Genomic DNA, 141,136 nt, shown 5'->3' with positions numbered 1-141,136 from the left:
TCACAGAGTTTCGGTGAACTCTCAGATTAAAGGCATGTGCCACCACAAGTGGCTCCAGGTTTTTGTCTTTTTTTTTTTTTTTTTTTTTTTTTGTGAGAGCTTTCTAAATAATCATGACTGAAGAGGGCTGTTTTCTCACAGATATGTGTGTTTCTAGTTTGCATATAGTTTCTAGTCCAAATTCATTGGCTATAAACAGCTCTTTAGATTCCTGCTTAATTCACACGTATATATGTGAATATGTATATTTAGTGGTGCATCGCAGATACATTTATTAATGCCACATCATAAAGTGTACAGCAGTGTTCCATGTTCCCATCTAATATAATTTGCTTACATTTACAGGCCAACAGGTTCATCTTGATTGAAATCTGGAGTTGGTTAAAGAGGTTCATGAGCAGGACTGGAGTCTTTCCAAGCTTTACTTGTTTTATTAACACTACTGATTTTATAAACAATGAAGGTCATCATCCCTATTCCTACCCAGACTTCCTGATAAATCTGGGCATAGTAGGGTTTCATGAGGACCTAGACATTTAATGAGTATATAACATGAAGAGAAAGTGTGATTGTTTCACAAAGCACAGTACTAGCTTTTCTTCAGTTTCGATGATTATTTGCCTTTTATGTTTGCAACAGAAATATTTTGTGGATATTTATAAAGTTAAGGGCTAAAGAGAGTCTTTCTGTTTGGTGTGATGAGGGATTGAACCCAGGGCTCTGCACATACGCTATGTCCCTGGCCCCAAAGAGGTGACTCTGGTAGAGTGACTCCTATGGTAGGAGATGAGTTTGCCTATTAGGGAGACATCTGGAGAAAATTTTGGTTGTCATAAATTTGGGGGGAAAGCTGTATTCCTAACATCTAGTGGGATGCTGCTAAACACCGTCAGTGTAGAGAAGACAGATCTCAGCATGGCTGTATGCTAGCTGTGACACAGACGGTCGGCTCTCTATTCAGATGAACTAAATTCCTGTTTGGCTTTGCCATCTAAAAAATGTCCCTGATAGGTGGCTGAAAGTCAATTCCCATTTCTTAAAAAAAAAAACAAACGAAAAAAGGTGTGTGATTGTGTCTATTTGTGTTGATGCAGAGGCCAGGGGGATTGAGTGTCCTCTGTCACTGTCTATTTTTTTGAGGCAGGGTGTCAATGGACCTGGGACTTGTGTTTCCGTAGCTAGTCTGGAAGCCAGCAAGCTCCACTGGTCTTCTGTTTCCACTCCAGTCAGCAGGCTGGGGTTGCAGGCGAGACTGGTCTGTAAGGAGGTGCTAATGTCCAAACTCCAGTCCTTCAGTTGTGCAGAAGTGCTGTTAACTGCTGAGCCCTTCTCCAGCCCCATTCCCATTTCATTAACAGCGTGCACTGAGGATTATGTGCAAAGGCCTGGCACATAGAAAATGCTCAAAAACTAACTTGAGGCTAACGTTACATTAAAACTTAACTTGAAGGTCTCTATTTCTTATCTGAAATTAGAATTGTAGCTAGTGAAGTAAGTATTAATAGCTCATATCTTTGGGAAGTAAGTAAAAATTATTCCTTTTAATACTCTGTTTTGTTTTGACTTATAATTCAACTCTGTGTTGGTTGCTCTGACCATAAACAAGTGGCTTCTCGATGTATATTTTTACTCCACCGTGCAGGCTTTAAACTACCTGGGCAACAACTCTACTTACTGATTCTTGGCAAGTCCTTAGTTCATAGCATATGCCTCTCGGGCATGAGTCCTATTTTCTTGTGCTTTTAGGAACTGAGTTCCTTATTTGTCATTTCTGGGAGGGGTTGCAGTTTTATGGATGTGAAGGACGACACTTGAGGAGGGACCTTAGTCTGAACTGGAGCACATAGCTTTGTCTTTCTTGTGGTACAGTGCTGCAGCCTGAAAACTAGATGCTTGGGTGAGATACAGCCTTGTCTAGAAGGGGAGAAATCATAGCAAGGTCCTCAGACAGAACAGTGACTTTGGACTTTTCAGGGCTCCTGTAAACAAGAAGGTGGCATTCCCTGTATGTGATCTGTTTGACATTCAGCTTTTGCCTTTGGAGTCGATGGTATTTGATTGTTGCCCATATTTTTGTAGTTCCAGTCTTCACTGTGTGTATTTATGCTCATCTGTTTTAGCTAATAGAAACCTTTGTTTATCCTCTGTTTGGATACAGGCCGTTGGAAGGGATTCTGTGTGCTGGGCCAAGACATTGTGTTCCTTGCTTGACACTATCTGGCTCTTGAAAAGTAGTGTAACACACACTCAGCGTTCTGCATAAATAATAAATTACCATAATGACTGAGTATCCATCTTGTGGAAACTGATCAGGTTAAGAGTATATGTGTGAGAATGAGCTGTAAGAACCAGCGAAGGCATTCTAAGGTTGGGCATGGGAATTCATTTTAATAAGAGTTCTGGGTTATTTTTCTTTATTTTTTTTTTTAACATTTGTGTGGGTGTGTGTGTTCACGTGCGCGCACATGCGTGCATGCACATGCATGCATATGTGGGTGTCAAGACAATGTAGAAGTTTGACTCCTACCTCTTGGGTCATTGGAATTGAACTTAGGATATCAAGCTTGGTGGCAGGTGTCTTTACCTGCTGAGCATCTCTTTTTTTATTAAATTGAGATTTTTAAGAAATTTTATGTATCCCAGTGCTCGGGAGGCAGAGCCAGGCAGATCTCTGAGTTCAAGACCAGCCTGGTCTACAGAGTGAGATCCAGGACAGGCACCAAAACTACACAGAGAAACCTTGTCTCGAAAAAAACAAAAGGGGGGGGGGGGGGAGAAAGAACGAAATTTTATGTGGTGATGGTGCATGCCTTTAATCCCAGCACTGGGGAGGCAGAGGCAGGTGGATCTTTTGAGTTTAAGGCCAGCCTGGTCTACAGACTGAGTTCCGGGACAGACAGGGCTGTTACACAGAGAAACCCTATCTCCGGGGGAAAAAATTATGTATATGACTGTTTTGCCTACATGTATGTATGTTTCCCATATGCATGCCTGGTGTCCAAGGAGGTCAGAAGAGGGTGTCAGTCCCCTGGAACTGGAATTGTGGATGGTGTGAGCCACCATATGGGTGCTGGGACCCGAACCTGGGCCCACTGCTAGATGAGCAAATCCTGTCTTAACTGCTGAGCCATAGTTCCAGCCTCTAATTGAGTGATCTCATATGACATCTGTTCCATCTATAATTGAGGAAACCATGACTCTTGTGCTGTTTGTTTTGTGACTTTTTTGGGGTGGAGGCATGGACACCATTCTCTATTTACCCTGGATAGGGCACCAACAAAGAATTCCAAGCAAGGCTAGCATAGTGAGCTTATTAGGTTATGGACAGATGTATAGGTAACTCAAAGGCAGCTGTATGGCTGAACAGACTCCCTAGCATGGTCAGAGCTTGTAAAAGCCACATCCCTAGAACTCCCTGTCCATTGGAGAGGCTTTCTCTCCCTAGCAGCTCCATCCTGCTTTTATAAACTTGCAGGGCAAGGGGGAGTAAATCTCCTAACTTTGTGGAGCTTTCTGAGCATTGTGCATTTCATTTACTTATTGAATTTTCTGGACCTTCATCCTCTGGAAAGGAATGTTTCAGTTGGGTAGGGGTGGGGAGACTGTCACGGAATACCGCTCAGGTGGGTTGGTTTATGAGTGTTCTGGAGTCTACCCTATTGCCCTAATTTTAGGTAGTCTGCATAGTTGTTGAAAGAGGATTTTCCCATTGGATGCTGTCATACAGATAGGTATTTATGCATATTTGTTTTTGTTTTTGGTAGAAAATGATGCATCCTGTTGCCGGCAGTAATCCAGCGTTCTGTGGGCCTGGCAAGCCTTCCTGCCTCAGTGAAGATGCCATGAGAGCTGCTGACCAGTTCGATATATATTCCTCCCAACAAAGCAAATATGGCCACACAGTCGGCCACAAACCTATGGTTTGTCAAAGGCAAGACCTGTTAAATGAAACACACTTGCAGCCTACCAGTGGCAGAAACATAGAGATAAAAGATGAACTAAAGAAAAAGAAAAACCTCAATCGATCTGGTAAGCGTGGCCGGCCTTCGGGAACCACCAAGTCAGCAGGATACCGGACCAGCACAGGCAGACCCCTGGGAACTACCAAAGCAGCTGGATTTAAGACAAGTCCAGGCAGACCTTTGGGTACAACCAAAGCTGCAGGGTACAAGGTCAGCCCAGGGAGACCTCCAGGTAGCATTAAAGCTCTGTCCCGGCTTGCAGATCTTGGCTATGGCTGTGGTACTGCTGCCTTTCCTTACCCTATGATGCATAGCAGGGCGGTTCACGGGGTTCAGGAACCCGGCGGCGAAGTCAAGCCACCCAGTGAATGAGCCAGGCAGGACAGCACCTGTTAGGAGCAGACTGAGGCATCCCAAACAAAGCTGCTTGGTTTAATTTGACTTTACCACCTGGACTTCCCAGTTTTGTTCTTCTGTTTGATCTCCCTCATTCCCACTTCCTTTTCTTTCTTTTTTGCTCAGAAGTCACCACATGTTGACAGATGCACTTTGAGCAGGAGTAGTGCATGGTTTCTATATTGTACAAGGCGCAGACAACACTCAGCTAAGTCATTTTTGCTTTCCCTTTGGGCCATTCTTAGTGGACGCTTCACAGGCTAACCACTTGCCTCAGTTGACTTTCAGTTGTGAGCAAACCAGTGTGTAAGGTTTACCTGAGGCATTGTAACTGATGGGGCAGAACAGCAACTAGTCAACAAACCAAAGGGCGTGGCTGTGTGAGTTAGAACTTCCATGAAACAAGACAGCTGTTTGGAGACTTTGGAATTTAAAACACAGCTTCTTATTTATTGATTCACATGACATTAGTTGACCATTATTCCTAATGCATTGTTTAGTACTTGCTTTGCAGAGATTATAGTTACAGGTTATATGTTTTTCAGTTGCTTAAGAGCATATACACCAAACACTACAAACAATTCAGACTTACAGCAAAACCCTTAAATACTTCCTAAACCTGCACATTATATTAATATTCAAGAAAAAGAAACCTTAAGGTCTGCATGTAACTATAGTCATCCTATTTTGTCTTTTATATATTTAGTGAATTTCAAAGTATTATATTTAAAACATCTATTTCTATTGCTCATTTATTTAGAATGGCTTTTTAGTTGTTTTGAGTAATTATTATTATATTGCATTAGTACTTAACTGCATTTTCGGGTTTATATCTACCAAAGGACACAAATTAAAGTGGTAGACTGCAAAACTGGTCTAAGAAAGCAGTTTCCTGGCTGTCAAGACCCAAATACCAAGAAATGTAGGAATCTAGTATGTGTGAACCCTGTAAAAGGAGTGCTGGTTAGTTTATAATGGCATTGTGGCTCCAGGAAGACCACTTTTCTAAAAGAAATCTGTTCTCCCTAGTAAGGCTTGCTTTAAAAGCAATACAGAAAAGAGAAAAGTATTGGGCTCATAGGTATAGTTACAGAGGGAAATCTTCATTTCTGAAATATTTCTTGTTGATGTACATTTTATTTATTCTGAGTTTATTCTAAGTAAAATTTTATGAACTTTAGAATTGAAAAGCTTCACTGGGCAGTGGTGGTGCACACCTTTAATCCCAGTACTCAGGAGGCAGAGGCAGGTGGATCTCTGAGTTTGAGAGGTGTACATAGTGATTTCCAAGACAGCCAGTGCTAAATGGAAACCCTCTCTTCACAAAACAGAACAAAAAAGAAAGAAAAGCTTTCAAAAATTATGTTTTTAAAACTTGCATTTTAAAATGCCTTTGATATTAAAATGTAGATTTACAGGACTCAAAAAACTTTAAAAATAATCAGAAATTTAAAAGGACACATACCTGTTGGTTAGGCTTGCTCTCAGTCCATGCAAATTGACTGCACGTAAATGCCATGTTTTAGACCTTTATCAGGAGACAAGCAGCAAACCTCCAGTGCCCCGGGATAGCTGACACAGTAGCTGGCGTCTGCTCCGACAGTGAGGTGTCGCATTGCATGTGAGGACAGTGACCTCAACAGTGCTAGCTTTGCACAAAGCATGGGGAACAGCGGACAGTGCTGGGTGATTACACAGCCAGCTGTGTCGTTCAGGCAGCTAAAGTGCTTCAAGAGCTTCTTCTTGCAGAAGCTTAGAATATAAAACCTTTAATAATTTACTCAGAACAGTATAACTTCTGACACACACAAATGCTTGCATCTTCATGTGTTCGTCTGGTCACTTGAGTATCCGTCACTTAGCTATTTCTGAAGATATTCAGCAGTTGGCTGCTTAGAAATCCTTGCACGGCTAGTTCCTGAAGACAGTTAAAATATTCTACTATAGAGTAATGCGCACCACTGTCTAGGATTTGGGTGCATGTTGTGTTTCATAGTAAGTCCACTTAACAGCCTTCCAGTTTGATTTCATTCCTGGTTTTGTACCCTTCCGTTTCTTCCTTGCCCTTCCCATACCCATCTCCTTCCTCCAGCTCTCCAGCACATCTACTCAGTGGTGCTGTGCTGTGTGTCAGAAGACAGAGTGGGTGGATTATTGTATAATGAGTTTTATATACATGTTCATGAAATGGGGCATCAGTTTAAGGAGAGATGTTCATACCAGTGTTATTATCAGGAGCTCTGTCTATCCCAGGAAAGGGGGATGAGTGGCTACACTTGTGAATGGCGTCACTTAGGAAACTGAATGTACTGTTCCTGTGAGCAGTTACCTGGAATAGTAAATGTGTGCTCTGGTGAACATCTGGGTCTGCTTGCTTCTCTCCTTGTGGACAGTTCACTAGGCCACACTGGAGAGACACAGAAGTGATGACATGAAGTCTTCACATAGAAACTATTTTTATTTCTACCTGATCTAAAGACTGCATTCTGCATCTTTTGTAACATGGTCTTTTGTCACGGCAGACACTGAAATAGCATGTTAATCAGTTGCCTAGATGTCAGTATATTCAGTTGGGGAAAACTGCCCCCCCCCCCCACTGTATAATTGTTCCTTGAAAGGTAAATTGCTAATTTTATACTGCGTGATTCTATTCTTCATAAAATAGGTTTCACTATTCTATATTAAAACTGTTTGTCAGAAAATGATCTATTCCAGTAAGTTGGTTTTACTTTTTTCTGAAAGGATATTATAACATGCCTTATTTATTATTGTTATAACAAATAAGGAGTCAATACAGATGAAATTTTCATTTTCCACAGGTATCACCTTGCTTAACTAATCTTTAGTAGGGGTGATTTTGATACTATCTTAGGAGTTTTGCACTGGATATAAAAAAAATTGGCACAATATATTGAAAAATTAAATAGTAGTTGGTTTAATTTAATATTTGGGAACTTTTTTAAAAATCAGTGTTTAAATCAAACTAATGGTTCTTTGTATTTTTTACTTTTTAAAAAGAAACATCAATGTGTATTTATTGATTCCAAACTGCTGTTTGTGTGAATTTACATACATATTTTCATGAAACAAGAATACTGAATTTCTTTGAGGTAAAATCTGGATCCATTTAATAAGAGGTTAAGGGCGCTTCAGCCAGTGTAAGAATGATCACAGTGAGTTTAGACAGTGAAATTCTTTATACTTTAAGAAGCTTTGAAAGAACAGTTCAGGGGTGTTGATAATAATTCTCTCCGTTCCTTAGCTATATGCTGTAAGCTTTTATGATCCGTTACAGTAAAATAATAATTCAGAACAGTCTTTGGGCATAAAAAGTTTTGATGCTCTTTTTTTCTGTCTATTATAATGTCATTGGCTTCACTAAAACTCTAAGATGTATCTGAATCTTTGCTCTTCTCCCTTTTCCTTCCAAGTAGACAAATCTATGCTCTCACATACAGTGTATTTAAGTTTTTGAGAATTAATGCTGTAGCAAGTCAGTTGTGTGATTTAATCAGGCTACTCTGATTCTTTGATTCACAATTTCCTTTTCCCACAGACAATTGTGAAGCAAATAATAACCATTTAACTGAAATAAGCACGTTGTCCTCTGCTGTAAAAAGTCTGAATAGATACTGTGTATGTTTTAATGTCCATGAACTTGAGCTACTCATGTGCAATTATGTGTATGGGAATGGAGTAGTGTTCATGATTTGTATCTACATCATCATATGGATGTATATTTATTAATAAAGTCATCACTTTAAGGCTATTTACTGCTTTACTTTTTCCATTTATTTTGTATATGGTGGTGGGGGATCATGTGCATGCCATAGCATGCATGGGAGTTGGTTCTCTCCACCCTGGTCCAGAGAGCAAGCTTAGGTGGTAAGGCTCTGTGGTACCTCACCCACTGAGCCTTCTCTCACTCATTGCTGTCTCTTAGCACAGTAGAGAAGCATACATGCTAAACCTTACCAAGATTTGTTGGTAGTATATATATTTTTTGAATTTTGCATTCTAATCTGCCTCTCTTGACTTACTGTTTTTATATATAGTATACATTTGTATTTCATTGGGTTTCCATTATTTGGGCTGGAGAGAGATGACTTGGTGATTAAAAGCAATTACTGTCCATTAAAAATAAGTTTAAAAATATATGTATAAATGTAGTTGATATACTGTGCACCCCAATCAACTTACTGGGGGTCAGAGAACAGAACAGCCACTATATTAAACAGAAGTCAGACAGTGGTAACATATGCCTTTAATCCTAACATGTAGCTAGAGTTTTCCTGCCTGGCCCACACTCAGGAAAAATCTCTCTCACCTGCCAGTCCCACAGCCACTCAGACCCAACCAAGTAAACATAGAGACTTATATTGCTTACAAACTGTATGGCTGTACCAGGCTTCTTGCTAACTGTTCTTACAGCTTAAATTAATCCATTTCCATAAATCTATACCTTGCCATGTGGCTCGTGGCTTATCGGCATCTTCACATGCTGTTTGTCATCGTGGCGGCTGGCAGTGTCTCTGACTCAGCCTTCTACTTCCCAGCTTTATTCTCCTCCCTGTCCCGCCTATACTTCCTCCTGCCTGACTACTGGCCAATCAGTGATTTATTTACCAACCAATCAGACAACACATTTGCCATACAGAACATCCCACAGCACTAATATTCAGGAGGCAGAGATCCATTTGGATCTCTGTGTTCAAGGTCACACTGGAAACAGCCAGGCATGGTGACACACACTTTTAATCCCAGGAAGTGATGGCAGGAAGCAGAAAGGTATATAAGAACTAAGGACCAGGAGCTAGATAGAGGCTTTTAAGCTTTGAGGCTTTTAACAGCAGTTCAGCTGAGATCCATTTGGCTGAGGACTCAGAAGCATCTAATCTAACACCTAATCTAACAAGTGTCCCAGAAACACAGCATGCCATGATACATTGGTTCTTTACCTCGATAATCAAATAGATGACTGAGGGTCAGTGAGATTACTAAAGAGGTGAAGCATGGGCTCCACAACCCTGACAACTTGTTCTGTTCCCAGAAACCACATAATGGCTCAAGGAGAAAACTGCCCCCACAGAGTTGTTCTTGAACCTTCACATATACACCATGTCTTTATGTTTCTACACACACACACACACACACACACACACACACACACACAATGATACATTTTTAGATTTTAGTTTATGAATGTTTCCTGAGTATATGTATGTGCACCATGACTGTGCCTGTTGCCCTTGGAGACCAGAAGAGGGCGCCAGGTCCCCTGGAACTGGAATTAGGAATGATTGCTAGACACCATGTGGGTGCTGAGAACCAAACCTGAATCTTTTGCAAAAGCAGCAAGTGCTTTTTCCTGCCTAGCCATTTCTCTAGCTCCTAATAATAAAGTTTTAAAAACTCGAATAAAACAGTGTGACTGGGAACTTTGCCTTGTGGTCACTGCCCTGAACCACTAATGTGGAGGGTCACATCACATAACACTAGCCCGGGAAGATCAAAACTCAAAAATACAGCTAATTATATTGAATGTAAGTTGGGGGTTGTCATATAAGATTATGTTATCTGTACATGCATGTCCTTCTCCCCGCCTGCCCCCCCACAGGGTTTCTCTGTGCAGCCCTGGCTGTCCTGGAACTTGATCTGTAGACCAGGCTGGTCTCACAACTCACAGAGATCTGCCTGCCTCTGTCTCCTGAGTGTGGGATTAAAGACATGGGCCACCACTGCCCGCTGTACATATGGTTTTACCCCACAACTCTAATGTCTTTTGTGTGACTTTTTTTTCTTGCCTATTGCACCTGTTAAAATGTCAAGTGTTGGATAAATAGCGAGGATAGACATTCACTGTCATCTCCTGACAGAAGGAAACATTCAGTCTCACCATTCAGGGTTATGTTAGCTTTATGTTTTTGTGGTAGATGTCTTAAAAGATTGAGGATCTGAATCGTGTATCTTCCAAGTATTAGGATTACAGGCTTGTGCCATCATGCCACTTCTAGCCAAATACAAAGAAACATTCCCTCAATCAAGTCTGGTTACCCTAAATAAATTGTATGCAAGAGAGGTGGGGGAGAGGAGAGAGGAGATATTGGATTCCTTTTACCTCATGGTTTTATTTATTTATTTTTTTAATTTTTATTTTGCAATACAATTCAGTTCTACATATCAGCCACGGATTCCCCTGTTCTCCTGCCTCCCGCCCCCCTCACCTTCCCCCCAGCCCACCCCCCATTCCCACCTCCTCTAGGGCAAAGCCTTCCCCGCAGACTGAGATCAATCTGGTAGACTCAGTCCAGGTAGGTCTAGTCCCCTCCTCCCAGGCCGAGCCAAGTGATCCTGCATAGGCCCCAGGTTTCAAACAGCCGACTCATGCAATGAGCACAGGACCCGGTCCCACTGCCTGGATACTTATTTTTATAGAGCAAGTTCTAGGACAGCCAGAGCTACACAGAAACACTATCTTGAAAAACAAAAACAAAAAAAAACAAAAAAAAAAAAAAAAGAAAAGAAAAAAAAAAAAAAAGAAAAGAAAAAGAAAGAAATTGGGTAAGAAAAGAAAGCAGTGCCCCTACGGGCTCCAGTTTGAAGTGATGGATTTGTTCTAAGAAGTAGTTCTAGTTCACATCTGATTCCAGGCTGTCCCTTTATAGATAGAGATTAGAGTTGTGAAATACCACCAAGCCTCAAGCAAGTAAATGCAGGGAATAGTTCAGTAGCCTGGGACTCCACTTGGTTTGGACTGTGCCTACCCCTCTTCCAGTACAGCACTTGGCAACCTGGGACCCTTACCTGCATATACTACGCACACATACATCCCTCTCTTAGCAATGGATCTAGCAACCTGTTAGCAAACTAGGACCCCTGCCTGCATTGAGCTGCATGCACATGCGACTCTGAACAGTGGAATAAACTTCCCATCCCCATAACGACTGTCATGTGGTGGTATTGTGTTCCCCAAAATATTGTGCACCCTAATAAACTTATCTGGGGTCAGAGAACAGAAAAGCCATTAGATACTTAGGATAGGCAGTGGTAGCACACACCTTTAATCCTAGCATTCCAGAGGCAGAAATCTATGTGTTCAAGGATACAGCCAAGCATGGTGACTCACGCCTTTAATCCCAGAAAGCAAGCCTTTAATCCCAGGGAGTGATGGTAGAAAGCAGAAAGGTATATAAGGCATGAGGACCAGAAACTAGAAGCATTTGGCTGATTAAGCTTTTAGGTTTTGAGCAGCACAGTTCAGCTGAGAGCCATTCGGATATGAGGACACAGAGGCTTCCAGTCTGAGGAAACAAGATCAGCTGAGAAGTTGGCCAGGTGAGGTTAGCTGTGGCTTGTTCTGTCTCTCTGATCTTCCAGCGTTCACCGCAATGACTGGCCTCAGGTTTCATCTTATTAATAAGAACTGTTAAGATTCCTGCTACACTGTCACAAATGGACAGAGTCTATTGAGTTTTACTTAGCTTAATGTCCCAATAAGCAGGCAGAAAAGCCAATCTTCCTACCTGAACTGGCTTGTTTGTATTTACAATAAAGCAAACAGTCTTGAAGTTGATTTTCAGGGAGAATCCCCTATTGCCATCTTATGCCTGTGCATAATTGGGCATGCATATGATTAAAGTCAGATGCGTGTGGGAATATGTGAGAAGTAGAGAAATGGCTATAGAATAATCTGCCAATCAACATAGAAAACCACCCATACATAACGCTTAGGAACCAGCCGTTCCCTCCTTTAAGCTCCATAAAAAGAATCCCCGGGGAATAATCTTTCTAATCTGTACTGTTGCTTTGAATAAAGTAATTTTGCTACTACACATTCTGTACCTTTCATTCTTGAGTAAGATACCCTGGAAACCCTGTCCAGACCACCCCAGACCCCACCACTAGTAACAACCTGTTCCTTTTCAGATTACAGCCCTGGACCTCTTATTGGAAGGAGTACGTCAGTGGGCGCTGGGCTTTGAGAGTGTATGCTATGTCTCATTTCCCAGTTTGATCACCCTGCTTCATGTTTGTGCTTGAAGATGTGACCTCTCAGCCTCCTACACTGGCTGCCTGTTGCCATTATGGACTTTCCCTCTGAACCTATAAACCAAAATGAACTCTTTCTTCCAAGCTTTTGACCATGGTGTTTTGTTACAAAAAGTAACCAGTACACACTTTTAAGAAGTGTTGTTTTGTTTTTCATTTGTTGATACAAACTTGCTGTGTACACTACCTTGAATTTGAGTTTATCCTGCTTCTGGGCCTGGGATTTGCAGGCATGAGGGCGGATCCTGCCATGGCCACTTTCTCTGCAGAGAAAACAGCTTGTCTGCTCTCACTCATTCTGGTAACGGGAGGGGTGCTCACCTTACCTTCTCACATTTATCCTTCCCTAGATTTAATCTTCTTAGAGATTATCTTCTCCGGTAATCTTAAACCCCTCCCTATAGGCTCCTCATTAGTGTATAAATTAAGCCAATTTATTTTGTGACAAGTTCTTACTTCACTGGTGTCAAATTCCCAGGCTTAAGTGATCTTTTAAAAATTTTTTTGGTTTTTGGTTTTTTGAGACAGGGTTTCCTGTGTAACCGCCCTGACTATCCTGGGACTCACTCTGTATACCAGGCTGGCCTTGAACTCAGAGATCCACCTGCCTCTGCCTCCCAAGTGCTGGGATTAAAGTTATGCGCCACCACCACTCAGTTTAAGTGGTCCTGTTAAAGCTGGGACTATAGATATGTACCAGTGTTCAAGTCTGAAATTAGCTTATTTGAATGTGATGTTTATAAAAGCTATTATTTACAATTATTAACATATATTAACTTTCTGCCACTGTGCCAGCTACCCCAGATGACAAGCTTCTAATGTAGAAAGGTTTCCTTTGGCTCATGGATTTGGAGGCTTCAGTCCACGATCAATTGGCTCCATTGCTTTCGGGCCTATGCTGAGGCAGCATCTCTTGCAGGGATTATTTGATAGAGCTAAATTGCTCACGTGGCCAGGAAGAGAAGGAAGGGGAAAAAGACAGGGCCTTGGAGTACCCACTGAGGGCGTACCTCCACTAAACTAAAGACCTCCCAGGAGACCTCTTTCATCATTCTGTCTCAACAATGCCAGCTGGGGACCAAGCTCTTACTACAAAGGACTTTGGAGGACAATCCAGATGTGTGGCATAGCATTGAAGTGAGGTGGTGATTCACACGGCATGGTACAAAAGGTTTTGAGTTCAGGTTAGTATTCTAGCCTTAGCTTTGTTGAAATCCTCTTTGTGACCTAAACAGGAAGTTTTGTTTCCTAGTGTGTCACATTGGAGTAACATGTTCGTGTGAGACAAAGTCTCATTAAGTAGCCATAGTGCTGGCCAACCTGGAGCTCACTGTGTAGTCTCATAGTAACTAACTTGGGCAAATAACAAATTATTAAAGGAGTTCATTTTAATCTATGTTGTAACTGTGAGGGCAACATCAAGGGACTCACAACTGCCTGTAACTCCAGTTCTAGGGGGTCTTAAGCCCTCCACAGTCAGCTACATTATATCTAGCACACATAAATTCACAAAGGCACACATCAGTACACATAAACTAAAATCCAAAATGAGAACACTGAGTCAATCTTATCAAAACAAAAAGTGATAAAGTTGGAAAAAATTGCTGAACATATTCCCCAACATTTATGAAATGAATTCAGATCATCTTTAAGGATCTTCCATTGCAAAGTGAAATGATCTGATTATCTATAAAACAGAAGGTGGTGACTTCACATTTCTGTGCTTGGTTCTGCTCTGCACATGCTAGGTAAGTGCTCCACCACTGGAGCCGGAAACCCAACCCAGGACTAACTATTTATTGTCAGTTTCTGTTTCTGGTGGCTATGTTTCTCACATCGTCAGTCACAACACATGAGAAGCCAAGGCAAGGAGGAGCAACAGTTTGAAGCCCACTAGTTTACACAGAGAGCTTGTCTGAAGAAAGCAAATGGGGCTGGAGAGGCGGTCCCATATTTAAGAGCACATACTTTTGTTGTTGCATCCATCATAGGTTCAGTTCCTGACACCCACATCAAGTAGCTCAACTGGGGCAGGAACCTGGAGTCAGGTGCTGATGCAGAGGCCATGGAGGAACACTGCTTACTGGCTTGCTCCCCATGGCTTGCTCAGCCTGCTTTCTTATAGAACCCAGAATCAACCCCAGGGATGGCCCCACCCACAATTGGTTGACCCCCTCCCCATTGCTACTGTTATGAGTCACAATGTAAATATTTTGTATTTTCCGATGGTCTTAGGTGTCCTCTGTGAAAGGGTTGTTTGGCCCCCAAGGGAGTCATGTCCCATATGTTGAGAACCACTGTTTTAGAGGCTTGCCTATAGCCCAATCTTATGGAAGCATTTTCTCAACCGAGGTTCCCTCCCCTGAGATGACTATAACTCGTGTCAAGTTGACACACACCAGCACAACATCGCACCTGTTGAACACTTAACGCACCTTTAACACAGAAAACACAGTAAAACTGGAGGGGGAAAGGACACAGTAAACGGGAGGTCACAGTGATACTGGTGTGCACAGGCTGGAATGCACATGTGAGTGGAACCATCCCCATCTCCTGAATTCATATTTCCTCCAGTGCTCTGTCCTATTTGCTTCCCACACTCTTCAGATAAAATGGGGGAAGTGTGGGAGACAGTAAGGCTGTATGAACTGATTGTAGATAAGTGTGGGAGACAGTAAGCCTGTACTAAATGATTGTAGATAAGTGTGGGAGACAGTAAGGCTGTATGAACTGATTGTAGATAAGTGTGGGAGACAGTAAGGCTGTACTAAATGATTATAGATGAGTGTGGGAGACAGTAAGGCTGTACTAAATGATTGTAGATGAGTGTGGGAGACAGTAAGGCTGTGCTAAATGATTGTAGATAAGTGTGGGAGACAGTAAGGCTGTACTAAATGATTGTAGATGAGTGTGGGAGACAGTAAGGCTGTGCTAAATGATTATAGATAAGTGTGGGAGACAGTAAGGCTGTATGAACTGATTGTAGATAAGTGTGGGAGACAGTAAGGCTGTACTAAATGATTATAGATGAGTGTGGGAGACAGTAAGGCTGTACTAAATGATTGTAGATGAGTGTGGGAGACAGTAAGGCTGTACTAAATGATTGTAGATGAGTGTGGGAGACAGTAAGGCTGTACTAAATGATTGTAGATGAGTGTGGGAGACAGTAAGGCTGTGCTAAATGATTATAGATGAGTGTGGGAGACAGTAAAGCTGTACTAAATGATTGTAGATAAGTGTGGGAGACAGTAAGGCTGTATGAAATGATTGTAAATAAGTGTGGGAGACAGTAAGGCTGTATGAAATGATTGTAGATAAACTCTAGAACTCAAGCCTTTTGGTTCATCTGTTCTTTGTTGCAGATTCCCCTGAACACACTTGAGGACTTACCATGGTAAAAGCATGACTATAAGACTTATCCCTGGGGTCAGATTAGTGATGCATTTGTCTGATCTAACATTCTGTCTGATGGGCAAAAGGAGAGTTTAGTTGTACTATATTGCATGATCCAATTAGCAACAGCTACTACTTTGACGTGCTTCCTGTGCACCAGGCCCTGTGCTCATCGATTTTACAGAGCCACATGATACTATGTATTTCACCCCCATTTTATAGATGAAATAATTTTTTTACAATGTTTTTAGTTATTTTTTAAAGATTTATTTATTCATATATTTTATATATATACCAGAATAAGGAAACTGATCCCATTACAGATGGCTGTGAGCCACCATGTGGTTGCTGGGAATTGAGCTTAGGACCTCTGAAAGAGCAATTAATGCTCTTAACCACTAAACCATCTCTCCAGCCCCCTAGATGAAATATTTTTTAAGAAAATGTTACTACAGATAGGGCTCGGTAGAAAAGAGCATGAGGACCCAAGCTTGTGTCCCCAGCGCCCACAGCAAAAGTTATGCATGTCATGAATGGTTGTAACACTGGTATTGTGGCTGGAGACAGATGAATTCTGGAAAGCTCACTGGCCTGCCAGCCTAACCAAATATTATTTAAGGTGTGTTACTTTTGTTTGTGTTGCGTTTGTTTAACTCTGTGAAGCTGTGTTACTGTGCCTGTCTAAAACACCTGATGGTCTAATAAAGAACTGAACGGCCAATAGCAAGGCAGGAGAAAGGACAGGTGGGGCTGGGAGGCAGAGAGAATAAATAGGAGAAATCTGGAAGGAAAAAAAGAAAGGGAGAAAGTAGCCAGAGAAGGAGGATGACTCTAGGGCCTAGCCACCCAGCTATATAGCAAGCCATGGAGTAAGAGTAAGATTTACAGAAGTAAGAGAATGAGAAAAGCCCAGAGGTAAAAGGTAGATGAGATAATTTAAAGTTAAGAAAAGCTGGCTAGAAACTAAGCCAAGCTAAGGCCAGGAATTCATAAGTAATAATAAGCCTCTGTGTGTGAATTTATTTGGGAGCTGGGTGGTGGGCCCCCCAAAGAGCAAAAACAAACAATAGTTCAGACGTTAAGCACACTTCTCACTCTTGCAGAGGATTGAGGTTCAATTCCCAGCACCCACATCAGGTAGCTCATGACTGCTTGTAACTCCAGTTCCAGGGGATCTGATAACCTCTTATGGCCTCCTCAGACATCAAGCACACTTGTGGTATGCATATGTACATGCAGGCAAAACATTTATATAAAATAAAAATCTTTTAAAAAAGAGGCTGGCCATGGTGGTGTATGCCTCTAATCCCATTGGAGGCAGAGGCAGGCAGATGTTGTGAGTTCATAAGCCAAACTGGCCTACGTAGTGAATTCCAGGGTTACATAGTGTTGTTGGTTGTTTTCACTCTTTACTCTTTGCTATTTGGCTCTTTTGAGGGGTCTGCCACCCAGCTCCCAAATAAATACACACAGATGCTTTTTATTACTTATAAATGCCAACCTTAGCTTGGCTTGTTTCTTGCCAGCTTTTACCTTAAATTATCCTGTCTACCTTTTTTTTTTTTTTTGTTTTTCGAGACAGGGTTTCTCTGTGTAGCTTTGCGCCTTTCCTGGAACTCACTTGGTAGCCCAAGCTGGCCTCGAACTCACAGAGATCCGCCTGGCTCTGCCTCCCGAGTGCTGGGATTAAAGGCATGCGCCACCACTGCCCCGCTTTTCTTTCCTTCTTATTCTGTGTCTGGCTATGTGGCTGGCCTCTTCTTTTCTTGCTCCTTGATCTCCCAGATTTCTCCTTCTATTTGTTTTCTCTTACAGCCCCGCCTATCCTTGTTATTGGCTGTTCAGCTCTTTATTTGACCAGTCAGGTGTTTTAGACAGGCACAGTAACACAGCTTCACAGAGTCAAACCAATGCAACATAAAAAGAATACAACACATCTTTGCATCATTAAAACAAATGTTCCACAGCATAAACAAATGTAACATATCTTTTTTTCTTATTTTTTTTCGAGACAGGGTTTCTCTGTGTAGTTTTGGTGCCTGTCCTGGATCTCACTCTGTAGACCAGGCTGGCCTCGAACTCACAGAGTTTTGCTTGGATCTGCCTCCTGAGTGCTGAGATTAAAGGTGTGTGCCACCACCGCCCAGCTGTAACATATCTTAATATTCCACAACAACATAGTGAGACCTTGTCTCAAAAAAAAAAGTTATAAGTTGGGTGATGGTGACACACATCTTTAATCCCAGCACTTGGAAGGCAGAGGCAAGCAAATCTCTGTGAGTTTGAGGTCAACCTGGTCTACAGAGTGAGTTCCAGGACAGTGAGGGCTACACAGAGAAACCCTGTCTCGAAAAACCAAAATAAATTATTTACATTTCATGTTTATAGGTGTTTTGCCTGCATATGTGGTGGTATTGTGTTCCCCAAAATATTGTGTACCCTAATAAACTTATCTGGGGTCAGGGAACAGAAAAGCCACTAGATACTTAGGATAGGCAGTGGTAGCACACACCTTTAATCCTAGCATTCCAGAGGCAGAAATCCATGTGTTCAAGGATACAGCCAAGCATGGTGACTCACGCCTTTAATCCCAGAAAGCAAGCCTTTAATCCCAGGGAGTGATGGTAGAAAGCAGAAAGGTATATAAGGCATGAGGACCAGAAACTAGAAGCATTTGGCTGATTAAGCTTTTAGGTTTTGAGCAGCACAGTTCAGCTGAGAGCCATTCGGATATGAGGACACAGAGGCTTCCAGTCTGAGGAAACAAGATCAGCTGAGAAGTTGGCCAGGTGAGGTTAGCTGTGGCTTGTTCTGTCTCTCTGATCTTCCAGCATTCACCCCAATAACTGGCCCCAGTTTGTTTTTATTAATAAGAACTTTTAAGATTCATGCTACATCTGTGTGTGTGTGTGTACACCATGTTAGTGCCTGGTACTGATAGCGGCCAGAGGCAGCGTTGCATCTCTGGAGTTGGAGTTATAGATGGTTGTGAGCTGCCATGTGGGTGCTGGGAATCAAACCTTGGTACTTTGTTCTTAACAGGTGAGCCATTGATCCAGGTCTGGCTCCATGACTTGACGCCTGAGACGTGTAGCTCTTAAGTCCTCAGGCCAGAGGCTTATTGCCTTGGGCTTTGAGTGACAGTAGCTGGCACCAAGCTAAGTATTACTGCTCCTTGACTCAGAGTTCCAAGACCTTGGCTTGTAACCCCTGGCCTTCTACAAGAGCAACATGTGCTCTTCACTGCAAAGCCATCTTTCCCTCGAGGCCTCCTGTCCCTCCCCTTCTCTCCCCTCCTCTTACTCTCTCATTTTTTTGAGACAGGGTCTCACTCTGTAGACTAGGATGGTCTGGAATTCATGTAGCCGTGATGGGCTTGGAACCCACAGTAATTCTCCTGCCTCACAGGTTTCCTAGTGCTGAGATTTTAGTCATGAACCACCACGCCTCTTGGTTCTGAAGGTGCTTCTAAAGAGGCCTTCCACTGCCCTTTAGTTCAAAGTACTCAGCATGCGTAAGTGTCATACTCTTAGTATTATCCTCAGAGCCCCAGTGTTAAAACCAACTAACCAATTAAACCTTACTTGCCAGATGTAGTAAATGATAGGCTGTTCAGTTACAAGAAGAATATATTGTAGAAACTTAGCAGTTATATGAAATTCACACTTAACTGGATTTATCCTCTGTCTGATAACATAAGCTAGTGTAGCATGGTGAAGTAATAGATCGGACAAACTGCGGCCTCCCAAGGTTCTGCTCCTCCTCCATTGTGCACCTACAAGCTTCTGGGCTGGCAGGTGCAGTATGTGCTGCAAGCAGCCAGGAGATGACATGGGAGGGGACGATTGACATCTGCTGGAGCCCTGCTCTGACCTCGAAAACATCCAAGCCTTTGGTAGGTGTTTCCCACAGCGGCTTCCAGTACAGGTCGTCCACAACTGGCCAGAAGCCAACCGCCCGACTCCAAGATGGCGTCTGCAGCGGCCGCCAGGAGTCAAGATGGCGACCCGCAGCCACGCCTGCGCTCTCAGGTCTCCTCCCTCAGCCTCGCTGGGGTGGGGGGCGCGACTCCCGTTGCCGTGCGCCGGTTGTCTTCCACCGCGGTGGCTGTGGCCGCGGCTCCATGTCACGCGCCATGCACCTCCTCTGCTGGTGGCAAGTACTGCTGTGGGTGCTGGGCCTTCCGGCCCGCGGCCTGGACGGTGAGTGCGGACCCGGCCGGGCGAAGGCGGCTGCGTGGGGCGACGCGCGGCTCCCCGGCGGGCCGCCGGCGGTGCGGGGCTGCGCGGTGCGGTGCGGTGCGGGACGGCGCGGGGCGGCGCGGGTGGAGGCGAGCCTGCTCAGCCCCCCAGCCCGCTGACCCGAGGGAGTGTTAGGCGCTTGCCGAGGCCCACCGTTTGGTGATGAGCACTGTATTATTAACCTCTTCGTAACAAATACCTGACTTTTGTTATGGCCTTAGAATCCCAGAGCTCTGCGTGATGCTCTACATCATCACGTCCTTCTTCCACCAGCGCCGGGAGACAGCTTCTGTTAATACTGTCGTCTCACGTGCTGGATATACCGTGGCTCGGAGGCGATAAACAATTTGTCAGTTCATACTTAACTGGTAAATATCCGAGCCTGAAGTCTCTCTGACTTCAGCGTTCTTGCTGGAGTCTATCTTGCTGGACCACTTTTTGAAGATGGCCACTTTTGCTCAGTAGGTATCTGCGTGAAGGAAAGACCGGAAAACTAACAGCAGATTCCTGGGGCCCGAGCATATAGGGACCCCTTTAGTGAGGAAGGGAATCCACTCTGTGGGCCTAGAGTGGGAAGCAGAGAGAGACCTAAGTTGATGGCTCTTTTATCCACCCGTATTAAAGTCTATTTCTTAACAGAAAAAGGTTTTTCCTTCCCTGGGGATGTCCTGTAAGGAGGCAATGCTGAGCACAGAGAAAGACGATTCATAGTAACACCAATTGTTATTGTTTGATGTTTTTGAGACAGGATTTCATGTAACCCTAGCTGGCTTTTTTTTTTTTTTTTTAAATGTGCATGTGTTTTGCCTACATAAGGGTGTCGGGTACCCTGGAACTGGAGTTACAGACAGTTGTGAGCTGACATGTGGGTCCTCTGGAAGAACAGCCAGTGCTCCTAACCGCTGAGCCATCTCTCCAGCACCCCCTCTCCCCCGCCCCCCCAAGTGTTGTGGTCACCAAGCATTTTTTGTTGTTGTTGCTGTTGTTTACTTTGAGACAGCCCAGACTGGCCCCAGACTGGTGAGCCTTCTGCTTGCCCAGTGCTGGGACTACAGACCTCATCCTTCCCACTTGTGTATGTCTAACCTGAAACTGAGATTCAGAACCAGAAAACCCCATGTCAGTGTTACAGGGCCAAGGTGTAAGCCATGTCTACCAGATCTCACAGCCAGAATTTTGTATTTTCATTCCATTTAATCACTGACCTTAAAAGTGAGGAAGGTGTATAGGATAATAGGCTCTCGACTTTGGAAGGCACTGGGACGAGGGATAAATGGTGAGAGTGTTGCTTCCCCTGGCCCACTTTCCTAGGGCTTATTACAGGCCTGTTCCGCCCCTCACCGGAAAGCAGCAATACTGGCAAACTGCTCTCTTTGGCCTGTGTATTTGTCCTAAGGCTCTAGACTGTTTCTGCTGCAGCAGCCGTGAGATGTGGGAGTGGTACCTGGCTTTCCCTCTGCCATCCTGATCCTGGAGTTCTTTAATATCGCTTTAAAAGCCAGATGTGGCAGCACAGGCCTGTGATCCCAACACTGCTTAGGTGGAGGCAGGACCAGGAGTTCAGAGCTGGCCTCTGCTACACAAGACCCTAGGACAAACAAGGAAAAGAAACAAAACAATGTTACTTTTAGTTTCTCTACATTCGGTGCACACATTGATAGTCCCTCATTGCATTCTCAGATTTTCCAGGGTTCGTAGTCATTTGAGCTCATTGCAAAATATATATTCATACATCCATGCAGACCCTGAGGATAGTCCCAACTGAGTAGGGCATTGCTCGCGTGGCTAGGATATAGGCAGAGGATAAAGGAACCATCCCAGCTGGTTCCTTCTCAGAGTGGCTGAAAATATGAAGCCTTTTCCCCACAGCAGACACTACTGATGGATTAGCACCTGGGGTTTGGGGTACCTGGGGCTTGGGGTGCTGCCCAGGAGCCTAGGAATGGGAGTGAACACCTGCTCTTGAGATCCAGGATCCTATGCTAGTCTTTACTAGGCGGTCAGATAGCAGATTGTTATTTTTTTTTCTTGTTTGTTTGTTTGAGAGCCATCTTACAATGCAGCCCATCCTAGTTTGAAGTCAGAGAAATCCCCCTGCCTCAGATTCCCTATTACTGATTGCAGGTATGATTCACCACATCCAGCCCATTGTCAGAGTCTTCCCATGCATCATATGCATTGTACTACTGGGCTTCCCTGTGAGCAGGGAAGGCTTAGACGAAGTAGAGAGCCTGCCTTTCTATCTGGAGGGCAAGGCAGACATCAAATGAATACAAATTATTAAGTGAATTATAAGGGTGGAAAATACATCAAGGTAAGCCCCAGGACATTGGGTGCCATCTGGGGACTGCTTACCCTGGTCTAAAGGTTAGGATAGATGCCCTTGTAGAAGAGAAGTTTAGTGCCGCCATCTGAAGGATACTGGATTCACCTGCAGGTGAAGAGGTACAGTAGGGGACTTTCTTAGCTGAGAAACCATCCTCAGGAATGGTCCAAGGCTGGTCGAGGACAGTGGGAGTGACCAGAGACCAGACAGTATAGAGTATAAATCACACAGGGCAGGGGAAGTCACTGAAAATGTTTCCTATTGGGGAGAAGCAAGAAGAGTTTTGTCCAACTTCTAGTTCCACTTGGGCTGCAGTGAGGAGCAGCTTTATGAGCTGAGGAGATCTGGGAGATGGGTCAGTACAGCAGTTGTACATGGGAGGTGGCTGTAGCCGGGTCTGAGCGGTGTTAGTGGAGCGGGGAAAGTGGATGGATTCTGTTGTGTTTCCCGGGGACTCGAACTTGGTTGCAGTACTTCTACATCTCTTTGAACTGTAAGCACCCCCAGCTACCATCACTGGCTTTCATGTGCTAGGACCCAGTACATCTTTTCTCATTGCTCCTCACAGCATCCTGTATATTTCCCGCACATTGGTGGCATCTTCTCATTTGTTACGAAAGCATGCTAAGGATTGCCTTTAAGAAGTTCGGGTTTGCTGCCCCCTCAGCCCCAGCCTGTTCTGGCCCCTCCTCATTAGGCTTTCTTTCTTCCATCAGAGAGCCTCTTGAGAAAGGCTGAATGGTGGCAAGTTACAGACTCTGGGTGGTGCTTCCTGGAAGGATGGGCCCAGTGCCCTCCATCTTAATTTTATTTCCCAAGCAATTTACTTGAAACTAGTGATACAGTAATTATCATTTTATGCATGGCTCAAGCTGCAATCAGTCTGTCAGGTTAAAGAAGAAATTCCTCCTCCCCTCTTTTGACAGGGTCTCACTGTGTGGCCCTGGCTGGCCTGGAACTCACAGAGATCTGCTTGCCTCTGCCTACCAAATACTGGGTTTAGAGATGTGGGCCACCATCCATTATTTTCTTAGTGTCTCTGTTATCTTTTCCTAACTGGTGGTCTTCACTGAAGGTTTTTTATTTGTTTGTTTATTTTTTTAATTGTACGTTATGTGGCAAATTGCAGGTTTCTATTATGTTCTGTGTTTATCTTCTTACTTGGCATCTATCAATACAGCATCCCTGACTATGGTCTCGATAAATGGAGAAGGTGGGTGGCCCTCTGATAGGAAAATGGAAACTTTTTTTTCTCCACTGGGGTATTTTGGAAGATAATTGTAAGTCTTTAGGGTTCATTTGCTTTCGAATCAGATATGACAGTATGCTGCCCTGCTTCAGTTGCAGAGGAGAGTGGCCGCGCATGGCGGGAACAGCAGCCTGGCCCAGCTCTCCAAGTCGGGGCCCTATACCTGCATAAAGAGGAGGCTGCGCAGGGCCCTCGGGACCAGGCGAGGGTGGCAGAGCCTGCTGAGGCCTCGCCGGGGCCGGGTCCTCGAGGAGATCCCGTGGTGGTGCTGTCGGTGATTCCCGGTGCAGCTGAGGACCAACGGAGCGCTGAGGGCCGAGATGGCACCTGCAGTGCCCTGGGAGAGGAGGACCCAAGATGTGGCCAGGAGAGCCTCTTCGCACTACACGGTGCGGGCGGCTTCTCGGAGCGGGAAGAGGAGTACTACCCTGAGCCTGGAGCGGCGGAGGCTGAGCCAGTAGCCCCCGAGGATGCCAACAGCACCGACAGCCTCAAGTCCCCCAAGGTGAACTGTGAGGAGAGGAATGTGACCGGGCTAGAGAATTTCACCTTGAAGATTTTAAACATGTCCCAGGTAGGAAGCCTGCGTTAATAATGTCTGTCTGTCTGTCTCTGTGTCACTCCTTCGTCTCTCCAAACTCACTTTATGATTTAACACTCTAGTACTCATTAACTTTCAGATGGACATTGCCCAGGCTGCTTTTCGCCTGGGCTTAGTTGAGTGCCACCAGAGGGTGCCGCCACCCTCAGCCTCATCTCTGTCCACTGCACATGAGGACGATGTTGAACGTCGCTGCAGTGCAAGTGACTTGCTCTCAGCGGTGTGTAGAGGAAAAAGAAGACTATTACCGCAGTCTGTTATTCGACACTGGGTTGGTAGTGCAGACCTGGAATCCCAGTTCTCGGAAGGCTGAGTTCAGTGTGCAGTTAGCTGCTGCTCCTTTTGACAGGTCTCAGTAAAGACAGGTATTTTGACAAGTATCCCAGGATGGCCTTGAATTTGCTATAGCAAAGGATGACCTATGTATGACCTTAGACTTTGATTCTCCTGCCTCCACCTCTTGAGTGCTGGGGTCACAGGCCTGATCTATGACACTTAATTTTATGAGGTACTGGGGATTGAACCCAGGGCTTTGTCCATGTAAACACTTTCTCAGCTGAGCTGTGTTCCAGCCTGCTATCTTAAAAAAGACAGATTTTTAAAAATTAATCAATTAATTAATTAATTAATTAATTAAATATACACTGGTATTTTGCCTGTATATACTCTGTGTGAGGGTGTTGGATCCCCTAGAACTGGATTTACAGATAGTTGTGAGCTGCAATGTGGGTGCTGGGAACCAAATCTGGGTCCCTTGGAAGAACAGTCCTCTTAATTGCTGAGCCATCTCTCCAGCTCTGAAAAAATGTTTTTTAGGTGACCAGAAGCTAGTCATTCTTGTGATAATTTACCACTAAGTCTCAAAAGCATCCTACTGAACAGATAGGTGCTTGGGATCATAATCACAACATTTTTCTTTTTCTAGAGCTGAACTAGCTCAGTGACAGACACTTGCCTAGCGTGTATAAGGCCCTGGGTTCAATCCCAGTACCACCAAAAAATAAATGTTCTTAAAAATCTGAATGAGGGGCTGGAGAGATGACTCAGAGGTGAAGAGAGAGCATTCTGCTCTTCCAGAGCATTCAGGTTCACCTGCCAGCGCTCACACTGGATGGCTCACAGTCACGTGTAACTCTAGCTCCAGGGGATCCAGTGCCCTCTTCTGGCCTCCTTGGGCACCTGTGTTCAGCTGCACATGCCCACACTCAGATACACACACGATTAAAAAATAATAAAAATAAATCTTTTTATAAGAAAAGAAAATCTGAATAACCAAAACTACAGTTGAGTATCTATGCTGGAACATGTATTACAGTGACGAAGTTCTCTTCCTCTAAAGAATGAGAGTCTAGTGTTTGTTCTACAGTGAGTGAGACCATTGTCCCAAACCAGCCACATTTCCAGATACTTAGATAAATGATGATTCCCCAAGGGTATTCTGGAATAATGGCTGACAGTTTCTGTAGATGGTTAAGAAGCCAGAAGAGCAGGCTGCAATCAGCCTGCTTACATGAGAGAAACAAACCTTAGCTCTGGGAGCCATGACGGCTCAGTGTCATAGAGGGCATGGTATATTTAATTCATGAAGCTTCTCCATGGGTTGGGGTCAGCCTGGCTCACATTCCCTCCAGAGTGTCTCCTAAACACTGTCCTCACGCCATGCAGGACTGTTTTGCTATGTCCCACATATGACCAAGCAGGCTGGGTTATAGCTTCAACAGCTGGTGGCAGACACAGTGCTCCCTTGAATGGCACTGACCTTGGGCCGTACACAGTGAGCTTAGCTCTGCCAAGATGACAGTTGGGAACTGTCTGATGTGTTATCTTTTTCCTACTGAAACAACTACCTGAGATAATCAACTTAAAAAGAGAAGAAGCTTCTCTTGGCTCACAGTTTTTTTTTTTTTGTTTTTTTTGTTTTTTCGAGACAGGGTTTCTCTGTGTAGCTTTGCGCCTCTCCTGGAACTCACTTGGTAGCCCAGGCTGGCCTTGAACTCACAGAGATCCACCTGGCTCTGCCTCCCGAGTGCTGGGATTAAAGGCATGCGCCACCACCACCCGGCTTGGCTCACAGTTTTGGAGTCATCACTTGGCTCCATTGTTTTTGTGCCTGTGGTGAGGCAGCATACCGTGGTTGGAGCACATGTTGGAAAAATACCTCACCTCCTGGGGATGGGGAAGTAAAAAGAGAATGACGAGATCAAGGTGCGTGGTGGCGCACACCTTTAATCCCAGCACTGGGGAGGAAGAGGCAGGTGGATCGCTCAGAGTTTGAAGTCAGCCTGGTGTTGTAGCGTGAGTTCCAAGTTATCCAGAGCTACACAATGAAACCCTGTGACTGAAAGAACAAAAGAGATCAAGGTCCAACAATCCCCTTCAAAGGCATGCTCCAGGGGCAAGAAAGATGGCTCAGAGGACCTGGGTTCAATTCCCCGCACCCACATGGCAGCTCACAACCATCTGTAACTCTTGTTCCAGAGGGTCTAATGCCCACTTCTGTCTACCACAAGCACCAGGCACACATGTGGTGCACAGACAAGCAGCAGAGACTCAACAGTATCAAAGGCATGCTCCAGTGACCTATGACCTCCCACTAGAGCTTACCTTCTGATGTTGGAGCTATTTTCCAAACTCCACAGGCTGAGGAGTAAGCCTCCAACAAGAATGCTTGCGGCTTTTCCAGAGGACCCAAGTTCAGTTCCCAACACCCATGATGGACATCTCACACTGCCTGTAATTCCAGCTCCAGGAGATCTGATACCTTCTTCTGGCTTCCATGGGCATCTGTGTGCAATATATATATTGCATACACTCACAAACACATGAATAAAAAGAAATCATTTTTTGTTTTGTTTTTTGAGAGAGGATTTCTCTTTGTAGCCCTGGCTGTCCTGGAACTCATTATGTAGACCAGGCTGGCCTCAGACTCACAGAGATCCATCTGTCTCTGCCTTCCAAGTGCTGGGATTAAAGGTGTGCACCACTGTAGCATGAATCTTAAAAGTTCTTATTAATAAAAATCAAACCTGAGGGCAGTTATTGGGGAGAACTGGAAGATCAGAGAACTAGAACAAGCCACAGCTACCTCACCTCGCCGGATCCTCAGCTGGTCTTGTTTCCTCAGACTGGAGGCTTCTGAGTCTTCATCCAGAATGGGTCTCAGCTGAATTGCTGATCAAAAGCCTGAATGCTTAACCAGGCCAAATGCTTAACCAGCCAAATGCTTCTAGTTCCTGGTCTTCACGCCTTATGTATCTTGCTTTTCTGCCATCACTCCCTGGGATTAAAGGTGTGTGTCACCATGCCTGGCTGTTTCCAATGTGGCCTTGAACTCACAGAGATCCAGAGGGATTTCTGTCTCTGGAATGCTAGGATTAAAGGCATGAGTGCCACCATTTTCTAGCCTCTGTATCTAGTGGCTGTCTGTTCTCTGACCCCAGATAAATTTATTAGGGTGCACAATATTTTGGGGAACACAATACCACCACACACCACCACCACCTAGCAAAATAAATCTTAACAGATCCACACCATAGCGTTTGTGATGTACAGTTCTGTGGCCTGGGCCTGGGCCGTGTTCTGTATATGCTGTGAGTACTTAGTACTGAGTTGACTAGTTAAGAAAACACTGGAGATGACTGTACCCTGGCATTCATAGTGCTCTTCTGCCAATTCCTGTGTTCGCTGGTTCCAAGTCCTGACAGTGGTCCAGGGCATCAGTGTTTCTCCTCTCCGCCCAGCGAGGCGTCCTTCTTGGGTACCCTTTCATAAGCATAGAGATGTACTTTGCTTGTTTTGCTTTGTGTTTGAGACAGGGTCTCCATGTATCCCTGACTGCCCTGGAACTTGCTACGGAGACCATGCTGTCCTTTAACCTAAAGAGTTCCTTCCTCCTTCCTTGCCTAGGCCGCACATGTACATTTAATGCTCACTTCTAACTGTTCTCTTTCTCTACAGGACCTTATGGATTTTCTAAACCCAAATGGTAGTGACTGTACACTGGTCCTCTTCTACACTCCGTGGTGCCGGTTTTCTGCCAGCCTGGCCCCCCATTTTAACTCTCTGCCTCGGGCATTTCCAACTCTTGGCTTTTTGGCACTGGATGCGTCTCAGCACAGCAGGTATCTTTGGTGGGCCTGTGGCTCACCCTTTCAGCCGATGGCTGTGGTCACGTGAGGCCCTTGTTGGTTAAGTTACAAGTAGGCAGCCAGGCAGTGGTGTGCACGCCTTTAATCTCAGCACTCGGGAGGTAGAAGCAGGTGAGTTCTCTCTGTGAGTTCGAGGCCACCAGCCTGGTCTACAAAGCGAGTTCCAGAACAGTCAAGGATACACAGAGAAACCCTGTCTCGAAAAAAAAAACCCAAACAGCAACAACAAAAAGCTACAAGTAGGGAAGGTCAGCAGGGCTTTGAGAAGGGTGTGAACGCTGCTGCTTCTCAGGTTCCTCTGAGCGCTGGCAGTCAGTTTCCAGAAGTCCCTAATGAAATAGTCCTGTGTGTGTGTGTGTGTGTGTGTGTGTGTGTGTGTGTGTGTGTATAAGAGTGGCAGATATGGCATTTGATGGCAGGGACATTGCTGGAGGACCTTGTCTGGTCTTGACCAGACTAAATATTAGCACAGGTGGTGTCACGGTAGGGTGTCTCTGTGCAGTCGCCTTCGGTGTCGTTTCCAGCACTCTGCTTGCTGTGTCTAGTCAGGGTTGTTTTGTTTTTAAACTGTCATCTTTTTAAAGTGCTTTTATTTATTTATTTTTAATTACGTATATGGCTGTGTACGTGCCCATGGAGGCCGGAAGAGGCTACTGGGTGCTGAGAATCAAGCTCGGGTCTTCTGAAAGAGCAACCTGTGCTCTTGACCACAGAGCCATCTCTGTGCCCCCTTTTTAATATTAAAAAAATTATCTGTCTTTGTGCATGTGCCCATGTATGTGGGTACCTAAAGAAGCTAGGAAAGGGTGTCAGATCCCCAGAGAGAGAGAGAGAGAGTTACAGGAAGTGGTGAGCACTGGATGTGGGTGCTGGGAACCAAACTCTGGTTCTCTTCAACAACAGTATGCACACTTAATCACTGAGCCATCTCTCCAGCCCCTTTGTTTTCTTCTCTTTTTCTTTTCCTGTCTTTTCTTTCTTTATACCTATTTACATTTACTTTTTTTCTTTTCTTTTTTGAGACAGAGGCTCACTCTGTACCCCAGACTGGCCCTGAATTCTCAGTAGTCCTCCTGCCTCAGCCTCCCAAGTGCTGAGGTTACAGGTGTGAGCCACCACACTTATATTTACTCTTGCATGCATATTACAAATTATGCATCAATATATTATAATAATTATACACTTAATATATTAATAAATGAATGTATCCCTTTATAGCGATATTGTCTTTGTTTATATTTCTTTCATGCTGTTCACAGGGCTTTTAATCGCTTTTCTCTTGGGCACAGCGGTGGGTTTGCACTCTTACCCGAGCAGCAGTGGGAGGTACAACTGTCGCTTGTTCGTCACTGTGCCTGGCTTCTCTTTTATTTTCTTACATTGAGTGATTGATTGATTGATTGATTTAGAATATATGTGTTTTTTCTTTTTATGAAGAAATAAATTGTTCCTCAAATTAGTAATTATCACTTTTTTAAAGATCTATTTTGCTTTTTAATTTATAGTGTGTTAGGGTTCTCTAGAGGAACAGAACTGATAGGATGAATCTATATATATATTAAACAGGGATTTATTAGAGTTGCTTACAGGCTGTGGTCCAGCTAGTCCAACAATGGCTGTCTCCTAAGACTCTAATAGTTGTTCAATACACAAGGCTGGATATCTTAGCTGGCCTTCAGTCTGTGTTGGAATTCCAAAGAAGTAGGTTGTATATCAGTGAAGGAATGTACGCCTCCACAGCAGGATGGATGAACTTGCCAGCTAGAGTGAGGGCAAGCAGGCAAAAGCAAAGCGTCCTTCTTCCATGTCCTTTTATGTAGGCTGCCAACAGAAGGTGCTGCCCAGATTTAGGGTGGGTCTTCTTAACTCAAATTATACATATTTAGGGTGGATCTTCTTACTTCAAATAATCCAATCAGGAAAATCCCTCACAGGTGTGTCCAGCTACTTGCGTTTTAGTTGATTCCAGATGTGGTCAAGTTGATAACCAAGATTAGCCATCACATATGGTATGTGAGTATCTGCATGTGTGTGGAGGCAGAAGAGAGTGTCAGATCCCTGGAGCTGAAGTTGCAGGCAGTTGTGAGCTGCCCCATATGGGTCCCCTAGGAGAGCAGTATGTGCTCTTAACCACTGGGCCATCTCGTCAGCCCTAGCTTAGTGACTCTTCCGTCTGTTCTAGGAAACTGTCTACAGGGCCTGGCCTAAGGCTAGCAATGGTGATCCGGCTCCAAAGCATACACTAGACTCCGGGACTTAAGTCTGGCATGCTTCCCTGCGCTCCCTTCCCAGAGGCTGTTGCCATCTTCCTTGCTGCCTTCCTTAGCCTGTTTATGGAAGACACGTCTTCATTATAGGGCCTGGAATGTGTTTGATTCATATACCAATGTCTGAATGACAAAACTGACCTTGCTCATCCAACAGTGATCCTTCAGTGACAGGAGAAGCTGAGGCTTAGTGAGGTTCAATAATTTTCCCAAAGGTTATACACTGCCAGAGCCTGGACTGGTCTGTGCGAGGGCGAAACAATCCTACAGACTGGTGTGCAGGCTGAGTCATGGATTCCTTTACACCAGTTGGCCAAAGAATTGCTTACTTTATGCTGATCTTTTTTGAGGGAGGGATGGCCATTCTGAAGTTTGAATTTTTTTTTTTTCTGTCAAGAAAATTGACACACTATGTTTTATCCATGAATTAGAATTTTCTGGTCTGAGTTGTTTTGACATCTGGATTTAAATAGTGGAATCATTGGGTCATGGCTAGAACCATGTGCTAATAGCAGTTGCGTTGGATGGCAGTGTAGGAGCGCCCTAACCCTGACCCATAACGATGTGGCAAGGAACAGACCAAAAGTCAAAAGTTCGATACAGAGTTATCATGTGAGAAAGCGTGTTTTTGGGCTTTCTAACTTAACTGCCTTCTTCTCTTCCAGCCTTTCTACCAGATTTGGCACTGTAGCTGTCCCCAACATTTTATTATTCCAAGGAGCTAAACCAATGGCAAGGTTTAATCATACAGATCGAACTCTGGAAACACTGAAGATCTTCATTTTCAATCAGACAGGTATGTAGAAATAACACCCTGAGGAGGAGGAAGGTGTCGTGTCCCCCCCCCCCCCCCCCCCCCCCCCCCCCCCCCCGAGACAGGGTTTCTCTGTGTAGCTTTGCGCCTTTCCTGGAACTCACTTGGTAGCCCAGGCTGGCCTCGAACTCACAGAGATCCGCCTGCCTCTGCCTCTCGAGTGCTGGGATTAAAGGCGTGCGCCACCACTGCCCGGCGAGGTTTTTTTTTTTTTAAGACAGGGTTTCACTGTGTAGTTCTTGCTGGCCTGGAACTTGCTCTGCAGACCAGACCAGGCTGGCCTTGAACTCACAGAGCACGTTTTGTTAGTAGTAGCACAGAGTGTACCTTCTTCATCTGGGTTGTTGCTGGGAGATTCAGCTGCACTGTTGAGTGTGGTTAGCTTTTGTTTGTTTCTATTGTGGCGTGTTCCATTTATTTATTTAGTTTTTTTGGAGGGGAAGGACGACTGGAGACAGGGTTTTTCTGTGTTGCCCTGGCTGTCCTGGAACTCATTCTGTAGACCAGACTGGCCTCGAACTCACAGAGATCTGCCTGCCTCTGCCTCCCGAGTGCTGGGATTAAAGGCGTGCGCCACTACCGCCCGGCTTCAGTTTCCTTCTAACACGAGAGAGCGGAGATCCTCATTAGCTCAGAGGTGAGAGCACTGCAAGGTTGCTGGGAATGGGACCTGAGCCGGATCCCTGACGGGTGTGGGCAGAGAAAGGCATTGTGTTTGGTGCCTGTAGATGAAGTTCAGGTGCCCAGCATCTGTAGTGATCACTGACCCAGTGGGGGTAACTGTTGGAACAATTCTTTCAATAACTCATTTAAAGGCATCTTGAATTGAACATAAACCAACCTGTGGAAACATTTGCGAGTGGTCTGACTTGTTGAGCTTTAGTCTCAAGAGAACAAAAGGCACTGTAACAGAGAAAAGCTCTGAGGAGTTGTAGAAATTCTGGAGCTTTAGCTTTGAACTGCTGGAGGGATTCCTGGTCCTTTGATGTCCTGGGAAGAAAGGCAAGGGACACATGACTCTGACCGCAGGTGAAACCCTTCCAAGATACGCTTGCGCGGTGTTTATTTCAGGGTCGCTTGTCAGTTTGCATGTCACGCTTATACTTCAGACAAGCCTTGGATGTGTTTTCTCTCTAATTTGAAACAATTGATTTGTCTTTCAGGTATAGAAGCCAAGAAAAACGTGGTGGTGACTCAGGCTGACCGAATGGGCCCTCTCCCCAGCACATTGGTAAAGACGGTGGATTGGCTGCTTGTATTTTCCTTATTCTTTTTAATTAGTTTTATTATGTATGCTACCATCCGGACCGAGAGCATTCGGTGGCTGATTCCAGGACAAGAGCAGGAGCATGTGGAGTAGAGACACAACTCAAGGGAGAGGAGACATCCGGCCGGACTTACAGTCATGGGTATTTCCTCCCCTGAAGCGCTGACTTGCAGCGGAAGTCAGAGTCAAGAATCATGTTCTTTTTGAACTACTGAAAGGCTAAAAAGATGACATACAAATGTGTTTTTACTGTGACAATTTGCAGATGAAAAAGTATTCACTAGAATCGACTGTTCCTGTTTTCAATACTTGAACATAATGAATTTCTCTTCTGGTGTCCCTAAGCAGGAAAGTGTTTTGGGAGAGGAGTAACTAGGGTGGCTGTGGGCCTATAAGTAGCACCTGATGAAAAATAAAAACATGTGCCCCTTGTTTTGTGAACTGTGAATTCTCTGAAAGAATTCAAGGAGGTTCCACTTGTTTCTAAGTGGCAGATTTTAGGAAAAAAACAAACATTCTAATTTAAACATGTTAACTTTGTGCTAGAGCATAAGCCTTAGTCAGTTATATACCCAGTGTGCATTATTTGAACCTTAAAATTCTGAATACTGAGCCAGGTGGTAGTTGTGCACGCCTTTGATCCCAGCACTTAGGAGTCAGAGGCAGGGGGATCTCTGAGTTCAAGGCCAGCTTTGTCTACACAGTGAGTTCCATGGTGGCCAGGGCTACAGAGAAACTCGATTGAAAAACCTAAACAAACAAACAAATCTCTGAACACTGAGCTGGGTTGAGATCCAAAGGAAGTATAACACTTCTTGCCTGAAGGTTGAGTCTAGTCTAGTTTAGGATGCATTTAGAACAGAGACAGCACAGCTGCTGAGATGAGGCTTAGCACATAAAGGTGCTTGCCACCAAATGTGAGGAAGACCTGAGCTGAATCCCTGTTCCACATGGTAGGAGGAGAGACCTGAGCTCCTCGTGTACACCATAGCATGCGCCCCTTATACACTTATAAAAGATAAATTTTTATAGAGACAACATATTGTTATGATATTGCTCGTGGGGGACCCCCAGCTGGCCAGACAAGGGAGTCCCACGCGTGAGGGAAAACATGCTGGGCAGATGTAGTGGGGGCCGGCCAGCGGTGGGCAGCGGCACTTCATTCACAATCCAGGTGCTGCATCCGTGTGGAAATGAGTTTATTGTAATAGAGAGATGAAGAGAAAAATAAAGAGGGAACGACAGAAAGAAGGGGGGGGTCGAGGGTGCATACCTCATGGGAATGGAGAGAGAGAGTGGAAGAGAGAGAAGGGTGGGGTTTTTCCTTAAATCAGGCATTTACATCAGGACACAGGGCTGTCCCAAGGGGCGGGTCAGAATATTAACACATGTAATTTATACAAACCTTTTTATTATCATTATTATTGTTACTATTATTGGTTCTTAGAGACAAGGTTTCTCTGTGTAGCCCTGGCTGTCCTGAAACTTGCTCTGTAGATCAGGCTGGCCTCTGTACTTTCTGTTTTCCGAGACAGGGTGTCATGCAGCCTTGGCTGGCCTGGAGCTTGCTATGTAGGCAAAGCTGGGCTCGAACTTATGGAGATCCTCCTGCCTCTGCCTCCCAAGTGCTAGAATTAAAGGCATGTACACCATGCCTTAATAAATTACTTTTATACTAATTGCTTCCAGTGTTTGACATTAGTTCAGTCTGTATAAAATACTCCTCACTCTGTAGAAATAGAGTGTCATATTGACAGCTTACAACTTCATGGTGTATATAATGTCATGAACAGCCCTGCTGGGTGTCCACTGGAGAAGGACCGTGACTCAGATACCATTATGTCTGTTTACAGATGAGCAAACTGAGGCTGAGAATGGTTATCTAACTTGCCCAGCTTATAAAGACAGTCAGTTGAGAGCCTTGGCCTATAATTACACACCTGCAAGAGAAACAAACCAACAGAAAACCTTAGTGATTCCAGTAAGTCTGCTTACTCTCTGACAGTAACATCTGAGTCAGTACTGTGTGAATACCAGCTACTGTTGAAAGTTCTCCATACTGATTCAGTTATCTGGACAACTCTGAGATTACTGCTATCAAATGTCTTCATTTCAAATGTAAACTGAAGCTTGGAATAACTCGCTGTTGGCTGCGCAGCTTTCGGACCTTTGTTGTAGGATTTGTGGTGTTTTGTTCTTTGGAATCTTGAGATGTAGCTCAGGCTGGCCTTGGACTCTGGCTCCCCTGCCTCTGGCTCTGACTATGAGATTCCAGGTGTGTGCCACCACACTTGGCTCCAAGCCTAGAAGAATGGTTCTGCCGTATTCTGTGGCACAGCCTGGGTGACCTTTGAATGTGTTTACCTCTGGCCTTCCTCCAGCATGCTGTAGTGATAATAGAATTCAGCATTGATAATAGAACTCAGCATTGATAATAGAACTCAGCATTGATAATAGAACTCAGCATTGTTTCAGGTACTTTTTGTCGTGATAAAACAACCAAAAGTGAGATATGGAAGAAAGAGTTTATTTTAGCTTATGGTTCCAGATAGAGTGGGGAATGTTGGGAAAGGCACGGAATAGGGAGGTGAGAGGTCGCTGTTTGAGCTGCAAACAGGAAGCAGAGAGAGTGAACTGGACGTGGGCAAGGCTGCAAACTCTCAAAACCTGTCCCCAGTGGCACTTCCTCCAGCAAGGCTCCACCCTCTGAAGGCTCACAGCCTCTCCAAACGGCTCTACCAACGGGGAGCAGGTGTTCAAATACCCTAGCCAGAGGGGGACGCACTCCTTCAAACCACAAGCACCTTTAATCTTTGTTATTTTTTGAGACCTTCTGTGTAAGCTAAGCTGGCCTCAAACTCACCAGCTGCCTCAGCCCCGGGTGCTTCTCAGTGCTACAGGCGTGTGCTACCACACACATCTGGCCTAACACCTTTATTTATTTTGCTTATCAAATGATTAGTATTTTACTGTTGTTAACAGTTTAAGACATGTTCCTTTTGATTTAGTGTGTATGTGTTCAAGCACATGTGTCCCGGCTGATATGAGGAGGTCGGAGGACAACTTGTAGAAGTCAGTTCTCAGCGTCCACAGCGTGGTTCCCAGGGATTGGATTCAGGTGGTCGAGCTTTGGTGGCAGCACTTCTTCCTGCTGAGCCAATCCTCCCGCGCCTAGTAGTTTTCTTTACCTTAGGCACAGAATAGGCCTGTAAGTAAATTTAACGTACTTGCCTATTTATCTGAATATTATCATAGCATTCTCATTTCCTTTGGAGTAGCTTCTAGAGTGAGAATTATTCTTTCAAAAGTGAGATTTTAGGCCAGGCAGTGGTAGCATATGCCTTTAATCCCAGTATTTGGGAAGCAGAGGCAGGCCGATCTCTGTGAGTTCAAGGCCAGCAGGGTCTACAGTGCTAGTTCCAAGATGGCCAGGGCTACACAGAGAAACCCTGTCTCAAAAACAAAAATACCCAACCAAACAAACAAAAAGAAATATATGTATATATATATATTCCTTTTTTATATAAAGTCCTTTTTCTGTTTTGTTTTGGTTTTGAACCCAGTGCCTCTAGAAGAGCAGCCAGTGAATGTACTACTACTACTACTTCTTCTTCTTCTTCTTTTTTTTTTTTTTTTTTTTTTTTTTTGGTTTTTTGAGACAGGGTTTCTCTGTGTTTTCTGTGTAGTTTTGGTGCCTGTCCTGGAACTCTCTGTAGACCAGGCTAGCCTCGAACTCTCAGAGATCCTTCTGGCTCTGCCTCCCGAGTGCTGGGATTAAAGGCACGTGTTACCACCGGCTCGGCTCCATGAATGTTCTTAACTGCTATCTCTCCAGCCCCAAAGAGAGGTGTTGTAGTCAGTGTTCTACTGCCATGACCACGGCAATTCTTATAAAGGAAAGCGTTTAGTTGGGGCTGGCTGAAGTTCAAAGGTTTAGCCCATTATCATCATGGCGGGAAGCATGTCAGCACGAAGGTGGACTGGAGAAGAGGCGGCTCCATTTGAAGTCCAAAGCACACCCCAGTGACATACTTCTGTAGACTCCTTTGGGCTGCCAACACGCAGACTTCTTATTAACTGTGCAAGCTTGGCCTGTAGCTTAGGCTTGTCTCAACTAGCTCTTATAACTAGATTAACCCATGGTTTTCATCGGTGTCTGCCATGTGGCGTTACCTCTCTTCATCTAGCACCTCTGTCTCCTCTCCGTGTCTGACTGGTGACTCTGCCTTTCCTCTTGAGTCCTCTCTGTCCCTGGAGCTCACCTAACCTCTTCCTGCCTAGTTATTGGCTGTTCAGCTTTTATCTCACCAATTACAGCAATACATTTTCATACAGTGTACAAATATCCCACAACACACCTCCACCAAGGCCCCACCCACTCCACTAAGGCCACACCCACTCCACCAAGGCCACACCCACTCCACCAAGGCCACACCCACTCCACCCCCATGTCCTCATAGTGCACTCCCTGGTGACCAAGCATTCAAATCTATGAGCCCATGGAGGCCACTGTTATTCAAGGCCCACAATAGGATTTTTTAAGAATGCTTTTTACTACCCAGTGAGGCTCTATTCTAAAGTCCAGGGAGTGAGAGAGGGTGTCGAGGATTCCTAGCAGACCAATGGCTTTGCTTCTTACACTTAACTAAAACTACCTACATGGGTTCCCCTGGAGGGAATTCAGAACAAGGGTGCTGCCTGGAGAGGAGGACTAGACATTAGTCAGAAAACTGAGGGTGAGGGGTGGAATGAGGGAGCAGCTCAGCTTGATCCCATCAGCACAAGCCAAGCATGGTGTCCATCACAGAGAAGCACCTGGTAAATCTTTGCAAAGGGGCTTAAATCTTATTAATCTAGGTGCTCTTTAAAATAATGAAGTTTTGGAACTTTATGGGTGTCTTACTTGCGTGTATATGCATCATGTGTGTGCCTGGTCTTCCGGAGGCTAGAGGAGGGTATCAGATCTCCTGGAACTGGAGTTAGACAGTTGTGAGCTGCCATATGGGTGCTGGGAATCGAACCCAGGTTCTCTGTAAGAGCAGCAAAGTGCTCCTAACCTCTGGCCATCTCTTCAGACCTGAGAATCTTTTTTAAAAACAATTGAAAGTGTGTGTGTGCCCGTGCGTGCGTGTGTGTGCGTGCGTGCGTGCGTGCGTGCGTGCGTGTGTGTGTGTGTGTGTGTGTGTGTGCAGCTCAGAGGACAACTTGTGATGACAGCTCTCTTTTCCACCAGTGGGACCTGGGGACCAAACTTAGGTCAGCTTCATGGAGCTTCTGGAAACTTCTTGGGTGAACTCAACACTCACAGAGCCTTTGTTGGATGATGATGTCACTTCCCTAGGCCCTAACATCCTTCTCTTGCGGCTTTAGAATGAGGTTTGCGTTGCTATGGTGTCACATGGCCTTTAAGAGGGAAAAGGATGCAGCACTACTTGGCTAACACACCTTCCACATCATTTTCAGTTCTCAGCTCTTCTCTCCCTCCTCTTCCAGCGTGTAGACAGGCTGGTGTCAAACGTCAAATCCTCCTGCCTGTGCTCCAGAATGCTGATTCCAGGTGAGTACCACATGCCCTGGAGGGACCCTCACTTAATATGCAAACTTCAAGAATATTTTCCATTATCATAAACACTCGGTGAAAATACTAGAAACATGTTTCTCCTCCTCCTCTTCTTGTTGTTGTTGTTCTTTTTTTTCCCCCCAAGACAGGGTTTCTCTGTGTAGTTCTGGCTGTCCTGGAACTCACTCTGTAGACTAGGCTGGCCGTGAACTCACTGAGATCTGACTGCCTCTGCCTCCTGAGTGCTGGGATTAAAGGCTTGTGCCACCACTGCCCAGAAATAAGACTTTTAATTCTATCCCTGGCACCTCATCCTTAGACATGAGCCTAAAGAAACCCACACTGTCACCCAAGTTACTTCAAGTCAGTTCTGCCGGACCAGCATCCTCAGAGTACTTCAAGTCAGTTCTGCCGGACCAGTGCCCTCAGAGTACTTCAAGTGAGTTCTGCCGGACCAGCGCCCTCAGAGTACTTCAAGTGAGTTCTGCCGGACCAGCGCCCTCAGAGTACTTCAAGTCAGTTCTGCTGGACCAGGGCCCTCAGACTAAAGAGTTTTTCTTTTCCAGATTGTTACATCTTGTCAATCAGGCAAAAACAGGGTCAAGACTGAAGTCTAAATTTTAGGCTATTTTGAGGCTTTATTTTTTTCTAAGTCCATTTGGGATATAAGACTGCTAACAATTGTGAAATCAGTCTTAAATGAACTCTTTAGTAATGTATCTTTTTGCCAAATTCTCGGTAAAACTGATAAAAATAAGAAAATATGCGTTTTTGAGAAGGGGACTTACTATGTAGTAGCTCTGGCTGGCCTACAGCTCTCTGGGTAGCCCAGTCTGGCCTCTAATTCCCAGCCATCCGTCTGTCTCCACCTCCAGAGTTCTGGGATTGAAGGTGTGTGCCACCAAGCCTGGCAAACGGATAATGTGCTAATTTAGAAAACATAACGGAGCCAGGTTTGGTGGCGCACGTCCATAATCCCCAGCTCCTGGAAGGTGGAGGCGGGTGTTCAAGGCCAGCCTCTGCAATGTTGTACTTGGGCTATGTGGAACTGTTACAAGAAAGGAATACAATAAAGTTACTTAGTAAAAAAATCAAAACGATCGCCAGGCGGTGGTGGCGCACGTCTTTAATCTCAGCACTCAGGAGACAGAGGCAAGCAGATCTCTGAGTTCGAGGCTAACCGGGTCTACAGCGTGAATTCCGGGACAGGCAGGTCTATACAGAAACCCTGTCTCAACCAAAACCCAAACCAAACCAAACCAAAAAGATACAAGCTGAACTAAAAGCCGCAGCAACATTTTAATCAAAACTCATCACAGCCGGGCGGTGGTGGTGCACACCTTTAATCCCAGCACTCGGGAGGCAGAGGCAGGCGGCTCTCTGTGAGTTCGAGGCCAGCCTGGGCTACAAAGCGATTTCCAGGGCAGGTCTCCAAAGCTACACAGAGAAACCCTGTCTCAAAAAACCAAAAAACCAAAAACAAACAAAAAAACAACCCCAAAACAAAAACCCTCACCACAATGTTAAAACCCTGGCCCCACACCATTTTAAAGGGTTAATTTTATTGTCAATTACATCTGAAGAAAAACAAATGGCAAAAGAATAATAAAGATTAATACACACACAGCATATAAAAGAACACGTCTCAACACGTGGGAGGCAATTCGTCTCCACCGGTGCTGGCCGGTCTCAGGGAGGGTCCACCTGTGCATGCAGGACAGTCCATGCAGGAGCAAGCTCAGCTTCCAAGACGGCCGAGCACGGAGGGGTGGCCCCACGCAGCGAGCACCGGCGGGCGCGGCGGCCATCCCGCTCCGGGGGCCTTCGGAGCCTGGGCCGCGTCAGGCAGCGCGCCGGGCAGCCCGGGGCCATGGCGGCGGCGGCGGCGGCGGGAGCGCGCGGCGCCCTCCGGGGGTTGGCGGCGCTGCGCGGCCGGGGTGCGAGCCGGGCGGCCATGGTGAGTGCGGCCGGTGCGGGAGAGCGGGCTCGGCTGGGTGGGGGCGGCTGCGCGCGCAGACCCGCGGCTCCACGCTCCCACTTGGCGGAGCGCCGTGCACACGCCTTCGCCCCTGCGCCGGTTCGAGGCCAGCCACGGCTACGTGGGGGCACCTGCTACAAAACATAACACCCCAAGCCACTTCCGTCGTAGTTTATGAGCTTGCGCACCGGAAACAATCTCGTGTAAAAAAAAAAAAAATCTAAATGGGAGATTAGTGATGGGCCGTGGTCATCCTGTGTGCTGCGGGCAGTCCCGGGGAGGCTCCTAAGTGGCCACTCCGCTGGGCAGTCTTGGTCGTGAGCTTTAGGAAGAAATTAGTAAATTGTCTTTCTCCCCACGTTTTTGAACGGTACATCGGTTTTTCTCACCACTTCTATAGAGGACATTTTAGTTTTCTTACTTCAGACATTAGTATTTTGGCCGTGCGTTGTGGCCTGTCATTTCTGTGCCTAGCGAGGCTGAGGCAGGAGGATTACTGCGAAGCCAGCGAGGAGCACGGCGAGACCATCTGGGAGGGGGTTTGGAGGGATGGGTTAGAGGGAGAGCAAATTGAGGGAAAGTTTTAACAGGCAGCTCCACCTAGTGGAGAACGTAGCATGAAGCTCACCGTTTCATTTACAAGCGCTTATTAGACCCCTTTGAAAATGACAAATAAGTCAGAGACATGTTTATATTCCTGTAAAATTTCTGTGGTGAATTTCCTAAAACATTTTTTCTTATATTACACAGTAGAATTGTTGAAGTCAGAAGATTATTGCTGATAACATCCATTGTTTTGACTAATTAGAGAAAAAAATTTTTTTCTGGTGTAATCCAGGACCAGTTATTGCATTTGGTTAACATGTTTTTTTATTATTAATTTAGTTAAAATAATTTTCATACAGGTGTCTATGTGTGTGTTCAGGTACACGAAACATAGTCTCCTGCGCCCTGCCCCTTGTTTTCTTTCTTCCAATAAAAGAAGGAAGGAAATTTTATTTTGTTTGTTTTTCATGAGCTAGGTCTCATGTAGCTGAGGCTAACCTTGAACTCTGGATACAGTTCTGTTGTGGAATATTACTTTAACTATGTAAAGGTGTGTTGCATTTGTTTATGCTGCATTTTTTGTTTGTTTGCTTGTTTTTTGAGACAGGGTTTCTCTGTGTAGTTTTGATGTCTGTCCTGGACCTCGTTTTGTAGACCAGGCTGGCCTTGAACTCATAGAGATCCACCTGGTTCTGCCTCCCGAGTGCTGGGATTAAAGGCGTGCACCACCACTGCCTGGCTGCATTTGTTTAATTATGTAAAGATGTGTTGCTGTTTCACCTTGCCTGCCTAAGGCACCTGACTGGTCTAATAAAAAGCTGAACAGCCAGTAGCTAGACAATAGAAGGATGTGCAGGGCTGTTGGGCAGGGAGAATAAGTAGAAGAGAAGAGAGAGGGGAGAAAGGGAGAAAAAGAGGGGGACGCTGGGAGCCAGCCAGCAGCCAGCCACAGAGGAAGCAGGAAAGTAGGACATACCCTCAGCAGAACCCTCTGTTTGGAGGTTTTTTATTGTTTTATTTTCTAAAGATTTATTTACCTTTTTTGTTTTGTTTTTGTTTCTCTGTGTAACAGCCCTAGCTGTCCTAGAACTCACTTTGTAGACCAGGCTGGCCTTGAATGCACAAAGATCTGCCTGCCTCTGCCTCCCCAGTGCTGGCATTAAAGGCATTATTTATTTACTTTTATTTTATGTAAGTGTTTTGCTTTCATGTATGTATGTTTTGGGTCCCCTGAAGTGAGCTACAGTTGTGAACTGCCATGTGTGTTGTGGGATGGTCTGTATGTCAAGTGTGTTGCTGATTGGTCAATAAATAAATCACTGATTGGCCAGTGGCCAGGCAGGAAGTATAGGCGGGACAAGGAGGAGAATAAAGCTGGGAAGTGGAAGGCTGAGTCAGAGAGACACTGCCAGCCGCCACGATGGCAAACAGCATGTGAAGATGCTGGTAAGCCATGAGCCACGTGGCAAGGTATAGATTTATAGAAATGGATTAATTTAATCTGTAAGAACAGTTAGCAAGAAGCCTGCCACGGCCATACAGTTTGTAAGCAACGTAAGTCTCTGTGTTTACTTGGTCGGGTCTGAGGCTGTGGGACTGGCAGGTGAGAGAGATTTGTCCTGACTGTGGGCCAGGCAGGAAAACTCTAGCTACACATGTGGGTGCTGGGAGTTGAACACAGGTCCTCTGGAAGAGCAATCAGTGCTCTTAACCACTGAGCCATCTCTCCAGCCCCCCCCCCCAAGCCTGCTATCAAGTCTTAACATTAAATGCTTGTTTTGAATTACTTGTTTTTTTTTTTCCCCCTTCTTTTTGAGATATGGTTTCTCTGAGTAATCCTGGCTATCTTGGAACTCACTCTGTAGACTAGGCTGGCCTCAAACTCAGAGATCCACCTATCTCTGCTTCCTGCATTGCTGGGATTGCTTATTTTGAATGACAAGACTTAAAATGTTTTTGCTTAAGATATATTATCATTCCCCCTTTTGTAGTGGGAGAAAGTAGCTGCTTTTTCAGGGAGGAAAAAGCTAGAAAATGGTCTCATAAACATCCTTCCCTTCCCCTTCATAGGACAAGTTGCCAAAAGGTAAAAATATGTGTACCTTTTTTTTTTTTTTTTTTGACACAGGGTTTCTCTGTGTAGCCCTGGCTGTCCTGGATCTCGCTCTGTAGACCAGGCTGGCCTTGAACTCACAGAGATCTGCCTGTCTCAGCCTCCGAGTGCTGGGATTAAAGGAGTGCGCCACCACTGCCTGGCTGAGTTTGCCTGTCTTTTGAGAGTAAAGGATGAGAGATGGCTAGAATTTGTTACCCTTGAGACTTTCTTTCTATATTGCTAAAGAGGTCTAAGTTTATGGAAAGAGTTTAGATAAATGCTGGCCCTTTCAGACAAGAGATGTGTTTTCTTCCCAGTCTTCAGGTGCACAGTGGCTGACAGCAGAGGAGAGGAACCAACTTATTCCTGGCTTGAAAGCAGCAGGATGGTCGGAATTAAGTGAGAGAGATGCCATCTACAAAGAATTCATCTTCAAAAATTTTAATCAGGTAATTCCTGTGAATTACTGATGGTGCCAGGTTCTGTTTTTGTCAACAGCCCTGTTAGGTTTCTGTGACTACTGCTTGTCTGGTCCTATGTGGACTAGGAGCCACACCCTCTCTTCCTTATGAATTCAGTGACAGAGACCATCCCTGCTGACTCAGGCAGGCCTCGCTCTGGGGGAAGGGTTGATTCTGTGGTACTTAGAAATCAGCACTGTGTGGCAGTACACACCTGTAATCCTAGTGTTTGGGAAACTGAGACAGGATTGTGAATTCAGGGTTAGCTTGGACTGCATGTGAGTTCCAGCCTGACCTAAATCGTAAGACCTTGTCCAATATACGCATATGCACACGCACATGCACACACACACACACACACACACACACACACACACACACAGAGAGAGAGAGAGAGAGAGAGAGAGAGAGAGAGAGAGAGAGAGAGAGAAAGAAAATGAAAAAGAGTATCAGATTCTGAAGCCACTATAGCTTTAATTTGGGCTTGGGTAAACTATTTAGTCTTTTTCTGTATTTTAAATAACACTAAATGAGGATGTGAGCGTTTTTCTGTATATTAGAAGGGTGTGTGGAGAGGCCAGTTGAGAAACACAACCTGCTTGCTTTCTCTACTTTTTCAGGGCACTTAAAAAAACCTCATAGTTGTATTTTTGCCTCTACACCCTCTCCTAAGCTGTATCTCTTCCCAGTTCCTGCCCCCCTCCTAGCCTGGTATCCAGCCCTTGAACATTTTCTCCAAATCTGACCTCCCCCCTGGAGACTCAGCCTTCCCAGGTAACTGTTCCATTCGGGCCCACCCTGTTCAGAGAGTCATCTCCCATGACTTAGCCTTCATGATTACTCCACTGCATTGTGTAAGGTAAATGCTTCTGACTAGCTCATGTTTGCTCAGTTACTTTAGTAATCCTTTGGACAGATTTATTGTTTTTATTTATGTTAGGTGTTGGCATCTAGGAGTCAGGGAGCATGTTTGCTTAACTCTCCATTGTACCCAGCATGGTTCTGAGTACAAACAGGCATTGATTACAGTGTAGACATTGATTACAGTGTTTGCTGGTTTCCACGAGGGTGTGCAAGTACCGGATTCCCACCAAAGGAACCCTTGGCACGTTTTCCTGGTAAATGCCATTGGCTCTGCTTCGTTGCCTGCCCTGGTCTGTTTGTCTGTCATCTGGCTGCCAGCCATTTGCTGTAAGTCCTCAACTCCTGAGAAACCCTGGACCAAACCGACTCCCTGTTCCTGCTGCCTCGTCCACTCCGCAGCCCTTGTCAGGGACTCAGCACTCTGTGGCTGGCGGCAGGGCATCTCGCGGGTACAGTGAGCTGTACGTAGCTCCAGGTAGCCTTTTCCAAGCTTATTAAAATTCTTACTGTGTACAGCTTGACTTCTTTAAGCCTGGGCTAATTTATTGGGCTTGAACATGTGGCTTAAAGTGCTAGAGTGGTGTTGCCTCAGGCTCTGTCCTGAGTTGGTCCTCCAGCACTGCTGTGGCCTGGGTGGGAGGGCAGTTGCGCAAAAGGCATCTTGGAGTAACCGTGCCGTTACTCACCATGATGTTTCACTGCCTGGACTTTTCCCTCCAGTTTTTAGGAAGGGGAACCAGCATCAGCGTTACATCCTGGCCTCACTTCTCAGCAGGCCCTGTGACTTCTGCCTGGATAGTGGTCTGTGCTGGCACTGGTGCCGTGACCAGCTGTCACTGCCCACACACAACCAGAACACACCCGTAACTAACAAGTTGGGCGCCATTGCTCATTGCAGAGAGGGAGGACACACTGTGCCGATCTCAGGAAGACACGTTGAAGACCTGGTGGTGAAATTCTGCTTGCACTAGCAGCTTTGGAATGTTCTGAGGAGCCAGCTTTGCCCTTGATGGGGTATTGTCAGAAAAAAGGGCAGGTCTGTGATTCAACACTTTATGAATCTCGCCTTTAGGGAGATTAGACAAAGAAGGAGCCAGGGTAAACAGACTAAAAAGAGAAGGAAGCGTTAGCCAGTAAGCAGTGGCACTCAGTGTGCGGCTCTGAGGCCTCCTGCCTGTCTGTGTGCAGAAGTCGTCATAGAGTTCACCGCTTTTCCTAATTCATGGTGGTTGCAGAAGGGCTCTGTTGTTAATGCTGTGTTCAAGAGGGGAGTACCTGCTGGTGAGGTGCTGCATCTGTAGTCCTAGCACTTAGGATACTGAGGCAGGAGGACCACAGTGTGAGGTCAGCTTGGGCTATGACGAGGGTCTCTGTCCCAAAGAATAAACCAGAGATGGCGCAGCAGGTAAAGGCACTTGCTGCTAACCCTGATGACCTGAGTTCAGTCCCCAGGAATCACATGGTGGAAGAAGAGAACTACTCCCTAAAGTTGTTCCCTTGCACTATAGTACACGCACACACACACACACACACACACACACACACACACACACTAAAAAATAAATACAATAACAACAACAACAAAACCTTAAAAAAAGAATACACCAAGGCAAGAAAGAGGAGAACCCAGGCAGCTTCCAGACACAGCAGCTGCCTTCCTTCTGCTGAAGCCCGAGAGCAAGCCAGCAACACTGACAGAGCCTCACTCACCTTCATTTTTTTTGACAGAGTTTCTCTGTGTAGTTTTGTGCCTGTCCTGGATCTTGCTCTGTAGACCAGGCTGGCCTCCAACTTGCAGAGATCCTCCTGGCTCTGCCTCCTGAGTGCTGGGATTAAAGGCGTGTGCACCACTGCCCGGCCAATCTTTGAGTTTTATAAGTAGCACGCCTTAATTCTCTGCATACTTAAGCACTGTCTCTGTGGTTGGCATTACTCTAAGCTTGGGAACCTCCCAGTCCAGTGGAGAAAACAGATGCTAAGCAGAGGCGTAGGAGATGTGGTCTGAGCTCATGGAGGGCTCCGTGAAAAACTAGACCGGATGTTGAATAAAGGGCAAAAACCAAGGCATTGTTTTTTTTCTGCTGGGGTTTGAACCTAGGACCCTGAACGTGGAGGACTTATGCTCTGCCACTGAACTACCTACCCCACCAGCCCAGGGGGGAGGCCATCTTTAAGATCATACAGTCTCCCTGGGGAGAGAACACAGGGAGACTGATTGACATGAAAGGGCTTAGTATATGAGGATCTATGGAAAGAACATTCCAGGTGGAGAAGACAGATTTCCTCATAGAAAATAATCTCCAACGATGGGATGAGAACCAGAAGGGTAGTGTTCTAGAGTGGACCGAGAGAAGGCAGGGCTCTGGGACCTTGCTGGCTTTGTTCTACAAAGGACAGATGCCAGAGGATTGCAAGTACAGAGACTTGGCTTTTGTTCTAAGACAAACAAACAAACAAACAACAACAACAACAACAAAACTTGCTCCAGTGCCTCTGCCAAGGATCAGTGGAAAGAGGGAAGCAGGCTAACTGCCTGGACTCGGTTGGAATGGTCCAAGCCAGAGCCAGAGAGTGGACGCAGCAGTGGAGCTGGAGAGAAATGGGCAGGGCGATTTCCCGTAGGTTTGAAGACGGATATCAAGACTGTAAAGAGCTGGGGCTGTAGCCAGTGGTACAGTTGCCTGCCTGGCATGCACAAGGCCCTGGGGTCCATCCCAGCACCACACACATATAGGAAAGAGAGAGAGACTTGCAGATGGATTTGATGTGGGGTGAGGGTGAGAAGGTCTTAAGGATGACCCCAAGGTTTTGGTTCAAGCTGTAAGATGGAGGAGGATGTGACTGGTGCCTCATGCTGAGCTGCAAAGTCAGGGGATGGCGGAGCGGGGGAAGGGACTCAGAGCCTGTTGTGTACACATCAGGGGTGAGACACTGTCATTCAGCTGGAGAAACCAGTTATGAGGTCAGAACTCAGCCGAGATGACAGTTTGAGAATTACCAGACGGTAGTGGTGAAAGCAGGTCCAGGTTAGCAAGAGGGATAGGACTGGAGTGGCCGTGCAGGCACAGGGCCAGTTTGTCATTGGATTAGGAAGGACATTCATCCTAAGAAGATACAACTCTCTTCTGATTGTGTCTCTTCTTTTGGTGAGGTCTTTGACTGCTAGCAAGAGGCATTGGAGGTCTAGGGAGATAACAAAAGGAAGAGTCACCTTGGAGTTTAAGGTAATGAACTAACTAGGGAGAGGTGGCTGATGCTGGGACATTTGTAGTGCCATTAAAGATGATGGTGTGTAGCCGGACACTTTTCTCTGTCCTACCCCAGTCCCACGGTCCTGTGGTCCCGCAGCTGCTTTTAAAATAATCACTTAGAGGCTTAATATTAATTACACACTGTTTGGTCTATGGCTCAGGCTTATTGGTAGCTAGCTCTTTCATCTGAAATCAGCCTATTTCTGTTAGTCTGTATTTTGTCACGTGGCCGTGGCGTTATTGGTCTGCTGGCATCTTGGTCCTTGGGCAGCAGGATGGCATCTCCTTGACTCCGCCCTCTTCTCCCTGTATGCCTGCTTGGATTTCCCACTGGCTCTATTCTGCCTTGCCATAGGCCAAAGCAGCTTTATTTATTAACCAATGGGAGCAACACATATTCAGAGTACAGAAAGACACCCCACAGCAATGGTGCAGCTTTCAAAGTGAAGATTTTGTTTTATCCAGCTGTGTTCAGCTGCATGGACACAGGCTTGGAGTAGATACTGGGTTGGGCTGAAAAAAAAAAAAAAAGACAGCTGAATTTTGTGCAAACAAGTGCCATGGAGTAATAGAAGGGCAAGGGAAGTAAAGGTGGGTATAAACTGTTGGCCCTTGGAGTCCAGGCTGCTGAGACATGCAGTAGTGAAGAGGAGATGGATACAAAGAGCTGGGAGCTGAAAGAATCTTTCTGGAGCATATAGTAGTTAGCCTTGTCAGTTTTTAAAAATTACATTCTATTTAATGTGTGTGTGAGGGGGTGGGCATGCATATACTATGGGACGTGAGTGTGTGTGTGTGTGTGTGTGTGTGTGTGTGTGGTGTGGTGGGCATGCATATACTATGAGACGGGGTGGGTGGGTAGGGGTGGGCATGCATATACTATGAGACGTGTGTGTCCTTCAAAGCTATGTGGGCCTGTACTGTTTTTGCTGTTCTCAGGCATGTGTGTGTATGTGTGTGTGTTGCATGTATGAGGTGTGAGTGTATCCATGTACCGCACAGGCAAAGGCGGTATTAGGAAGTGATGTCTTTCTCTTTTTCTGTCTTGTTGTCTGAGACAGGGTCTCTCACTGAACTGGAAGCCTGGCATTTGGACTAGCCTGGCTGGGGAGCCGCCTGTCTTTCTGTCTGTCCCAGTGCTGGAGTTCCAGGCATCAGCAGCCACGCCCTGCTTCTCAGGTTCTGTGAGAGACTCTGTCTCAGGAAGTGAGGTAGAGAGAGAGATGGGAATCCTTGCTTTAACTTTGCATGTGTATTCGTGGACGCACCCATATCACACACCACACACATCCACCATGCACGCATGCTCACACACTCCCCTCAGGTTTTGATGCTTGCCTAGCAAGTGCTCTTATCCACTGAGACATCTCCCTAGCCTCCATTTTTCAACGTTTATATTTAACAAACATTTTATTCATTATTATTATTTTTTTAGACAGGATCTCACTAGGTAGCTTAGGCTATCCCCAGACTTTTAATCTTTCTGCCTTAGATGCCTGATGCCCAGGTTCTAGGATTTTGCAGGTATGGAACACTGATGTCCAGCCATTTATTTTGTTCTTTAAATAGTCTTTTCATTTTTATTATGTAAAGTCTTTTTTTTAAAAGATTTATTTTTATTTTCCATGTATGAGTGTTTTGGCTACATGTATGTCTGTGCATCACATGTGTGTGCAGTCTGGCCTGCAGAGGCCAACGGAGGGTGATGGATCCCCTGGAACTGGAGTTACAGATGATTGTTAGCCACCAGGTAGGTGCTGAGAATCGAACCCGGGTTCTCTGGAGGAACAGCCAGTGCTCTTAACTGCTGAATGCCTAGCGCCCCACGAGGTCTTTCACCAGGCACAGTGGTGCAGCCTGTAATCCCAGTAAGCTGGGAGCTGGAATCAGAAGGATCAAGAGCAGCCTGGGCCACATGGGGCTGTCTCAAAACAATAAATAAAACAAAGCCTTTCAGGATTACACTTGCTTGAGTGTTACAGTTTTTAAGTGGCTTGCTTATTAGTGTGTGTCAAGTGGTGTCATAAGCTTTATTCTTTGCTTCATTTGCTGCTGTAGAAAATGAGCTATACGCGTTTAGAGTGTCTTCAGTGATTTTGCCTTGGATGAAAACCTGTTCTAAGCTCAGGGCTCTTTCAGGCTTTGTTATAGTAATAAGTAGCCAGCAGAATACATTTGATCTTATTTTCCCAAAGGATTTTTATTCTAAAATGTGGTTAGTTCCATATAATATAAATTCATTTGATATTTTAAATGGGTATAAATACTTGCTAATCGTAAATGTGAAAATTCCTGGATTCTCTGGCACAGGTTGGTGAAGTAGCCGTAGGTGTCCATCATTGTAGCCTCTGCCCTTAGTGGTGGCATGTCAGCTCTGTAGTACCTTGTGGGTGGGCAGTGTGATGGCACTAGAAAGCCATACTTGGAGGCTTTGGTTTCAAGATGCTCAGAGTGCTTGGACTCGGCCAGGGCAGGACTGGCATTTGCAAAGGAGTGTTACTTTTCTGCTCACGTAGACACGAGGAGGGGGAGGCTGTACCTGATGTGACATTACTGTCGGGCATTTGTCACCTGCAGGGTCTGAAAGAAGAGAAATGTCACTTGGAAATGTAGGTGTGTGTTCCATGATGAGAAGCTGTGGTGTGAATGAATGGGATGAGCAGGAAGCTTTCAAAGGGAGGACATTTTAAGTTTCAGAAGTCAGCCCATGACGTTCTAGAGCCCAGGAAGCAGCTTCCCCAGGGCCAGCAGGCAAAGTTGACCGGGAAGGACCCAGACCGGCTCTGGGAAGTCTGGCCATTCTCTCACTCTCGGGTGTCTGGGGCCACCCTTGTAGGTTGGCACACACTCAGGGCTGGGCCTAGGTAAGCAGCATGGCTAGGCACTGCACCTGTCTTGGTGCCTTTCGGCATGTGAGGGCTTCTAGGTGGAGGCCATGAGGGGTTTCCTTCTGGTAAAGGTGGGGCCCTATTGTGATTAAATCGCTAGCAATCCACGGAATCAGCTTAATGATCAAAGGAATTTATTTAGGGGTAAACTCATAACCATAGGAGATTTATCATAGGGTCTGGGGAAAGCTGAGCTATGTCCCATGCTGAACAGCTTGGTTCAAGATCTCAGTATCCAAACCACGAGGTAGCCAGGAGAGAGCTGTGTATGTGCATCCCAGGTCTTAAGGGTCCCCCAGTGGCCATGCCCCAGGGGCATGTACCTCAAGGTCATAGGCAGGTGTAACTGTTACTGGGGCAGTGCTTCAGGGCGTGGCTCAAACAGCTGTCCACTACAGGGCCCAAGCTCTGTGAGCAGCTGTATCCCCTGAGTTCCTGGAGGAGGTACTATGTCTCTTTGTCCTGCTTTCTCAATGGCCAGCCAGCCAGAGCATTGGTTTTCTGAGATTGAACTGCATGAACTGGCTTGTCCTAGCTTTCCCTTCCAAAGGGGATGCTTTCATGTGGTCTAGTCTAGCAGCCAGGGGCGAGCTTCATTTGTTCTCTTGTTTATCCCTCTCACTTGCCTTTGTAACCGTGGCCTTTGGGAGATCCTGGAGCTGGAGAGAGAGGGTATCCAGTGAAGGACCGGCTCGTGGTAGGCTTGTTCTCTGTGGTGGTGTTTTGGGCCCCCAGCAGTGGTTTGGAGGTTTGTAAATGTGTCTCTTGTTGGGCCAAAGAGATGGAACAAGTGTGGCTGAAGATCCTGGGGCTCACTTGGTTTCCTGAGACAGGATTTCTCTGTGTAACAGTCCTGGCTGTCTTGGAACTTTCTTTGTAGACCAGGCTGGCCTTGAACTCACAGAGATCCACCTGCCTCTGCCTCCCGGTGCTGGGATTAAAGGCGTGCGCCACCATGCCTGGTGTCAGTGGGAGTCTTAACAGTCCTCTGCAGGATTTTAGTGGTGGCCTCGGCTGCTAGCATGTGGACAAATTAGTTGTTTGTTCTTTGCTGTATACATCCAAGTTATAAGTCAGCTATTATACTTAAGAGAGGATTCTGATGTCGACAGTAGCCACCCTCCACCCCGTCTCCTGCTCCCAGCCACCAAGATGATGTGCCCATATAGAAAGTGTCATTTTGTTTGCAAGTATATGCTAGTGCTTGTGTTTCTGTCACAGGATAAACTGAACATTTGTGGTTGTCACAGACACTACTTTTATTTAATGTGCCCAGTGATGGCTTTTGTGACCATAGTAGACTAGAAGCCAGAAAGTGCCCTTTGGGACTGTCTCAGTGGTTAAGAGCACATATTGCTGTCATAGAGGACCTGATTTTAGTTCCCACGTAAGGAAGCTCACAACCACCGGTAACTCTAGCTCCAAGGGGCCTGATGCCCTCTTCTGGCCTCCCCAGGCACTGCACTTACATGTGTACATATGCACAAACAGACACCTACACTTCACTTTATCTAAAAGCGAAGAATAAAGGAATCATTAGTTTTCCTTGGAGAATAGAGATGGCTGTACTTTAGCCAACGATACCTAAGACCCCGGAGGCCAAAAGAAGCGTCTGTGTTGCCTGTTGGTGTTCACATTGGAGTTTCTTCTGCAGTTTCAGGGCGTCTGTCTGATGCTCTCAGGTAGTGGCTGAAATGCTGGTGTTGCTGTCCACCAAGAAAGGGAAGTTAGAGCCTCCAGGGTTGTCACTGGGCTCTCGAGTCTGAGGTTTGTATCATAAACAGGTGTAGAGCTCGTGTATTACTAAAAGCGCACAGGCTAGATGAAGGTAAATGTAAAACAGGTGTCAGTAAGGTAACTATGATGCCACTCAGGGTAAAAACACTGTGGTCGCCATGCCTCCTTTTAATAAAAATGGACTTTTAACTGTATCAGTTTTTCTTAGTCATGCAGTAAATCTTATGTTTACAGAAATTAGCCTGAGCATTTTGTAAAAGTCAAATAGCCAAGAAATATAATTTCCTCAACAGTGTTTGTCTTGCCCTCTTACAGATGGCGTAAAATCAGGTGTGTGGAAAGTAAGAAAGCAATCTGAGCTGATGAGAAGGGCTTTCAGATTTATGCTTTGCAGATACCGCTGTGATTAATGCATTCACTGCTTTTTATTGCTTTCACAGATAATGTCCACGCTGCCTGGAAAATGCTAAGAGTTTAAACTCTGCCAGGTTTAGACTCTTACCATCAGCAGATGTTCACCTATAAATACCGTAATTATTATCAAATAAAAATCATCGTGAAATTCATTGACATAAATTTCATTTCTGTGCATTGCTTTCATTAGTGTGAATGAAATTAGTGTACCTACGTGTAGCATTTAGGGTTTGTGAAGTACTTAAGGTGAGGTTAGCGGGATAGAGTGGGCACAAGTGGATGGCTTTATGTTTAACTGACAAGAAAATAATACTCAAGAGTTAGGGAGTTATGGATGCTTTTGTTTTCAGCTGGCGTTGCTGGAGCTGCTTGAGTACATTGGGAATGAGTAGGGACCCATGGCTCTTCGGTAACTGCAGACAGTAATGGAAGGAGCCCTTGCATGCTGCCCGGGCAGTATCTGGGGCTTTGCTCTCCTCCACTGCAGTAGTCTTCGGGTTGGCCGTGAGCTTTGACCCTGGGATTCTGGACCGTGAGAACGGGGACACAAACGTGGATTCCTGTGTCTCAGAACGTGGAGGAGGGGTGCTGGTGAAGCGGCTGTGCTCTTTGTGGTCACAGTACAGAGCTGTGTCTCGTTCTACTCGGTTGGGCAGTGGCCGGCGGCTGACTTGGTCCACTGGTGTGGACAGGTAGGGGAGGTGCTTCTCTGGCTTTGGCCATTCTCGGTTCTCTTCCTTTTGCCATGCCCTTTCAGATTTGCTTACCTTAAAAATCGTATGTGTATGAATGTTTTGCCTACACATGTATATATTTTCATACCATGTACGCCTGGTGCTTGCAGACCTCGGAAGAGGGCCACAGATCTCCTGGAACTGTAGTTACAGATGGCAGTGAGCTGTGAACTACCATGTGAGTGCCGGGAACTGAACCATGGTCCTCTTGCAGTGCACTGAGTACCTCTCCAGCCCACGCTGTCTGCAGTTCTGGTGTCCCATCCTTACCTCACACTGCCTGTCTGATGTAGACTAGAACAGGACTGGCTAACTCATTCATGGAATCTTACAGGATGACACTGAGCCAAGTTGAGGTTGTGGGATGGCGTGTCACGCCGGGTCCTGTCACAGTAGGTGCCAGACTCACATCTCTGGCACCAGCAGCAGGGTTTTCAGGGCCTCCTTTTCGTTGCTGTGGTCGTTTTCTAGCAGGGAGCTTGTTTTCCAAGGACAAGCTGTTGGATGACTTTCCATAGCCGGTTTCACCTTCCTGAGAAAGGGACACTCACCAGGTGACACAGACAGAGCCACACTCAGCTGGGAGCAGCCTGTGTTTCACTATTGAACAATAAAAGGTCATTCAGTTGTATCATTAAATCAGTTCTATCAGCACAGCAAACACTGTGATCGAGTCTGTGTGCTTTGGTGCTCCTGGCCAGTAGGGCAGGACTGTGGTCTTCTACCAGGCCAGTCATCAAACTGTCTTCATATGTCCAGTCTTCCACCACCACAGCCCTGGGTGTGGCAGTGCCCAGTGCCTGGAACAGCACCCAGGGGCAGGTGGGACAGGAGCATGGCCTGGCTGGCTCGGTGAGCGCCACAAGGCTCTGTGTGCTGATCACGGAGGGACTGGCATCCTCTATCCAGGATTTGGAAGGAGGGGCTGTAGCAGAAGTACATGGTTCATGGCTTGTTGGGGAGATGGCACATCCAAATTTTATGAAGTGGTGAATTTTTAGAAATTGTCCTGGTTAATTAGGTCTGACATGGGGTTCTGGTAAGCCAAGGAGACGTGCGTTAGGATGTGCCTGCAGAAGGGGGCTTGGAGTTGGTCCTTCAAGGTCTGGAATATGCGAGGGAAGATGGAAAGGTGAGGTGGCAGCTGACAGGGCAAGGCAGGGAGAGACCAGCTTAGTGAGCAGGCTGCAGATGGCGGCGGGGCCTCGTGGGACACTTTCCCGCTGCCTCCAGCCTAGGCATCTGAGAGCAGACTCCTGTCACTTGCATCCTGCTTATATTTTTCCTCAGCAGCATGACCTCTTTTCAAACCCCAGATGGGAGCTGCAGATTGTCACTAGGAACTGCCCAGTTCCCCCCCCCACCCCAGGACCGTGCTGCTGGTGTTCAGCTGCCTCCGCCATACCATGGAGTTACAGTCTCCCGATTGCCTGGCCCCTGGAGACTCCCCACATGCTTACTTGGCCATGATGACTGACCATGCTAGTCTCTCCTCAGAAAACCCCAGTGTCTTCCTGTTGCATTCTTCCCGGATGCATTTCATCTTCTCAGAGGTTTCCAAAGCTGCCCACAGTCCTGCTCTGACCCCCATGAGAAGCTTCTTTATTTAGAGATTAGTGTTGTCATCTGTGAGGTCCTTTGCTTGTCCTCTCTGTTCAAGGTCATATGGCCCTTAGAGGCCACCGGAAGTTAATGCCGTGCTAGAGCTGGCTCCAGATCCCTGTCATCCCAGCTCCATCCCTGTTACTTGTATCCAAGCTGCATTTCCTCCGATCTCCGACCCACCATCTGTCTACATCTGTCCATATCTGTCCACATCCTCCCGCTTCTAGAGTTTTCTTGTATACTCAACAGTAAACAATTACCAAGTCATTTATGTTAGACGTAGCAGACACTGGAGTGCAGTGATGAGCAGGCAGGTATTTTCCTGTCATTACTGAGCTTATAGTATAGTGGGAATGAGACAAAACCAGAAAAGGATGACTATGTAATCCAAAATTGAGGTGAAGGCCATGAAGGAAGGAAAATCCTAATAGCTAATACAAAAGAGACTTAAGGACTCCACATGTGTTGCTTCCTGGAGTCTCCATAAAACCGTGAGGTAAATGTTACCTCCCTTATGTCTCGGATGGGGAAGCGAAGCTTAGGCTGAGTGATTTGGCCAAGGTCCTCCACCTGCCACAGGAAGAAGTGCTGAGAGAATGACAGGACCTAGTGCTGTGTGGGGAGAGCAGCGAGGGGGCGGGTGAGGAAGTGAACTGCGGGTGTATTGTTTGAAGAGGACACCCAGATGTTGGCAAGCACAGAATGAGAGTCAGCAGTGAGAATATTGAGGAAGCTGCTGGATTTATCCAGAGGCGAGGTCACTGCTGGGCTGGACACAGCACAGGACAGTGGACCGGGGCAGTGATGGGAAAGACAGGCAAGTGCAGAGCCTGGATATATTTAGAAATGACATGAGCAGAAGCTAGTGTGCACACTTGTACAGGAAAGGCAAATATGGGTCTGGGGTGTGACTCAGCCACCATGCTTGCCTAGACTCTGAGCTGCAATCCCAGCACTAACGAAAGGGCAGAGGTGCAGCTAGGCCCAGGGGTGGGAGTCTGGCATCCCAGCATTGGGGAGGTGAAGGCAGGACTGGAGTTCAAGGTCATCATTAGCTACACTGAGAGTTTGAGGCCAGCCTGAGTTATGCAAGAGCTTATGCCCCCAAAACGGGTAAATAAATAAATGGGGGGAAGAAAGCAAAATAAGGAGAACACCCAAGGTTCTCTGACTAGGGAGGAAAGGAAGAGGGGCAGAGGGTGTTGGGGTTGTCTAGAGTTTGCACCTGGAGGAACCAGGTAGTTGCAGATCTGTTTTCTGAGCTGGGGAAAGAACTGGATACAGCTGGGCACAGTGAACACGCTTTCTGGTTTAGACACTGTTAGGTATGAACTGCTGTAAGACATCCAGGTGCCAGCTCTGAACATGGCTTTATGTCTGAGATGGGAATTCCGATGAGATCTGGGTCAGAGATAACAGGAAAGGCATAAGCACGTGTGGGAAAAGCCAAGGGAAAGGCGGGACTACCCAGGGAGAAGCTGTAACAGGAAAGTCATAAGCACGTGTGGGAAAAAGCCAAGGGAAAGGCGGAACTACCCAGGGAGAGGAGAGCTTGGGGCTGGATAGAAGAGGAGCTTCCGGGAGACCCAGGGAGATTTTTAATCACAGAATTCAGAAGGCAGTGATCCAAAAGAGGGGAGGAGCTGACCAGATGTGGTGGTGCACATCTGTAGTCCTAGCAGTTGGGGGAGTTGAGGCAAAAGGATTGCTGAGAATTACAATTTTTTCTTTTTTTTTCATTTATTGATTTGTGTCTGTGTGGGCTTGTGTATGCCACAGCACATGTGTGGAGGTCAGAGGGTAACCTGCTGGAGTTGGTCCTGCTCTTCCACTGTGTGGTGTCTGAATTTAGGTTCGGCTGAATTGCTGCAGATTTGAGGCCATATTGTGAGTTGAAGGCAAAGCATTTGATCCTGGAACCTGTGTGTATTACTCTTCTGTCGCTGTGATAAAACACCATGACCAAAAGCGATTTACGGAAGGAAGAGTTTATTTTGGCTTTGGTTCCGGAGGGAGAGTCCATCACGGCGGGGGAGGTATGGCAGCCGGAGTGGGAAGCTGAGAGTTCACGTCTTGAACCACAAGTCTGAAGCAGAGAGTGAACTGAACGTATGTGAGGCTTTGGAAGCCTGTCCCCAGTGGCATGCTTCCTCCAGCAAGCCTGCACCACCCACACCTCCCCAAGCAGCGCCACCAGCTGAGGACCACCGTTCCATATTCCTGGAGGACATGTCTCATTTGAACCACCGTAGCATATGAACATGAAAGTAGAGTCATCTCCACAAAGTTGTCCTCTGACCTCTGCTCATACACTGTGGCATGTGCTTACCCACTAACCCTCACAAAATAATAAGCCAAAAACAAAATGAAAAAGAAGGGAGGGGTCAGTTCTCTTGAGACATGTAAAGTGGCTACCAAAGGGTGCCGCTGGGTGAGCAGCTGGAGGTCACTGGTGAGCACAGTGAGGATGGGTAGGGTGAAGACAGCCTTGAGCCAGCGTGGAACACATGCTTGTGTAGATCCTCGTGGCCTCAGACACTCCTAGTCTGTTGTCTCCCTTCGGGATTCAGTCCTCGAGGTATCATACTTGTTTGTGTCATTCCTTAGCATAATTTTGGTATTAAACATATGCATCTTAGTGCTTTGGTATTGACTCTGTGAAGTCAGAGCTAAAATACAGAGGACCAGGACCTAGGCATGAAGTGCTCTGCCAGGGTGACTGGCTCCGGGCGGGACGGTGAGAGTAAGTACAGCGTAGGCCATGTGGGAGGTCACTGCAACTGCTCCCCTGAGTCTCTGGCTAGGCTCTGGATACCCCAAGTTCAGAGGCTTGGCTTGTGTATATCTCCCACGGGACCATCCCAGTGTTATCTGGGTGTATTTGAACACATGAGGCCCCTTGGTTTGGTTCATTAAGGTCAGTGCCCTTAACCCCTGGTGAGCCTCACCTTTTTCTTCTTTTTCTCTCTTAAAACTCTTTCTCACTTGGGACTTTCTCTTTCCCTTGTCCACCCACTCCTAGTGACTTGGTTTCTGAGAGCGATGGGCGTTTCTGGCTGCGAAGTGGCTCTCTGTGATGGGGTGAGAGGTGACCAGTGTGCGGCGGGGAGCTCCCTGAACACCATCGACACCTGTTGCACGTGCAGTTTTGAGGCAGTCTCTTACAGCGTCCCTTCTCAGGTGCCTTCAGCAGTGAGAGACTTAGCCTTTTACTCAGCGTGTTGGCTCCACAGCCTCAGCCAGCCATAACTACAGCCCCAGTTTATTGTGACTATTATTGTCCCATGGGTTCATGGTAGGTTCTCCCAAGACCCTACAAAGCATCATGCTGCCACAGGCCCGCTTATCTGCTCTCCATTGGGCATTCATTTCTGTTGCCACATAGCTCTCTGACTCTTAAGATTTGTTCTTTCCTTTTTCTGTGACCACTTGTTCAGCACTCTTGGTATATATTTTTTCCATCCGTCAGTCCATCTGTCCATCCATCATAACTTGGCTACTGTGGTACTAGAAAGATGGTTCAGCATTAAGAGCATTTACTGCTTTTGTGGAAGACCTGGGTTTGGTTCCAGCCCCCACATGGGGGTTCACAGCTGCCTGTAACTCTAGTTCCAGGGGATTGGATGTCCTCTTCTGGCCTCCTTAGACTTCTGCACACATGTGACACACACACACACACACACACACACACACACACACACACACACACACACAGAGGCACATACATATACATAAAATAAATTAATAACTTGGCTGGTGTTCTGTAGAAAAGATAATACATGGGATAGCTGGGACCGGTGATACATTCCTGTAATCCCAGCTACTTAGGAAGCTTCAGCATGAGGATCACAAGTTTGAGGCTAGCCTGAGCAACTTAGCAAAATCCAATCTCAGAATAAGAATTTGAAAGTGCTATGGATGTCACTTAGTGGCTCTGGGTTTATTCCATTAAAAAAAATGTGTGTTTCTGTTTAGGAATTCTTTTTATGTTTTTGTTTGATTTTTGAGTCAGGAGTTTCACTGTATTGCCCAGGCTGGTCATAAACCCCTGGGCTCAAACTGTCTTTCCATCTCAGCTTCCCTAGCGCTTGGGGCTACAGATGTGCACTACTGTACCTTAACAGATCTGTTATTTGTGAGGCTAGTTTAAAGAGTCACAGGTGTGTGTGTGTGTGTGTGTGTGTGTGTGTGTGTGTGTGTGTACATGTGCCCGTGGAAGCCAGAGGTCAGCCTCAGATGTCATTCCTAAGGAAGTCATCCACATTGTTTTTCAAGACAGGGTCTCTCACTGGCCTGGAATTTCCCAATTGGGCTGGGCTGGCCAGCATGTTCCAAGTATCTGCCTATTTCCGCCTCCCCAGTCCTGAGATTACACACTCATACCACCACGCCTAGCTTTTTAAAATGTGGGTTCTGGGTACCAAGCTTGGTCTTCATGCTTGTAAGGCAGCACTTTATCTGCTGATATGGCCCTCATCTGAGGGTCAGAGTGTCTGAGGCCCACTTAGCATTTGTTAGTAGCTCAATGAGAGGTGACTTATAGCAGTCCAATAGTCTTGAAGGCTGGTTGTTAGAATCCCCACCTTGCAAGTTGTGGGAAAGTTAGAGGACTTAAGGATTGGCTCGTTTCTAGAGGGAGTGGGGTACAGGCTCCGAACTCCAAGTGCAGACACTCTAGCCGAAGACACATAATGCATCTTATAATTTGGAAAACGAAGAGTCAAATAAAAACAGCCCTTCTGCCCACTTTAAAAATAAGAGTGTGCATGTGCTTTTGGGGCCATGTTGTAGAAACTTTTTAGTTGTTTCGTTCGCTTTGTGTATAGTGAGCTTTTTTTTTTTTTTTGGTTTTTCGAGACAGAGTTTCTCTGTGTAGTTTTGTGCCTTTCCTGGAACTCACTTTGTAGACCAGGCTGGCCTCAAACTCACAGAGATCCGCCTGCCTCTCCCTCCCGAGTGCTGGGATTAAAGGCGTGCGCCACCACTGCCCGGCGAGCATTTTTTATATTTTCCCATGATTTTTGTCTTGTTTTGTTTGAGACAGGGCCACTGTATGGCTCAGAAAAGCTGGCTTTGAACTCAATCTTCAGCCTCTCAAGTGATGGGGTTACAGGACTGAGTCAGTACCCCAGCATTACTTCATAATTTTTCAACTTTTTATATGTAAAAACGTTTTGGCTACATGTATGTATGTGCACCATGTCTGCTTAGTGCCCATAGAAGCCACTGGAGGGTGTCACTGTATCCTCTGGAACTAGAATTATAGATGGTAAGCTGCCATCTGAGTGCTGGGAACTGAACCCTGGTCTTCTGAAAGGGCAGCAGGGCTCCTAACCACTGAGCCACCTCTCCAGGATCCACCTGGGGATTTTTAATGGTGGGATAGATAGTATTTCATGACATTGAAAGGTCACAGTTAGCTTAGCCAGGACTGTCATATAGTAACCATCCTCCTCCTCCAAATGCCCCACGGTAATGTGGTGTCAGTTCAGCACAGAGACAGCGGGAAGTCAGAGCATATCCTTCTTGCTAGTGGTGCTCAGGATCTGGGCCCATTGCATTGAGATGAGTCATTTGTTAAAAAAGTAAATCAAGCCAGTTGGTGGCACATGCCTGTAATCAGGAGGCTGAGGCAGGATTGTGCTTTCAAGGCCAGTGTGGGCTACATAGCAAGACCTGCCTTAAAAAAAAAAAAAAGTAAGTAGAAATCTTTACCTAGATAGGATTGATCTGTGAAAGCTTAAAAAAAAAAAATCACATCCTTCAAGTTACTTGAGAAGCCCAGAAGGGACATGTTATATTGAAGGGCTTTGTAGCTACTGTTCGCTCAGTTTAGCGCAAGGGTCCGTGGAATATTTTCACAGAAAGCTTTCTCTTCCTGAGATTTTTTTCCCCCCAGATAAAGAGTGCTTGTTTAATTCGGGAAGAGTTATTTCGTGGGAAATTAATATTTGTAAATCCTCTGTCACATTTCCACACTTGTCAGCTCTCTAGCAAATGATGACTTGGGAGTGGTTGTGTGAGGATTTCTTAAAAGCAGACAGTCCTGCATTTCCTACTTAGCTGGGTTTTTAGTTTTGAGTCACATAAGTGGAGGGACTAGGTCTTTCCCGTTCTGTTAGACCCTGGGTTATGTTATGCGTTCTTAACCTTGGAATGGTGATTCCTTGTAGAGATTTCTGAGGAATAATTTCACTAGGTAAGACTGTTTCCTTGGGTGTGACGATGACGTCAGTGACCTTTACAGAGTGCATCGGAACCACTGTCTGGGCACTGGCAAGTGGCTGCTGCAGAAGGGCCCTGTAGACATAGTAACTGTGGTATCTTGCTTTGGTGTGCTCAGTGGTATCTAATCATGTTGTGTGCTTGGGAATCATGAAAGAAGTTTCCAGTCTCAGTACATCATTTTTCCCGACACTGATCAAAGGTTGGAAAACTAGAATTATATGCAGCCCCCAGAGTTGTCTACCTTCTGAATCTTTTGGCCATTTTGTTGAATATATCTATGCCTCCTAAGTATTGAAACCCTAATATCCTTTAACCTAAACTACAGAGGTAAAATGGACTTTATGTGAAATATTTAGCTGCGGACCACATCTTCAGCTTTTTATATGCCACAGTGGTCTTGTTTCCCCCTCCATTGTCTGATAGTGAGGTCATTTTCAGTCCTCTGAGAAATTCTATTCCCAGCCAGATGCGGCTCATATATTAAAAGTAGCACCTGTGGCTAATATCAGCGCGGCTTACCATAAATTTACATGGTAACTCGGATTATATCTGTCAGGACTGTTAAAAAGCATCTAGATTTAATTTGATTTCCAGTATTGTAGAAGCTATGCAACGTTTTGCTTCATAACTATATTTTAAAAGTTAAAAATCAGTCCATTGTTAAGTTTTATGGCACCCCTAGTGCCCATTAAGTTGATTTGCTCAATGGAGGTTAGGGTAGAGCAACCTGGCTACATTAAGATCGGAAACCAACCCATTTGTGACAAATTTCGTCCTTTCGTGTGAATCTTCTCCATGTCTCCGCACTGATTGGATTCAGGTGTAGCTCATGTCCGTCGTGTTTAACCTCAGAAGAGTGGGCGGCGTGATTGGCTTGTTGGAAATTGTGAAGCGTTCTGTGTTGGCTTATTTAAATGTAACTGGATCACTCCACTGCATCTGTCTACACCAGTGGTGTGGTTTCAAAGACATCTCAGAAAGCTGGGGTGCCTGCCCTCACCCCGTTCCTTTCTAAGCTGCTCTATTTCCCATTATCCTTGAGTCCTTGTCCACGTGCCCTAGTTTACACACCTGCAGTTATAAAATTATCTAGAGTGCTATTGTATCAGGCTGTCCTCTTTCCAGCATGTCTGAATACAATAATGATTCACCATAAATCAAAATAATTTACAAGTTACAAAAAATCTGTTTCTGCAAATTAGAATTGAATGATGAATTTCTTTACTTCTCGTTTCCAGTGATTCCTTAACATGAAACCGGTAACATGTTTGTGTCTTTAAAAATTAGTTCATGGTACAAACTGAATTAAACATTGAAGTCAACCTTTTGAACATCTTATAGTTTAAAATACATGAGTAAAACATAAACCAATTAAGACATAAGCAGAAGTCTGATTCTTGATTAGGAGTTGCAATTGCCTTGGCAATGATCTTGCATTTCTGAATGAGACAGCATTAATGTTAGTGCTGGCACTGGTCTTAGGGCAGTGTGTTGCCCCTTAATACAGCCGTAACCCTGAGTGCATACAATTGCTTTGATTGCAACAAGCATGGAGGTACTTCTTGCCTGGTTGATCTTTTTAAAAGTGTTTATTGTTTATTAATCCATGTTTATTTTATTTTAAAAATTTATTTATATGTATGGGTGTTTTGTCTGCATGTATGTCTGTGCACAGTGTGTATGCAGTGCCTGAGGAGGCCAGGAGAGGGCAGTGGATCTCCGGGGACTGGAATTCTAGCTGCTGTATGGGTGTTGGGAATCAAACCTGGGTCTTCTGTAAGATGAGCCAGTGCTCTTAACCACTGAGCCATTTCTCCAGCCCATTATTTTATTTATTTTTGAGACAGGGTTTTTCTATGTATTGGCAGTTTATGAAGGAATGGAGTGAGGGCAGACACCCCAGTTTTCTGAGATGTCTTTGGTACCACACCACTGGTGTAGGCAGGTGCAGTGGAGTGCCCTACATCCCTGGCTGGCCCGGGACCTCCTGTTTCTGTCTCCTCCGTGCTGAAATTGCAGGTGGCACCACCACCATGGCCCGGCTGTTGATCCGTTCTAAATTCCAAGGAATTGTCTCCTTCCCTCAAGGAGACAGCATCTCCCTATAGATGCTTAGCCTGCTGCAAACTCACTATGTATCAGAGGTTGGTCTAGAACTCACAACCATCCTGCCTCAGCCTTCTAAATGCTGGTGTTATAAATAAACATGTGCAACCATACCCAGCTCAGTTAATAAGCTTTCTAGAGTGAAGGTGTTTTTTTTCCTCTAAGATTTATTTTATTATTTGAAAAATATTTTTGTGTATGTGTCTATGTGAGTATATGCCACTTGTGTGCAGGTGCCCTTGGAGGCCAGAAACGGGCATCGAGGAATCCCCTGGAACTGGAGTTATGGGTGGGTGAGCCACTATATCTGGGTACTGGGACCTGAATTCAGGTCCTCTGAGAGAGCAATAAGTGTACCCCAGATTTTAAGGTTTTTTTTTTTTTTTTTTGGTTTGTTTTTGTGCTGGCCACTGAACTCAGGGCCTTGCATATGATACACAGGTGCTCTACCATTGAGCTACATTCCTAATGCCTAGAAGGAAGTTCTTTTAGAATTTTTGAGCCTTAGTTTCACCAAAGAAGTGAAGCAGCATTCAAAAATTACTATGTTGAGGGTTGGCAAGATGTGTTTGTGGGTAAAGGTGCTTGCTGCCAAAGCTGAGGACCTGAGTTCAGTCTCTGGGACCCACATGGTGGACGGAGAGAAACACCTCTTACCACTTGTCCTGTGATTGCCACAGTCATGTCCTGGGTGTACACACACACACACACACACACACACACACACACACCAATGCGTACACACTAAGTAAATGTAATAATAATTAAATTACTATGCTGAATTATCACAGAAGAAATGATTAGTAAGGTAAAATGATAATTTAGTGTGTTATCAGGGAGAAATAGCCACTTAACAGAAAATATCATTAATGGCCAATTGGAACCCTGGAAGAGATTTTAGGGAATTCTGGCATCTCTTTTTGTCTCCAGGATAAGGTGACTTCCTTGGGTGGTGCAGGCGTTGTTTCTGTGTGGGCATTGATGGAGAAAGTGGGTGAACGTGGGACGTGAGACAGGCTGGCCTTTGGGCCCACTTCCTCTCGGTCTCCTTTTTCTTGTGCACTCTTCATGGCTGGCCTGTCTACCCACTCTCATCACACGGTGAAATCCTTGCGGGCCAGCTCTGGGTCCCAGGGCTGGGAGCCTGGGGAGACGCTTGAGAGAGAGAGAGAGCGAGAGAGCGAGCACTGGATGGTAACTGTGGGCATCACAGACTTGCAGGAGCAGAGGGGTGTGGGGTAGATTCTGGCATTTCAAATCCATTCATGTTTTCACAGTTCGTCCTGAAAGCGGGAACATAAGAACCCGTGGCTTGTTTCGCTGACCAGTTCTCGTTTCTGGTTGTTTGTCTGTTGCAGTGAGTCTGTTTCTAAGATGTCATTTGATGCTCTGCACAGGGCAGAGACTACAGTTACTGAGGACCTACCCCCCAGCTGTGCAGCCCACGGGCTAGCCTACAAAGTGCCCAGGAACTGATCTGCCCAGTGGCCTAAGATACACCTTTAGAAGGCTCGTTTTGAGAACAGAAATAAAACTTTACAAGAACTGATTATTTTTTAAAGTGGACCTATATTTCTACACAGCCCAGAAATGAGTTAAATTTTAAAATAATCATTGCAGTGCTCAGTGCCTGCCTTTACCACAAATTAATGCTGCATTATCTTAAGGAGTTTAGATGTTGGGAAATGACTATAATTTAAAGCCGAGTAGACCAGCTTGCAGTGCTGGAAAGGCACAAAACACTTTTGCATGCATTGACTTATAAGGTAATACTTAGCTTGGTTCTTTCATAAATAACATTCCATGTTGGAAATGAAAACTGTGGTATTAGCTGTATTTTTATTTAGAATTTGTTTTAAGACATGCAAAATTCTGTCATGTAATTGGCTTTTCAGATTATTGTATATGAGCAAAGTATATATTTTCTCTAATGAAACCCTTACTTAGAAAACTTTGTGGCTGAACAAGTAAATGTGTGCACACACACACTTATGTATACATGTATATAGATCTATGTTACCTAAGAATTGTTTCATTCATTCTATTCACAGAAATTTATTTGTTAATACAAGCAGTGTGTGGTAATCATTATAAAGTTTTACTTGAGGAATGTTGCTTTGTTCTATTGAGACCGTGTTACAAATGGAATACTGTAGTATTCTAGAACTATAATCAGTGATTTCTATGGTAATGTGAGCAAGAGGACAAGGAGGAAGTTCCGATACATTGCCTACTTACCAATTAACTATTACCTGCCAAAAAGCACATGAGACCCGCACAGCGGACATCCGCTAATCCAGTGGGTAGCCGTTCCGGGCTCTAATGCACACTGGTTTACACGCTAACGGTTTTGAAGTTCCAGGCCAATGCTGACCTTTCTTATGTGCCCTGCTCACAGTAGGAATGTCCACTCCTTGCTTCCTGTCAGAATGGATTATTTGTGACACAGCCCAGAGCTCACTTTGACTGCAATTAAGTTTTTGATCAGAATTATTTCGTTCACAAACAATCACATTTGTTAAAATGTTACATCTGCCCTGAGAGCCACAGGCAGCCTCATAGTTACCAGTGGGATGTGGGTGTAATTCATTTGTTTTTCATAAAACGGCAAGGCATCTTATATATGTCATTTAATCTTTTTTCTTCTGCTGGTTTCTGCCTTTCATTTCGTTGGGTTTGGAAGGAAGCTATGTCCTGACAGTGGTACGAAGCAGTTGGAAGATTTGGGGAGTATGAATGGACTTATTTTTGGTGTAGAACGAAATTATCCAGCTGGGACCCAGGACTCAATTATTATTTCCAAAAATTATCAGTGGTGATTCTGTTTCTACATGAGGAAATGTTTTAGCTTTGTGGATGTGGGGGTTGAGGGTTTGGTTCTTGGCCTGCAGTCCTGTCCTCTCTGTGTCTTTGTGGGAGTGTGTTTCCAGGTCTCTCTCTGTGGCTGTGGACTGTGTGTTTCCAGGTCTCCCTGTGGCTGTGGACTGTGTTTCCAGGTCTCTCTCTGTGGCTGTGGACTGTGTGTTTCCAGGTCTCCCTGTGGCTGTGGACTGTGTGTTTCCAGGTCTCCCTGTGGCTGTGGACTGTGTGTTTCCAGGTCTCTCTGTGGCTGTGGACTGTGTGTTTCCAGGTCTCTCTCTGTGGCTGTGGACTGTGTGTTTCCAGGTCTCACTGTGGCTGTGGACTGTGTGTTTCCAGGTCTCCCTGTGGCTGTGGACTGTGTTTCCAGGTCTCTCTGTGGCTGTAGACTGTGTGTTTCCAGGTCTCACTGTGGCTGTGGACTGTGTGTTTCCAGGTCTCACTGTGGCTGTGGACTGTGTGTTTCCAGGTCTCACTGTGGCTGTGGGGTTTGATGCCAGAAGTGAGAGCAGAATCAGTTTGCTCAGGCACCCCTCCTGGCTCTTTGATTTCAAAAAGTCCTTTTCTTACTACAAAATGGCAGCAGAGACACACAAGGAGCTTTCTCTGCCAACTCACTGTTTCTTGTCTGTGTGGCGATGTGGACGCAGTGGACCTGTTCATATATTCCAGCTGATCGCTCATCACCCTCTGGGTTAGTCTCTCAGCAGTTCTTTGTCCTGTGTGGGGTCCTTTGAGAGCTGAGTGTGGCTCAGAGTGTGACTTAGCTTTGGACTTGGTATTGTGAGAACGGAGCCTGGGAAGCTGGTGCCGAGGAGGCGGCAGGAGAAGGGACAGAATAGAGTTGGAAAGTGATGAAGTTTGGAATGCTTAAATGTTGTCTGAGAGCTTGAGAAATGTTCATTACTTTAAATATATATGTGTACCTTTAGAATAGCATTAACGGAATTTATTGCCAGGTTTTAAAATACTGCATTAAAACCTCAACCATTTCCCATTTGTTCTGACATCGCTGGGCTCATTTATTACTAACTCATAAAATCACAAGTGGCAAAAGAAAGGTATTGCACCCAAAAAACTATTTCACTTTAATTTTTTAAGCTTTTTAATAAAGTGAGGCCTCGTTGCACATCTAAACTGCAAAGGCTTTGCCTGGATGAAGTAGTGGAAGCACCCGCTGCAGTACCCCAGTCCTCAGTTTCCTTGTTGACAGATTTCTGAGCAGATTTCCCCTAAATCCATTAGTATAATGAAAAATACCACAGTTTTGTTTTTTGACCACATTTATTGTTTAAAGAAATGCTGAACAGCATTAAATTTTTAGAGAAAACTCTAACTTGAGACTTTAGTTATCAACAAGCATACCTAACTTGTTTTCGTATTTTATTTATTGTTGTGTGTACAAAGGTGTGTGCAGTTGTGTGCTGGCACTCCTGCACACACGCCATGGTACCCGTGTGGGGGCCAGAGGACAGTTTGTTGGAGTCAGTTCCTCTTTTCCACCGTGAGTCCCGGAAACCAAACTCAGGTTGCCAGTCTTGGTGGCAAGCCCCTTCCCTGCTGAACCATCTCTCCATCCCCCCATATCTCTTTTAACTTGTCATTATTTAGCACTATCAGGCTGGATCAGTAACTTTATTAAAATCTTATATTGATGTAGCTTTTTCCCTTAATTTCAAGTTTCTGTTGATTTTTAAGTTCATTCTGAGATCATGAGATTGTTAGTTTAGATTTATCACTGGCTGTGCCTTTGTTAGTGTGTCTGAGCATCTGCTGGATCATAGGAAGGCACTTGGGAGGGTTTTTAAGGGAAACCTGAGGCAGTGAGGAGAAAGAGTGGTGCAGAATAACCCAGTCTACAAAACAAAAGAAAAACCCAAAAGGCGAAAAATGCGGCAACTCTCCTGTGTAAACAGTCTCCAGGCCTGAAAGGCCCGCTAAGTGCAGCCACACGAGGCTTAGCCCCCAGCCTCACATGAAATCCGAAGAACTGCAGAAATACTCTTTCTGGAGAGGCTGAACAGACGACTGTGGCTGGGATCCGCCTCACAGGCCTTGAAAGCTGAGGGAAGTTGGACACTTGACTACCTTAAAGTTTTACTAGTGCTTGTAAAAACATTTCTGAGGTCCCAATAAGTCCTGCATGCCAGACAGAGGACTCGAGATTCTCTCCCAGCTACCCTGGAAGCAAACCTTTATTTCCTGAATAGTGTGTGGTGAGTTACGGAGGCCCCCCCTCCCTGTGCTGTGAGAACTCATCGGGAACACAGCACTTACGTCTTTCTGTGGGTCACATGCCACCTGTCACTGGTCCATTCTTTCCTCCTTTCTCCTCTGTCCTCCCTTTTGACAGGGTCTCATGTATCCTAGTAGCTAAGGATGACCTTGAACTTATGATCCACCTTCCCTCCCCCAGGGCTGGAATTACAGGCTTGAGCTGCTGTGCCCAGCTTTACATTGTCTTGGAGATTGAGCTCAGGGCCAATGTGAGCTAGACAAGTACTCTACCCACTGAGCCACTGTATCCTGGCATTTCTCAGAACCACTCCAGCTCATTTCTGACTCATGCCCACTCCCACAGCCAGAGCAGAGTGTATCCTGCGCTTTCTTCTAACCTTGGCTTTGCAACTGCTTTTGGCCCCTGAGGTTTCACGGAGGGCGCATCTCAGCACCAAGCACAGGGTGTTTGTGGTAGGGTCAGGCCAACTATGGGGTAGAAGAGGATTTGCTCTCATTATGAAGACTTAAGATACGGGTCATCAGAGTAACACTGTGCTTTCTGAGCACAAGGACAGAAGACATAAAGCACTTTTGCATCCTGTCTCCTTGACGCTCACATTTCACAACATCCTCTGTGAGCTGTTTTGTTTGTTTCAAGACAGGGTTTTTCTGTGTAGCCTTGGCTGTTCTGGAACTCAGAGATCTGCCTGCCTCTGCCACGCAAGTGCTGGGATTAAAGATGTGCACCACCTCCTGGTGAGCTGCTTTCTTGTAGGCTAGTGCAGGAGCAGAGTGAGGTGGTTGTGTGGCATGTCCAGTCATCCATGTATTTCGAAGTACGGTGAGCACAAGAACTTGGTCCTTGAGAAGTCTGCTCCAAGAAGGGGAGGGCGCTCTGTCCAGAGTTGTGCTGCCTGTGCCCTGAGGGTGTGGCCAGAGTGCTTTCTCTAGTTCAAATTGGTAGGCTATTGGCTCAGATAGAAACTGAGAGATAATTGTTGTCATTTTAGCACAGGTGACTATTAATATCTGAAATGATTAGTTGCTCTTAGTACTTCCATAAAGAGATTATTCTCATCTGTTTCCACTGGGGGAGTTGGAAAAAACAGACTTACAGTAACTTACCTATTCCATAAAATCCCATTGATCAGTTACGCTTCGAAGTTTGCCCTGAAACACCGTACCACGTACTGGTGGAGTTCAGTCTTTATGTTCAGAAATCCTGGCTGTAAGGCTGGAGAGATGACTCTGTGGTTAAGAGCACAGGCTGCTCTTGCAGAGGACCTGGGTTCAATTCCCAGCAACCGCATTGTGACTTGAGTCCCAGGGAATTTGATGCCCTCTTCTGGCCTCTGCAGGCACTGCATGTACATGGTATACAGACATATGTGCAGGCAAAACACCCATATACATAAAAAATTAAAAGGAAAAGCAAATTAAAAAATATGTATTTGTTATGCACGCTTTTCCTCTACCTCAGTGAACCATATGCACAGAACAGTTTTCTAAAACAGTTTCCCACCAGGTGTGAGGTTATGCAGCAGCTTATGTAAGGAAAGAAAACCATGTTGCTTCATGGACTATGAGAAAGGTGTTTCCTTATGGAGTAGTTTGTTCAGGCTACACAGGTAAATAGAAGCTCTAACAGTTTGGGAAAGGCACAGGCAGAGATCTATAATAGCATCTTTCTTTGTTCTAAACCTTCTATAATGCTTTTGTTTATTATTATTATTATTATTATTATTATTATTATTATTTTGGTTTTCTTGAGGCAGGTTCTCACTATATAGCTCTGGCTGTCCTGGAACTCACTATGTAGACCAGGCTGGCCTTGAACTCATGAATTTACAGAGATCCACCTGCCTGTGCCTTCCAAGATTAAAGGTGTGTGCCACTACTCTTAGCTTGTCATTAAATTTTTTAAATGTATGCTAAAGTTTACTTTCAGGTATAAGAAAAAATGGGGAAATGTGCTCTGACATTGTTAGGGACTTGTATCTAGGGGCATACGCGCACGCACGCACACACACATACACACACACACACACACACACACACACACACACACACACAGTCAAACTCGGGGCATCATGCTTGCTAGCCAGGCCCTTCACTGTTGATCCATACCCCAGCCCTAGAGCAGCATGCCTCCTTTCTCTTCTTTCCAAGAACTGAACAGTAGAATCAGCTGCTGTTGGTTACATACGGTCAGAACGATGGTCCTAGGGTGACTAGTTAGAATCCAGCCATCAGGAAGTAGGCCTGTCCAGAAGAGGAAGGGGCCTCTTGATCAGAAAAGAGTCTACTTGGGTATTGGATGTATATGATGGAAATAAAGTAGTTTGTGGCTAATACTGACTACTCAGAACACAGTCAGACACTGGCTGATACTTTGCTTTAGTTTTTCTACTGAGCATTACTATAGCAATGGGTAGCCGTGATGCCATGTGATCCACATGGAAACAGCTAGGAGAGTTATGCAGCGTGCAGTCTGGGTTTGAGGACCAGGTCTGGGTTGCTTGTTTGATGCCCTTCCCATCCAGACCACTCTGCTTTTGTGTATTAGCTGTGTGTAAAACATGTTCTTAGCTCCACAAAGTAGACATTTAACTAAATGAACCGCAATGTAACAAATAATGTGTATTCTGTTATGAGCACTTAATTTCTTTCCAGGACTTATCATTGCTGTCAGTCCTTGTGTCTCCTTGTGCACAGGCATGGGTTTCTGTAGGGAACCCTAGACATGCTGGAGTAGCCTCCTGGTACATAGATTAATAAAAGTAGAAGTTTGGTACTGGGGGGAGGTCGAGATTGATGTTGGTCATACTGCAGCCCAGGAATAGGCTGTTCGTTATCAGAGATGTCACCTGTATGTGAGACCACAGTAACCCATGGTGACCTGAGTCCTCGTCATGTCAGAACAACATTAGCTGGTTTAGAACTGGTACTGAACATACGAGCAGCTACACATGAAGTGAAAATATTGTGGAAGCAACTAACAAGTAGTATCTTAGTTAAGATTATGAGCACATTGTGGGGGGAGGAGGCGGAATCCCACTCCATGTGCATGTACACACACAGTGCCTGCATGCGTGCATGTGTGTCTGAGTGTGTAAGCACTTGTGCATGTGGAGGCCAGAGGTCAGCGTCCATCAGCTCCTCTCCACTTAGTTTTTCGACAGGTCTTGCACTGGCCTGGAGCTTGTCTTTGGGTAGACTGGCTGGTAAGCAGGCACCAGGGATCCTCCTGCCTCTCCTCCTCCCCAGGATCACAGGCACGCTACATCATGGTGAGGATTGAACTTGGGTCCTCACACTTATGTGGCAAGTACTTTTTTTTAAATTAATTTTTTTCATTTATTTTATGTACCAACCACAGTTTCCCCTCCCTCCTCTCTTCCAGTTCCCTCCCCCCACCTCCCATCCACCCCTGTCCCCCATCCACTCCTCCTCTGTTCAGAAAGGGGCAGGCCTCCCATGGGAGTCAGCAAAGCATGTCAATCCAAGCTCCTCCCTCTGCAGCATCAAGGCTGGGCAAGGACTGAACCCTCCCCTCAGCCTAGAAAGCCTACATGTGGAAAGTCATAGCTTTTTGTTGTTAGGAGACAGCATTTTGCTATGTAGCAGAAGTGGCTCAGAACTCTGTAGCCCAGGTTGATTTTGAGCTCAAGATTCCCCGCCCTGCCCTTCCCCTCACTCAGTTCCTCCTCCTCTTCCTCCTCCTTTTTGGTTAAAAAACGTTGTGAGCTGGCATGTAGGTGTTAGGAACTGAACCCAGCTCCTCCAAAAAAGCAACAATTTCTTTTAACCACTGAGCCTCCCCCTTCCCTCCCTTCCCCTTCTCTTCCCTCCCCTCCCCTCCCCTTTCCTCCCCTCTCCTCTTTCTTCCCTTACCCCCATTTTTTTCAAGACAGGGTTTCTCTGTATGGCCCCTGGTTGACTTGGAACTTACTCTGTAGACCAGGCTGGCCTCAAACTCAGAGGTTTGCCTGCCTCTGCCTCTTGAGTGCTGGGATTAAAGGCATGTGCCACCACCACCCAACTGAACCTCAGCTTCCTGAGCATCAGAATTATAGGTGTGCACCACCATGTACACTATTGATAAGCATTAACTTGAAATGCCATCAGTACTGCAGATTTGAAAATGCTACCTTAAACTTTTACAAGTGTCCATGATGTCAAGTCCAGGCCCAAGTCACTGGGCACTTGTTACTTTATGAAAAAGCGCTCCAAAATTGTGTTCTCTCTCTAACTTTCTACAGCAGAAAGTTCTAGGTTGTAAAGAAATGTCACCACTTGTAACCTTCATTCCTGTACTGAGACCTGTGGGAGTCCAAACCGTGGTGTTCAGGAGACCAGAGTTCAGCAGATGAACTCTGCTTTGACTGGCTGAACTGGGTTGGGTGTGCTAGTATGGACCACATTGGAGCTGGGCTTGGGAGGCAGGGGACCACCGTCCTGTCTCACCCCCTGTGTCTCAGCACTCTCCCTGTGCTCCGTGGGGGAGTCCTGTTTCACGCTAGTCTTTTTTGGGCGGAGATTATTATGTATATTTGCCTGGGTAAGCACATTGATAAACTTGTAATAAAGTGCATCAGACCATTTCCTTGGCAGGCCCGACCAGAACAGCCTGTGAAGCAGAGCTGTTTCCAATGGAGCATGAAAAGCTTTGAAAGTTCTCGGTAACAGCAGAAAGCAGTGTTTGAAACTACCCTTAAATAGTTGTTTGCTTTCCTCTTCTCCAACCACATTTGTAAAAATTTGCTCAGACAGGCAGTTCGTTTTGGTTTAAAATGCTCAGTGACTTGTTATCTGCCCAGTGCGTGTGCACCCTGTGCTTTGCCGGTCACTCGTGAAACTCTAAACCCTTTCCTCAAGTTCTCCCAGAAGCCTCCCTGTGCCTCGTGTGTGCAGAGGGTGAAGGGATGCAGACCTCAGGGAAACCTGCAAATTTGAAGTGCGAGACTGCATTTGTGGACCAGAAGGGAACATGGCCAGGCCATACCGAATTGTTTGTCTTTTTCTTCTACCAGGATTCTTCGCTGCAGAAGACACGGTTACCTTGGGCATCTGGTTAATCAAATCATGTGTCCCCTATAAGCATGACAAGAGGCATGATTGAAGCATTTGTAAAAATTTGACTCATAGTAAGCTTCATAATTTTTTAGTTTTTCACTGACATTAAAAACCAAAAGCCAACCAAAAGGCTGTGGTTCATAACACCACACCTGGTCCAGATTGTGCTGGATGAATCCATATTTGCTTCACTGTAAATGATTTTGAGGGTGGAATTCTTGGATTGCTTTCTATTTTGTAAGCTCTTGACATTGTACGGTACCAGTGTGCTCACAAACCCCGGACATGGGAAAGGCCAGCTCAGCCTCCCACTGGAAGGCAGGTTGGCTGCATTTATTCTGCGTGTTCTAGAATGAGGAAACGATATGACAATAAACAGAAATGCCTTTGCTGAAGAGAGAAGGAAAGCTGGTGTTTATCTGGTCAGGTGGTTTAGATTAACTGTGATGTGGCTCTGTATTATGTTACTTTAAATCATTGTGTCCCAACAGGACATAAATTATGAAGATTGTTACAGTATGTTTCATCCTATGTAAGATCAACAAATTGGAATAATTTTTTTATAGGAAAATCACAGTGTTTTCAGCCAGGACTATTGAAGCCTTTAATTTGACTCCGGTATTTCTCAAATATTATTGCCTGATATATAAAGTATGATTTGCATAAGATATGAAATAATAAACTTTTCAGAACAAAAGGGGGGGATTTCCCCTGTAGCACTTGCATCAGATGGCAGGGTGCCCCTCTATCCTCTTCTGCTTGCTCCTTCCCTGCCTGTGGCTTCACCTGCCCAGACACATGACAGACCGAAGGAGAGCGAACGTCCTTGTTCGTACAGTCAGGAAAACACTTTCCCCAGACATATTGTGACTAGAAAATAAAACCCAAGCTGGAGAAAGCCCTACTGACCCAGCAGCTGAAGTTCACGTAATCTGTGTCTGACGATCGAAGAAAACGGACTGAAAAGTTTATCCTCTTGCGTGCCTCCCCCATCCTTTGCTCTCTTCCGAGTTACGGGGTAATGAACTCAGATGAAAAGTCTATGAACTTTTGATATGGGTTGCTCTTCAGTGTGCCTTGCTAAGTTTATTTGGTCACAAAGAACAAATTTTTTAGCTTAAAAAATTAGTTTGTGCATGATCAAGCCCTATATACAGTGCCCATGGTGGCATGTCATCTGTCTTTATGAGACCTGTCCCATCCCACAGTGAAATTAAGTGATGGGACAGCCTCGGTTTACAGTGATCAGTAGAGGTGTGGAGTTTACTCGGTACGCTAGAAGGAGACATACTCAGAATTCAAAGTTTTCAGGATACAATGGCACTACCCACCCGAGCACTGAGTCTTGATACCAAAAACAAAGTGAATGCTAAGCTTGCTTACTCTCTCTGTGGCTGCGATCCCTGAGGTTTTCCTTTAGCTGTGTAGTAATGCTGTTTGAAACACAAAAACTAGTCCCTTCTTTCAGTCTCCGAGGGTGAGACTTTAGCTCTCCTTAAGCTTCATCATAACAGGTGGTGACAAATCCTGAGTATACTGTGGTTTACTTCAGCTCAGCGTCTGAAGACAAGTGTACGGAGCATCCCATGCGCAGCACTGTGGCGTGCTCTTCCACACACACACATGCACATGCACGCTTGCACACATATTTGACATAACCTCTTTACTGGTTGCTGCCTGCTTGGCACCGTGTCCTGGAACTTGGTTCTGGTAGCTGTTTTTCTTCCAGTTCTGTGCTGTCGCTGGAGCCCTCTGTGGAGTTACCAGGATGTCCACTATTTGGGTGATATATTTTCTTACAGAAAATAAAGGCAAATGTGATAGAAAGTACTTTAAAAATCCAAAAGGGAAATGGACTCCTGGTTTAAAACAAAGTAAAAGAAAGCACATCCGTGGACGTGTGGTTGTTTTGCAGATCTGTTTGTGCCATCAGATGGTTGGTGATGTGAAATGGGAGGGTACAAACTGGACTGGAATGTGTCGTGTGCAGACCTGCAGCATGCATATACTGGACCGACAAATTTGCGTTATTTTCCTTTCAGATATTTGTGACCCTCCTCCCTGTGGATGATAATGGGGGGTGGGTTTTTGTCTGCCTGAGACCCTGTTCTCAGCCTCCACCCTCAGTCATAGGATTTTTAGTTTAACACGTGCTCGTCCCTGTCCCTGGGAAAGAGTGCAGAGGTCCCTGTGGCTTCACCAAGAGGTAAACCTGGACTGTGTCGTCATCGTGGTGTTAGCGGTAGTGGGAGCAGTGCCTTGAAAGCGGTTGGTTGATGGTGAAGAAGGAAAGCCGGCCTGGAGATGTGGCTCACTTGGCACAGTGCTTGCCTTGCCTGAATGAGGCCCTTGGTTTGGTCGCCAGTTTGAATAAACTGGGCATGGTGTGCACACTTGTAACCCTAAGACTAGGGGGATGGATAGAGTAGGGGGTCAGACGATCAAGGTTATCCTCAGTTACAGGAGCTCAAGGCCACCTTGGGATACATGAGACCTGCCCCCCGCCCGCCCCCCAGAAAAAAGCAGCCAGGAGTGGAACCTTGGCATTTGGGAGGCTGAGGCAGCCGGAAGGGTCTGTGAATCAGGAACAGACTGCTATTTTGCATATTATTCAGGTTTTTTTTTTTTTTTAAATGTATTTGGCCTGATACTCTGAGTTCACTTGGTTTGGATGCATAACATTGAAAACAGACACCTTTTCTGTATAAAGTTGAACTTTATGAAATGATGAAAATATCAAGGAGCTTCAAGTTCAGTTCTTGGAGAGATTGCTCAAAGAAAACAGAGTTCTGTGGTAATTTCTGCAACACTTCTCACTTCGTGAGATCCTGAAAACTTAGGAATCAGCTGATGTCAGAGGATCAGGTAAGGACGCCTCTGCTGGGCAGTCCCGAGGACGTTGCGTGGTGATGGTGAGCAGTAGGTACCAGGCAATGGTGTGGCATTAACCACCTCCAGGAAGTGCTTCTCTTGTGGCCTTCTCTTGGGCTGGTTTTGAAGCCAGTGTTTTGTCTGCATTCGTGGAAGAGAACAGTCAGGAAACTGGTGGCACGTGCTAGTTTGAAGAACGCAAAAGTGAGGATTGTGAGAAATCCAAGAAGTGGATAATCAGACCTGGCAGGTGGTCTGCTCAAGAGTAGCCATTGGAGATGTGGGGAATGCAGTTAGGACGAGTGTGTGGAGGAAGTCAGAAAGGGGTGGTATCTTTTTTGGGGGAAGAGCAACGTGGCTAGTATGCCCTTTTTTGGTACAAACCAGATTTTGAGATCTGTCTGAAGACCTCTCACTATGAGCAGAATAGAAGCGAAGGGCCCTTAGGTAGACCACATGTGGAGGGCCTTATGTAGAGCAAACTGCTGCCTTGAGAACCAAGAGCTTCTGTGGGCAGATTCCTGCCAGGGGGAGGCTTCACTGGTGTGGGAACCCAGGCATGCACTACATGAGAGGTCCTGCTTCTGCAGCCTTGCATTTTCTGTTAATGATGTGTTTTGAAGGTGGTGCCATGCTTAGCTAAAGAGCTGCTTTCTTTTTCTAATTGACTGTCCACCAGAAATGGTGATGTTGGAATGAAAAAAATTTTCTTTATTATTATTATTATTATTACCATCATCATTAGTGTGTGTGTGTGTGTGTGTGTGTGTGTGTGTGTAGAAGTGAGCATGCTATCTCCCAGGTGGTATGTTTATATCATCACTAACTAAGAGGACAGTAATACAGCCTGGGGCAAGGAAGAGGGGCTGGCTCTACCTGAGAGCATGAGAAAACCAGTTCAGTTTCAGAACTGGGTTTTCTTGTCCTGAGTTACTGGAAATGTAAGCTCTGTAGCAGATTAGGTAGAGGGCAGGTAGACTGCTGTCCCAGGACTGATGGGGCCTGTATCTGCCCCCAGAAAGATGGAAGCCTGAGGAATGGTCCTCAGGCCTTACACAGACACACACACACACACACATACACACACACACACACACACACACCATACACACTCCCCTACACATACACCATATACACACACCCCATACACACACACCATACACACACACACACACCATACACACCATGCATACACACCATATACACACACCATACACACACTCACCATACTTACATACCCCATACACACATACACCATACACACACACACACACACACACACACACACTCACCATACACACCATGCACACACACCATATACACATACCATACACACACACACACACACACACACACACACACACACACACCCCTGTGCTTGTCAGAAGACTAGTCCCTTGGATGAGCTGCTCACAGATGCCGAGGAAGTCTTCCTGTGGCAATAGCAACTTAAAGGAACAGTTCTCAAGATGTTGCAGGTTTTCTCACATTGCAAAGATAAATTCGTTTCGTTTCCAGGCTGGTCTTGGTTTGGGAAAGAATTTTTCCTTTTTAGCCACAGGTGCTACAGTGTTAAAGCATTGCTGTCTATAACCAGAGGCAATGATTGCTTAGCAGAGTGCCGGGCACAGGGGAGGGTGGTGCACAGAGCGCCCCAGCTTTCCAGGAGGGAGCCCTGCTAAGGAGCTCTGCTGATGTCATGTAGCCGCGACTACTGCAGTCGGAGTTGAACCCAGGTCTCTGATCTGAAACTCTGTAGTTGACTCCTGGGCTCATGTGCAGAGAGAAAAAGCATGAGTAAAATACATCTTTGGCTGGGCCTGTCCCTCACAATTCTGGTCAAGAATATTATGTTGACCCTCAAATTAAGATCTGATGTTTCCTTTGCAGTGACGGGAATAGTGAGCAGTGTTTCCAGTGTGAAAGTTATGGGGAGATGTGTAATCATACTCGGGGGCAGAGAATGTCCTCCCTCTGTGCACCAAGCAATGTTTATGTGATTGATGTCACCAACACCGAGGGAAGGTCCTGTCCCGTGACATGTGCATGCTTGGCAATGATCTTGCCTTGTATTTTGCTTAATAATTTTCATTATTTTTAATTAAAGTTGAAGAAGTGCAGACTCTAGCTGAAATTAAGGTAGGCTGTGTTGCCGGAATCTGGTAATTACTTTAATTGATCACAAGATAGTTTCCTTGATCACCAATTAGAGGAAATTGCCGATCAAGTTTCACGACGTGAAGAAATGCCCAAACTGATTTATGTAATAGTGTTTTCATTTCTAATCAGACATAAATATCGTTTCCTTCCACAGCAATTGTGTTTTTTAAAAGAAGGGTTATAGGCCTACAAACATGAAGGTGATTGGTAAACAATAGAGAGTTCTAATTCATTGAATTAGTGAGGGAAGTATTTAACGGCTTAATGGAGATTGTACTGGTGAAATTACTTGAGAGTACCTGGTGCTCATTTTCTTAGTGGGAGATATGTTCTTTTTTAGTATGTAATTAAAATAGTCTATAATCAAAATATGAAGGCAGCTGATTTGAAGGACATATATCAAAGGGAGCGGTGCTGAGGACTCAGAGGTTCATATTGTCAGTGTGCCCAGAGTTAAGCCTGCGAGCTTCAGTAAGCCATACATGTTGTTAGGACCGAGGCTGTGCTTTAAGTCTGGGGTGCTGTTACGCGTTTCACAGATTGATACGGGATTCCTGTTTTGGTTTTGTGCATCTGATAGTGTTCATGGTTCCACGGAGTGAACTGAAACAAAAGTAACTTTGAGAAAAATTTAAGTTTCCAAAGAGGACTTGATTTGAGGTTCATGGAAAAAACCTTTACTTGCCGATGATTTGGAGATTTCCAAATGACAAACTTCATCGGCCCAATCTGCTCTGATTGTAGTGCTCACATTCCTTGAAATGGCAGAGGGACTTGAGGAGTCATACTTCATCATGCGCTCATGGCTTGTTCACGAAATGTTTGTAATTTGCAATACAGGAAAGACTGAAACTATTATCAGCCATTATATGTTATTTGTTGACCATATGTTTGTTTGAAATGGCCGTGGCTCAGCAGAACACGGCTCATAGACAAACTATGCTGTAAATTGGCACTAAAACCCACCTCAACAGGTAGGCATATGTTAAGAAGTTGACGTGAGCCCAAGTATTTTAATATGAACCATATTACTATACATCGCAGGGTCCTGGCTCCCTTTACAGTGATAACTCTTTCATTTTTGTTCCCAAACTAATTTTTAAAACTAGATCAGATATATTCATTGTGCAGATTCAAAAGGCACTAAGAATGCAGCGAGTTCTTCCTGTTTCTGGCCCTGGTCACTTGACTCCCAGCCAATGCCTCCTGCTGCCACTCACATTGCTCCTGTGTTTCCTGCAGATTGCTTTAAGAGATGAGTGCTCGGAGGAGGCTGGGCATGGCCTGTCCTATCACGCAGCTCACAGACTCGTGTGCATTTCTCATTTCCTGATAGATCTTGGCAGTACCTCCAGGTCACAGGGTAGTTTCTCATCCTTCTTGATGACTGCATCATATTCCTGTGTATAAATGTATCCTAGTCCACACTCTCCTCCAGTTGGTGCTGTATCAAGGTAGGAGAGTATACAAAGTGACCATTGTTGTAACTGTTGTCTGGGTGTCTGCAGCCACACAACACGTGCTGAGAAGTTATGGGCTTGCATGTGTGTTTGAGTGTGTGCATATGTGTACACATATTCATGCATGTGTACGTGAGTGTCTGTGTGAGAGCATGGGCACATGTGTGCTACAGTGCATATGAAGAGGTCAGAGGATGACTTTTAAGGAGTTGGTTCTGGTTTTCACTGTGGTTCCAGGCCTTAAACTCGGGTAGTTAGCTTGTGTGGCATCTTGTTATTACCTGGTCCCTCCCCCCTTTTAAAGACAGCGTCTCACTATGTAGCCCTGACTGACTTGGAACTCAAACTCCCAGAGATCCCCCTGCCTCTGCTCCCAAGTGCTGGGATTAAAGGCATGCACCGCCAAGCCTGGCTTGTGGTTTTGGGTTTTTTTGTTTTTAAATCATTTTATTTTTAATTTTGTGTATATCTGCACATCTGTGTGTAGGTGTCCCCGAGGCTGGAGTCACAGGTGGTTATGAGATGCCTGACTCTCCCGGAAGAACAGACTCAGACTCTTAGCTGCCGAGCCTTCTCTCCATTCCCTTGTTTTGCTTTTTGTTAGCATGTGGCACAGGCTGGCCTCAAGCTGGGGAGCCTCCTGGTTCAGCCTCCTCAGTGTTTGATTATTGGTGTGTGCTACCACACCTAGCAGAGACATTTATATTTGTATATTTTTTGTGAATTTCATATGTGAGTATTTCATCTATATCACCCACTTCCTCCTCTCCATATATATATATATATATGGTTTTTCATATATATATATGGTTTTTCAAGACAGGGTTTCTCTGTGTAGCTTTGCGCCTTTCCTGGAACTCACTTGGTAGCCCAAGCTGGCCTCGAACTCACAGAGATCCACCTGGCTCTGCCTCCCGAGTGCTGGGATTAAAGGCGTGCGCCACCACCGCCCAGCCCTCTATATATTTTTAAAATCTTATAATCTATCTATCTATCTATCTATCTATCTATCTGACATCTGTCTATCTATCTATCTATCTATCTATCTATCTATCTATCTATCTATCTATCTATCTGATATCTATCTATCACCTATCTATCTATCTATCTATCTATCCATCATCTATCTGTCTGTCTGTCTATCATCTATCTATCTATCTATCTGTCTACCTACCTACCTATCTATCTAATGTGTGTGGGTGTTTTGTCTGCAGGTGTGTCTGTGTACCAAGTGTGTGCCTGGTGCCTGAGGAGGTACCAGAAGAGGACGTTGGGTCCCCAGGGATTGGAGTTACAGATGATTGTGAGCCACTGTAGGGGTGCTAGGAATTAAACATGGATCCTCTAGAAGAGCAGCCAGTACTCTTAATCTCCAAGCAATCTTTCTCCAGCCCCATCTAACCACAAACTTTTTTTAAAATGGAGAGTTATTTATTGTAAAAAAACCAGAACTAACCATCAATTCACCCAAACTCCCACAACATTTTAAAGATTTATTCATGGCCAGGTGGTGGTGGTGGTGGTGGTGGTGGTGGTGGTGGTGGTGGTGGTGGTGGTGGTGGCGGCGGCAGTGGTGGCACACGCCTTTAATCCCAGCACTCAGAAGCAGAGGCAGGAGGATCTCTGTGAGTTTGAGGTCAGCCTGGTCTACAGAGCAAGTTCCAGGATATCCAGGACTACACAGAGAAACCGTGTCTCAAAAAAACAAAACAAAACCAAACCAATGAAACAAACAAAAAAGAGGGCTTATTTATTACCGGTAAGATAACCCACCAACTCAAACGTAAATGTTTTACTTGCCTTCTGTTTTCTGCACTTTCTGCCTTGTTAATTTTGAGGCTGTGTTTGTGTAGTACAAATAACTCACAGTTAGTCTTCATTGCTAATGAGCTTTAATTGCTTGGATTTAGGCTGTGCACATTTATTGATTGTTTGGTTTTGTAAAACATGACAGAAGCAGTGTCTACTTACCTTAAATTATATATGAGTAATGCTCTTTAGATGTGGTATTTTGGTGTGTTTTCAAGTTTTATTTATTTTAGTTGTGTTTTCCTGAGTTGGGAATGTTTGTTTTATTTTCAATTTTGAAGGTACTATTACACATACAAGTTTTCATGGCAAATGTAGCCCTTCTCTCCTTGGCGCATTCCCACTACAGGATATCAGAACTCATCATCTACTTTCTCCCCGTCTCTTGCCCTGTTCAGTTCTATTTGATACTGTTTCCTGGCTCCAGTGCTCCCATCTTCTGCCTTTGAAGATCTCTAACACTTGTCTTTCAGCTTTCAACCTGCCTGTGTTTCTCTTCCTGCTCTAGTTGATAACATTTGCTTTGGTTCCTTAACTGCTTACTTGTGCTAAATGGAGTCCTAGAACTTAGTGAACTTATTCTCATCCCCAGTGCCTTTGACAGAGTCTCCCACTTGACTCTCAGTTGTAACCCTCCTTTAATAGTCTCCTCAGAAGGATGGGTGGGAGCTGTTCCCTGAGTTGGTGCATTTCTTTTTATCTAAACAAATTTAAATGTGTGCAAATTCATGTGTGCATGTGTTGTAGGCATGACAGAGCATGAATGTGAAGTTCAGAGGACAACTTGATGGAACCCACTCTCTCTCCTCTGTTTTTATGTGGTTTCTGGGGATGGGACTTAGATTGCCAAGCTTGCATACAAGGACCTTTAACCACTGAACCATCTCTTGACATGAGTTATTGTATTTCTGAAATGTCAGTCCACTGCTTTTATTTATTTGTTTGTTTTGAGACTGGGTCTCACTATGCTATCCCTAGCTGTTCTAGAACTCACAGAAATCCTCCTGCCTCTGTCTCCTGAGCACTGGGATTAACGGTGTGTGCCACCACATCAAGCTATTGCTTTTATTTTTTGAAAAATAGTTTAGTTGAGTATAAAATTCTTACCCTGGTGGCACACGACTTCAATCCCAGCACTCAGGAGGCAGAGGCAGGCAGATCTCTGAGTTCAAGGACAGCCTGGTCTACAGAGCGAGTTCCAGAACAGCCAGGGCTACACAGAGAAACCCTGTCTAGCAAAACAAAAAGAACCCAACAGAACAATTTCTTTCTTTCTTTCTTTTTTTCCCCCAATCTTTGTTTTCAGTTCCATTTCCTAAAGTCTTTGTAGGTTTTGTCCGACTTCCAGTGCTAAATGCCGATATGTGGAGATTTGAATTCAATGGATTTCTTTTCATCCTTATACATGGAATTTCTGACTAAATGATTAAAGGATTTTTAAGACTCCAAGTTTATTAATTTTGCTAAGATGTGGAGACATGGTTGCATCCTTTTTTTTTTTTTTTTTTTTTTAAAATACAGGGTTTCTTTGTGTAGCTCTTGCTGTCATGGAACTAGCTCTGTAGACCAGGCTAGCCTCAAACTCACAGAAATCTGCCTGCCTCTGCCTCCCCAGTTCTGGGTTGAAAGGGGTGTGCCACCACTGCCCGGCTGACATTGTTGTATTATTTATTATTATATTATTATTGTGTGTGCGTGTGAACTTGTGTGTGGAGAACAGAGAATAACTTTGTAGGATGGAGTTTCCCTTTCTACCTCTACACGGATTCTGGGAATGGAACTCCCAAGCTTGGGAGGCAAGAGCCATCTCACTAGCCTCTCTCTGTTTCTTTTACAATTTTTTCCCTTTCAGTTCTGAAGATCAAACCCAGGCCTTCAATACACACCAAGGACAGGTGTGTTCTATCCTGAGCTGCCCTGGCCCCTGGCCCTGTTTACAACTTTTTTTTTGACTGTAGCAATTAAATTTATTTTAGTCTCATATATTTCTTTTCTAATTCCTTGAAGCTCATGTTGGTTTCTTTTTAATTTTATTTATTTTATGTTTATGGGTGCTTTTGCCTGCATGCATGTCTGTGCACCATGTGCATGGCTGGTGCCCAAGGAGGTCAGAGGAGGACATTGATCCTCTGGAACTGGCACTGCCATGTGGGTGCTGGCACTTGAACCCAGATCCTCTGCAAGAGCAGCAGTGTTCTTAACCACTGAGCCACCTTTCCAGCTTGTTGATTTTATTTCACTGCTCATTTCCTTAGTCACACTAGGTTGCTAGTGTAGAAGTAACTGTCTTATTCAATAAGAAACACAGAACCAATGCAAAGAAGAAAGCCAAGAGGTCAGAGCTAAGAGCTAAAAACCTTACTCTTCCTCTCGCGGTGGTCCTACCTCTCCGAAAGAGACCTACTTCCTGTGTGTCTGTCTTTATAAAGACTTTCTGTTCTGCCTTCTCATTGGTTGTAAACCCAACCACATGACCACCTCGTCACTGCCTGTCTGTACAGACCTCCAGGTCTTCTATGGTTGGTATTGAGATTAAAGGCGTGTGTCTCCAATGCTGGATGTATCCTTGAACACACAGAGATCTACCTAGCTCTGCCTACCAAGAGCTGGGATTAAAGGCGTGCACCACCACCACCCAGCTTCTGTGATGGCTTGCTATTAGCTCTGACCCCCTGGCAACTTTATTTATTAACATACAAATAAAATCACGTTTCAGTACAAATAAAATATCACCATATGCTAGTGAGTCTGTTCTGCCACAAGCTTTTCTAGCATTGTTGGGTGGGATGATTTTAGAAGGTCTACGCTCTTAATAACTCTGGGTCATTAGGTCCCAGTTGGAGGCTTGGTAAGCAATGGCTAGGGCTGTAAAAAGGAGTCTTTGAAAGAAGGGCTATGTTCCTGTGTTCTCCTCAGACACAGCCCTCTGGGCGTGCTCCTTCATTGCATTCCACCCTTGCATCTACCCCTTTCCCCTGTTACCCACTCATCGAAACTCCTGTAGCAACAGATCTGATAACCTGGACATGTATTGTTATGGACATTTTCATTGTGTAAGCTCTGAACTAGGTAGGTAATAGATTTCGGTCTGCAAAGTGGAAGGATGCTGTAGGATGTTTTGTTTGTGTTCTGACAAATAAAGCTTGCCTGGAGATCAGAGAAGCAGAGCAGCAGTCACTAGAGACTTCTTACCTCTACAAATCCTCAGACCAACTGGGGGTGAGATCCTGTCTCCAGCTCCATAGTGCCGAGATTAAAGGTATACACCACCGCATGGCTCTGTTTCTCTTTTAGACTGGCTCAATCTTGTGTAGTCCAGGATGGCCTTGAACTCCTGATCTTCCTGCTTCCTCCTCCCAAGTGTTGGGATTAAAGGTATGTGCCACCACTGCCTGTCCTCTGTGGTTAACTAGTGGCTAGATCTGCCCTCTGATCTTCAGGCAAGCTTTATTTGTCAGAACACAAACAAAATATAACACAACAGAAGGAGGCAGATGGGATCGTTTCTTTGCTCTCTGTGGGAAATGTGGTGATATACTGTGTACCCTAATAAAATTTGCCTGAAGATCAGAGAACAGAACAAGCCACTAGATTAAACATAGATGCCAGGCAGTGGTGGCACCTTTAATCCTAGCACCCAGGAGGCAGATATCCATTTGGATCTCTGTCAGTTCAAAACCACCCGGGACTACATGAGATTGACTCAGTCTAGGAGAGAACAGAGCCAGGCAGTGGTGGCACACACCTTTAATCCCAACACTTGGGAGTCACACACCTTTAATCCCAGCACTTGAGATCTCATGCCTTTGTTTGGGAAGCACACACACCTTTAATCCTAGCACAAAGAAGAAAGAGATATGGCTGGGCGGAGAAAGGTCTATAAGGTGTGAGGAGACAGGAATTAAAGGCTTTTTGTCTGAGAATCTTTCAGCTAAGGACTCAGAGGCTTTCAAACGGAGGATTCTTGGAGTTGGCGAGGTGAGGCGTAGCTGTGCTTGTTTCTTTGTCTGTCTGATCTTCAGGCAGATTTTATTAGGGTTCACAATGTATCACCACACACCAGGCAGTAGTGATAGCTTCAAACTCGAAGTCACACAGATGGTTGTGGCTAATCTTGGTGTGTCACAAAACAAAGGGAGTAGACATGAATGTGCGAGAGAAAGATTTGTGAAGGGTGTGTGTGGGGGGAGACAGAGGTGGGCAGGTGGGGGTGAGTGTGGAGGGTGGGGCAGGAGGAGACAGAGGTGGGCAGGTGGGGGTGAGTGTGGAGGGTGGGGGGGGAGGAGACAGAGGTGGGCAGGTGGGGGTGAGTGTGGAGGGTGAGGCAGAGGAGACAGAGGTGGGCAGGTGGGGGTGAGTGTGGAGGGGGGGGGAGGAGACAGAGGTGGGCAGGTGGGGGTGAGTGTGGAGGGTGGGGGGGGGAGGAGACAGAGGTGGGCAGGTGGGGGTGAGTGTGGAGGGTGGGGGGGGAGGAGACAGAGGTGGGCAGGTGGGGGTGAGAGTATGCATTATGTACACTTGTGAGACTGTCTAAGAACAAATTAAAACAGTTAAAAAAGAAAACTAAAGGCTGGATGGACAGCTGCATGGGCAGAGGGTCAGCTTGTGCCCTGCTTCTCAGAGAACCAGAGTTCAGTTTCCATGCAGGCAGTGTACAACCACCTGTGATTCCAGCTTCAAGGTGTACGTATGCACTCAAAAGCACACACATGTATACGTCATTTAAAATTAAATCTTAAAAACTAAGAGAGAGAGAGAGAGAGAGAGAGAGAGAGAGAGAGAGAGAGAGAGAGAGAGCGCGCACATGTGTGCTGGAGAGAGCGAGCTGAGCCTGGAAATCATTTATGGAAGCACATACCTGTACTTCTAGCACTTAACAGTAAATTTGAGGTCAGCCTGGGCTACATGAGATCCTGTCTCAAAACCCAGGGGTGAGTTGGGGGAGAGAAAGAGAAAAAAGAAAAAATGGAGCCTAGGGTCAAACGACAGTTAAGTGGTAGTGTCAGAATTTGAATCCAGAGTCCCAGGTTCGGAAGGCCGGGAGGCCCTTAGCTATACCACCATCCATCACTGAGGGCAACAGTCTTCTACTTTAGCTAATGCTGAGTAAAGATAAGTCACTTTGACAGTAGAAATTCCCACACAGCATTGTTAACTCCGTGTTGGATAATTAAACCAGACTTCCCTATGCTACTTGTACCCTCCGTGGGACCTAGGGTCAGATTTGGAATGAGTAGGGGCAGGAGAGTACTTTGTTTTGCTCTGGATAATTCTGTATATAGCTAAATGGACTTTTCTCTCCCCTTCCTTTTAAAATGTATTACCCGTGACTGACAGTGCACAGGACCAGTCTGGTGTGTGCCCAGTGTAGGTGATCAGTGTGGTCGTGACTGCACTGGCTGGTGGCAGTGTCCACAGCCCTTCATCCTGTCTCCAGCCTCTGGTATGCACTAGAGGGGACCTCTAGTGCGTTCCCTTAGAGGGGTTAGTGTAAAGTAGGATTATCGTCTGCCATCGCCTTCATAAAAATGTGAAAGGACGCAAAAAAGAAAAACGTTTTCCTAAGAATGGTGGCCTTCTGCGTGGTGTCTCTGCTTTCCCTGTGGTATGAGTCCCAGCTGTCCACGTTGTTGGGTGGGGTCCTTGGTTTGTTTCCAGGCTTGTCTTCTGTGGAAGCATACTGTCACCTCAGCTTGGTGGGGCTGTAGCCAGAGGCTCCCCAGCAGGGCTTCTCTTTCAGGCTGCTTGGCGGTGAAGGTAGACCTTCGCTGGCTGTCCCCTGAAGTGTGGGCTGGGACAGCTGTGGGCCTTTCTCCACAGTCTTGCAGCTGATGGCCAGAGCTGCCCATTCACTAAAAACAGAAGGAATGGCTAAGGAGCAAATTGGCTCCCTTGATTTGGGGCAGGTAGACCCAGGGCACTGGGTTGAAGGGAAATTATTGCTGTGCAGTCGGGAGTCCTAGGACAATTAAGCAGTCCAGACAGGTCACTAGGTGACACTCATTTCCTGGTTTGTTTATTTGAGCCAGATTGTTTCTCCACCTAGCAGTCTGCTGCCCTGGTGCCCTGGCCTACAGAGAGCAGTCCTTCCCTTATGACTTTTGAGGCTTCCCCAGCGTCCCAGAGAGCCTATCTGGTGGGGTGGCTCCGGGGTCTCCCAGCTACAGAGTGTAGGGTGGGGCTGGTAATCTGTATTTGGTGTTTTGCAGGCCTTTGGCTTTATGTCCAGGGTTGCCCTACAAGCAGAGAAGATGAATCATCACCCAGAATGGTTCAATGTGTACAACAAGGTAGATGGACCTCTTTCTCTTGGGATCTCTTTAATTTGGGGATTGAAGAAGCCTCTTTATGAATGAGGTGGTGCTGAGAAAGTGTTCTCTTATTCTCTCTCAGAAACCCAGTGTGTGGTTGTTAGCACAGTTCAGGGCCTTCCTGAGAGCAGAACTATAGTTCTTTGCCCTGAGGCTTGTCTTCCAACATTTATTCCAGAGGTTTGGACTTTTCTGAGTTAATCTTGGGTATCAGCCACGAAGATAAAATTTTACTATATTTTTGTGGAGGGATATTTATTTGGAGGGATATATTATTTAAGTCAAGGTCTTCCTGTGTACCCCTGTTTGTCCTGGAACTCACTATGAACACCATGCTGGTGGGAGATCTTCCTGCCTCTGCCTCCCATTTTGTGGGATTACAGGCATGTGTTGCCATGGCCACCTCAGTTACCTGAGACCTCAGAGTTTTAATTTGAAAATAATTTATTAAAAGGAATGGTAGCAAATCAGATAGCATGGCCTTATGTGTCTTGCTGAAATAAATCTCAGAAACTGTCTCTTTGTGGTAAATGTTTATTAAAGAGTTGATCTCTAGAGGATAGACTAAAAAGTTTTAAGGGGTGCAGTGAGAACAGCCACACCCCCAAGAGTGTCTCACCACTTGGGATATCTGTCTAGATTTCTTCAAGGGTTTGTAAATCCTCTCTGAGAAAAAGTACTTCACTGTTGTGATTTAAAAAGAAGCAATTCCTAATTGTCCAGTTCCAGGATGAATGTCTCCTTCCTGGACACTTCTCTTTGCTTTTTAATCTTGTTGAGTGATGTCCCCACCCATGTTTCCTCATTTGGTAGCCTGCTTTTCTACCTCACTCAGGTACTGCCTGATAGGTCGGCTTGCCCTTTCTTAGTGGCCTGAACAGGGTTGGTGTAATTAAAGTTCTGGGAGTTAAAAATGGAGCTTTTGTCTCTGTTCTTTTTTCCCAGGAAACAAGCTTTTCCATGCTGGAAGCTGACTCCCCTTGTCCTCTGGGAGCCTTCCCTCCTGAGTGGCTGTCCCACAAAGCATGTGCAGCCCACACCCCAAGCTGTCTGGGTTTGGGAAATGCAATGTTTATTCATAATGTAGCGTTTTCTAAATCATCTACCTCCAATTCTCAAATATGAATGTTGAGAAATAGATTGATTTCCAAACGACCTAGGGTCTCTCCCACAGGTCTCTCTCAGCTCTGAAAAGCTGCTTTTCTCTTCGTAGGTCCAGATAACTCTCACTTCACATGACTGTGGAGGCTTGACCAAACGAGATGTGAAGCTGGCCCAGTTCATTGAAAACGCTGCTGCTTCTCTGTGATCTCTTTCAAAATGCACATGAAGATCTAACACCTGGCTTGTCTGCAGTGTTTTTGAAGGCCATTTATGTGAATAAATTAAGTCATAAATTAGTTTGTTTTTACATATATACATTTTTGTATAGTTGGTGCTTAAATACAGAACGATTGGAACCCGAAGCCTGAGTTATTTTTTATTACATCTAGTCAGACATACAATAAACACCTGAGTTGTTATTTAAAAATTGAAAGTGTGTGTGTGTGTGTGTGTGTGTGTGTGTGCATACAGCTGCTTATGGAGGCCAGAGGTGCAGGATCCCCTGGAGCTCGAGTCAGGCAGTTGTGGGTTGTCTGATGTGGGTGCTGGAGCTGTACTTAGGGCCTCTGAGGAGCAGTGTGAGCTCTTGACTGCCGAGCCGTCTCTCACCCTGGCCTGGTTTGTTACAGGAATTAAATTTTCAAAGAAATAGAACTTGTACATTTTTTTCTAAACAGGGTCTCACTGTATAGCCAGGCTGGATTTGGATTTTTCTATATAGTCCAGACTGGCCTGGAAAAAAAATGGAATTTTGTTTTTAGATTTATTTATTCTATGTATATGATTTTTTTTTTGTTTTTTTGAGACAGGGTTTCTTTGTATCCTTGGCTGCCCTGAAACTTACTCTGTAGCCCAGGCTGGCCTTGAACTCAGAGATCAGCCTGCATCTGCCTCCTGAGTGCTGGGATTAAAGGCGTGCGCCACCACTGCTCGGTTTTGTATGATGCTTTGCCTGCATGTGTGTCTGTGCACCGTGTTCGTGCCTGGTGCCTGTGGAGGTAAGAAGAGGGCAGTGGATCCCTTGTAACTGGAGTTAGGGACGTTATGAGCTGTCGTGTGGGTGCTGGGAATTGAATCTGGGTCTTCTGCAAGAAGAGAAAGTGTTCTTAACCTCTGAGCCATCTCTCCAGCCCCCAGATGGCATTCTTAAAGGCCATATTGGGGACATTTTGTCACCCAGAAACTAGAGATCAGGACTTTGTAACAGTGCTGGAGAATGGTAGGAAGGGACTCCCCACTGTGAAGATGTGTTCTTAGAGTAATTCTCACAAAGCTAGAGCTGTTTTGGGTTTAGCTGCTTTACTACTTGAATAGTTAATTTTATTACACAAGTTACAAAAATTGGATGACTTATCTTGGTTATGTTTACTTTTTGGACTAGGGGTTGAAGGAGAGGACAAGTGTCTTGTCCATGGCTCCAGTAAGATGTGGCAATTCAAGGACTTCCTGTCATGGTGATGGCCCCCTCTCCATTATTGGGCTTTAATGAATTGAGAAAGAACTAAGAGCCGTATGTTTTCACAGTGTGTGTTGTCACCGGTGAACTGAGTGCCTGACTTAGTCTCTACTGAAGATCATCTCTGTAAGGACCTCACTCCACAGGCCTGAAGAGCAATCCTATTCGGAGCAAAAACCTTTACTGCCCCACCATGCCACTGCTGCTACAACATGAGGAACCTGTGTGGTCACGTGATAAGGTCCGAGCTCCCCCAAACCAATTCCTGGCCGGTTCAGTTAGCTATGCCTTAGTTGCTTTCTCATTGCGAACAAATGTCCTAAAGAAAGCGGCTTAAAGGAGGAGGAGGGTTTATCCTCTGAGGCTCTCCATTAGCGGCTACAGTCCATCAAGGCGGGAAAAGGTGGCCGCAGGTATGTGAACTGGTCACATTGCATCTGTAGTCAAGAACCTATGGGATGGTGCTTAGGTGGGCCCCCTCTTCTCAGTTAGCCCCCAGACACACCCAGAGGTGTGTCTCCTGGTCAACCTGACACAGCATACTACCACCCCATTTTGTTTTAAATTAATTTTGGCGTCATATACAATGTAGCAATTAGTGTTTGCTAATTTTTGTTTGTATTTTCAAGACAGGATATCCTGTATCTCCGGCTCACCTCCTTGCTGTGGGATGTTCTGTATGTTAAATGTGTTGCTCTGATTGGTTAATAAATAAAACACTGATTGGCCAGTAGCCAGGCAGGAAGCATAGGCAGGACAAGGAGAGAATAAAATTGTGGGAACAGGAAGGCTGAGGCAGAGAGACACTGCCAGCCGCCGTCATGACAAGCGAGATGTAAGGTACCAGTAAGCCACGAGCCATGTGGCAACTTATAGACTAATAGAAATGGGTTAGTTTAAGATAGAAGAACTAGATAACAAGAAGCCTGCCATGGCCATACAGTTTAGAAAAAATATAAGTCTCTGTGTTTTTACTTGGTTGGGATCTAAGCAGCTGTGGGACTGGTGGGTGAGAGAGATTTGTCCTGACCGTGGGCCAGGCAGGACTGGAGAAAACTCTAGCTACACCTTCTCTCTTTAAAAAATTTATTTTTAATTTGTGTGTATGTGCCTGCATGAGTTTATGTGTGCCATGTGCATGCAGGTACCCAGAGAGGCAGGAGGGTATTGGATCTTCTGAAACTGCAGTTACAGGTGGCTGTGAGCCACCAAACATGGATTCTGGGAATCAAACATAGGTCTTCTGCAAGAATAGTAAGTACTCTTAAAGCCTGAGCCATCTCTCTAGTCCCCAAAGGAATGGTTTTCTCATGGCATCTTCATACATGTTATACTTGGTGGGAACATGGAATTTAGGGTAACTTAAGTCTGTGTTCCTGGGTCATAGTCATGCAGAATGGCTCCATAATAAATGACCTCTTATTTCCTTTTGAAGGTGAGATCCATGTTTGTTTGTTTTTGCATTGACAAAGGTTATAGTTAAGTAAAAAAGAAGCCTGCGGTGGTGGCACATGTCTTTAATCCCAGCACTTGGGAGGCAGAGGCAGGCGGATCTCTGTGAGTCCAAGGCCAGCCTGGTCTACAGAGCGAGATCCAGGAGAGGCATCAAAACTACACAGAGAAACCCTGTCTCGAAAAACCAAAAAAAAAAAAAAAAAAAAAAAAAAAAAAAAAAAAAAAAGTAAAAAGAAGAGAAAAGGACGAGAGAAAGAAGATGGAGGACTAAGAGGAGGAGCCTGCAAGACTCATGACTGGAGGGTATGGTAAAGAAGGCCTAATAGCACACTGTGGGGGGAGACACGGGGGGGGGAGACATGGGCAGGAGAGACACGGGGGGGGGGAGGCAGGGGGAGACAGGGGGTGGGGGAGACGGGGGAGACGAGGGAGGGAGACATGGGTGGGGGAGACACAGGGTGGGGGAGACATGGGTGGGGAGACATGGGGGGGGACACACGGACGGACACATGGACCATGACACATAAGCATGGTCCTAAAACCTAACCCAGAAGAACACAAAGACCATTGTGAGACATATATGCAAACCAGAAATTAAATATTAGGAGCCAAGAGAAAAAATACTAATGGGTGAAGTTTTCAGATCCTTTTGGCTCTAGCTCAGTGGTTCTCAACCTTCCTAATGCAGAGACCCTTTTAGGCAGTTCTCACGTTGTGGTGACCCCCAACCATAAAATTATTTTTGTTGCTACTTTGTATTTTGCTACTACTATGAATCATAATGTAAATATCTGATATGCAGGACAGTCTTAGGCAACTCCTATACAAGGGTTGCTGTGGGATGTCTTTCTGTACACTGTGAATATGTGTTGTTCCCATTGGTTAATAAATAAGCTGCTTTGTCCTATGGCAAGGCAGCTTAGAAGCAGGCTGGAAATCCAAGGAGAGAGACAGGAAAGAGAAAAGCGGAGTCCAGGGAGACATCAGCACCACCAGGAGAAGCGAGATGTGAAAATACCGGTAAGCCATGGCCACATGGCAACTTATAGATATTAATAGAAATGGGTCAAGTTATAAGAGCTAGCTAGAGAGAAGCCTGCCATAGGCCATGCAGTTTGTAAATAATGTAAGCCTCTGTGTGTTTACTTGGGACCAAGCAGCTGTGGGAGGCAGGTGGGAGAGATTCATCCTGACTGCAGGGCCAGGCAAGACAGGAAGAAATTAATGGCTACAAAGGGTCACTGGACCCCAAAGGGGTCATAACCCACAGGTTGAGAATCACTGCTCTAGATGATTCCACATGGTGCTGTGTGGGTAAAGAGAGAAGGCATGGTTTCAACAAAGCTGTAGTGTTCCTGGGTTTTTGGTGTATGGTGCAGGGAGGTTATAAGTCCTTGGACCCCGCACTCCATCTTGGCTCTTCTGGTTCTTCAGATCTGGTGTGTGTAAGAACATCACTTCACTTGCAGCTACCAAATACTTTTTAAAGCTTTTCTTTTTTTTTTTTTTGTTTGCTGTTTTAATCCACAGGTAATTAGGTGGAGCTAGGCATGGCACACACCTATAACCCCAGCACACTGCATTGAGCAGGAAGGGCTGTATATAGGAGAGGAGTTCAAGGTCATTCTCTGCTACATAGGAAGTTTTGGAACAGCATGGGCTATATCAGACTGGGTCAGAAAACCAAATTAAAAAATTGTGTATCATTATGAGACACAGTGTGATGTTCTAGTGCATGTGTATATTGTGCATTGACCAACTCGGGGTACTAATCTCAAATATTTACCATCTTGGGATCTGATTTGAAGTCCTCTCCTCTATTTTTATTGCATGACACAATATTGTTGATTATAACCACCAGGACTTATTTCTTCTACTCTGTAGGGTAGAGATGCTATTATTTCTCAATTCAGTGTTTCAGTTGCTTATGTGAGTATGTTTCCCACCAGCAATGGACACAGACACACGTGTGTTAGAATACTAAGGACTCGCCGGGGTAGAGTGCTTGCCCAGCACACAAGGTTGTAGGTTCCACCCTAACACTGCAGACAATAGAAAAGAAAGAATATTAGGACAGTAGAGATGGTGGGGTGGCTACCCCATTTCCTTATAGCTCAAGAACTTGTGTTTTCAGGAAATGGACTAACTCAGAGACTAACCATTTAATATTACACAGCACTCCAGATCTCTGTCTTGCCTTGTGATAATCAAGCCAAAGCAGAGCAGGGATAAAGATACTAATTTTGAAGGTTGAACAGAACTAAATCCCTATAGCTCTTGTGCTTAAAAACATCTCTAGGTCTTGGGTGTAGCTGGAAGCCCTGTAGACCCATATTTCTCCATCCCGCCTGGCTCCACAGTCCCAAAGCCACTTACAAAATAATCACTCAGAAGTTTAATATTAATTGCAAATTCTATGGCCTGTGGCTCAGGCTTCTCGCTAGCTAGCTCTTACAACTTAAATTAACCCATTCCTGCTGCTCTGTATGTTACCATGTGGCCATGGCGTTACGGGTCTGCTGGCATCTTGTTGCTCCCTGGATGGGTTTGGCGTCTCTCCTTACTCTCCTCTTACTCTCTCCCTTGGATTTGTTCGCCTGGCTCCATCCTGCCCTGCCATAGGCCAATGCAGCTTTATTTATCAACCAATCAGAGTAACACATATTCACAGCATACAGAAAGACACCCTGCAACACTTGGGCTCATTCCTCACACTCTGAGTTTCCACATTGTTCATGACTATCCTCTGAGCCAAGCAACCAGCGTCTTTGGGAGTTCAGCTGTTGCTGGCTTGCAAGATCATCCCAGCTGGACTTGTTGACTGTTGACGTCTCACATAGAAGGAAGGATGGGACGCTCACAGGACCTTTACCTGAGTATCCTGCCACTCCATACCACATGTTGCATGCAGTTCTGCCCTGATTGCTTATGGCCTCAGGGCAGGGCTAGAGTATATGGGCTGGTGAGGGTTAGAGGAGGGTGCCTTCATTTATGTGTCTATGGGAAAGCAATGATCCTGCTGGGTAGAGACTTCACAATGTGGCCTTAGGTGGGGAACTCCCTTACTCCTGTATGTAACCCCTTATCTGTGCTCTGTAAGTAAGCCCAATAAACTGAGAAAGAAATTGGACATAATACTCTCTGGATTTGTCCTTGGGACCTTAGACATTGTTCATATTTTCCTCAGGAAAGGAGTTTTGGTTGCCACATCCCAAACTTCCAAATAGCAAGACCTGCGATGCTTTCTCTGACTTCCCTGGGTTTTTGTGTCCACAGCCTCCCCCATCACCATCTTCCTTTGCTTCTAGATGTCATTGGTCTTGGCTCTGGGTATGTTCTGTCCCTCAGAAACTCAGAAAACTTAAATTTTCCTCCTACATGACCCTCAACTTGTCTTACCATCTTATAAAAGGCCTTTGTCTGCCAGAGTGGGCACATTATAAGGGAAAGTCTTTACGTCTCTAATGTCCTGCTTTGCCTCCATTGCTAGGCACTCATCTGAGGCATTCCCCACCCCACGAAGAGGGACTTGCAAGCAAATGAGCCCACAGTCAGGACTCCCTCTCAGGCTAGTAACTGCTAGAATACCTAAGATGACCTCATAAAGCAGAGAATCCTTTCCAGCATCCCTCTTTGGAATCCAGGTGCCCAAGGAAATCCTTAGGCAGAGGTTTTGGGTTATATGATAAAAGCAAGGGATAAAAACAGAAAATTTGGGAGATGACTCACCACTTTTACCACAGCCCCGTAAGAGTTGTGTCTAGCTCACTGTTTGATACTGCGTCAGAGGCATTGTATGCAAGAATCAAGAAAATTAAGTAAGTATCCTTTACCTCCATGGTCAGAAAATGTGTGAAGGGAAGCATGGGGGCAGGGCACCTGAACTCTCCTAGCTGCTTCTACAGGTACTTGTCTGCATCCCAAGAGAGGAAAGCATCTCAGACACGCTGGTTTCTCTGGAGGGTGAGGTTGGCACATTTGCTGGTCACTTGGAGTCTGAATTTGATTCTGCTGTTTACTAAGGTATTAGATGATTTGAAGACCTTTTTTCCTTTATTTTGCTACAGGACTTATTTCAAATCATGTAATAAAAGTTACATATTTTGTTATAGGTTATAAGGTAGATAGTCTGTAGCAGGCTTTCTCAGACCGCCAGCTCCCAAATCACAACATGGAGACTTAGTTATGAGTACTTGGCCCTAGATTATGCTTGTCCCATCAGCTCTTATAACTTAGTTTAATGCATTTATCTTCATCTATGTTTTGCCTCCAGGCTTTTTACCTTTCTTTCATTCTGTATGTCCTACTCTGTGTCTGTCTGTCTGGTGGCTGGCTGGCCCCAGGTCTCTCTCTTTCTTTCTCATTCTTTCCTCCTCCCCTGGAGCCTAGATTCTTTCTCCTCATTCTCTCTGCCTGCCAGCCCTGCTATCCCTCTCCTGCCTAGCTATTGGCCATTCAGCTTTTTATTAGACCAATCAGGTGCCTTAGGCAGGCAAAGCAACACATCTTTACATCATTAAACAAATGCAACATAAACAAATGTAACACATTTTTACATTGTTAAAGTAGTATTCCATAACATTTCCCCCTTTTTGTCTAAATAAAAGGGAGGTTTTAACTTTAACATAGTAAGACTATATCCAATAAAAAAAATTTATCAGGTAAAAATATCCAGTCCATTTGTATTTGGCAAGTTCAGAGAAAACACTCCATTATTTATCCTATCTTGATTGAGTCCAAAGTTTTGTACCTAATTTACCTTCTATCATAACTAAAGAATACTCTAACTAGCTAGTCTTCAACTACATCAAAGACCCCATAAGGATATTATATTGCCTGAGTAAACAGGAAGTGCAGTGTAAGCCACTTTCAAAACTATAGAAATGACAGAGACATCTGGCTGCCTGGGTAGTCACCCAAATTTCCTCTGCAACATTGGGGCATCCATCTTCACCTTACAGGCCTAGAATATCTGGCAGACTTTTCTATGAAGCAGGGATTTTGAAGGCCTATCCTGCCTTGTATTTGCAAAGTTTGGCAGTCTTTTTCCTTTGTGTTCTGCTTGTCCAGTTTGGATGGTATACTGTCAGCAGTTGAGGCAAGGACAATTTCTTATCCAAATGCTAGCTATGTCATATTGAAAGCAAACTCTATATGAAGATTTCTTGATGTCTGTCATCCTTTTATGAAGTAGATTGGTGCTGCCAGGAGCAGACATGTCTCAATGTTATGAAAAGCCCCATCTTATTAAACATCTTAAATACCATATTCTGTAGGTCTTTGAAGTGTTTGATGATCACCTATGTATCTAAAATGTATGTGTTTAAACTTGAAAACATACCTAATATGACTACAAGATTGACTATTGTAGATGACTAACTACTAATCTGCATTTCCTAATTATACATTACATTTTTAAATGAGCTGCATAAGCACAATACCCAAATAAGAGTAGAAACAAACAAACTTTAAATTTGTATAAATATACCCAATCCATAACCCCCCCAATGTAAAATATTTGAGGTTAATAGTTGTCTTTTTTTTTTTTTTTGGACAGGGTTTCTCTGTGTAGTTTTGGTGCCTGTCCTGGATCTTGCTCTGTAGACCAGGCTGGCCTTGAACTCTCAGAGATCCACCTGGCTCTGCCTCCTGAGTGCTGGGATCAAAGGCATGTGCCACTGCCACCTGGCAATAGTTGTCTTTTTATCCCATATTCCTATATCCCCCCTAAACAATGACAAGCATCCATAACCCACCAAATGACCAAAAACCACCCACCTCACATCTTGGGAATGTGGGCATTGTGTTCTTTAGACTGCTTCCTGTTGTCTAGGGTGATGGCATCTTTAGGGGATCCTGAGAAAATTGAGATAATGTCAAGTTCTGGGAAAACTAGTTGTAACATTTGTTGTCCAGTCTCAGAACTGTTGCCATGCAGAGGGATCAGTATATATGTCACCTGTCTTGTAGTTTTTCTTGGTTTATTTCTTTATATCTGTAGCCAAGATTTTCAGGAGGTCTCCCCCAAATCAAAGCTGATCTCCATTAATCTTGAAAGAATCCACAGCCTTTTATTTCCTGTGGAAACAAAAGCATAACCTCTTCCCAAATGCAATACATTTTCTGAATTCCATTTTAAAGTTAAGCCATCCCTAAAGTATCTAGGCTGGTTTAATTCAGCAGTCCCTTTTACAATCCTATGTCTCTCAGCAGTGGCCGTTCACTTATCAGTATTCAAAAAATTCAAAGTCAACACCATACAGGATCCAGACTCCCTGTGTATTTTCCATCTTTACGTGGCTTTCCCCCTTTATATTACTTTACTTTCTCTTTAAAGACTTTATTATTTTTATACTATATTTTTTTCCTATGACTGTGTATACCCATTTTCTTTCTTAAGCCTATGTGTATTTTTAAACACACTGTAACCTGTTTTTTTTTTTCTCCCCAATCTGGACCTGTCTTTATTGCATGTCTCTAGCTTTTTCTGACCATGTGAGCCAAACCTTAAACTGCTAAGTGGCTTTGGACTGGCAGCTGGCTCTGCCCCACTCAGGTCCATGAGAGCCAAGTTTTATGACCCTTGAGCCTGGCCGAGAGCTGTGTCTAACTGGGAGCTGCATTCAACCACCCTGACTCTAGGTAGCTCATGACTGCACTGTGGCCGGTGTTTTTACTTGAAGTGCTCGCTGTATGGCAGAGCTTCTTAAAGGAGCCATGTCCATTTATTTTATTTTATTTTATTTTATTCCCAGTGTTCTCAGGTCCCATGTGGAAATTTGGACCCCATATGGGAATGCCGAATGTAGCAGACTTTCTTTTAGGCCACCAGACAACTTCCAAAACATGACATGGAGACTTATTATTAAATATGAATGCTCTGCCTTAGCTTATGCTTGTCCAACTCTTATAACTTAAATTAACCTGTTTCTCCTCATCTACATTTTGCCTCAGGGCTTTTTACCTTTCTTTCACTATGTATGTCCTACTCCGTGTCCTACTCCATGTCTGTTGCCTGGCTGACTGGCTCTGGGCATCTCCCTCTTTTTCTCCTTTGTTCTCTTTCTCTTCCTCCTACTTATTCTCTCTCCCTCCCTCCTCTCTCTTTCACCTAGATCCCTCCTCCTACTTATTCTCTCTGCCCAGCCCCGCCTACCCCTCTACTGCCTAACTATTGGCTGTTCAGCTTTTTATTAGACCAATCAGGTGCCTTAGGCAGGCAAGGTTAACTGGCAACACATTTTTACATAATTAAATGTAGCATAAATGTAACACATCTTTACATTGTTAAAGTAATATTCCACAATAATAGTCTCGTCTTTTTGTTTTGTTTTTCCTGTGTGTGTGTGTGTGTGTGTGTGTGTGTGTGTGTGTTATGTGAGTGCTAGCATGTGTGTATGAGCACCATCTGCACGTGTGGTGCCCACAGAGGCCAGAGGAGCTTCAGCTCTGCAGGTGCTTTGTGTCTTAAGATAAAGGCCTCACTATGTTGTAGGTTCAAGCTATCTTCCTGCCTCAGCCTCCTGAGTAGGCTTGGGGTCACAGGTGCAGACTGTCACAGTTGAATTCTCTCTCTCTCTCTCTCTCTCTCTCTCTCTCTCTCTCTCTCTCTCTTTGTGTGTGTGTGTATATATATATATATATATATATATTTGGCTTTTCAAGACAGGGTTTCTCTGTGTAGCTTTGCACCTTTTCCTGGAACTCACTTGGTAGCCCAGGCTGGCCTCGAACTCACAGAGATCCGCCTGGCTCTGCTTCCTGAGTGCTGGGATTAAAGGTGTGCGCCACCAACGCCTGGCAATTATGTGTGTATATATATTTACCTGTAAGGAAATGTATTTATTTGTTACAGATAGTAGGAAAAATATACTACTCTTTAAGAAAACTTTTAAAGCATTGATAAATGTAAATAAATAGAAAAAAGAATGCCTGTGGCCTCACCACTCAGAGTAGACACTGTCAGTATGTTACCATCTTACAGCGGACACTGTCAGTATGTTACCATCTTACAGCGGACACTGTCAGTATGTTATCAGCTTACAGTGGACACTGTTAGTATGTTATCGGCTTACAGCAGACACTGTTAGTATGTTATCGGCTTACAGCAGACACTGTCAGTATGTTATCGGCTTACAGCGGACACTGTCAGTATGTTATCGGCTTACAGAGGACACTGTCAATATGTTATCGGCTTACAGCGGACACTGTCAGTATGTTACCATCTTACAGCGGACACTATCAGTATGTTACCATCTTACAGCAGACACTGTCAGTATGTTACCATCTTACAGTGGACACTGTCAGTATGTTACCGGCTTACAGTGGACACTGTCAGTATGCTTACAGTGGACACTGTCAGTATGCTTACAGTGGACACTGTCAGTGTGTTGCCGGCTTACAGTGGACACTGTCAGTATGTTGCCATTGCTCTGGGTGAATCTCCTACTTATTTGTATGTGGACAAAATCTTTTTGAGATGAGTATGTTTCCATCTTGTTTTGTTTTCCTGCTTTGTTCTCCACCAAATCATAATCATTTTTCTAAGCCATGAGAAGATGTGTAGATACACTTTTGGATCAGTATTTCATGGTATGATACTCCATAGTTTACTTAACCAATCTTTTAAAATTAAAAAATTATGTGTGTATGTTTATATGTGTAGGGCATGTGCATGCCCTGACATCTTTGGGGAGGTTGGAAGACAACTTTTGGTATCTACCATGTGGGTCCTGGGGGTTGAGCTAAAGTCGCTGGGCTTGGCAGTAAGTGCCTTTATCTCCTGAACCATCTCACTAGCCTGTAACTAGTCCTTTCTGTTAGGTTTTAAAATTGTTTTCAAGTACTCATCCCTATAAATAATCCTGGGATAAACGTGATGAACTAAGTCACTGTGTACATTTCCGGTGTATTCTTTTAGGCTAGAGTCTCGGGGAGAGGACATGAACAGTTCTTTCATTGTTGTTGTTGTGTTGTTTGTTTTGTTTTTTAAATCAAAGCCGATCAATGTAGGTTTCCCTGTTCCTTAAGAAGAATGTCCCATCACAGTCCATTTTTTTCAGGCCTGAAATATTATCACATGAAAGTTTTGACTTATTTTATAAGCAAAAACCCACAAAGGTATTACTTTGTATATTCCTGATACCATTTGTACTGTCATGATTGGATATGTATCCCTTTTCTCTTAGGGTGTTTGACTTTTTATCATAGATGTGTGTGTGTGTGTGTGTATACGCTAATGCATTACCAATTTTTCTTGAGATATGTTCCCCTATTTCCCTGCTGTTTACTGACAGTAGTCATGTGGGGACGATTTGTTAAATAAGTAAGTGGAGATGGTGTTCCCTCGGTCTGAGAAGTAGTGACTGCTCTTTCTCAGGAGTCCAGGGAGAGGGTGGGACAGGCTGTTCTGACCACCACCCATGTCTCAGGGGCCACTCATTTAGCTGTTTACAGGCCCCTGTACAGTTCTCTTCACAGTGTGTGGGGAACAACCGTTGAGGGGGCAGTTGTTCTGTGGTAACCGCGCCTCTCGTTTGCCCTTTGACAGGAGGAAGGATGTTGAATGCCAGGCGTTCTTTAGGAAGGTCATAAAGAACCCCATTTTCCAGGTCCTCATGATCAGCACCATCACGTCCAATGCTGCCTTCATGGTCTTGGGGACTGATTACAGCATAATGTACAGACTGTTCAGACTCTTTGAGGTGAGCACACAGATGCTTTAGTTCTACTTTGCCTGCTTTATTTCTGAAAATGTTAAAATATTTCCCAGGCATCTGGCTGCAAGGAGTGTTCTACAGAAACAATTCAGAAGACCTCTCACTTCCGCAGTGGCATCAGACAGTGGTGATGGGATCTCCCAGAATTCTCTCTCATTTGTAAACAGAGAAACTAGATCTCATATCCAAGACTCACGGGCAGCATTTCCGATGAAGCCAGTGTCGGTCCCTGTGGGGAGGAAGCAGAGGGGCAAGGGAAGGTGTCCTGGGCTGAGGTGAGGCTCGATGTTGCCCATGCCAGTAGTGAGTTCAGAAAGTTCAGTCTCTCCAAAGGGGCTGGAACAATCCAGAACCAAGGAGCTTGAAGAACTGACCAGGCAGAGCTCCCTCCAAAGGACTGTGCACTTAGGAGAAAGGGAGTGAGATGGAAACATAAAGATTTAAAAAAAAAGACAGGGTTCAGATAAAACAGAAGGAAATAGAATTGAAACAGCCCCCCAAATGAAGCGGCTGCATTTTAGGACCAAAGCTCAGTGGAGTTAAAAGCATATGTTCTTAAAGGTTAGGAAATGAATTTAGGATAAAAAGTACAGTAGTAAAGGACTGAGGTAAATAGCACACATTAGTATAAGAAAGCAGAACAAAGAATCTGATCATAGAGGTAATGAAACCCCACGGTACAGATAAGTCTACAAAATCAGATAAACACAATAACATCCCGCGAGAGCAAAGCAGCGTTAAGGAAAACATTGTACGTGCAGAGGGAACAGAAACACGGTGACAAAACTCAGGAAACAACTAGAAATCAAATAAAACCATTTCAAAACCAAAGGCTAGAGTAGAGCAAACAGTTTGATACAACAGATGATAGCTTGAATTAATTTGAGGAATTAAAAAACTCATTAAAAATGGAAGTGATGGAAAATGCTGAGTACTTGTGTTGAGGAAAAAATCCTGGATAAGGATATCCAGGATCGGAACGCTAAAAATCGAAACCCAAGAAAAATCACCCCAAAATCTGTATGTTGAAAGAGTGCACATTGCACACCCAAGAATATGAACTCAACCCAGCGAACACTAGGACACTGGGGTGAAATGTTTGGGCTTCAAGGATTCTGGGAAGTCTAGCTAATGAAGAAGCAAATCACCATCACACTTCTCTGTGGCCACACTCTCTGTCCAAAGATAGTGGAATGACATGCTCAACTTCCCCCAGGAAAGAAAATGTGAACCAAGAAGGGACTCAGGCTTTATAAAAGGCACAAACTCAGCCGGGCGGTGGTGGCGCACGCCTTTAATCCCAGCACTCGGGAGGCAGAGGCAGGCGGATCTCTGTGAGTTCGAGGCCAGCCTGGGCTACCAAGTGAGTCCCAGGAAAGGCGCAAAGCTACACAGAGAAACCCTGTCTCGAAAAACCAAAAAAAAAAAAAAGGCACAAACTCACTGATGTTCAGACTCATGGCATGTGCTCTAATCCCAATTATGTAATTACCCATAAGTGCCTGCCCTTCCTCAGGGATTCACTTAGGAAAAAGTCTCAGCCAGCCCAAATGTCTGAAGAAGCATCACTTTGGTGCTTTTGGTGATGAACATGGCAGGTATAGTTGTTTGTAGAATTAATGCTGATTGTCATTTCACAGGAAAAAGCATAGCACATAATGAATTTATTCTTTGATCCTAAGGCTCTATAGCGTGACTGAAAGATGGACAATGGGGTAAGCCATTACAAAAAGTTTTATAACTTTGTTTTTTGAGACAGGGTTTCTCTGTGTAGCCGTGGCTGTCCTGGAACTCACTCTGTAGACCAGGCTGGCCTCTAACTCACAGGAGTCCTCCTGCCTCTGCCTCCCCAGTGCTGGGATTAAAGGCATGAACCACCACTGCCTGGCAAAACTTTTTTTTATTTTAAAATTGTCTTTATTTTTTTTTGAGAATTTCATACATATATACAATAAAATATGATCATATACATCTTCCTCTTCCCCTCCAATTTTCTCCATATCCCCCCAACATGCCTCTACCAAAATTTAATCTTTAACATGTTTTTGACGACCCACTTGTCCAGTTAGTGTGTAATTACCCATAAGTGCCTGCAGCATGTGCTGGCCCTCTGAGAGCTAGCCAGCAGGGAGGGCATTTCCTGGTTGGCTTGAGATGATTTCTTTATGTCCTGTGCCTTCTCTGTGGTCATCTCTCTGCTGAAAGAAAGTATGTGTTATTTTAGCAACAGGGTCTTACCATGTGTTATTCTGAGACACTGTGAAATTTGTGTGTGCTAAAGCACATGGGTAATTGTGGAATTTTTCTCTTCTGTTTATTTTTTTTTAGGGGAGAGGGTGTGCTCACACATAGTAGGCAAGCACTTGACCATCAACTTACATCTTCCACCCAGGAGAGCTTACATTTTATTTTCTTCCATCTTTCATGTTGTTTGTTTGTGGTATTTATCTGTCTGTTTATAGCAAGCTCTTGTGTGTGGCCCAGGCAGACTTGAGCTTGTGTTCCTTTTCCTTCAGCATCCTGCATGCTGGAACCATCCCGTGCTACTGAAAATGAGGAGTTTATTGTGCTCATGGCAAAGGAATGCAGGAGTTAATTTGGGGACCTTCTGCTGGCTGAAGATGAGGCAATGTGAGGTGCAAGGATAATAAGTACTATGGTTAGAAAATCCTCAAAGACTGAGGTGAGGCCACGGAGGTAAAGGACTAAGTCTTCCTCCTGAACCGGAAGTTACAGGAAAGGCTTTACTGGTATTTCTGACATGATCTCTAACCTTAAGGAGTCATCTGCTGTGTGGCTACTCACACTACAGTTCTTAACATTTTGTTTTGAGACAAGTTCATGCTCTGTAGCCCAGGTTGGCTCCAAACTCATGATCCTTCTGCCTCAGCCTCCCAAGTGTTGGAATTTCAGGTGTACATCATTCATGATATTTCTATAAAGTGTTCCAGTTGATACATTAGAAAGAAATGACAGCATGTCACGCACTTCAACTCTGGAGAATCAATGAATCTGGGTATTGAGCATCTATAAGAACCAGCAGACCCCATGTGCCTGCTAGAAAAGGAAGCACCTGCAGCCTTGCCCGGGATAGACCTGAGTGTGTTCCTGCTTTTGGAATCAGCTACCTACTGTCAAGAAACAGGGAGGAGAGGAAGGACAAACCACAAAATGCAGACTGGAATGTTCTTCAGCCACACTACTTGGATTTAAAAAAATTGTTATTTATTTATGTGTATCTTTCTCTGTGTGTATGCGTATATGTATGCTGATACCCATGGAGGCCAGAAGAGGGTGTCAGATCTCCTGGATCTGGAGTGACAGGCAGTTTTGAGGCCACCTGATGTGGGTGCTGGGAAATGAATTTGGGTCCTCTGCAAGAGCTCTTAATCACTGATCCATCTCACAGCACTTGGAGTCCTTACCATATAATCTGTAAGAATAAAAAAAAAAAGGAGTGAGGGATTTAAAAAATTTAATGGTAAATACCAAAATATTCTGGGAATATAGACATAGATTTCTATTATAAGGAACCAAGTCTTAATAAATATAGGAAAGTTGAAATAATTGCCTGTATTTTATCTGATCACAATGGAAAATGAAACTACAAAGCAACAGGAAGAGAAACTCGTGGAGATCCAAGAGCCCACTGTTGGACATCAAACGCGTCCTTGCTGACGTCAAGGAGAAGGCAAGAGCATTCCTAGAGTCTAATGAAAGCGGAAACAGCACATCAAACCTGTGGGATAAATGAAAAAGTCCTAAGAGCGGAAGTGCCTGTATTGCAGAATCGGAGGGGCTTGGAAGAGAGCTCACCAGGGAAAGGTACTTGATCCACGAGCCTGGAACCTGAGTTCAGTCCCTGAGATGCACAGGACGGTGGAAGGGGAGAGCCACTCCAGAAGGATTCCCCTTGACTCCCCAACTTCTGTGGCTGTGAACCCACATACATGCAAAGCCTTTTAAAATAGGAGAAATTTGGTTCCAAACAGGACACTCATTGTCACATGTCAGGACACTGGAAAAATAAGAAACCGAACCTAAAATTAGCACATGGAAGAAATAATTATGATCAGGATGGAAATTAGTGAAATAAAAACGAATAAAACAAGGTAAAGTATCAAAGAGTTCCTTCTTTGAAAAGATAAATAAGATTGGAAAACCTGTAGGGTCAAGCCAGATAAAGAGGGCCCAAAACAGTAAAACAGAGAGGAAAAGAGAGCCATTACAATAAATGCTAATGAAATGAAGAAAATTATTAGGAAATACCTTAGAAACTTGTATTCCACTAAATTGGAGAACCTAAAAGAAATAAATGAATTTCTAGTTGCTACCAAATTAAATGAAAATTAAACAACTTATTTTTTGACAGCAAAAATTATCTTTCATTGAACTTCATATGCTAGTAAACACAGATAACCAATTACTGTGATAAATATTACAAACTGAAGGCCGAAGAACACGGTGCTCAGAACCTCTGACTTGACTCTGGTCTTCATAAGGGAAGTGCTGCACACATATATTTATCGTTCAAAGAAATTAGTGCAAATGCTTTCATTTCTAGTTTTTAGACTAAGTTGCAGATCTGTTGGTGGCCCCATCACAAGCCATCTTCACACATGCATGCCTGCAGACCATCTAGTTAGATATGTCAATTCTTTGAGAAACTGAGAAAAATACCTCTTCTTTATTTAAACTAAAAAAATTGTTTTTCACATGAAGGAACAGACATGCAAGTAGTTAAGAGACATTAAAAAAAATTTAAAGATATTTTAAAAATTAAAATATAATCACACCACTTCCCTTAGATAAATAATTCTAGTGTGTCTACAACAAATAATGAGATTGAAGCAATAATAAAAGTCTCCCAACTAAAAACGTCCAGGTCCAAAGGATTTACTTATGAATCCTTTCAGTCCTTTAAAGAAGGGTCAGCCTGTCAAACCTTCCCACACCAGGGGAGCAGAGGGCACCAACGACTTTTTAGGAAGCCAGAGTCACCCAGATACACATACAAGAGAGAGACAGAGAGCAGTCTCCCCAGTGAACATAGGTGCAAAACAATTCTCTCTGAGATCTGCAACCCAAACCTAAGAACACGGCCAGAAGTTCACCCACCGTGGTAAAGTGGGCTTCATGACACCTGGTGGTGAAGGGTGGTTCAGCATGGACTCCTGGACAGAAATCATGTGACTCTCCCAACAGAAGCAGAAAAGGCTTCTGATAAAATCCCAAATCCCTTCATCAGGAAAGGCCCGGAAAGACAAGAATAGAAGGACCCGTGTTGGTGTATCCAAGACTTCATGTGAAAATCCTACAGCCAACAGTGTACTAACTGGGAAAGATGGAAAGAATTCCCAATAAAATCATGTTCTCTGCTCTTACCCGATGGGCTGTTGGACATCTCAGCTGGAGCAGTAAGATAAGAAAAGCAGATAGGTTCAAACAGGGAAGGCAGAGTCGGGGTCTCTGATTGCAGATGATGATTCTATATGTAAGAGATCCCAGAACTACCGGCATCTGATAAACACTTTCAGCAAAATGGCAACATACAAAATTAACCTATGAAAATCAGAAGCTTTCCTGTCAACCGATAACAGATATGCTGAGGAAGAAATCAGGAGAGCAACCCCATTCATAGTTACGTCAAAACCGAGCCAAGCCACGCTGCTCCACTCCCACCAAAACATTGGAGGTCAGTGGATGAAGGCTCCTGCCGCTAAGCCTGATGACCTAAGTTCAGTCTTCCATGGTGGAAGAGAAAACAGACTCCTACAAGTTGTTCTTTGACAACCATATGCTCACTGTGCACACACACACACACACACACACACACACACACACACACACACCCCAAACCAGATACAGGTGTGTATGTATGGGAGGTGGAGATGGGAGAATTGGGCTAGAGCTCCTGGCCTAGGCTTGGTTCACAGTGCCACACAGACAAGGGGACTTTGCCTTGACAAAGTCGAAGGAAAGAACCAGACTCTTGAAACTTGTCCTCTGACCCCACAAGTGGACCACATGCATGCACATATGCACGCATGCATACACGTAGACACACACCAAGCACACATGCACACACACACACACACACACACACACACACACACACACACACACCCCAGAACACATCGTACAGATACTCTAATAATAGGCTAATGAGGGACTGGCATTGTACCTCAGGAGTAGAGGTCATCCCTAGTATGCACAAGCCCCGGGTTTGATCCCCAACATCTAGAAAGGAGAGGAAGAGGAGGGGGAGAGGAGGGGGCGGGGAAAGAGAAGAAAGAAAGTAATGAGCTCAATGGTGGAGGAAGAGCACCAGGATAAACGAAACCAAGAACAGAAGGAACCAGTAAAACTAAAAGCAGAAATTAATGGGATAGAAAACAGATTCAATCGTAGGCACCAGGAAAGCAACCACAAAGCTCAGAGTGGGACTCTGAAAGTAGTTAAAGTAACTTCCTTCATGTGACAATAAAAAGAGAAGGGTGCAGAGACACGGCAGACACTTTAAAAATCTGGTAACTTGGCAGGCAGGATGGCTCAGTGGGTACAGGCGCCTGCTGCCGAGCCTGACGACCTGAGTTGATGCACAGGACCCACATGGTGGAAGGAGAGAACTGACTTTTGCAAGTTGTCCTCTGACCTCCATGCACACATAACACTGTGCCACCTGCCAGTGTCCTTGTACACACATGTGCCCAGGCTAAATCAATGAGATAAAAGAAATTGTAAAGCCCAACTTTAAAAAGAAAGTCTGATCATTTAATGCCAGTACATTTAATGCCAGTACATTTGAAAAACCCAGCTGGAATAGTTTTCTAGAAAAGAATTTACAAAACTGACTCTCTATAAGAAAGTAAAATCCTTCAAACTTTGAACATCCATCACACAACCTTACCAACTAGAAAGCATTACGTTGAAATCCTATGCCCCCACCCCCCCTGAAAACCAGGCTAATCTGGACTGAAGGTTTTGCCCACACTTGGGAGGGTTATCTAATTCTAGACATATAAAACTCCTCTGCTTACTACACACATGGACATCCCGGCCCCACCCACAGACCAGTCACCTCATGGAGCTAGTTCAGCCTTCGTGCCCAACGGTAGACAAGGGCAGTGTGAAGGAGGGAACCACCCAGGGTCACGAACTCTGTCACAAACTCTGAGTGCCAGGAAACAATACGAACACCTGAAAAGAGAATAACGTTTGTCACGCTGCACTTTCCCCCAAATGCACTCCTTTACCTCACCCCAAGCTCATGCGAAGACCTGCATTTACCCAGCTGCTGTGTTTGAAACCTGGGATCCTTGGATGTCTCTCCCCCGTACCTCCCTGTGTCAATGGCAAACCCACCCTTTATGCAGAACTCTTCTCACACCTCTTGCCTGGGTGACTGTCACCTCCCTGCCTCCCAAGTTGCTCTTGCCAGCTCCCCTGAAGTCTCTTCCACTGTACAGGGGCTGAGAGCCTATCTCTCCCCAGCTTAGAGTTCCTCAACATTGGGGATCTGTCTTAATTATTCATTTTCCACTACCTAAAACAGGGCTTGCTTGACACACGGTTGCTCAGTCTTGTCAGTTATGAGTGAATGAATATTAGATGATTGTCAAGATGACAAATAAAATTTTTGAGGGGGGAAGCGTTTCGAGACAGGGTTTCTCTGAGTAGTTTTGGTGCCTGTCCTGGATCTTGCTCTGTAGACCAGGCTGGCCTTGAACTCACAGAGATCCACCTGCCTCTGCCTCCCGAGTGCTGGGATTAAAGGTGTGAGCCACCACTGCCCGGTGACAAATGAATTTTGATGAAGAAAAAAACTTAGATGTTTCTAAAAGGACCCCCTGGCAGTCGTAGATCCATTGGAGTTTTAGGCAAGGGAGAAGCATTTGGAGGAGATTGGTTCAAACAGTATAAAAGTGGGAAAAAGCAGAATGTCCTTCAAAACCAGGGGACTTCAGTTGAATGATCTTTATGTATGTTTGATGAAGGTAATGGATTAAATATAACTATATACTTGTATATTTTACCTTCCAAGTGTATGTATTCAGGATGGCCAGTCACTCTTGTGACTTTCTCTTGGGGACTATTCATGTCAGGTGGCCTGCTTTGTTGAGTATTGACCGGGACCTGTCTATATAGCCGTTTACAGCCAGCTGCCCAGCTACCAGGCAGTCATGCCTGCATCTAGGGGAAACCTCGCCCTAGGCTTAGCGCCACAGGCAAGGAAGACTCAGAAGGAGAAGGGGTCCAGGCGCAGCAAGCAAGCTAGCGGCTCTGTCTGGGTTTTTCCACACCTGGTTGGGTGGTCTCAGCAGGGAGAGGGCAGGACTATGGGGCTCTGCATTGGTTTTGATCTCTAACCCTTGTGACCCCTGCAGGTCTCAGAGATTATCTTTGTCTCCATCTATACCTGTGAGTTCTTAATGAAGGTCTATGTGGAGCCCATTAAATATTGGAGGGATGGCTATAACCTACTGGATGTGGTCGTTATCCTTATTATCTTGATACCCTATTCCCTCCGAAAGATCAAAGGAAAACATTACAAATTCCTCCATATTGCTGATGGTATACAGTCTCTGCGAATCCTCAAGCTTATCTCCTACAGCAAGGCATCAGGGTGAGTGCTCATGAGTGCATGCGTGCATGCGTGTGGGGGTGTGTGTGGGGGGAATGGTGGTGGGGGGGGTGGTGGGTGGTGGGGGTGGGAGCGGTGGCGGTGGGTGTTGGTGAGATAAGGACTAGTTAAGCGTCGGTAGTACATGCCTTTAATTCCAGCACTTCCGAGGCAGAGGCAGGCAGATCTCTGTGTGTTTGAGGCCAGCCTGGTCTATAGAGTGAGTTCTAGGACAGCCAGGGCTACACAGAGAAAACCCTGTCTTGAAAAACAAACAAACAAACAAACAAACAAACAAATAAAAAATCCAAAGAGCTCACTCAGAGAGGAGAGAGAAGAACAGCAAAACCAATCCTGAGAAAACCAAGCAACGGGCCCGGCCAGGAAAATCCACACTGAGCAGGCAGCCTGGAAAAATGAAGCAGCAGCAAAGAAACGGAGCAAATGCCATCAGATGAGTGACAAGAGGCTGTTAGCAGAAGGCTGGTCACTCAAGAGAGGGGCGGGAAACAGTCCCACAGGGAGAGACCAGGAAGTGGGAACAGGACGTACAGACACCGCTACCCAGAAACCTGGCCTGAACTGGAGAGGAGTGGCTGTGGGTGTATGCCAGGGGGAGAGCTCACATTTAGGGCTCAGACACACCCGGACTAGACAAATGGACAGTAGACTCAGACAAGCCTCTTCCCGGAGAGCAGATCCCTGGGCAAACATGGGCTCAGGACGCATGCCTATAGGATGGGCTGAATGTGAGAGGTCGGCCTTGAGGCCTGTTCTGAAATGTTCTGAAGAATGTTCCATGACCTTGGCAACCTCAGGAAGATCGTGGGAATGGTGCTTCCAGAGTGGCCATACCAAAACGAGGAGACCTTCCCCATCAAAGAAGAATGGCAGCCAGTGGTCAAGGCCACCAAAGGTGAGTCCTGGCACACAGCTCACAGCCATATGCACCAGATGAAGGGCAGCCATGGCATGGATAGGAAAAGGATGGCTCAGATTGACTTGTACAGCCAGACACAGCTTTCAGAGTTCGGCCCTGACATTTTTTCCCTGTACATATATGTATGTGCACTGTGGTTTGTGCCTGGTGCCGTGGGGATCAGGAGAGGGCCTTAGCTTCCCTAGAACTGGAGTTACAGAAGGTTGTGAGATACCATGTCAGCTCTGGGACCTGAACCTGGGTCTCCTGTAAGAGCAGCCTGTGCTCAACTGCTGTATCATTTCTCTAGACTTGAGCCTTGACATTTATGTGCGAGTAACCTTGTGCCTCAACTTATTCATCTGTAGAATGAAGCTAATCACGCTTTCTTACTGGTTTCAAGGACCAAGATGATATTGGTAAAGATTGACCCTCCATATGGTCAGATGAATTAGCAGGAGATAACGCTTCAGTCATTATTTTGTTTTTTGTTTTGAGACAGGTTTCTCTGTGTAGCCCTGGCTGTCCTGGAACTCACTCTGTTGACCAGGCTGGCCTCAAACTCAGAGATCTGCCTGCCTCTGCCTCCTGAGTGCTGGTATTAAAGACGTGCACCATCCAGATTGTCAACTGAAGTGTAAAGGAAGTCAATAACAGATGAGCAATCTCAGTACTCAAAGTTAGTGTTTGGCTCCTGACTACTAATCATTCGAATGCCAGTGCCTCCCACCTCATGGCTGTGTGCTTGTTCCTTGGTTTTCACAGAGTCCCCGCCAGACAGCACCCAGCTATCAAGGGCCCCACTGCCTCTGCTCACAGCATTTCAGCCTGGAGCCACCACCTCCCTGCTCCTGCTTCCTGGGGCCTCATCATTTTCCCAGTATCCAAGGGGCTATGGAGGATGCTTCCTCAGTGCCCTGGGCCTGGCCACCTCTTCTGCTTGGAGGTACCCAGAATGCCCCAGGGCTAAGAGGACAGCAATGATTGATTCAGAGCCCAAGGAGCTCAACTGATACTAAGAATTGATTCTCCTAGCAACTGGGAATTCAAAAGCAGATGCCGCTTCTGGGCTAGACCACAGAACCCAAAGACCAGGGCTTCCAGAGACAGAGGCCCTGCCCTCCAGACTGAGTTTCTGTCTTAATCTGAACCGCACACTGCTGGAGCCTGGGAGGCTTGTGCTTGCAGAGTGTGGCCTTGAGCAGCTGGTAGGGTCCTTGCAGAGAGTGTGACCTCCTTGCCTCTGGCTGTCATTTTCAAGGCTGCTCAGTTGTGACCTTAGGTGCCATCGGTCCATGGGCTGGTGTAGAGGCAGGAACCTGGAACAGCTACTTCCTGAGCCCTGTGCAGGTTCTACTACTCAGCACACTGGCTTCCTGCCTCTGTATCTTACACGTGTGCCATGGCCACAGTGCCCAGGGGTTCCCACTCTCTTAGGCCTTGCGAGAACAACTTAAAAAGTTATTTATGTGTGCCACATCCATGCAAGGCTCCAGGAGTGGATCTGACTCAGGCAGTGAGGAAATGAAGAAAACACAGATCACAGACAGACACACAGACAGAGAAGCAGGAGTCAGTGTACTGTGAGCTCAGATGGGGAAAACTCAGCTGCCCACCCCGAGCTCAGTGTGTCGAGAGTGTAGAGGTGAAGAAGAGAGGCAGGGTTAGTGCACGCAGCTGAACAAGGGTGTGGAGTTGGTGCACACGGATGAACAAGGGTATGAAGTTGGTGCACGCAGCTGAACAAGGGTGTGGAGTTGGTGCACACGGCTGAACAAGGGTGTGGAGTTGGTGCACACCTGAACAAGGGTGTGGAGTTGGTGCACACCTGAACAAGGGTGTGGAGTTGGTGCACACCTGAACAAGGGTGTGGAGTTGGTGCATTCAGATAAACAAGGAAGCAGGCCACACAGCTGGTCGAGGGTGCAGGTCTAGCTAATCCCAATAGGAACAGTCTCCATGGGCAAGCAGTTTTCAGTCTGCAAACATCCCAGGAATGGGCAGAAAGCTATGCTGGACATTTTCTGCACACACTCTCAACATCCACACTTGTATCACAGGATGGCTTTGCCTTGCCTCTGAGCCTCATGCCAAGGGGGAGACTTTACCATTCCTCCGCTACTCTGATGCTCTGAGATCCTTGACTTGGCTGTGCCCAGTCAACAGCACACATTTCCCCACTGCTTTCTGTAGTTTAGTTCACGATTTTATTGCCCTTTCTTCTGTTGGCCGGCATGTCACAGAGATACTCACCTCATTTGTCCAGCATATGATAGAGAGTACCGACCTCAGTTGTCCAGTGTGTGGTGGAGATGCTTACCTCATGGCAGACAGGAAGCAGAGAGAGGAGTACAGGAGGAGCCAGGCCAACACCCCAAGTGTGAGCCACCAGTGCCCTACTGCCCTCAGCTATGCCCCACTTCCTGCTTTCTCCCTCCACCCCAAATACCATCATACTGTGACACTATCAAGTGAGTAATCCATTGATTATGCCAGAGACCTCAGGATCCAGCCACTTCCAAAAAGCCAGTCAGCTGATTATCGAGCCCAAGTGCAGGAGCCTGTGGGAGGCAGTTCATAATAGCTTGAGAAAGTGCTGTCGCTGCCTAGCAGGGAGACAGGCAATCATCAAAACCTCAGTTCTTTCAAAATTAGTCTGAAAACACTGCTCTTATTCCTCAGGGGAATTTAGGGTAGTGTATTTCTCTGAGATGACCTTTCTGTGTCCTAGAATATGCCCATTGTCCAGTCCCTGCTCTTCTGTGTTCAGCTCCAAGCTGTCCTCCTAGTGCTAAACCAGTCTTAAGGGCCACGGTGCTCTGGGCCACGGGTGGCTGGTGGTGGCATGGGGAAAGGGTTTAGTGGTTACTCCTCACTCTGCCATTGTGTTGTGACCGGGACAAACTGGTCCTCTAAGCCTCTGAGCCTTCACCCTGACACTAGCCACCTATTTGAAATTGTGTCTCAGTCACTGTCCTGTTGCTATAAAGAGACACCAGGACCAAGGCGATGCTTATAAAAGAAAGCCTGTACTTGGGGGCTCACTTACAGTTTCAGAGGGTGAGTCCATTATCATCATGACAGACAGCATGGAAGCAGGCAGGCAGGTATGGTGCTAGAGAAGCAGTTGAGAGCTACATCCTGATCTTCAGGCAGAAAGAGAGACTGGGCCTGGCATGGCCTTTTGAAACCTCAAAGCCCACCCCCAGTGACACACTTCCTCCAACAAGGCCACACCTCCTAATCCTTCTAATCCTTTCAAATAGTGCCACCCCCTGGTGACTAAGCATTCAAATCTATGAGCCTATGGGGGCCATTCTTATTCAAACCACCAAATTCTACTTCCTGGCTCCCATAGCCTTGCAGCTATATCATAATGCAAAAATGTACTCAGTCCAACTTCAGAAGTCTCCATAGTCTATCACAGTCTCAATACTGTTTAAAAGTCCAAATTCGCCGGGTGGTGGTGGTGGTGGTGGTGGTGGTGGTGGTGGTGGTGGTGGTGGCGGCGGCGGCGGCGGCGGCGGCGGCGGCGGCGGCGCACGCCTTTAATCCCAGCACTCGGGAGGCAGAGCCAGGTGAATCTCTGTGAGTTCGAGGCCAGCCTGGGCTACCAAGTGAGTTCCAGGGGAGGCGCAAAGCTACACAGAGAAACCCTGTCTCGAAAAGCCAAAAAAAAAAAAAAAAAAAAAAAAAGTCCAAATTCAAAGTTTCCCCTGAGACTCCGGGCAATCTCTTAACTGTAACCCCTGTAAAATCAAAATTAAAAAAGTAGATCACATTCTGCCAACATACATTGGCACAGACTATACCTTACAGTTCCAAAAGGGAGGAAGGGAGCATAGTGAGGAAATACTGCACCCAAGCAAGACTGAAAACCAGCAGGGCAAACTCCAAATTCTGCATTTTCATGTCAGATGTCAAAAGATTCTTCAGATCTTCAACTCCTTTCAGCTTTGTTGAATGCAACATTCTTTTCTCTTTTGGGCTGGTTCCACTTGCTGTTAGCAGCTCCCCTCAGCAGGTATTCTACAACTCTGGTATGTCCAACATCTTGGGGTCTTCAACACAACCCAGGCTTCACCTTCACAGCTTCACACAATGGCCTCTCTGGGCCTCTATGCAGGGACACCCCTGACACATGCCTGGCTTCAGCAGCTTTCTTTAGCCATGGAGGGAGATTCCACAACCCCTTTCTTGTATCCTTGACTCTAAAGCCAGAGCTACGTGGCCAAAGCTGCCAAATTTTTCCTGCTTGCCTGGGCTGGAACATGACCTTCTTGTTCTAAGATTACATCTTGACCAGCTTTCTGTTTTCTATGGTTTCTTTCACTGCCTAAGCTTGGCTATCTTGGATCTTGCTCTGTAGACCAGGCTGGCCTTGAACTCAGAGATCTTTCAATTACATATTCACCAGCTTTCTGTTTATGATGGTTTCATTCCCTGCTTAAAAGCATTTCTTTAGTTCATTTCCACAAGTTGGTAGCTTAGCTAGCTGGGGTCTTGCCCTGAGGTCAGTACTCCCTTTATTTCATTTAGCATCAAGCTTTGCTTTAAACTTTTTATCTTCTTGAGCACCGGATTTAGCTCCATTATACTTCCTGATGCTCCTTTTCCCCTCCAACTGTACATTTTGTATTTCTCCTTTTCCCACTTGCTCCTTTTTATTGTAGATCTGCACAAGAGTGGCCATTAGTAACCATATGACACAGTCACTAACAGGCTGTGTTGAAATCTCCCTGCCAGCACCTCAATCCAATCACCCCATCCCCCACTCCCCTACTCTCCCCCTTTAATTTAGCCTCAGGCAGATTAGGACAAAGGCAAAAAGCAGCCATATTCTTTGCCAAAATATTAAAATAATGGGCTCTGGGTCATTAATATTCTTCTTCTCTGGAACTTCTTGAGCTGGGCCCTCATTGTTCAAATCGCCCTTCTAGGATGGCCCATTAGGCCCTCTTAGAGCATCCAACCACTTTTCTAGTCCAAAGTCTCAAAGCCTTCCAAATGCCTCCAAAAAACAGCATGGTCCGGCCAGTCACTGCAATACCCCAGGCCCTGGTGCCAACTTCTGTCTTTTTATTGGGGAGAGGTTTTCGGGACAGGGTTTCTCTGTGTAGCCCTGGCTGTCTTTCTCTGTAGACTAGGCTGGCCTCAAACTCAGAGATCTCCCTGCCTCTGCCTCCTGAGTACTGGGATTGGGTGTGTACCACCATCAACTTCTGTCTTAGTCAATGCTATGAAAAGACACCATGACCAAGGCGATGCTTATAAAAGAAAGCCTGTACTTGGGGGCTCACTTACAGTTTCAGAGGGTGAGTTCATTACCATCATGATAGACAGCATGGAAGCAGGCAGGCAGGCATGGTGCTAGAGAAGCAGTTGAGAGCTACATCCTGATCTTCAGGCAGAAAGAGAGACTGGGCCTGGCATGGCCTTTTGAAACCTCAAAGCCCACCTCCAGTGACACACTTCCTCCAACAGGGCCACACCTCCTAATCTTTCTAATCCTTTCAAATATTGCCACCCCCTGGTGACTAAGCATTCAAATCTATAAGGCTATGGGGGCCATTCTTATTCAAACCACTGCAGTTTGTGGAAACACCCTTAGTAGGTCAATGATTCTAAAGCACATACTCAGTGCAAGTCTCAGGGCATGATAACTGGACAACAAATTCATGGAGCACTCCAGGGACAGACAAGGGAAGGGAGAACAAGGAAATTACCCATTTTGTAGGAGGAAGATGAAGATCCTTAGATGGGGAGCTGCCTTGAGGTGAGGTCTGTAAAGAACGGGGAGCCATTTTCCTCTTGGCCCTCTCTGTCCTCAGGTACATGATGATGCCCCTATTCTTCCTGGGCCTGGGGGACAGCACATTTGGGGCTGGCTCTCAGTGGAGAAGCACAAAAGTAATATCCAGGGATGACTACAGATTGAGGTGGGATTCAAGTAGAGAGGTCACAGGGGCCGATGGAGAGGTGACCCAGACCTGAGACAGTGTACAGTCCACCCATGACACAGGGTGGGTGCCGCTGTGGCACTGGGGCAGTCCTCTGTCTGGGCACCAGTCTGAGCATTCACTCAGCTGATACTTGTTCCCGTGTGTCAGGCGTGATCCTGAGGACAGCTGGGAGCTGGTAGGCTGGCCCTCTAGGTTCTGGCTTAGCCAGGGGCACCGGCCTAGCTGCAGTATCCCTGCCTTGCAGACACTCATCACTGCTGTGGGGCAGACGGTCTACACGGTGGCCTCTGTGCTGACCCTCCTCTTTGTGCTCATGTACATCTTCGCTATCCTGGGATTCTGCCTGTTTGGAATGCCAGAGAATGGCGACCTGAATAACTGGGGGAACCTGGCTGCGGCTTTCTTCACCCTCTTCAGTCTGGCTACGGTACCGTGTCTGGGGACTGTGGGGAGGGCAGAACCTGGAGAGGGACTGTCTAGGAAGGGTGAGCGTGTGGACATGCTGGGCCTCTTGTGGGACCTTCCCCATGTTCAGGTGCTTATTAGTGGGCACAGGAAACTGGGACTGGCATGCTGGGACTGGTCAGAGCCCAGTGCGTTCCATTTCTGTCTCTAACCCCATGACTTTATAAATCATGCCATGTGTTGCACAGGGTAATAAAACTCGCTAGAATTCTCTAATGATACTTAATTTGGATTAACCTTAAGTTATAAATGAAGCCCACAGCATACAGCTTTAAAAAAGTAAGCTGTTACAAATTCACCCAGAATAAGCAAAGCCCAAGTCTCAAAGTCTAGACTTTTGAATTATTTTTAAAAAAACTTTGTTTTGCTTTTATTTTTTCCAAAGATGGGCCTGGAAATAGGCTGTGCATTTTAGGAGAAAATGGGAGGTCTTGAGAGGAGAGACTCCCTTAGGCACGTTGGCTCCCACCTAGTGGTACCCTGCATTTCTGTGTATAGAGGGCAGTGGTGGATGGGGAGGTGCTGAAGGACTGATGTGGAGACTGAGTTGGCAGCACTTCAGTGGGTCTGGTGCTCCTCCGGCATAGGTGACATGGAAATGTACTCTGCTGGGTCTTGGTGCTCAGTATACCCTGCCTTGCCTGACCAGGTTGATGGCTGGACAGACCTGCAGGAACAGCTGGACCAGCGGAAGTTTACTGTGAGCCGGGCATTTACCATCCTCTTCATCTTGCTTGCTTCCTTCATCTTCCTCAACATGTTTGTGGGTGTAATGATCATGCACACAGAGGTGAGGCTGTGCTTGTAGTGTGTGTGTGTGTGTGTGTGTGTGTGTGTGTGTGGACAAGCTGGATTTATGTCTTTCTTATGAAGTGTTGTGGAGGTAGCCAGATGTTCCCTCTCATGTGCGCCTGACTCTTCCCCTTATGTTCATCACCACGTGATGGGGGCTGGCAGGCCAGCAGAGCTTAGGAAACGGTTGCAGCTGTGGGTGACAACTTGAGTTGGGGGCTGGCTTGTGTCGGGTGGGCCTTTCTGCCGAGGTCTGAGCTTCAGGGCAAGCCAGGCAAGGAGAAAGGCTGGGCATGGAAAGGGTACGGAAGAGAGAGCACGGTCTTAACTCGTCTACCCTGCCTTGCTAGGACTCCATCAAAAAGTTTCAGCGGGAGCTGATGGTAGAGAGGCACATGACGCTTATGGAGGAGAAGCAGATGATTCTGAGGCGCCAGCAAGAGGCGGTCAACAGGCTGATGAACACACAGGTAGGTGACCCCACTGTAGAGATGACAGACAGACAGACAGACAGACAGTGGAATGGCCAGGAGGAAGAGCTTTGGACTCAAGCGGAGGTCAGGTGGGGTCAGGCACATGTGGTTTTTGGTAAGGCAGGCCTTTTCCCCTGCAGCCACGAGAGCCATGCTTTCTTCCTGTGTTGTGTGTTTCCCTGAAGTATTTGGACTGTTGAGTATTGTAGTTAGTTCTAATGCCCCCTCTTTGGTGGAAGGTTCTCCATTGTGGGGTGCTTCCTGCTGGAGCGTCTTACTTAGGCCCATCTGGTACCAGGCAGCTCGACCCCAGGGTGTCACTCAACCTCATATCCCCACACCCCTAAAATCAGGACAAGAATAAGCACAAGGGGCTGGAAGGATGCTAAGCATGGTACCGCTTACGGCCTGCACTCTTCTGTCTTGTGTTCTTGGTCTAACCTGGGGGCCCTGCTGGGTCCCTCATTGTCAGAGTGTCCCTCTTCTGAGAGGGAGATGCCAATCTAGCTGTGCCCAAGATTTGTTCAGGGTTGGAGGAGGTCACCATTAGACGTTCTCTTGTCCTTTAGACCTTGGCCTCACACCAGGGATGGTGATCCATGAGACGGTTCCATTCTTACAGAGTCTTGGCTCAGTGGTCAGGACGAACTTGTGACTTAGGGTTCACAGGGCTCGCGGGTCTCTGTAGCCTCACTGCTGTCTTCATTGGCCCCTCATTGCTTCCCTCTCTAGGAAAGCGGTGGCAAGAGCTTCACTGAGCTGGTGGAGGAATTCAAGAAGACCCTGAGGCACACGGACCCCATGGTCCTGGATGAATTTGGCACTAGCCTGCCCTTCATCGATGTCTACTTGTCCACTCTGGATAACCAGGACACTACTATCAACAAGTGAGTTACTGGTCCCCATGGCTTCTTTAAGGCCAGGGCATGTTGTAGACTCCAGGAGATAGAAGGGTTGGTGACCAAGGTGCAGGGTGGATGGGTACACAAAGGCCCTTCCTGGGAGCGTAGGATCCCATGGATGCCTGGACGCCGGGCTGTTGTGTGTGTGGGTCTGTGGTGCAAGGGACTCTGCTCTGCTGGCCCTCCCAACTCTCTTTCATTTGTATCCAGATGTTAGCTTTCTTCATCCCTTCAGGCTCCTGCTCACTAACACTTTCCAGGGAGCAAGGAATGTGTGTGTGTGTGTGTGGGGGTAAGTCAAGTGCAGCGGATCGTAGCTTGGCTCTGCTACCATCTTTCCATTATCTTTGAACAAGTGCCTGCCCTTTTCCTTCCTGTCACATACGGAGCCCCTGGGCCAGGTCTGATTCTCAGTGCAAGCTAGCTGGGGTTTTGGCTGGCAGCTGAGGAGCTGTGGACATTAGTGAGCTAGTGTGGACTTCTGAGCAAGAGCAGACATCAGAAGCCTGACTTCTCTATGAAACCCCTCTGGAAGCCTCAGAGACTAGGGTGACTGGAAAGGAGGGAACCAGGGATCGCCCTCATTGGGTCCCAGAACAGGACAGGTACTGTTTAGGTACCACCACACCATTCTTACTTGCCAAGTCCAGGGGTTTGTTGTGGACATGACACATGAGATGAGTTAACTTAGGTCAGGGGTCCCCAGCAGAGTGATAGATCAGGGTTACAACCTACCTGAGCCTTTGTTTTCTCCTGACCCCACACATACCTGGTGGGTATGGCAACTTCACAGGTGCCAGTGTGTGGTCTGTGGTGACAGGGTGGCCTGGAGCTTGCTCTGTGCTCAGATCTCCCTTCCTGGTCTGCTCTCCAGGCTTCAAGAGCTGTACTATGAGATTGCCAACGTGCTGTGCCTGATGCTTGAAGACTTGCCGCCCCGGGAAAAGTCGTCCCATAGCTCGGAATTCATGATTTAGAGGTAGTTGGGCATGTGTGGCCTCAAAGGCTGTGGCAGTTCCATTAAACACAGGCCTTCAGAGGTGGCTTCTCAAACTTGTTACAGTGTTGATGTTGGTAAGACCTACCTTTGGAGGACAGACCTGCCTAAGTGCCTGGAAAGTTGATCCCCCAGGACCTTGGGAGGTGGAAGGGGAGGGGAGTTCAAGACTTGCCCTGGCTAATGGTTACATCCTGCAGCCTCCCTAGACCCAACAGCAAGGCCCACTGAGCTCCCGGGGAAGCTGCCTAAAGACCACAGACCAACAAGAGCATCAGAAGCTCTGTCGGTCACAGCTCTGCTCAGGAGCCCTGAAGGCTGACCTGTGCAGGGGCCCCAGGCTGACAGAGACTGGCTGCTGTAGAGGCTCTTCTTTAGGAGTCCATGTTAATTCCCCTGAGATTCATGCCAGGGCATGTGGTGTGACCAGAAAGATTACATCATGGAGTTCTGCCTAGGGGAGCTGCCTACTGGCCATTTTAGGGCATCTCCTGGAGTCTGGAGCTACATATAGCCTTCAGAATTCTTCCCTCCTGTGGTTGGTTAAGACTCTTTATTTAGATGGTGGCATTTTCTGTGTCACTACTGGCCAAATGTCTCTTGGAGGTGAGAAAATGGTAACATCACTGCGCACAGTCACAAGAGAGGGCGATCTGAAGATCTGCAGGGCCAAGCCGGGGCAGCAGGACCTCTTGCAATCCTGGTAGTGTCTACTTTCTCCTCATTGCTGTGGTCTTTGCCCGAGGTCTGTCACCTGGCCTGTGTCATCTTAAGCAGAGAGGGAAGTAGGTTCTGAAAAAAGCTGTGGAGGGAGGACTGGTGCCCACTGCTGGGTACCCAAGGTCTCAACCATGAGCTGAGGCCAAGACAGTAAGAAACAGAGGAGGTAGATGGTCTAGACAGTGGTTCTCAATCTGTGGGTCATGACCCCTTTTCAGGGGGTGGAGTGACCCTTTCACAGCGGTTGCCTAAGATCGTCCTGCATATCAGATTCGTAACAGTAGCAAAATTACAGTTATGAAGTAGCAATGAAAATAATTTTATGGTTGGAGGTCACCACATGAGGAGCTGTTTAAAGGGTCACTGTGTGTTAGGAAGGCTGAGTACCACTGTTGTAGACAAAGGGTTCCATGGTTGGCCATTGGACTCTGGCTTGAGTTGTGGTCCCCTGAGGCCAGGGGACAAGGACAGGGGAAGGAACCTTTCCTCATGGTTTCATTTGTACACGGAGCAGTGCTCAGTGAGCTGTGCCGAGGTGGGAGGTGGGGGGTGGGGGCAGGGGACTCAGTGATGGAAGCCGAGTCCATTCCTGGCCAGTTTCATGTTCAAATGTAGGGAATACCTTCTTTTAAGAGCTTCAGATCATTTCCACGTGCAAACACTCATCTTCCCAGGACATGGTCGGAACAGTGAGCATGTGGGAAGGAGAAATGGCTGGTGAGGGTGTGACACTTTGCCCTGCATAGAGAACCTGTGGGGTGGTGAGTGCCATCCATCTATCTTCTGGGTGGGAGGACTTTGTGCTGATGCTGAGGCATGGGCCTGAGGAAAGTTGACTGTCTATGTCGCTGTGGTGGGGGAGAAGCTTGGGGTTTTAGTGCCTGGGAGGAACTTGAAACAGCTGTGGTAAGAGCAGCCCGTTAAGCAGGGTAGGCAGGTCCCAGGTAGTGGTTCCGGTTCAGGCCTAGAGCAAAGCAGGTAACTGTTAATTGCTGACCCTATGTGTCCCCCTAGTCCAAGGAACGTGTAAATCATCCACCTACTCCTGTCAGGAACCCTGGGAATTTCCCAGGCATTTTGAAGTCAAGATGAGGAGCCTTGCCCCAGGAAGGCCACCGGCTTGGAGACTGGGGTGAATGTCTGCTCCTTTGAAGGCCCAGGTTCGTCCTCTCCCAGTGGGAAACTGACAGGTTGTAAGGACCAAATTGAACACGTGTAAGAGAGTAAGAAATGTTGCCAGCCCAGGATTTGGTGCTTCCTGGTGCTCCAGCCCCTCTGCCCTGGGAAGGAAGCTGAGCAGAGCAGAGGGTAGGAGCCTATGCAGGGCCCTGCGTGGATACATCTCCAGACAGAACTGGTTCCAAGTGTGAAAACAGAAGGTCAAGTCTAGAGATCCAGGTCCCAGGCCTAGAAGGGCACCCAGGTGCACAGGTCACCAGACGTGGGGTGCACTAGCAAGCCACCTTTAGGGACAAGAAGGCTTTGGAGAGCAGAGAACTGGGAGCGGCCACGTGGTCAGAGTTGGCCCAGCCCAACTGGCAGAGTAAGCCCATGGCTGTTCGGCGCTCCCAGTCTGCAGAGCAAACACTGGCAGCTTGCAAGTCCCACTTGGGTTCTTACCAACTCAAACAGGCTTGGCCAAGACTCGGGTGGATTTTTGGGACAGAAATTCTGCTTGCCCAGGCCTGGCTGTGGAAAGCAAGACTCTCTTCCCTGCCCCGACCCCAGGGATCCAGCAGGGCTGTCCTGAGACTTCTGTTCACGCCAGGCCCTCCCCATCGCTCTTGCAGGAAAGATGTGGAATCTAAGCTGGAGGTGGTTTTTCTGTTTCTGTTGTTTGTTTGTTTGTTTTGTTGATTTTAATCCCCTCCACCACTGTCAGAGCCTTCCAGCAGTCCAGTGGTGTGGAGATCATCTCTTTTGATTCCATCAGCCTTCTGAAACTTGGTAGCCAGACACTGGGAACAGCACATCTTGGTGTCTTCGAACAAACAACACAGGATGTCTCTCAACCAAACTCACCTTCGACAGGCAGGGTTCTCTCCCTCAGTGGCACCCGATCTTCGCCTGTTTCTCACTCTGGCCCTACATGGGCCTGCTCCATTGTTCTGCAAGCTTTTGAGAAGGTTGCTGAAATCCTACTCAGTCGCCACAGAAAGGAGATGCAGGCAGAAAAGAGGAGGGGTTCCAGTGTGGCTGACACACCTTCTTTAGACCACTCCTCTCTGGAGAGAGTGTCTTTGTACCTGGTCAGCCATGCCACTCTTTCCTGACTGCTCTCTCAGGTTTCATCAGAGCTGTGGTTCTCAATCTTGCTAATGCTGAGACCCTTTTAATATAGTTCCTCATGTTGTGGTGACACCCAACTGTAGAGTTATTTTGTTGCTACTTCATAACTGTAATTTTGCTACTGTTATGAATCGTAATGTAAATATCTGATATGCAACCCCCAAGGGGGTGGAGCCAAATGTTGCCCGAGCCACTGCCTTAGAGACTGTGTGCTGAGTCCTGGATGCACTGCACTGTGCAGGGCAGGGCTGGGAGGAGAACATTCCTAGCTCGTGGTTCCCCTCCATGGTGGAGGACCAGGGCAGCAGCAGAGCAGAGGGTGCATCTGCTTGTCCTCAGCAGCTGGAGGAAGGGAGGAGGAGGAGGAGGAGGAGGAGGAGGAGGAGGAGGAGCAGAGGAGGCAAAGCCGGGGAGACTGGCTCTGACCCAGGGCAGGAGGGAAGGGGAGAGGGGAGCTGGAGAGCTGAAGTTCCCTTCGGGCTGAGAGGTGGATCCCCACTCTTCCCTGGGAAAGGCAAGCGATCTTTGGGATCCCCCCCCCCCCCCCCCCCGAGACAGGATTTCTCTGTGTAGCCCTGGCTGCCCTGGTACTCACTCTGTAGACCAGGCTGGCCTTGAACTCACAGAGATCCACCTGCCACTGCCTCCTGAGTGCTGGGATCAAAGATGTGCATCACCATCACCAGCCTTTAGTTGTTACTGTACCTTTTAAAAGTGAAGCCCAGTACTCATAGATTAGACTGTGCACAGCCTGGGTTTTATTTAGATTATATTAAAGATCTTCTGGGGCATAGGCGTCTAGCTGAGTGGTGGAGAGTTACCTGGTATGTGTGTGAGGCCCTGTTTTCCAAGATAGAGCCTGACAGAGAAACAGAGGTACAGGTAGATAAGACAAGATTCTCTTTAAACTGGGAACTGTTAAGAAGGCTGGGTGTGGTGCCCTTCTTTAATCCCAGCACTCTGGAGGCAGAGGCAAGCAGATCTCTGTGAATTTGAGGCCAGCCTGGTCTACATAGCGAATTCCAGACCAATCAGGGCTCTGTAGAGAGACCCTGTCTCAAAACAAACAAACAAAAAAAGACCCAAAAAACAAAAACAAAAACAAAACCCAACAACAACAACAACAAAAAAAACAAAGCTGGGTGATGATGGCACACACCTCCCAGCACTTGGGAAGTAGAGGCAGGTGGATCACTGTGAGTTCGAGGCTAGCCTAGTCTACAGAGCTAGACAGCCAGGGCTAGGACAGCCAGTGTTACACAAAGAAACCCTGTCTTGAAAAACAACAACAAAAAATGCATTATAAAATATGAACTAAGCCTCCAGCTGGGACCGGAAGCTTCTTCTGGCTTCTGTGGTAGCACGAAGCCTGACAGGGCATTTGCAGAATGAAAGGACTCACAAAGGAGCGTGGAAGAGGCCACAGGGGAATGGAGAATTTGTTGTTTAGCTCCAAGAAACAGGGTTATCTGAAGCCTGTGTGTACCAGCCATGGGAGAGGGAGGGACTCAGGGCAGTACCCCCCACTACCTCCTGACCCTCTCCAGGGTGATGTGCCTTGGGACTGAGGCCTGAGGTAAAAAACTCCTCTTCAAAACATGATGCTGAGCCAGAGGAGGAGGAGCCCAAGCAGAGGTAGGGCCAGGACCAAAGGTACAGCTCTCTGTCTTTGTTGGCGGAGGAAATCCTGCTTCTGCTTGCTGGCACTTCCTTTACCAGCAACCTAAACATGTACAATGTAAGCACAGAACACTGATGTTCTCACGATTCCCATTAAGCAGGTGGCAAAGCTGAGATTCAGAGAGGTGATACCAAAGGTTGCCCAAGTGTGGAGGAAGAACAGGCCTTCAACCCAGCATGCCCGGCTCTTCAACCACTCTGCACGCAGCAGCCTCCACAGGAATCCTTTGTCCTGTTTTATAGGTGGGCAAGCTGGCACTAAGTGAGACCCACGTAGCCAAGATCAGCATTCAGTCAGTATCTGAACACAGGCCACACACGTACCCCTTTGTTCTGTTGGAGCACAGTGACCTTTTTCTTTCTCGTTAAAACTATTTCTTGAACTTTAAAAATCAAGCCATGATCACTTCTGAGTAGGCCTGCCTGGCTGGGAGGGAGGGGGCTCGCATAGGCCTGGTCTGGCTAGTTCCTTGGCCCCTTCTCAGTGCCTAGTGGAGCCCTCTGAAGTCTGGTTGGTCCTGGAGCCCCAGGAACCCTAGAGAGTGAGAGGCCGCAGGAAGCAATCAGTGTGTGTGGAGAGGGTGGTGACTGTGGTGCCTAATCAGGAAATTACAGCCCGGGCAGAGACAGGGTTTGGCCTAGCCGGTGCCTTTCCCTGGACTTCAGTACAGCAGAACCACATGGAGGCTTGGCTGTGTCCAAGTGGGTGTGTTGAGCGGCACAAGTGGTTCAGTGAGCAGGGCCAGGCCAGCCTCTCTGGAGGGATAACTGATGATAGCTCACTGGTGGGTGGGAGCTGTGGCACCTGGAAGAGGCACCTTGAAAAGCTGCCGAAGTTTGGTTGGAGTGGTCCCCCACCTTGTCCCCCCATCCCAACTATTGCCAGGAAAGGAGAGAAATAATTGTCAGGTGTGAAAAGCCTGTGGAACTGTGTATATACCATGTGTGACACTATCTGTGTTAACCACACATGCACACACACAGACACACACAGACACACACAGACACACACAGACACACACACACACACACACACACACACACACACACACACACTCACACACGCACTGATGAGTTTACCACCCCCTTTTAGGTAGCAGAAATGATAGATGCAATCCAGTGCTGGCCTGGGTTTGAAGAATGGGTCCCCTTTGTCCACATCTGGCAGAACAGATAGGTGTGGCCTCATCATAAGGCAATGTGGGTTGGCTTTGATACATGCATTTTCTAAGGAGCCCAGTGACGAGGGAAGGAGATGCTTGAATGGGCATCCTCGCTGTGACTGCGCAACAGAAGGGAATGAGGAATCACTTCACACTCACGGTGAGAAAATGGACTGAGTTACTACTGGTCATCCATACACATGGAAAACGGACTGAGTTACTACTGGTCATCCATACACATGGAAAACGGACTGAGTTACTGTGCATCCATACACGTGGCCGTTAGAAGAGTTTGTTGATAAAAGATCATCTTGGCATTTAACTGAATAAAAAAAGTGGCCTCTAGAGCCACCTTTGATAACACAGGTGTCTATGCTCCTCTGGAAGCATAGTCATGGAAATCAGAGTTTGGGGGCAATTGTTGCTTTTGCCCCATCCCAATCTAAAACTTTTTGAGTGTTAAGAATTAATAGTATTTTATGACCAGGAAAAGTACAGAGTTTTTATTCTGAAAAAATATGTTAAATGACATGCACATGTGTGCTTATGTGTGCACTGGAAGTTGCATGCACATCTGTGATAGGTGAAGGGGGTTTCAGGCAGAAGGGGAAGAGGGCAGGAGTATGCAGAGAGCTGAGGTGTTGGGGAGGCCACACGCTGCTTACAGGACGAGGGGCCCTGTAGGCAAATGGGGAGAGCAGATTGCATCAGGACCCCGAGAACCCTGAGTGTCTGTAAGCAGGGCAGTGACCTGGAGGTAGCTGTGTTCAGGGTTGGCACTGGCATTTTAGGCTCTCCAGTCCTGTCCTCTGTATCTTCCAGGAGTTCCCCTTGCCTGGCTCAGACCTACCTCAACTGCACACTTGTCCCCACACCTGCCTGTCTGCACCACACCCCCTCTTACAGGAAGCCTTCCCAGATCACTCCTGTTGCCCTTGGACTTCTGCTGCTGCCCGTTTGCCCTCAACTTCTCCTGTTTTTCCTCAATCCTTCTCCATGTGACATTTCTCCTAGCATTAGCTGGGGACAGACGTGGTCTATGAGGTTGGGCCCTGAATTACACCAGCTTTAGAACCCTGACAGAGGGAGGGAGAACATGGACAGCAAACAGATCCCATGCTTACTTTGAGCCTTGAGATGTTGTAGATGCTGTTACAGATGTGGACACAGGGACTCTATCCATAGCTTCCATGGCAGTGAACACTCAGGCCGCCATGCTGTGAGTTATACCCAGGCTCGGCATGACTCCCAAGGGTGCTCTCAGTGCCTCTCATTCTTCTGTCTTCGGCTCTTACCCCCAGGTGCTGGCTGAGGGGAGCGGCAAGGTGGGGCCATCTTGTGCACTATTTGCTCAGTACTCAGTGATCTCAGAGAAGGGAGGGGATTCCAACTCACCTAGGAGGAACTCTGGGTCTCAGGAGAGTCCAGGGCAGGGCAGCATCTCTGTCACATCCTTAGATGGTACAAGGAAAGAGTGTGCTGGAGTCTGGCCTGGAGGGAGGCTGGACACACTGAGCATGAAAGAGCATCACATTGGCTCAAGCTATAGCTCCATGGGAGAGTGATTGCCTAGCATGTCCCAGACCCTGGGTTTGATCCCAGCACCATGGAGGGGAGGGAGGGGAAATGGGGAAGGATTCCTCATTCAGCAATTCTCCAGAGGTAGGAGGTGATGAAGATGATGGATTTTGTACACTTGACTCAGCAGCTCCCTTACAAGCCATGCGTACCGGTCACATCCAGGAGCCGAACACCCTGATAGGAAGCTCCAGGAAGCAGCAGGCAGATCCAGTGCCTGCTCAAGAGTGGGAAACTCAAGTGCTGTGAGAGAACCCAGGGTTTAATGTTCCGGTGACCTAACAGAAAGGACTTGGCAAGCTCTCCAAGAAATGACAGCTGCTGAGTGGCTGGAATCTCGGTTTCTGTTCCCACCCCCAAGGCTTCCCAGGTTCCTCATCAGTCCTGACTAAGTGGGTATCCCTGCCTCGAGGGGCTGGGGAAGTCTTGGGAACCTGGAGGGCTGTGGGGGTGCTGCATCAGCCCTATCTGGGCTCTGGACTATGGGAGAGTCAAGAAGCTCAGAAGCAGCCTGGCGCTCACCATGGATTGGTGACCATCTTCTCAGCAGCCCTAGTGGCTCAACAGGACTGCCAGCTTGAGGTGGGGGACCCTTGGCCATACTCGCAGGGGGCTGGGGACTTCCACATAAAATGCCCTTTCCTGTGTGTGCCTCCATGAGCGTGTGTGTGCATGAGAAGGCTTCAGTGGTGTGTGCATGAGAAGGCTTCAGTGGGATGAACATTTCTATTATGCCCTGGAAAGTTCCCAGAGAGACCACAGGCAGGCAGTCTGAGGAAACCCTGGCGGGCCTGTCAGAACCTGGCAGGCAGAGAGATGGCCAGACGCTCTGAGGCTGCAGTGGCAAATTTGCCAAGCACTTTCCATGAGGCCACTGGGACGTCAAACGCTTGGATCAATTAAATGGGTTAATAAGCTTTGTCTGACTATGACGGCTAATAATATTATATTGTGATAACAGCAATAATGACGCTGTTAGCTGTGACCATCAGTGTGCTGCACTGTCCCAGGCACAGAGGGAAGCACAGGACCTGCCCCCCCCCCCCCCCCCCCCCGTCAGGCCCCATTTTCCACTCATAAAACCCCATTCTTCAAAGCTGTTCCAATCCAACTCCCTGTATCCATTTTCAGAACAAATTACCAACACTTAAAAAAATTGGTCCATTTTGCATGGATGCCAAGCTCAAATGACTATTACTTCCCCCCTGTGTTGGAGATGTAAAAGGGGGTAGGGACAGGGGCAGAAGGGGACCTGGGATGGTGGAGAGGAAAATCAGGCGAGGGGGAACATTAGAGTGGAGCGTGAAGGAAGAAGGGGAAGCGAGCTTTCTCAGTTCAGTAAAAATGTATTTCTGGAATATTTCAATTCAGTTTACTTGGGCAGAAAAATTAGGAATGGTGGACTTATTAAGCTGAGGAAGCACGGCTATTTTTAGTAGGGTTGTAAAACCTTGGTAATTTGGACCTCTTTCATAAGGATTCCATGATCATGCCAGCAGGCAGGCTGTGTGTGTGTGTGTGTGTGTGTGTGTGTGTGTGTGTGTGTGTGTGTGTGCATGCGTGTAGGCGGTAGGGCTATGTAGGTGGCTGAGTTGGGAGGACACAGGTAACTCTGAGGAACAAAGAGTGGGGAGAGATGGACTCCATCTCAGCAACTCGTCAATACAAACGATTCTTTCTAACACGCTTACTGGAACCTACTCATTTTTGTTTAAAGAAGGCTGTATTAGAAAACAAAAATGTGCTTTCCACAAAAAACCATTTTTATAGATTTACTTGACAATTTTCACGCTGCACTGTTCTGCCAGAAATGAGGAAGAATCCCAAGGCAATCAGTATATTTCATTTTATTATGTTTTTTTTTAAAAAAAGATTTATTCATTTATTATGTATACAGCATTCTGTCTGCATGCATGCCTGCACCTGGTTATGAGCCACCATGTGGTCGCTGGGAATTGAACTTAGGACCTCTGAAAGAACACCCAGTGCTCTTAACTGCTGAGCCATCTCTCCAGCCCCATTTTATTATGTTTTGAGACAAAGTCTCACTGTGTAGCCTTGGCTGGCCTAAAACTCTATGTAGAAGAGGCTGGCCTTGAACTTACAGAGCTCCACCTGCTTCTACCTCCTGAGTGTTGGGATTCAATGTGTGAGCCGCCATGTCCAGCATTGGTGTGTTCTAGGTAGGTGTCTTGTGCTGAGGACATAGACACTGAGCAGAAGTCCTTCAGCTTTAGTCTGTGGATTATAGGTTTTTCCATTTAAAAAAAATATTTATTGCTTTATCTCAGTGTTATAAAAGTATTATATGTGTGAAAAAGAAAAACTTAAGAAAATGAGAAAAACTTCTTTCTCAGTTTCCAAAAGTAGCTAGTGTTAAGTTTCCTGAGATTCCTCTATGCGTATAACAATAGAAATTGTTGCACAATCCTAAGTGGTCTTATAATAAAAACCTGGAGCCAGATATCGGGGTAAATGCTGGAAGATCAGAGGAAACAAGCCGGCCACTTCTCACCTCGCCAACTCCTCATCTGAAAGGGGAAGATCCTGTTTCCATGAATCCTCAGACCGAATGCCCCTTAGTCCTCAGCTGAAAGGACTGAATTCCTGTCACCTCCTGCCTTATATTCCTCTCTTCGCCCAGCAGTATCACTTTCTGTATCAACCTTCCTAGTGCTGGGATTAAAGATGTGTGATAACTCCCAAAATGCTGGGATTAAAGGTGTGAACCATTCCCACCTGGCTCTATTTCTTTTTTAGACTGGATTAATCTCTTGTAGTCTAGGGTGGGCCTGAACTCACAGAGATCCAGACAGATCCCTGCCTCCTGAGTGCTAGGATTAAAGGTGTGTGCCACCACTGCCTGGCCTCTGTGTTTAATCTAGTGGCTAGCTCTGTCCTCTGATCTTCAGTCAAACTTTATTTGTTAGAGTACAAATAAAGTATCACCACAAGAAATGGTTCCATGCCTGTGGATCAATATGCAGCTAACCTTGCTTAGTTTTTTCACTTTACTTGCTTGACAAGGAAGCATGTTTTAAAAACAATAGCAAATCTATCACTTAATTCTATGCCAGTCTTAGCCTCCATCCTCTCTCCTGGTTCATAGTTGAGAGCTCAGGAAATGTTATGGGTTCCCACTGCCATGCCTTTCAGGTAGATGGAGAGTTGGGGTGAGGACCACATGAGGGGTAGCCTATTGCAGTGGCCCACCAGGGTTGCCAGCTGAAAAGTGCTGGTTAACCAGCAGAGGACCGGCTCTGGAGGTGGACTTGGCCCTGGGAGTCCTGGTACAGGCATCTGGATAAGTTGACCATTTGAAAACAAAATGCTGGTGAGATGTACATAACATGAAGTTGATCTTTTTAGAGGGTTCAAGTCAGTTCAGATCAGTTTAATGGGTTCAGACAATAAGTACATTCACACTGCTGGGCAACCAAGCGTCACCATTACCTGCCTCCTGAACCCATCACCGGAAACTCCGTACTTATAACATTGTAACTTCCTGTTTCCTTTCTCTTCAGCCTTTAGAAGCCATTGTCCTACTAACGTGTCTATTCTAGGTATCTCAAGTAAGTGGACTCATATTCACTCTCGTCTGGATAATTTCACTTACCATGTGTTAGAATTCCCTTCTATTTGAAGGCTGAATAATATTCCATTGTATTGCACACTGTTTTGTTTAGCCATTCACTTGTTGAAGAACACAGGCTGTTTCCTCCTCCTTGCTTTGGCTACTGTGAACATGTTTTAGGTACTGCTGTGAGAACGGATGAACAAATAGTTCTTTGAATCTCTGCTTTCAAATCTGGGAAGTTCATACCCAGAAGTGGAGTTGTTGGATCATATGTTAATTCTATGTTTAGGTATGTGTGTGTTTGTGTGTATGCAGGTGCATGTGTATGTGCAGAGGAGTGGAGGTCAGAGGTCAATCGCAGGTGTTCTTCAGGAGCCATCACCTTGTTTTTCTGAGACAGGTTCTCTCACTGACCTGGTCCTCACAGGGAGGTGAGGTTGGCTGGTGAGAGCACCAGCGATCTGTGTCTTCACACTATGCCCTGGAAACTGAATTCAGGCCCTCCCTGTTTTCCCCACTGAGCCATCTCCCTAGACCTCAAGCTTTAATTTTTTGAGGCAGCCCCTTGCCATCCCCCCGGAGGACTGTTGCCACCCCCCGGAGGACTGTTGCCATCCCCCCGGAGGACTGTTGCCATCCCCCCGGAGGACTGTTGCCACCCCCCCAGGAGGCATCTGGCCATCCCCCTCACCCCCGGGCAGTGGCCGGTTCATATTCTCGGCAGCAGTGAGCATGATCCCAGCTCCTCCCTGTTCCTGAGATGCAAGATGCGTGTTCTGGTTTTGGTTTTGGTACTTTAGGGTGGTTTTTAATGCACATGCCTCTGACTGGTCATCGGGGCATCTTGTCCTTTATTGGCCATTTGTATCATATTCTTTGGAGAGTTATCTACTGAAGGACTTTGCCTATATACTTTTTTAAAAAATAGTTTTCTTTTTTTTTCTTTTTAATTGTTTAGATATGCTTTTCCAAGCTGCCTGTGCTGGTGTGTGTGTGTGTGTGTGTGTGTGTGTGTGTGTGTGTGTGTGTGTGTGTGTGCAGTGAATGAATGAATGAATGGATGGAGGAAGAGGGAATAGAGAGGTGGGGGCAGAACAGGAGGAGGAGGAAATGTTGAAATACGTTATAGAGTGTGGAGGAGAGGAAAGGCAGCCCCTCAATTTTTTGTTTTTGTTTTTATTTTTTGAGACAGGGTTTCTCTGTGTAGCCCTGGCTGTCCTGGAACTCACTCTGTAGACTAGGCTGGCTTTGAACTCACGGAGAGGCACCTGCCTCTGCCTCCTAAGTGCTGGGATCAAATGTGTGCACACCACCACCCAGCTTCAGCCCCTCAATTATTTTATCCAGCATTACTTATTGATCACTTACTGTATGAGGGACACTTCTCCTCCATGTTGCTGTTTGTGCGTGGGTGACTTGGGTCCCCATGCTGTCTCTGGGACTACAGAGGCCGTGATGGGAGCAATTTAGGCCACACCCTCTATAGTCAGACGGTTGAATATTTGAATCCTACTATAATGTGTGCACCCAGAGAAATGGATTTCCAGAACCTCCTCGTCTCCATCTCACACCACACACACACACACACACACACACACGCACACGCACACGCACACGCACACGCACACGCACACGCACACGCACACGTACACAGTGGGGGGGGGTATGTGACAGCGCAGGTCATGCCTGAGTCAGCAGAGAGCCTCTGTCCTCTGTGAAGGCCATCCTGCCCTCTACATCCATCTGAAGAGCTGAAGCCCCTCCAGAAGTCTGGAGGTCTCCCAGGTGCTTTGCAGCCATTCTGAGTCAGCAGTTAGACAGAATCTAGGATCTTGCAAGATAGCACGAAAGTAGGAAGACTGTAGAAAGGAGGTTGGGTGATGGGGACTGGGGACAGGTCTGCAGGGAGTGGGGCACGAAAGGACTTCTCTGGAGCAGAGACTGCAAGCCCCTGTCTAAGAAAGAAGCTGCAATGTGGACTGGGGGTGGGGGTGAAGGGGAGTGGGAGAGGGGTGGGGCACTTGGCTTTAGGGCTGGTATTCCAGAGTCCTTTGTTCTCTGGTCTCCAGTGCTTATACTATCTGCTACTCTCAAATAGGCCTGTGCTTGAGAGAGCAAACCCCAGGGCTCAGGGCCTTTTCTTTCTGTCCTAGAGCCCAGCTGAACAGAGCCTCTTGAAGTGAGTTGACATTTTAGTTTCTTTTCCCACCCGAGTACAAGTGCGAGTCAGCAGTCCTGGCGGCACAGTGCTCAGGGGCAGAACCTGGGACTACGTTCAAGTCTGACTTATTCATTCTGATCTTGGAGAAGTTACTGATTCCTTCTGCTTCTTGTGAAGAATAAGGATGGCGGGTACTGTGATTCTTGTAAAATGTTTGTATTGAGGCTTGGTGTTCAGTGAGGTCCCAAGTTAGTGAGTGAGTATTCAGGTAATGTCAACCCAGGCTGCCTGGAGCCCCCAGAGGAGACTGTTTCTGTGGCCCATGTTTCCCCAGACTAGTGGATGGCAGCGACTGGATCTTGTTCCTCTGGTGTCTCAGGACCAGGATGGGGGTGATGGTGGGAAGCTGGACCCCCAGACCTAGGTTCAGTGACCTAGGGTCTAAGACTAGCATGGCTTCTGGGGAGGGAAAGAAAGGGGGGACATGATCAGCAGGGTTATCAATGACTCACATGATAGCCAGTGACCCTAGGAACCCTATACAGAAACTTTTAGAGGCTGGAGAGGTAGATACCTTAGTGGTTAAGAGCACTGGTTGCTCTTCCAGAGGACCCGGGTTCAATCCCCAGCACCCACATGGCAGCTCACAATTGTCTGTAACTCCAGTTCCAGATGATCTCACACCCTCACACAGACACACATGCAGGCAAAATGCAGGTGCATATGAAATAAAAATAAATAAAAATTTAAAAAGAAACGCTAAACACAGGCTGGTGATGTGTCTCGGTTGGTAGAATGCTTGCTTAGAATGCGTGTCGCCCTGGGGTGGGTCCCAGCACTATGTAAACCAGGTATGGTGGCTCACACCTGTAATCCCAGCCCTCAGGAGGGAGGAAGAAGCAGAAGTTCAAAGTCATCCTTTAGCATGGTATGTTTAAGGTCAACCTGGGCTATGTGGGTCCCCTTTCTAAAAAAATAAAACAGCATCCTTAAAAAAAACCAACCCCCAAACAAACAAACCCACACCCCAAACAGGAAGGAACTCTGGCAGGAAAGCCCCACTTCATGCCAGAAGGAGATAGTGAAGCAGGACCCCTGCTTCTGGACATTTCACTGATGTCTAATATTAACTGATAACGTACTAGCCAAGCCCATCAATAATTCCCATTTATTGAGTGCGTGGTGTATGCCAGCGCCGCCACGGGAGCCTGGTGTGCTCTATCTCTCAGAACTCCGTAAACAACGTGAGAGTGATTTTTTCCTTTTATGGAAGAGGCAAGAGAGACTTAGGGATGTTAATGTCTTGCCCAAGACACCTCAGACATGAAGCCAGAACCCAAAGACAAACGTACTTCTTTCAGATCCATTCCTGTGGATGCTGGGGCGTAACCAGCCCCAAATGCAGGCTAGGGGCAGCAACCCTCCTTGTTTCCCACACCGGTCTTCTCGGTAACTTGGCCTATCTCACCTGCGATGGGGATGGGTTCAGGTACAAGGACAACAGAGGGCCTCCTTCAGGGCCTGGACTCCTGCGTGACACTCCACCTGGCAGATCTATTCAGCTGTGGCTCCTCTACCTGTTCAGACAACTCTGGGAGCCAGGCGCGAAAGTCTGTGACTCCAAAGGACACCGTAGTCCAGTGGGCAGCGTAAAGCTGGAGACATAGCTTGGTTCCTCCCCTCAGTGAGCCGTAGCTGACTTATGGTGCTCATTCTGAGGACTAGGAAAGAGCAAAACTGCTCAACCATTGCTTGGAGGAGGCTAATTCTGTGTTGTGCCTGTGTTGCCTTCCAGCGGCGGCGGTGGACACAGAGGACAAGAGACAGCCCAGTGTAGGGGTAAAAAGTAGGCACTGACTTTGAATTGGCCCCGGCACTCGGTGCCTTGTGAGGCACCCTTCTAAGCTTTAGGGCCTCATTGCAGAAAGGGCATGATGAGGGCCCTTCCTTACAGGGCTCTGTGCAGGCGAAGGGGGTCAACAATGAGATGTGTATACAGCATAGGGCACTAGACCTTCTCAAGTTCAATAAATGTTAGTCTTTGTTATTAAGGATAGCAGCGGAGCCCCCCACCCCCACCCCAACTCCCGGAACAGCATTGCCTGATCACCCCGCCCAAGGCAGGACTCCCATTTTTCCCTGTTAACAGCATTGGTGTTTCTTGGACACACTTTGTAATTACACAGTACATGTGTTTACTTGTCTGGGAGAGTAGAGGCCACCTCTTCTCCACTGCCCAATCCTTAGCACTAAGAACAAGAGCATAGTCAATGTTGAATGTCTCCTCCCATGCCCCTCATGTCCCTCAGGCAGAACAAGCCATCTTTTTCTGAGAGGATATGACTTTCAGAGCCCCCAGTCTAGCGCCCCCCACCCCCCAGTGCCCCCGAGTCAGGGAAGAGCTGCATGCTTTGTATTTTGTATCAGCTAGAACAGCTGTGGGGCTGATCCGGGCCTTGCGTTCACCTGTGTGGCCAGGGCTCCTGATGGATGAAGGGATAGGACAACCTCTATCCTCCGCAGACTGCAGCTGTCTGGCCTAGGTCCTGTAGGCACACTGTTTCTCCACCCTCCGTGGCTCCCACTCACCTGTGCCTGGTGTTCAGGTTTTCTCTCTGCTCTCTCCTTTCCTACAGCCCCACCTCCTAGTCTCCCTTGCCTCCTAGCCTCAACTGAGACCAGGACTCACAGGGCATGGGGCTGGGGGAGGCACTCTGTGAATCCAGATGTGATTTTGTTTATGTTTCCAGAGTGAGAGAGGGAGCTGCAGACGGTTGCTGCTGGGGGAGGGTGGCCGGGCTGCAGCCCCCTGCCCCAAACTCCCCTCCCCATTCTCCCCCAGCTTGTGTATGTGGCCCTGGCTCTATAGCAGAGGCCCATACTGCAAGTCCCAGCCCGAAGCTGACCTATCCTCCAAGAAGGACCTCCCCATGGTTCATCTGAAGGTGAGAAGACCCGTGGAAAGATGCCTGGCTTTAGAATCTCAAGGCCTATTTGCTTAGTGTGACCTTGGCCCAGTTACAGACTCCTAGAGCCTGCGTTCATAAAGTTGGTGATGACCTGGTTTGAGACTGCTCTTCCTTCTGACTAAGCCTGTGGCTGTGCCCATCCCAGCCAGGGCTTGCCCGAGTCCAGCTCCAGGGTAGTGCCAATCTCCACCACAAGGTGATACCGAAGCAGAGCCCAGCCCCTCCTTCTCCCCCGCAGCAGCTGCAAACATTTTGTTTTGCCATTAGAAGTGACTTACTTAAGGGAAGCAGAATTTTACAGGCAGTTTACAGGCTGGTCTTGTTCAGTAGTTTCCAAAAGCCGGGGGTGGGGGGCAGAGGCGGCCAGCAGCCTCCTCCATGAGTTAAGATAGAAGTGAGAAGTGAGCCCAGGGTAGGGGACACTTTCTCCGCAGAGTCGCATGCCCTGGGTGGAAACTAGGAAGTACTTGGGGCCTTAGGATGGGCAGAGGTAGAATCTGCCTGGACTATGGAACATTCGGTGCTCCTACCCTAGTCCTCCCAGAACACCCAGATCTGGGCTCCACGGGGAGACGAAGGGATGGGGTCTCGGGAGAGCAGATAGCTCCAGCTCTAAAGAGGTTCTCAGAAAGTGCGCCCCTATGATGTAGGTCAGCAAGGGTCTTACTACAACCTGGGACACTGCGGATCAATCAGGCCCAGCTTGAGGGCTTGCAGAGTTCCTGCCTTGGAAGCAGAGGGGTCCCCAGACTGTGCTGAGAGGCTAGCACAGGAAGAGGGGCGGGGAGCTCCTGTCCGGACTGCCTCGGGTCTTCCCTCCTACCCACAGTTGTTCCCCGTGCGTTGGCCCCCCTCTTCAGGCGAATGAAGCAACCAGGGCTCAGTGGTGCTTAGCACGCTCGGACTATGGTTTTAATAGACGTACATGGACAAGTCGATATAGACAGATTTATAATTCTATACAGTCAGTCCGACATACACAGGGACGCTGTAAACGGGCGCGGGCCAGAGAGCGGGTGTGCAAAGTGGGCGGGGGCCCTGGGGCTGCGGCCCCGCGCTCTCCTGGCTCGACACTTGTACGGGCGGGCAGTGAGGAGGGGGCTGTTCGCTGGGACAGAGGGCCACCTCCTGGACCCAGAGTGAAGCAGAGGGCCCGGCTGGCGGCTAAGCTTGGGGCTGGGAAACTTGGAGCTGAGCCCTTCCCCTCCTGCTGCCGACTGGCCACCGCCAGCTGCGGCTCTGTGGCCTGAAGTGTGCGGCCCCCTGGCGCAAGGCTGCTGGGCTCTTCCCGGCACCCCGGGGCCTTGGCTAATCCAGCGCGAAGGCCGGATCCCCGGCAGACGCGGTCATCCCCAGCCAGGCGCAGGCTCCAACAGCAATCCGCCCGGCACGCGCTCGGCCGGGCCACACTCGGAGAGGGCCTCACGGTTCTTGACCTGGTGGACGATCCCAGGCCCTCCAGGCTCCCTACATTCAGTTCACCGGCGCAGGCGCTCCGGCCGGGACGCAGGCGACCAGGGCGTCTTCTCCCTGCGGCCTCGGCGCTGGCTTCCCCCGCCGCGTCCCTTCGGTGGAGTGGACAGCTGGGGCCCGTGGGGCCGAACACACCACCTGCGCCATCGCCAGGGAAATTGCAACTCACCCCCACCCCCCAGCATTTTTCTCCGACGTCTTTGTGCTCCCCCCTCCCCGACTTTCTTTCTTCCCTTTTTATTCTTTGGGGGCAGAGTGGGGTCCGGAAAAGCAAACACAAAACCAACCTGGAGGCGGGGTGGGGAGGAAGGGGCTGCGCAGAGGCGAGGTCCGCGGTGCTGCGAGCGCCCCGCGTGCTCCGCGCGCTCCCGCTGCGCCTTGCCGGCCGGCGGCCCCGGGCACCCGGCGGGGCGGTCAGCTGTTGTACTGACAGGCGTTGAGGCCCGACGCCGGGCCCTGCAGGCCGCCATAGCCAAATGACGAGTGCTGCTTGGACTTGAGCCGCAGGCTGGCGAGGCTCGAGTTGCACGTGTCCCGGTAGACGCTGTAGGGCGAGGCGGGGGTGCCGTAGGGGCAGGCGCCCGGCGACATGGCCGAGTTGAGCGAGGAGCCGGTGAGGTTGTTGATGTTGTTGAGGCCCGAGTTGGGCATGCCGGGCACAGCGCCCGGGCCCATGCTGGACGGCATGGTCATGGAAGAGATGGAGCTGGGGGCCGAGAACATGGACTGAGAGGACAGCGGGCTCATGGAGTTGAAGAAGGTGAAGCTCTTGGTGGACAGCGGCGCGGGCGCCAAGCTCTTGGCGGCCCAGTTGTTGTAGGAGTAGCCGGCGGCGTACACGTCCTCGTAGGGCTGCACCAGGCCGCTGAACTGCGGCACGTAGCCGCCCTTGCACAGGTCCAACTGCTGGTTCCGCTCCCGCTTGCGCCACTTGGCTCGCCGGTTCTTGAACCAGACCTGGGGAAGCAAGCAGGGAAAAACCGTCAGGGCCGAGGAGCCTGGAAGGGCCCTCACCCCCACCTGAACCTTTGCTGCCTCCTCTCCCAACACCCCTTTCTTCTTCTTCTTTTCTTCTGCCCCTGCCGAGGTTTTTGTAATGGTCCCTTCGCTGTCTCCAGAAAACACGAGCCTTCCTCTGTCTTCCCGCTTTTTTTAAATCATCTTCCCCAAGTTAAATTGATTTTCTTTTCCCAACTCGGATTCTCTTTTGTTTGAACAAATATTCGTTTTCCTTTTTCCTCTCTCAACCTGTCTCCTTTCTACCGTCTCCTCCAAGTGGGGCACCATCTCTCTTTTAAATAATTCTGTCTTTTTCTTCTCCCTCAAACACAAAAAATATTTTTCTTCCCGGGAAATGACTGTGTCCGATTTTTCAGACGAATTTCATTGTTCAGTTTGTTTTCATCTGTATTTACAATATTTAATAATTTTCCTCCTGCCCAAAATGTAAATTTTTGTTCACTTCTTGACTATCTAAACTTCAGTCTGTTTTTTTCTGTATTTCTCCTCCTCATTTTTACTCTTTTCTAAATATTTAGTTTATCTCTTTTTTTTCCAGCTATCTGGCCTCCACTGCTTCTCTTAAATAGTTGATCCTTTCTTTTTCTAAATGCTCAACCTCTTTGCTTCTCCCTTAAATATTTAATTTCTTTCCTGCTGCCTAAATATATTCCAAATACGTTTCTCTGCAAATATTTAATTTCCGAAAGTTTACAAGTTTCTCTCTCATCTCCACCTCCATTTTCTCCCCAACCACGTCTCCCCCAACCTCACCTATCTGCCTACCATTGCCCCCCTGATCTCCTAGCTCGTTCTCCAGTCCAGAACCCCTGTACCCCAGCTTTTCCCAGGCCCTGACTCCATCTACCCAACCCCACCCCACCTCTACTGCCATAAACCTGGGCAGGATTAGTGAGCTCGGAATTACAGGGTGCCGGTGCGTCCAGGGTCCCACTGGGTCAGACCAATTTCCCTGGGGAGGGCCGGAGGCAGGGCTTATGGCAGGGGTTCTGTGGGTCATGTGGGACTTTGGACTGGCTTGAGAAGTGCTTCCAGGGTCTGATTAAATATTTGCCACCCAGGGAAGAAGCGATTCCCTTACTTCTCTTTTAAGAAAGTGTAGCATTTGCTGGGAACTGTGGGAGGTGCCAGAATACAGCGTGGCCTTGAATCTGGGGCCTTACAAATGAAAAGCTGTAGTGGCGGGGCTACTGGCTACCAGAGTCCCCACTCCACACGACCCCAGGCCTACAGTGGGAAAAAGGCATCAGGCTTGGTCCAGCTAATGCCTGGCTGACTGGCCGGGAAATGTTGGAAAATATTCCAAAAACAGTTTGGAGAAAGTAAACTCGGAATGAGACCACCGCTCCAAGAAGCTTGAGGACCCCCTTCCCCCCACCCCCTGCCTGTACTCAAGCACCTTTCTGGGGCAGTCCAGGCGCGCCCTGCCTTTCCCTTTCGTTTTCCAGGGGATGAAGAGTCAAAGCTCCCGAGGTCCTTAGCGGCAGAGAATCCTCTGCCCAATCTCAGACCCTAAGGAACTCTGCGACCTGACAGAGTTCTCTGGGGTAGGGACCGGGTCTTCTGACAGGGGCTGCAGTAGCTCCTGCGGGTCAGGTAAAAGGGCTTGGAAAGTAGCAGCCTAGGGGCCTAGCTGACACGGGCGGCTGGGGCCTGAAGTGGGGTGTCTGGCGAGAGAGGGGGAGGTCTGCG

General features: G+C 46.5%; 5 protein-coding genes across 8 annotated transcripts in view; 4 read left to right on the top strand and 1 right to left on the bottom strand.

The window, feature by feature from the left end:
* Positions 1-8,125, top strand: part of C5H5orf24 (chromosome 5 C5orf24 homolog) — a 10,527-nt gene extending 2,402 nt beyond the window's left edge. The window contains exon 2 of the mRNA XM_059262838.1: positions 3,765-8,125. Within this exon, the coding sequence (XP_059118821.1) occupies positions 3,768-4,334 (567 nt within the window). The 5' untranslated portion in view covers positions 3,765-3,767 and the 3' untranslated portion in view covers positions 4,335-8,125. The remainder of the gene's footprint in view (positions 1-3,764) is intronic.
* An 11,714-nt stretch (positions 8,126-19,839) lies between these two features.
* Positions 19,840-33,145, top strand: Txndc15 (thioredoxin domain containing 15). Of its 2 annotated transcripts, none has more exons than XM_059262837.1 (5): positions 19,840-20,002; positions 23,715-24,190; positions 28,175-28,338; positions 31,298-31,428; positions 32,610-33,145. In XM_059262837.1, the coding sequence occupies exons 1-5, from the start codon at positions 19,924-19,926 to the stop codon at positions 32,804-32,806; spliced, it is 1,047 nt and encodes a 348-aa protein (XP_059118820.1). In that variant the 5' UTR covers positions 19,840-19,923; the 3' UTR covers positions 32,807-33,145. The 2 variants fall into 2 exon arrangements, with proteins under 2 accessions (XP_059118820.1, XP_059118818.1); XM_059262835.1 differs by having other exon boundaries at positions 23,709-24,190.
* Positions 33,146-37,286: 4,141 nt separating this feature from the next.
* Positions 37,287-89,412, top strand: Pcbd2 (pterin-4 alpha-carbinolamine dehydratase 2). 2 transcript variants are annotated; one of them, XM_059262255.1, is made up of 4 exons: positions 37,287-37,531; positions 43,210-43,341; positions 87,845-87,925; positions 89,160-89,412. In XM_059262255.1, exons 1-4 carry the CDS (start codon positions 37,505-37,507, stop codon positions 89,253-89,255), a joined length of 336 nt encoding a protein of 111 aa, XP_059118238.1. In that variant the 5' UTR covers positions 37,287-37,504; the 3' UTR covers positions 89,256-89,412. The 2 variants fall into 2 exon arrangements, with proteins under 2 accessions (XP_059118238.1, XP_059118239.1); XM_059262256.1 differs by lacking the exon at positions 37,287-37,531 and adding an exon at positions 40,152-40,230.
* A 6,186-nt stretch (positions 89,413-95,598) lies between these two features.
* Positions 95,599-120,870, top strand: Catsper3 (cation channel sperm associated 3). 2 transcript variants are annotated; one of them, XM_059262834.1, is made up of 8 exons: positions 95,599-95,779; positions 101,512-101,665; positions 110,068-110,306; positions 117,414-117,612; positions 118,300-118,440; positions 118,793-118,912; positions 119,648-119,802; positions 120,692-120,870. In XM_059262834.1, exons 1-8 carry the CDS (start codon positions 95,682-95,684, stop codon positions 120,792-120,794), a joined length of 1,209 nt encoding a protein of 402 aa, XP_059118817.1. In that variant the 5' UTR covers positions 95,599-95,681; the 3' UTR covers positions 120,795-120,870. The 2 variants fall into 2 exon arrangements, with proteins under 2 accessions (XP_059118817.1, XP_059118816.1); XM_059262833.1 differs by lacking the exon at positions 110,068-110,306 and having other exon boundaries at positions 117,430-117,612.
* Positions 120,871-138,838: 17,968 nt separating this feature from the next.
* The window catches only part of Pitx1 (paired like homeodomain 1), a 4,887-nt gene continuing 2,589 nt past the window's right edge, over positions 138,839-141,136 (bottom strand). The window contains exon 3 of the mRNA XM_059262254.1: positions 138,839-139,381. Within this exon, the coding sequence (XP_059118237.1) occupies positions 138,839-139,381 (543 nt within the window). The remainder of the gene's footprint in view (positions 139,382-141,136) is intronic.

Source organism: Peromyscus eremicus, chromosome 5, assembly GCF_949786415.1.
Source record: "Peromyscus eremicus chromosome 5, PerEre_H2_v1, whole genome shotgun sequence".
NCBI classification, from domain to species: domain Eukaryota; kingdom Metazoa; phylum Chordata; class Mammalia; order Rodentia; family Cricetidae; genus Peromyscus; species Peromyscus eremicus.
This window is presented reverse-complemented; position numbering and strand designations above follow the sequence as displayed.

What these genes read in the sequence shown, in the direction of transcription:
- Txndc15 (XM_059262835.1), top strand. Translation starts at nt 19,924, where the DNA reads ATGTCACGCGCCATGCACCTCCTCTGCTGGTGGCAAGTACTGCTGTGG. An exon ending in TCCGGCCCGCGGCCTGGACG is followed by an intron (nt 20,003 to 23,708) that starts GTGAGTGCGGAC and finishes GCCCTGCTTCAG; the next exon opens with TTGCAGAGGAGAGTGGCCGC. An exon ending in GATGCGTCTCAGCACAGCAG is followed by an intron (nt 28,339 to 31,297) that starts GTATCTTTGGTG and finishes CTTCTCTTCCAG; the next exon opens with CCTTTCTACCAGATTTGGCA.
- Pcbd2 (XM_059262255.1), top strand. Translation starts at nt 37,505, where the DNA reads ATGGTGTCCATCACAGAGAAGCACCTG. An exon ending in CCATCACAGAGAAGCACCTG is followed by an intron (nt 37,532 to 43,209) that starts GTAAATCTTTGC and finishes TTTTCTTCCCAG; the next exon opens with TCTTCAGGTGCACAGTGGCT. An exon ending in TCTTCAAAAATTTTAATCAG is followed by an intron (nt 43,342 to 87,844) that starts GTAATTCCTGTG and finishes GGTGTTTTGCAG; the next exon opens with GCCTTTGGCTTTATGTCCAG.
- Catsper3 (XM_059262834.1), top strand. Translation starts at nt 95,682, where the DNA reads ATGACTCACCACTTTTACCACAGCCCCGTAAGAGTTGTGTCTAGCTCA. An exon ending in TCCTACAGCAAGGCATCAGG is followed by an intron (nt 110,307 to 117,413) that starts GTGAGTGCTCAT and finishes GCCTAGCTGCAG; the next exon opens with TATCCCTGCCTTGCAGACAC. An exon ending in CCCTCTTCAGTCTGGCTACG is followed by an intron (nt 117,613 to 118,299) that starts GTACCGTGTCTG and finishes TTGCCTGACCAG; the next exon opens with GTTGATGGCTGGACAGACCT.